Here is a 144,179-nt window from a genome sequence, read left to right as displayed (position 1 = left end):
TTTCTACTCTGTATATGCTTTTTTTTTTTTTATGTTTTGCCATTTTCGCCTTTATTGGACAGATCAAAATAGAGATGGACAGGGAAGATGATCACCATCAGGCTGGAGTATTGTAACCCACTTCTATCTGGGCTTCCCAAAAACACAAAGCTGCAAATTATATAAAATGCTGCTGCCAGAGTTTTAAATAGAACCAGGAAGAGAAGACACATCACTCCTGTTTTAAAGGTCCCGTATCGTGTAAAACAGGATTCCCCTTGCCTCTTTGATTATAAAGGAGCTGGATGTGCTATCTAAACATAGTGAAAGTATCAAATCGCCAACTAAATCCACACAATCCATATTAGAAAAGCGAGCCTCTAAACGAGCCGTTTGGACTTCCATAACTTTGTGGCGTCACAAAGGTTCGCTCATTATCATTTTTGTAAGAAATAATAGACTAACAAAGTGTTTTTTTCAAAGCGGTTGAGCGGTTGTTATTGTTTATTACCGGAGAGTTTTCCCTACCTGTAGCTGCCGGGCCGCGGTGTCTCACGTTTCACTCTTGAAACGGTTAGCCAATCAGAACAGAGGGGTCATTAATATTAATGAGCCTTAAAGACACAGTGACAGAAACAGCCTGTTCTTGGTAAGGCTCAGAGAGATGCTGGAAAATGAACGTGTAAAAATGGATTGAGAGTGTTTTTGGTACATGACACCACACACACAGCTTTGAATGGACCTCAAGACACAAAATAAAACACTGGGAAGTGGAGAATATGGGACCTTTAAAGTCTCTACACTGGTTTCCAATCAGTTTTAGAATAGATTTTAATATTCATCTATTGGTTTTTCGAATGTATTCATGGTCTTGCCCTTGAGTATGTTAACGACTTCCTCACTAAATATGTCCCTGGCAGAACCCTCAGATCCTCTGATTCTTTACTTTTAGCTGTACCGAAATCCAGGACAAAGACTTATAGGGAGGCTGCCTTCAGTTAGTATGGCCCCAGGCTCTGGAACAGCCTCCCTGTCGATCTGAGGGCAGCTGAAACCATAGACAGCTTTAAGCCGGAGCTCACGACCTATATTTTTAGCCTTGCTTTTTCATAGGAACTGCTATTTTGTTTTTAATCTTTTATTTTTCCTTCTTACTCTACTATTCTTTTTCTGTTTTTGTATTCCCTTTTGTCTTTTTATGCATTACGCACTTGAAGCACTGCATTCAATTGTATGCAATGTGCTAAAGATTGATCGATCGATTGAAATGTAAAGAAAAGCTGAGCTGAAACAAACTACAATACAGGCACAAACTACAGCCAGACTCTAGTGTAGTAGGTGGTTACAGTAATCTGCTTTTTAAATTGAACATCACAGCCTATATGGATTCCCAGTCATTTTATTTTTTGATTTGTTGAGATTTTTTTCTTTTTTTGCGTGAGTCAATACAGTGGAACACAACCCATATCATCTTTATTTTTCATACCTTCAATGCACTATATCAGGATGAACATGCTTTTCAGCCATCAAGAATTTAACCTTGGACGCTTCGATCGAACGCAACGCAGTGCCAACACGACTCCAACGCAATGCAGCAGAGGAGAAGGTTTCCATTTGAAAGGAAGCGTTCCCTTGATGGCTGATGGCTGCAGGTGGGCTCGGGGGTTAATGCCATGTGTTGTTGTCAGGGTCTACCTCAGCTTGCCAATAAAACGCTCGGCAAGATTCTTTACGCAACAGAGAGCCTTGCCAAGGACTGCTTTGGTAGCGGTGTACTCTGGCAGACAGTCTTTCTTGATAATGAAAAATATAAAATAGTCTTTATCTGGGCAGGAATGGTGAGCCTTGGTGTCTTATCACCCAGTGTGTACTTGATGAATTTATGTATATTACTTTCATGGGATGTGTGAACATTTCCTCATGTATTACTAACAAAAATGTATTGTATTGGTTGCCATATTCATTATAGCAGTGGTGTCCAAAATAGTGTGCCATGGAGAGCCAAGAGACTTACAAACAAACACTACAGCTGGTGCGAGATGAACAATGGCGGTTTCCATGTAAACAATGTGGATTTGTTTACATTCCTAATTTCACTGGTACAGGCATAGAATATGTTGGTAGACCCCAATGACTATGTTGAATAAATTTACCTTCAAAGACTTCCTGAAAGTCTTAATTTTTTATGTTTACAAGGCTACAATGTTTACATCTGGATCTCAGTACAGCAGCTTGGAGACAATTAGCTCCCTCCCCTTCATTTGATTGATGGCTTAATTTGCAGGCATTCCAGGTAACCATACCAGCTACTTCACCCATCAGCATATCATTTACTAGAATTTCCAGTTCAATATAGGATTGTAACACAAGTAACATAGCTAGACTAGCTAGAAAGCTAACTTACCAGTCGAGTAAGAAGTATGCTACGTCCGCATCAGAACAAAATGCTTTCTTTAACTTTACTTTTCTCCACTCAACATTACATTCCGTTTCTTTGCTCTCCCTAACTCTGTTGTGTCTCTTTCCCCAGTGTGGATAACCTCCACACAATATTGTGCACTACCTCCGTGTTCATGGTTTGCTTGTACGTCCTCGTGCGCGTTCTTGAAAACCATGTGATATGTGTTTTTGTTGTCGTTTGGGGACCCACTTTGCTCACTAGTGCCCGAAAAAGCAGTGGTGTCCAATTATGTGCCATGGAGGGTCAAAAGTCTGCAGGCTTTCATTCCAACCCATCACTACACCAGGTGATTTCACTGGTTGAAGTGTGTCAAAACTGTGCCAGAGAGACCAATTCACTCATGCAGTCTATTTAGAAGGGTCTCATACTCAACAGTGTCAAAAGCTGCGAGGTGCGTTCATAGTGTGCATAGTGAAAAAATACCAAAGCTATACTTTTGCATATTGATGAATCTGGTTCACACACTTTTCCCCTCTGCTCCTCTTTCAAAATAAAGACCTCTATGGAGCAGCTACAACACAATGTGATCTCATAAAACTTTGTGAAATAAGTACGAAGTCTGAAATGCAAATGTGAAGATTATGCTCCTCCACCACGAGTTGGATTCTGTGACAGTAACACAGATTTGATTCTGTGACAAACTGATGAACTGGACATGGCATTTTCACTGAAAAGTTGGCTAACGGTTAAGTTTAGGCAAGTAAAACAACTTTGGTTAAGGTTTAAGTTAAACCTGCAATAAGTGATTTCAGACCCTGTAACCAATCCTGAAACTAACGTGTGCTACGTGGAGATTTCCGTGAGATAATAGATGATATAAACAAACAGCCACACACGTGGGCCAGCTGTGTTGCTGTTTTCACCTCTTTTCTAAACCTTGTTGCCAGGTTCGGCCCGAGTAATGGCGAATCGATGAAGCGAGCGAGTAAACATTTTCAACTAGTAAACTTGCTACCTACCTCTTCACTTGTCATTGTGGGACATGTGACCTTCAGCGGGAGAAAAATCTGGCAAAGCGTGACTGGTAACCGGTGATATTTCTCCGTAGGTACGTTTATTTTAGCCATTAGCCTTTATGCACGGTTTGTCCTTAAGGGCTTCCGTTGCCAGTAGCTTTGCTGTGTGTTTACAAATGTGTTGTGGTTTCTGTCACCCTCTAGTGGTCAGAAAAAATCGCTTAGTGTAGCTTTAAGGTTATGGTTAGGCAACTAAAATAACATGGTTAAGGTTAGGGAAAGGCTTTGGACATGGTTAAAATAAGAAAGCCTTTAGCTAAAAATTTTAATTTGACTCACGGTAGAAATCATCTTTGTACAACGTAGGAGTTGAACCCCGTTCACTGGCATTGAAGGCAAATGCATACGCCCATGTGACACCCCTTACTTTCGACCGCGCTACTTTAATGTCAAACTATTTCATGTTTATAGTCGTGCCTCCTTCACGTAACCCTTTCATACTGGGAACACGTAATTTTCTCACTTTTTGTGAACAGAGCATGCATTTGCATTTTAAAGGAATAGTTCACCCAAAAATGAACTCTGCAACTTACTTCACCTGGAAACCCAAGGGAAGCTTGTATCGACTAAAAAACTTTACCGGATTTTCTACTGGCATGAGGGTCAGTAGATAATGACTGAATTTTCATTTTCCTTTAAGACTCAAAATCACGAAATTTCAGGAAACTAGGTTGACGCAATAAATTGACCAATCCGTAACAGCCCCTGAAACATTTTTGAATGTATAATTAGATAACATATATAACAAATTGAGTCTCTGCGATGCATTTAGTTCATATGGCCTTGTGAACAGTAAACAGGCGGTTGAAGCAGCAGTCGAGGAAGCGGGCTGTCTTGCCCACAACGCTGTTTACGCCATTCTATTTCTAATGCCCAAGTCATACTGAAAATGAATGCATTGCTCCATTTCCTCTGTCCCCTCCTGCTCACATTCATAATAACTTACTTAATAAGTGTATCGGCAGAACAAGTTGAAAGACTATCGCAGGTTTTCTGAATGGGCTATTCTTACCTCTACCTCTTACCATCTCTAGCATGTCGATATGAGGTGGGGGGGGTGACAAAAAGTCGGGTTCCCAGCACACCGGGGTCATGTTATTGTGTTAGCAGACAACAAGTTATCAGCTACGTAAACAGATTAGAACATAATGTCGAAGAGTTTACCGCGGCTCTGATTTAACTGGGGATCTAATCATGGAGAAAATGAGATTTTTGCAGTAAGCCTGCGAATAATAGCCTCGGCTCTCACAGTCACATTGACCTGTCCCCGCTCGACGTCTTGCTTCTGTCTGCGTAAGAGCCCATAAGAGGTCTCTGTGGCCAAATATTGAGATGCTGTGTCTCACATTAGCACACACAAAGACACAACACATTGCTCTATACCCAGAAGGCCGCCAGTGACCGGGCTGCTGATGTCTTTTTCATTCTAAATCATCACTCCCTTAAATAAGACCGTGAACTATCACCACATCCCTCCTGCTCTTAATACAACCCCCCAATTCATTCTCTTTCACTTTATCAGTCCACTGCTTTAGGGGTCCACGCTCATTACTGATAAAGGCAGACTCCTTCATCAGCAGTGGTCTCTCTATACTGGAAATCCCTCCCCACATTGCTAGAAAAATGTTAACAGATATGGTCAAAAATACATCAAAATGAACTGTCTTGTTGCAAATACTCTTTAAATTAAAAAAAAACCTTGAGAAAATACAGATGCGGAAATGTCTTTTATTAAAAATACATGCATTGGTATTTTTCAAATACTAAAAAATATAGCTTTTAAGCAATCAACCAACATCCATTAGCCAAAAAAAAAAAATCCTACCCAATTATCTCATTCCATGTTTAAAACGTGCTTGATGTAGTTACTGTACTTTACAGTTTTTGGTAAAGTTTTGTTTTCCAGCAGAGTAAGCCGCAGCAGAATAGCCATACATTCCTACATCACCAAAATCACAGGCATCAAATAGTAAGAAGCGGAGGGGTCAGAGTTATAGTACCAGAATGGTAATTAAGAGAGAATAAGAAATGAGAGCTGAAGAGACAGGTGGAAGGGAGTTTTTAGTGATTTGAGTGAGCAGAGGAGTGATTCAGTGGGGACAGGCCTGGAAAAGACGAGTTTTCAGTTTACGACAGATGGTAGGCAGCGATTCTGCTCTTCTGACTGGAGTGGAAAAGGTCAAAGGTCATTCTACCATTAGGAAGCCCGGCAGCAGAAGAGTTGAGACGGCTGAGAGGGGGCTAACGGGAGAAGTTGAGAAGCTGAAGATGAAGTGGGCTGCAGTGAGCTGAGAAGATCGCTGGATCGCTTTACGGCGCAAAACAGGAAGAGGGCGCTGTTCTTCCACAGCAAACGGAGCGAAAGCTTTCAGAGTTTCTGGCAACGGCAGATGGTGAAAGGAGTGAAAGGAAGATGGAAAAATCACTTCCAACATGTTGGTCCTTTTCAGGGAGGGGGTACAGGAAGCAACAGGGCTTATGGGAAATGTAGTTTCAATTTTGAGCACTAGCACTTACAAAGATGTGAGATAGAGGCTACCAATCGTCTCCACCATGGTCTTATTTGTTTAAAGAAATTATACCAAGGCATCACAACTAATTTGACAATGATATATTAATGTTTAAAAACGATATAAAAAGCGCCTTTAAGCACCCTATGATATAGAGACATGTTGATCCTGGGATTGGATGCACAGTAGAGTGCACACACACACACACACACACACATTAAAAAACCTCCCTGGGGAAATGCTGAGGATTATCCAATAGTGCTGCTAAATACAGCATTGATCACGGCAGTTTACAAACGCAGATAATGGAGATAAGTCTGACACATTCAATAGTATCGAGTGAAACGTTTGTTGTTTTATGAACAAATGCCCATTTGATGTGATAGGTAGAGCAGCCTGATCAATGTGTGGCCTGCGTAATGCATAGCCTGTATGCAACCAAGGACATCATTCCACAGCATTTATTGATCATCTGTGCAGGGTTTGGATGGTGTTCATGTCTGTGTGGGCTGCATGGTCAGTGTGTGTGCTAAAAAACACACAAAGTTAAGTCAAAGTTAAGATATTTTGATATGACAGAAGCAATATGTGACTGTCTGCATGTGTTTTTCTGTCACCAAGGATAAAATGTGCCTCATTTTCTATATCAATGTAGTCACACAACTTATTTTCAGGCAATGATTCAGCAACCAAACCTGCTGCTGACAATCAACATTAGTGAAAATATTGTACATTTGACATGTTGATTTGACTGGTAATGTCTTTGAAAGGCACAATGTCACTGCTTCCAAGCCCCAAATTAATTCTATAAGTTTGTCTTTGTGAAAAAAAAAAAAAAATTAGAAAATTTCAGGAGTATAGCAAGTCGAGCTATCCCTCTTGCCATTTCTCATTATAGGCTGCAAGAGCGCTGAATACAAGTAAAGATGACTGCGTCCTTGTGCATTGTCTTTGCGCGCAGCCACCTCAATAGCGCAGCCTTTGTCGCTCACATATTAAAATTAAAGCTTGACATTCCTTTCAAAGAAATGTCTGCCAGCGTGTATTCATTTTCTGGTGACAGATCAAAAGAATGCGGTGTGAAGTTCTTTGGTTCTCATTTGTGGCGTGTGATTGCTTTCAAACTGCACAAAGGCCAAAGGCATGTGTTTGAGAGTCGGTAAGGTTAGAAAAGACAAAGTGCCGGTATTCTCAAAGCCTGATGGCTGTATTTGACTCTTAAAGGCGTTTAGTCTGTTCCTCGTCAACACCGGGAGCGTGTCACATTGTGGGGGATAGGCTGAGTCTCTGAATTCTTGAGAAATCGTGCCCAAGTTTCCTACCTGAAGGGCGGTGTCAGTGCATTTTTCCTAGTAGGAACATTTTTGAGATTTCACTCTTAAAGGGATATTCCACTTAGTTTTAACATGGGGGTTATTCGGCTCTTGACCGCCATGAAAACTAGAATATAAACTACTCAAAGATCAGATGCAGCTGGACGAGTTTATAGCGTTCAGATTTTTACTTCCCATTCATTTGAATGAAGCCACGAAAATAGACTGAAAAGTGACATTTAACACGTTTGTGAACAGGTTCAACAACAGATCCTGCTTTTATGACAATAAAGCAGTCCTGGGTCCGTCCTTATTTTTGCATTTCTATTCTTGATTTACACTAAAATTTTTGTTTAAAAATAAAGGTAGATCCGGTCTCCCAAACAGGAACTATTTCTCCTAAATTTCATGGTGGTCAAGTGCCGAATAACCCCCATGTTAAAACAAAGTGGAATATTGCTTTAAGTTTGGATTCATCACCTCCTGTGTGGAGAAAATTTCAGAATTCAGAATTTCATTTGGTCAAATAGGGAGAATCTACAGCGTCTCAATTAGTGGGGATGGGACGCTCCTCTCTGTTGCAGCCCCACTTTTGTGATTTAGATTGATAAAATGGCTGGATTTTTACACAAAAATCATGCATCACAGCCACAAACACTTTCTGGACCTGGTTCTTGGCCTACACTTACGAAATAGCCACAATGGGTGTTTTTTTCCCTCACCATTTGGATCAGAGCCTTACTCACCTCATTGGGTTTAAGTGGAGGTTGTTGGGAGGGTGCTGAGCAGTATGGATTACATAGCTCAGGGGCTTTTTGTGTTGCTGCCCACACGTCTGATTTGTGTTTAAAACACATCACATAGCATTATTTAAGGGTTTGGGTTACAGGGTGAGAGACAGAACGAGGAGTGTGTGTGTGTGTGTGGGGATTTGTGCATGCACTTGCCTGCCTGTTTAACTTAATTGCAGAATACGCTGTAAAGTTTCTTAACCTCAGAAAAAACTATTTTTCGAGTTCTTTGGAAGAACGAGAGACCAAATGTAAGGTAGAAGGACAAATTGCCTGGAATCACACTGGAGACAGAGCACTTAGATAACCTTGTGGATTCTGCCAGCTACTTGTATGTGTGTGTGTGTGTGTGTGTGTGTGTGTGTGTGTGTGTGCATGCACATTTTTTACTGTGTCGCCTTGAATGTGTATGAGCGCCCACTTCTCACTCTTTCAACTGCCTGCATGGTTTATCTTTAATGTGCTCAGAGCTTTTAAAAATGTTCCTGTTTGAGAGAGAGAGAGAGAGAGAGAGAGAGAGAGAGAGAGAGAGAGAGAGAGAGAGAGAGAGAGAGAGAGAGAGAGAGAGAGAGAGAGAATTTGCGGAGCCTGAAAAAGTCTTAAAATATCTAAATGGCACTGCATGTCCACTCTTAGATTAATTACAGAACGGATGAATGGATGAACAGATGAATTTGGTGTGACTATGGTTTTATGATTTAGCTTCACATTGCTTTTATCACCTTTTGTTTTGATCTGTTTGTGTGAAGCACTTTGTAACATTTGTTTTAGAAAAGTGCTATTATTATTATCATTATTATTATTATTATTATTATTTGTATTACTAAATGCGGTTGAACTTCATGTCCCTTATTTCCTGGTGTCCTTTTTATAGTTTCACAACTTTCATTCAATGGGAAATAGGCTTATTTTGCCATCAAATTTGTCTTAAATTCAATTCCAGGTAACATTTAAAAGGTCTTAAAAAGTCTCAAGTTTGACTTTCTGAAAACTGCAGACACCCAGTTGTAAAGACATGGCAGCCCCTGACTGGGAGGCTGTCACAGGCTGACCTAACCATCTTTATTTCTGCACTCAAAACTGAAGGCAGAGCCGCTGATGCTCAGTCTGAGAAATGTTCATGTGTGGCATATAGAGATGAGTGCTGTTAGCGAGGGAGGCTTACGGATGAGAGTTTAACAGCGCAGCCATACCCCGGACCCCATTAGAAAGCATTCAGTGTCAGATCAAGCTTAAGTGCTCTGGCCACTTACAGGGGAGTCAGGCCATATAGTACATTAAGTAATGCTTTCTATGGCTGTGCTCCTTGGCTAGCCTTGATGCTAGCTGCTGTGTGGAGGTCCAACGCATTATGCTTTCCATCCAAGCAAAGCGAACGCTCACTAAAAATAACTCAAAATGTCCATAGACTGAGTTTAACTGAACACATTGTCCAAGAAGTAGCTGAATGCTTTCTATGACTAGGCTGCTTGGCTAGCTTAGATACTAATGCAGACTGTTGTGATGATTTCCATGGGAGAGAATTATGCTCCTTCCAACAGATAAGTGCCCCTGGCCTGGGGGGAGGATTTGTCATGGCCTTCTCATATCTTCAGACTGGTTAGCCATTTAGCACCGCAGCCCCGCCAGGCTCCTGACAAATTAGGCCAACTCAGAGGCTTTTGCAGTTCCCAGCACATCTAGCGCCATCATGGAGGTCCACTGGAGAACTGGCTGTACACAAATAATATGTAAATATGTAACCACCGGGCTCGCCAAAGAGAGACAGATGAAAAAGACTGTGGCTGTCTGGGTGTAGGTCAATTAGTGAATAGTCCGATGAGGTAGATTTGTTTCCAAATTACAAAGTAAACTGTCTTGTCTTTAGCCCTAGTCAGCTCAGTTAACCGGTTGTGAATGCACCCCAGTGTTAATGTCTGTTCAATTTATTGTTACATGCACTATGAGAAAATTCATCATTCATATACCTGGCAATTAAACTTTTCCTATAGACCGATTAACGTGGCCTGGTGTAAACAGAGCATCAGTAACTGTTCTTAGTCAGTGCTCAGATAAGAGGAGTGGCAATAGTCTAATGGTTATCTTCAGACCAGTTGGGGCAATCTCATTGGAGGTAAGTGGACGATTAACTCTCCCCTCTCCCTTAACAACTAGCATCATGTTGCCCTCACTGGTAAAATTGTGTTTGGACGACTAGCCTGGTTCCAGAATCGCATCCCACCCACTCTTCAGATTTTGTTGAATGATTCATAGAGTCTGGCGTTGCTCTTGTCAACGGCTTGTTCTCGCTCGGAGAAACAATCGAGCCAATCAGCGCCTTGCAGGCGGGACTAAAGTTTGAACCATTTGTGCAAAGGTTTTTCATTGGCGTTTCAGCAGAATAATATTTGTTGAAATTGAGATTTCCCACCTGTCTCAATTCAACACCATTCTCCTACAAGAAATTCCATCATTTGGCATTTAGTTGATGGTGGTGGAGAACACTGCCAGTGGTATCACTCCAGAATCTCACACAAGTGCTCAGCTGGGTTTAGATCTGATGCCTGAAAGGGCCATGGCACATAGTTTACATCATTTACACATCAAGGCCACAAAATCATTCAGTGGTTCAGAGTCCAATCAAAAGTCCACTCCCTTCAGGATGGAAACGCTTCACCATAACACAAACATAATCTCTCAGAACAGCTTTGTATTTATTGGCATTTACCTTTAAGGGGTTCAGTGGAGCTCAACCATGCCAATTCCTCCCACACCGTAACAGATCCTCCAGAACCCATCACCATGGGAAACAAGCACTAAGGCCTGTAGACTTCTTCTGGCGTGGTGAAGGATGAACAGTGTGAAGGACTGTGACCATATGACATTTTTTTCCACTGCTCAGTAGACCACTATCTGTGCCATTTCCCTTGTAACGGTGCACTTTTTTGGTGTATTAAGGGATTATGCACAGCAGCTCCACCAGTGTCCCTTTCTGTGAAGTTCTTGACCAACTGATGATAAAACTGCCTCCTCACACTTTAGATTCACTGATTAAAAGCTGCTTGTCTGTTTCTCCTTGTATCTGTCATGTCCGTTGAAGAGTAAGACCTTCCCTCCATAGTTTCTCGATCAGACTTCCGTACCAACATCACTCACTGTTCCTCATCAATCAGCAGATTGAGCTGTCTTAATCACTGAAATCTAACGACCAGCCTTCTATCAAAATCACTGAGATCTTTACTCCATGGTGGACAAGTGGATCTACTCAACATTTTTCATGACCCCTAAGCAGGATGGGATGTTAGTTGCTTAATAATCTCAGGGTCCATACCTGTATGGAGGCACCTGCTTTCAATGTACTTTGAATTGATAATTTACTCTTACTTTTAAAGTGTTTCCTTTATTCTGGCAGTTAGCTGTACTTGCTATTTTTCAGCAACACACTGCTTCAAAATGATATAGTTCCACCCTTCTTCTTCTTCCTCTTCAGTTGACCACTATGCAGTTTGGGGTTAAGTGCCTTGCTCGTGGGCGAGAGAGGGAGCGTGTGTTTGGGGTTCCATTCTGTTTTCCTTAAAAATGGTTTGTGTTTTTCGTATAACTTTCCTCACAAGAGTGGAAAAAAATGTCAGTGATGGAACCCTTTCCAGCCTCAGGCATCCTCTATGCCATGATCATTGCCATGCATACTCACACACACACACACACACACACACACACACACACACACACACACACACACACACACACACACACACACACACACACACACACACACACACACACACAAACTCTCTCTCTCAGGGTGTACAAACCCATCACATCAGCTGAGACTGTGGTCTAATTCAAGTTGGCAGATAGGAGTTGGGATGAGAGCAATGAGTAATCAAGGAGACAGACGAGGGATCGAGTAAGAGAGAGAGGAGGAGGTAAGTGCAGAGAGAGAGAGAGAGGGTAAAAAATAAAACGACAAAGTAGAGGAAGGAAGAAATTCAACTCGACAGAATCTGAGTCTACCTTGAGAGAAGGAGAGAGAGAGATTGAAACGGAATTAGAATCACTTTATTTGCCAAATCTGAGAAAATTTACTGGATTTTGTGTGGGTGGTGACATTGGTGCAGAGATGGAGCAACAACTTGCATACTAACAGAGTACATACTGATATACTGTACAGCACAAGGAAAGCAGGACCTCACATACAGTGTAATGGGTCGACAGTAGAATATACAGTGCATATAACCAGGGATGTAAACCCCTAAACTCAGTTTACCCACCTTTTTAGGCCATCATAAATCTTTATGACAAAAATTCATAGTATACATTAAGTATCAAACGGATATAAGCCATATGAGCATAGGGTCTTTAAAAGGAAAAAATGCTTTTCTGAAAACTACGATGTAAACTCAACTCAAACTTCCAACCAGGAAACTCAGGCAAGATTTCCAAGGTTCCAAGGTTTCAGAGATGAAACGTCATGGCAGCATACACTGTAAATGCTACACAGTATTACTTTAACATGTTTATAATCTTCAAAATACACATAAGTTTGTCAGCATGACATTAAATCTATCAAAACGGTGGTGGTAAATGGTAAATGGTTAAACTTAAAAATTGGGAATGTAGCCTACAGTTGCCCTTACAGGTACAGACGTTCTATGCTAACGAGCTAGCTAACACTGCCAAACGTCATTGATAAAACATTAGCTGTTGCATGTTTCCCTGTGTTTTTTTATCGAGCTGGACCACAGGAACGGACAGAGGTTGTAATTACACCCTACCAGCTGGGAATTTTAATGGAACACAGCACAGTTTACCTTTTTCATCTCCCACTACATCATTGCTTATTAGCATTCCTCATTTAAACCGAGCAGCCAAGCTAGCCGCGAGGAGAAATGTAGAAACGTTTTGCTCCGAGTGCCTTGTGAGGAAATGTAACCAATTAAACTTTAAAATATCAAAGTATGGCATATCACTACACATAACGCTATGAAAATGTATAGACTACATCCCATCGCTTTCATTGCGTTCATGCAGCGTAGCATACAGTGTGGGTGCAGCTGAAGGGACACATGCAGGGTGAGGAGACTGAGGGAGAAGACATAAGAGAGGGAGGGGAGGGAGGAGAGATAGCAAAAACCAAAGAGAGGGAGAGAGATAGAGAGAAAAATAGATGTGGTGAGATGAAGAGAAAGAGACGCCTGAGGGGGGAAATGGAAAGAGAGAGAACAAAAAGGCATTAAGAGAGTGAAGGCTAAAGGAATGGAAAGGACAGGGGAATGGGGGTGGAGGGGAGGGGGGGGTGGCAGAGATAAAGGGAAAAAGTAGGAAGGAGAGATGGGGAGGGCTAGAGAAACAGAGAGAGAGAGAGAGAAGGGATGGGGAAAAGAGATAGATAGGTCATAGAGAGAGACAGGAGAGAAAGGAGTAAAGAGCAAGAGAGAGATGAGTGAGTGAGGGAGAGAAGGAGGTGGAGGATGGAGGAGTGCAGTGATCAGTGCTGGGCTGCGACCCCACTTAGTGACCAGGCTGAAAGCTTTCCGCTTCAGCAGCCCGCTGGCTGCAAACAGCAAGCCCGCTATCTCTCTCACTCACTCACACACACACACACACACACAAATCAACTCAGTAACTGACACGTACTTCAATACAGTCACACACACCTTTTCAAATCACAACACACAGTTTAAAGGTGCACTAGGAAAGATTTTTAACTAACAGTCCAGCTGCCTAAACTACACAGCATGAGAAACATTTGCGTATACGTAACGTTGCAACACTACATTTTAAGCTGCTCCACCACAGTCTTCTGGTTGTGTTGTGCCTATTTACACTTTACCTATGTGTAAATGAACACAATTATCCAGTTGTGCTCATTCTTCCATAAACAAGTATCATAAGGAACATTCATGTACCATATAGGGTACTTATTACCTTTTTTTGAGAGTGTAGGCGTACTGTAGCAAAATAGAAGGCTTCTCAGTGGCTATCCATAGATAACCTCATCTCCAACATTGATTGAAGTGACATTGGTTTAATGTATCGGCTATTTTATTTACTGACATGGTGATAAATGACTATACTAAGCAAAATCTTGGCATTTCTATACATTTACATGGATCAAATACACAAGAGACCGCTGCGGAGTCCAACAAAAATGGAAGCCAAGTGTATCGCAAAAGCTGCGGATCCGATCCAGATCCGTTTCAGATTCGGCAACGTGTTGTGAGGCGCGCCAGTGGAGCAGCTGCAGTGAAGTAAATGGCTGCATATGGCTGATCCAACCCTTCTGACAAAAACGGACGGAACAGAAATGCGCCCGGTGTAGCTGAGCCGTAAGTCAAAGTGGGGCTCCAAGAAGAGTGTCCCATCTGTAGATTGACCCCGTTTGCCTAAATTAAAATTCTGGTGTTGATTATGTATAGGCTACTTCCCACGGGTGATGAATCCAGAGTGAAATCCAAATCGTCTCCTAAACAGCAGTGAGCGAGCACTCCTTCCAGAGAAAGCTGGACTCACCAACGTTAGATCTTTTGCCTCTCCTGTGCCTTTGGTATCCTATGGTAGAAAGGAAACACAGACCGGCCAGGCTGGTAAACATGTGCGTGCTGTGTGCAGTTTACTGACATCTTATAGGATTTCTAATTCAATCAGTTAACTTTCGCTGCCATCTGGGGCTGCCAACGTTGCCTTGTGCAGCTTTAAGCATAAACACACATCGGTGTCAGTTGGGTTTGGCAATGAGCGGTACTCAGACTGGTGAAGTAAGAACGAGGTGCAGAGCAGCAGTGGGCCCAGATCCAGGCTAGTACATGCAGCAAAAAAATCCAGTCACTATCACACTTTGATCTAGATGAAAATGCCAACATTTTCTAAAATAGTCCATGGTCCACAGGTGTGTTGGCATTTTCATCTAGATCACCCTGATGAAGGCCAGATAGTGGGGAACATTCGGTGGATATGTACAGTAGATACAGTAAATAACCACAAAAGCAAAAGAGAAGAGTGTGCGAGTGGACGTTTTGCTGAAGGTGTAGTACTCTCCATATCTTAGCGTAAATGGCCAATTTTCCCTCTAAAATGTATTTAATCTAATAATATCCAATCTAATAATTGATCACATTGACCAAATAATAATATCTTGTCAGTCACCAGTCAGAAAGTTAATGGATTTCAGTGGGTTTGGTGGTAAATGATAAAATGGTAAAAGATGCAGGGACTTCGCTATAGCTGGTTTATGGAATTGATGCCTCTGGCAACACACAGCATGCTGCCAAGACATCTGCATCTGTCTGCCAGTGTTACACATTCTGATTCTGATAATGAGATTTTTGGATTGGAGAAGAAGATTTTTTTTTTTGCCGATGTTCAATATCTTTAAATTTGACGGGTTTTATGCCAAAAAATTCCCAGTAGTCAGTGTTTCCCCCAGAATTGTATTCTTGACAAGGTGGAAAAGCCTTTGAAACAGCATTTAGACCTTCATGGGACACTAGAACTCTCCATTGAAACCCAGGATAACAATAATAAAACATATGAATGCATACTTGTGTGTAATCTGATCAAAATGTTAGAATCATTTCAGGTTAAGGTATTCCCATAGACAGCCAGTATATTGATCAATTCTACAATAAATATGTAATCAATCAAACTGCATCATATCAGAGATGGAAAATACCGACTTATCAGTGTAACCCTGTTCTGTACCTTGGTTCAAGTAAAGATTAATCCCGTCTAGGGTGCACGTGGCTGTGGTTCCTGCAGCATTAGATCCTGTCTGGCCCGTTCATCACCACCACATGTCCACGTGGGGCAGATGACCGAGTGCCTGAGTCTTCTCGACATCTGTTGTTGCCCTGCCTCCCTCCCTGCCTGGTGGATTAGCCTACTACTCTGGCAATCTGCGAAACTAGAAGTCCTGTCGTCCTGTCGCTCAGTGAGTAGAACGAGGCACTAACACTGTCAGAGTTCCAACTGGGGGAAGGATAAAAATGTATGGACTCATGGTCCATGTGAGCCATAGTTTTGTCATGATACCAGAATTTTTACTAAGTTTAACATCTAAGAATTTGATAGTATTAGCAAACAAGAAAATCATCAAGCAATGGCCCCTTTCACACATGAAACCCGTAAAATTCTCAGATAAATTTTTCTGCTAAAGGCAGTAGTTTCTGTTGTACATGCCTTTCTCCTTTTTTAACATAATTCTACCATTCACACAACACTGGCAAATTACGTGTTTTTTCAGTTTGAAAACATTGCGGGTGAAGACGCACCCTTCGTCCGCCCGGACGCTGAGCACCTCTCTTATTTCCACGTGTGTCCAATTTGACATTTTTGCCAATCCTTTGTCAAAAAAGCTACAGCCTGTTGTATAGTGGTTTGTATTTCCATCCTACAGGTGGTCTTTACATGGCACAGCCAGCGCAGAACAAACTCCTCACCTCCTTGAGAACTTTGTGATAGGCTCACATAGTTTGACAACAGAGCGTCCCACATCAGAGTGTCCTAATGTTGTGCGTGCTTGTACCGTTAATGTTATGGCATTGATCACACATACTGTCGATACAGAACTTTACCAGAAATGTTACGTCTATGGAACCGATTTGCACACATTTCGACACCAGCTCCTATTCATACATGACCCCTGTGCTGTCCCATATTCTCCACTTTCCAGTGTTTTATTTTGTGTCTTGAGGTCCATTCAAAGCTGTGTGTGTGGTGTCATGTACCAAAAACACTCTCAATCCATTTTTACACCAAGAACAGGCTGTTTCTGTCGCTGTGTCTTTAGGGCTCATTAATATTAACGACCCCTCTGTTCTGATTGGCTAACCGTTTCAAGAGTGAAACGTGAGACACCGCGGCCCGGCAGCTACAGGTAGGGAAAACTCTCCAGTAATAAACAATGACAACCGCTCAACCGCTTTGAAAAAAACACTTTGTTAGTCTATTATTTCTTACAAAAATGATAATGAGCGAACCTTTGTGACGCCACAAAGTTACGGAAGTCCAAACGGCTCGTTTAGAGGCTCGCTTTTCTAATATGGATTGTGTGGATTTAGTTGGCGATTGTGCGTTTTGATACTTTCACGATGATTAGATAGCACATCCAACTCCTTTATGATCAAAGAGGCAAGGGGAATCCTGTTTTACACCATATGGGACCTTTAAATTTACAGAACAGGCTGCAGGTGTGAAAGGGACTGCGTTTCCACACTGACTAGCAACTTTTGCACAAGAGTTTTGATGTTGGTTGGGTGTCCATCTTTATCGGCTCTGTAAGCAAAATATTTCTATATTTCACTCCTAGAGATTGATTCAAAATTAGATTATGTTATCTCCATCTTTTTCCTTGGATTTTCTGTTGATGAAGTTTGAGTTTCTGTAGGTGCCGCTCTATTCTTTGTCTGTTCAGTCATGGTGGCTATTGCTGCTCATGCTAACTACCCAGCTCTTCTTCTATTTATTCTAAACAAACCGGAAACATAAAACGCATCACTAATATGCATGTAAAAGTTATCTGGGTTATTGTGAATAGGATGTAGCAGCAACCTGAGTATCGTTAACAGTATCAGAATATTAAAGTGCCTGTAAATGTGCTGGTTGACTTAGGCCTATTTTTCCTTATTTTTTCATTGGATATTTTTTAACAATAACAATTATCTCTCTGGGTCTTCTGTATGTGTGTTTATCTCTTTCTCTATTCCTCTACAATATTCCTCTATTCCTCTACACCCCCACCCCCCTCCACACACACACTGGGTATTTATGGAGGGGTTGCAAGTTAAGAAGGGAGAACAAGCAGGAGGTAAATATCGTTTTTTACAACTCACGTCTTCATGCTGAGACACTTTCTGTATGTATGGCCTCCTGGAGAGCTATTAATGTGAATATGATGCACAGTTTGCATCATGTATATATATGCTGTAAAACCACATATTTGTTATAGTTGTTATGCATTTACATATTTTTTCCAGGTACATTTTTAGTCTTGTCTAGTCTTGTTTTATTTATATAGCCCTTTATCACAAGTCTCAAAGGGCTACATAGCATCATATACAGTACATACTTATATTGCACATTTTTCATTCATTTTTTTCTTTGTCTCAGTATGTTCTACTGCTGTTATTTTGCACACCCATACCTCCTGTAATTCATTCTAGTGTTGTAATTGGTGGTAGTTATGTTTTTCTCTATTCTGTTTTCTAGTTTATTTCTCTTGGCTGTATCATTACTATTTCCTGCTGCAATAACCCAATTTACCTACAGGGATCAGTAAAGTTCCATCCCATTTTATGGAAATAAGTTCTAATATCAATATAATAATATTATTAATAGCTTATAAGATCTCATATCTTATATTTAAAGGAATACATATATTATAAAGTGTTAGCATGAAGTCTACTATCATTCAACATTCCCTGAATGGAATATACACCACTCTCAGAATGGCCAGAGAGGGCGCTCAAAGCGTAGTAAGTGCAAAATGAATAGGGGTCAATGGGGGACAAACTCACAAACAATTGCAATTTGAAGCCATTATCGGTCTATGTTCTCATATTTCTATAAGGAAGGGTGTCCATAGAGGATATACATTTGTTGAATTCATTTGATAATTGCGCTTTACTTCCTTATCCTATGAGTGACATCAGTGTTGAAAATCATTCACCTGACACGGCCAATCAGCGCTGTTTAGCCACACCGCTGTGGAAGCTAGGTTTATAAAAAAATCTAGATCTAAAACTGAGAAACAAGAGCTCATGTGAATAATGGAATTTGGGAAAAAGTTAAAAGGGCAAATGCTGTAGAGTCACATAAAATACGATTTTTAGCCATGAAGTCCTACACCCAGTGATTTTAGAGCTTGTTTGCACTTAATGGTGGTAGGGGGTAGCCTGGTTCCAGACTCCTGAATCGCGTCTAGGCCTGTGCCGATATGAAAATTTCATAGTACGATTATCTTGGCCAAAATTATCTCGATATACGATATTATCTCGATAATTATTACAAAGATGAAAACCTTAGGAGGAGAATTTGATAGGAATGGTGATTCTGATTTAACGCTTGCAGCCTGATTATCCCCAGGGGGGCAAAGTTGACATTATTTCCATCAATCATTGACTTTCCCTATATGGGAGGTTACCTCACATAAGCAATCTAAAAAGCATACGGCTTTGATTTTGAAATATGTTGTACTAAGCATCAACACATCTTGGCTTCATTTCACAAAAATCCATTCAGTATTATTTACATGAACGATAAAATTAGTTACAAAACTACACTACCCAGCATGCTTATAACCTAGTCGCGCTAGTTGGAATGTTCCATCTCCTGCAAAGGGAACAAGCTACAGTAGCTAACCAGCTAGTTACAGCTTCACAGGTTACTGTAAAAAAATGTCGGCAGTTACTATCATGAGCCTGAACTCATATTTAGTGAAGTCCCAAACTGTATCACTTACCTACCCATACGCGACTGCGTCTACTCCCCACTCAGTCGGATCTTCCCCGCTGTCAACAGTTGGTACAGTTAGCCGTTGCTGTATTTTTTACAGTTAAATACCACAAAATGCCCAATAAACCTACCATAAAACATCTTTACAGTTAGTTACTGTAATTTGCATAGCATTATGGGTATAGTGCATGACGTTATATGTCTTTTACAGTAACTTACTGTATTTTTTGAAATTGCGGTAATTTACTGTGAGCACATTAGCAGTAGTGCTACTGTAGTTATATGATGTCAATGTGCTGCCAATAAGGATTTGATTTGATTGGTTCATCATAGGCTGTTTGAGTATTTTTACTCCTTCAGTGGTTGCAATAATACATTACATTTTAAATATCTAATGACAATTTGAAAGTGTAAAGTCGTTATTTGTACGCTTATTGAAGAGACCGGGTTGCAAAAAACAACTGAACACAGGCACTACACAGAGCCTGCTGCTGAGAAACGAGGAAAGTTTTCCGTTGCAGCTAAACTGTACCTTGCTTTCAGAGTAAATGTCTTCCGCTGACGGGACTGCTTGGCTTTTAATCTGAAGTAACCACGGGAAGTAACGTTAACGCACGAGCAATAATCGTTAAGCCTAGACGTTAGAAATCCACATTTGGACTAGTTAGCTACTATTTCGCCGCGTTTTATCGTTGGACCACTTTAATAGCCACTTTATTGAACAGGTTAGGTGAAGGACTGCTCATGTTTGTTGCAGTTTGTGTGAACTTCAACACATATAAGGTAAGCAACACCATTCCCGTGCCTTGCTGTGACACCCGACACCCCATCGACTCATTGTTAATTTTTAAGGGGGATGTCTTTTTGTTTTCTTCACATCCTAGTTAACATTAATTAATTTAGCTTTGCTATGTTCCAAAGGTCTGTCAGGCTTGGTGTTTCAGTGGAAAATCATAGTAATATCGGTGTTTATAATTAGTCTCAGCTTGTTCAAAAGAGCAGATTAGCTAACGTTATGTCAGCAAGGATAACGTTAGGTTGTGCCTATTATTTATTTTATTTTTTTCCAGACGAGTTTTTTTTAAGGGCTAACGTTATCTCTTTAGTGTTTTAATTTTGACAGTCCCTCCCAAGTTTTTTCTCTCCAAGTGCCAGTGCAGTTCTGTCGTGCTGAGTGCTAACATAGCTTCAATTCTTCACAAGACAAGACAACTGGTATAAAGACATCTATTCAAAACTATTTAAAGCCAAAAATTAGAGTCTGGAAATTTAGAGACGCAGCTAACATAGCGTTAATCTACAGCTTTGAGCTTGCTAGTGCTGGTTAGCCTGCTAAAATACCGTTACATTACCAACTGTGGTGTATTATTTAATATACTTTAAAAAAAGAAACAATATCTCTGACATAGTATATAGGGGTCTGTAAATGAGGTGAAAGGTGGAAAACATGAAAGGCTTTTCTGGTGTTATTTTTTTGAGTTGGTTCAGAATTAACGTTAGCTAAGGTGCTATTGTTAAAGGTTTTAGCTTGACTTTTGGCGCCAAATTTGCCTCTGGTGGCTTTGGGGAGAGACAAACGTTTCCATAAGTTCAGTGTTTGAGTGTCTTTTAGGGTTAGTGTTAGTGTTATGGTCAGAATCAGTTAAGAAATGTATGTCATTGTTGTGGTATTCTGTACTTTTACCTACTACAGTTAGCCTGACAAGGGTTTGTCTGTTTTAGGAAATAGTTTGATGTCTGCAACCCGGTGGATGGTCAGTATGGAGGAGAAGGTATTTTACGAGCCTGAGCAGCTGCATGACTTTGCCAGCGCCCTTGCTGTCTTTTTTGGGTCATATTATGTCTTCAACCTGGAGTATCAGGAGTCAGCATCCACCACGCTGGAGATGATACAGAGGTAAGTACTTTACACCATAAACCATTTATGAATGAAAACTAATAAATAAATGACAGTTTGACTGCAGATGAAGAACCATATAGCTGATTGCTGTACTGTATGTCTTAATTTTAAAATTCAAGTGCCATTTTTTCTGTTAAAAGATTCTTTGTGAGGATCAGTCCAGATGTGGGTACCAAATGCACAGCCAAACTCGGTACAAGCCGCAAGACAGAAAGTGTTGTAAACAGAAAAGTGGCAAGCATCAGCTCTCGGATCACCACCTTCCTCCAACGACTCACTGAATTTGAATGGAGGACTTCCAACTAGGTAAGAATTTTCTCAATTGTTTATTATTTTGTTTCCTTTGCCTCCTATCTTGCATGCGCTGGCTCTACTCTGGCCTTTTAATATGACTAGAATTTATAACCTCCTCCTCTCCTCTCTTGTCTCCTCTCTTCCTCTCCTGTCCTCTCCTCCTCTCCTCTCCTCTCCTCATCTCCTCTCCTTGTCTCCTGTCCTCTCCTCTCTCCTCTCCTCTCGTCCTCTCCTTTCCTCTCCTCCTTGTATACAATTTGCAGTGCCCGATTTTTTGTTGTTCTATTGTTGTACAGTGTACAAAAAATCCAAAAAGTTATGAAGAGATTTTTATGCTACACACTGTGTCCAGATGCATTCAGATGCCTGTTTTGAATGAAATACAATTCATATTCAAATTAAATGATCCATATATACAGTTCTACGTTTTTACAAGTCAGCCTTTTGCTACTTTATGGCTGGCACTTAAATGATGCACATGTGCTCATGTTGGTGCACGTGTGTGTTGTACAAAATTTGTTGTGTCCTGTAGTGTTTTTTTATTGTCTATGGTTTTGTTTTTGTATAGTGCCCTATATTGTTCATTGTTTTGTGACATTGTTCTTTATGCAATTGAGAATACTTAAATGGATTTAATTTGTACAAATCTGTTGACAATAAATACCTGTTTTATTCACTGTACTCGGACTAATACTTCTTTTATGAAATGTAATTGTTTATAGTAAAATATTCTTATATTAAATACAGTAAACCTGTTTAAATTTGCAGTAATACTCTGCAATATTAATGTGTTATGCTGTAAAACACAATTACAGTATCGTACTATAAAAGACAATTACAGTATCATACTATAAACCACATTTACAGTAGAGCAGTTATACTGTAAAGCACACTCACGGTAAGACTAACTGTAAAACGCACTTACAGTAAAGCTGTATTACTGTAAAACATCATAACAGTAAAGGTACTGTAGACCGGTAATTATAGTAACTTACTAGCAACAGTGTTGCCAGTAATTTACTGCAAAAATACAATAAAATGTCTAACAGTGTACATTCTACGTTGTACTTCATACAAAATCTTTTCTGTGAGTTTCTATGCCTAAAATAACAAACATGCAGATCGTCTAAAAGCTTATGGTACGTAGTGAGCCGAGGGGTGAATCTCAACACCATTCGTTGCTTTGTTAGTTGCAGAAGAAATAATTCTTTGTGGTCAATGGAAAATTGAGTTAGCAACTTAGCCGCTAGTCAACCACAGGAAGGCTTCAGCCTACCCTTCCGCTCGGGCTCCCTATTGCCTCCCTACCGTTCACTTCCCAATGAGTGGTAGAGGATTAGAGGGCTCCCCCTTCTGGGGGAAAAAAATTATAATGATGACAGACGAGAGAGAACTGTGAGAGAACAGGGCTGTGCTGTGTGTTTGAGTTTGCTATTCTACCTTCCAACAAGTCACGGGTTATCGCGGTGGTCACGGTTATAAAAATTAGGGACGGTGTCATAATTGGTTGTTTTTTTTTACCGCGATATATAGTAATACCGGTTATTGTCCCATCCCTAATCGCGTCCCGCCCACTCTTCAGATTTGGTCCAGCGATTCAGAGAGTCTGGTGTTGCTCTATTCAAAGGTGATTTCTCGATCGGAAAAACGATCGGGCCAATCAGCGCCTTTGTGGGGTCTTCATTGCCATTTCGGCAGAATAATATTTGTTGAAATCATTCCTTAACCAATATCTTGTCTTTGCAAAGACAATATTTTTGTCAAAAACGACTGACATTTTTGGTAAAGGTAGTAAATACGCCCAGCACAGTGTAACTGAAAATAACGTCAGAGTGGCTGGAAACGTCAGTCACTAGTGATTGGTTCAGGGAAAATCAACACCCCCCTACACAGAAAACGACTAACGTGGAGGCAATATCAGACTGAATAATGGAGTAGAAACGAAATGGCCATTCAGTCTGAATATCAGGCTAGGTAGGGGGCACTCGTAATCACCCATTTTTTGATGAAAGAATGGAAGAAATAGGGAGTGGCGTATCTTCCATGCAGGGAAGATAATATTTGCTATCACTCAACATAGTGTATGCTAAAGTGTTAGTATGGACCCTTTAAGAGAAGTCGTTCACTCGGGCCCCATCCTGGTAACGCCCCCTGGGCAGCAAGTTTGTGATTAACAAGACTCCTATCTCTTTGAATGGGGAGTCGTCTATCTAAAGTTCTGACATAAATATTATCATTTACATTTCATATTTAGGAACATTGACAAATTCTCAAACATTGACTCAAACACTGAGTGTTAAAATTTGTTCCAAAGGACACTGTTGTCACAGAAGAATGTCTTTTTTCCACTTACCAATGCTATCATAAAGATTTTCTTTATGATATGCACACAAAGGTGCATTGACTGGGCAGTTTTGATGGCATGACGGCATGACTTACGTTGTTGGTGCCGCCATCTTTAGCATTATGGATTTTCCCATTCAAAACTGATAGAGTGCCCTGCCTCATCTGTATAACCCACTATTGTATCTATTAGCCTACTCAACATATGCTAAACTGTTAGCATGGAGCCTACTATCACTCAACATAGTGTATCTGTTAGTGTTAGCATGGAGTCTACTCAACATGTAGGCTATGCTAAAGTGTTAGCATGGGGACATTTGGATGATTTTGGTGTCTATGTTCTCATGATGTATACTTTTCTTAGTATTTATTGATTTGCACATAATTTTACAACAAGATATTATACAGTAAATGATAAAAAAAAATTATCAGGGATAAAAAATTTTATCCCTGAAATGTCCTTAATTTCTCATTACATAAACATTAAATAACCACTAAAATGAACATAGCTTTAAAAAAAATAAGGTTAGTATCATGGGTTTATAAGGGATTTATTCATGGGTTGATTCACAGAAGCACTAGAAATTAATGGATTTTTATATGCCTTTATGCATGGTTTACAGGGTTATTAATGAGTTATGAACGGAAAGTTCCTGTCTCCCTGAATTGTACATTAAATTAGAAAGTAAGCAGTCAAACATTAAGGGGTGTTTATGGGGGTTTTGATGGGGTCTCCATTTAACTCCCTTAACTCATTTTAAGGGGATTTTGCATGAATTAAAGGATAAGGCTGGTGTTTTTTAATGCATTGCTTACCATCAACAAATCCTATGAAAATAACAAAATCAGCAATGATCAACAAGTCTCGTCCATGTAGCCGGTGCCCAATGAAGCCATGTCCCAGCAGCCATAGAACTCCATTGTATTAAAAAAACGATTAAAAACACGTCACAGCTCTGGCAGCATATTTCATCATCACGATGCACCGGGCCAGCCGACTTTTTCCTCAAATAACTTAATAAGCCAGCTGTAAACACGTTTGCATCTCAGGAAAGTAGTTCCGTAGCACCGAAAATAGTCCCCGGCGTAATGAAGAATTTGTTACAATTTGAATTTGATTTGGTAATAACTACAACAACCTGACTTTTCGTGGTAACTGTTAGCGATTTTTAAAATTGAAGCTATGTCTTTGTGAGCTGTATTTCAAGGTTTTTAGCTTACAATTGGAGCCAATTACTTCCGGGTTGACGGCTAAAAACAGTACGTGGGAAGTCAGAAAGTAACGGGAATAGAGCAAACGCATTGTTGATTTTGTTATTTTCATAGGATTTGTTGACGGTAAGCAATGGATTAAAAAACACCAGCCTTATCCTTTAAGGGAAGAGTTAATGTAAATGTACGGTTATTTTAAAGCTGCTCCCCCTAGAATAACACTAAAACAATTGAACAAGGACAAATATAAACACATAATTGACCAAAAACTCACGTATATTCCGTTACTGTGCCTCTGCAGCAAGGCTCAGCGTGCATGGTGTCCGCTAGAGGGCGACACTGAGGCCTGGAGGGAGGGAGGGTGGGGGTGGTGGTATTGAGTCAGTCCCAGGCAGTGTGAGTGCCACTGAGCCCGGCAGACACAGAGTATAGGGCTGGTGGACGGACGAAGGCTGCTTCATGCCGCCGGGGTTTACCGGGCATTAAAAATCTGAGGTCCAGCGCTGCGGGACGGACTCTGTCGGTGCGGAAGAAGGAATTACAAATCAGAAGAAAACAAAAATGCATCTTTCTGGGGTTTGCACGCTGCTGGCGGCTCTGCAGGTATAAAATATTTCAAATTTTCTATTGGTGAACTCCGACTGGCGAGGCTGCAGTACGGGGAAATCACAGAGATGGATGTCTATTTATGTGGAAAAGATAGCGAAGCGCTTGCAGAGGAAGGTAGATTATTGGGATTATTTACTCTCCCATTTAGTCTACTGCCCCTGGTTTGTATTGCTTTTATTTTCTATTATTTTTTATTCTCTGATGAAGCTATAGGGCCGACAATAGCAGCCTGTATTCAGATACTGGCAGTAAAAATTGCTGCTGATACCAGACCAGGCTCCGTTTTCGGCTTTGCATTGAATAATTGATAGATGATAATAATAATAAAAGTAAGAAGCAATGCGCAAGCAATTAGCCTATTGAGAGAGATTCATCTGTACGACAAAACAATATAGGCTAAAGAAGCCCCGGGACAGCGATTTAATGCTGAGAAATAAACCTGAACATACACACCTCCTCAAACACACACACACACACACACACACACACACACACACACATCCTAGGATGGTAGGCTGGCGTTATCTGGTAGCCTATTTCAGAATATAATTTATAATATGATGTGTGTGGCCTAGTTGTGTTTTTCTGCCCAAATCAGATGGTCTAGTTTTTTGGTTGTAATCCAGTGTAGCTTGAGTGAATTCAAGCCCCGATACGTTCCGTTCTCCCGTTTGGTGAGACCTGTACACCGAACTCCATTTAAAATCTGGAAATGTAATGTTTCCTTTCTAATCGGCAAACGTACATACGAGATAGAACGTGATTTAAGACGTTAAACGAATGGTTAGGGTCCGCTCTTCAAGTCGGCATACATCCAATACACGAAGCGGTATTTATTTAAATACAGTTTCAACTTTTAGAATTGGTCCGCCCGTTAATTCTAATGTGTGCCTCCTTCAAAATAGGCTACACCGCGGTGGGTGGTAGCGAGCAGCAGAGCCAATTGTAAAAGTCGAGATTTTATTGAGATAAAGTGCTTCTTTGTGAATTCTGTGTGTGCCGAACTTACTCGAAGACGGTTCTCATAACGTGTGAAGTCGTCGTGTTTTCCCAGGTGTGCACTTTGGCCGATAAACACGGAGACATTAAATTGTCTGATTTTTGAACCGAGTTTGACGTGGAGGTCTCTCGGTACAAGAGCGAACGTATCGACGCTTCGATGACGATCCAGCGAAAGGTTTTCCTCCAGACCCGCCTGACCCACCTGCTGTCCAGCCCCTTTCCCAGGAATCGGAGCATTGCTTGGAAGGAAATTAAATCATCGTTACTGTATATGGGCTATTTTAGAGCCTCGCTGAACTCTGATACGTGTGTGAACCTCCAAGGGCGGACGGAGCTTTTAAATGAACGTCGTGAGTAGGATTTAATGAGGGTAAAAAAAAGAGAAGGTGAACCACAGCATGTGGCAAACACAAATCAATGAGCCAAAAGGTGAAAGGTTAAAGGTTAGGTCAGCAAAGAGCGGGTCCTTAAATAAACCCAGGATCAATGCTTTACCATGCGCACACGAGAGAGAGGAATCTTCCGGGCTTTTGTCAAGTCTTTCCTTTATTAAACCTCGTGCTCTCTTTGTTACTTTTACGCTACAGTATCTTTGTTAAGAAAATTGTGACGTTTTTATTAGATACAACCTTGGTGCAAGCTTTAGTCTAAAAGCGCCTGACTGTACCGTGACTGAATACATTTTCGAGTTGGAATGGAACACCATTAACCCTGGCAGTGTTAGTGCCTTGTCTTGTGTTAGAGTCTGTGTTTTTTGTTTTTTTTCTGTGTATGTGTGTTTACTTCCTTCCTCCTCATGCTAATAGGGAGGAATAGATGAAAGCCAGCGATCCTAAATCCCCCCCTCCACCCCCACGTCAGGACAGCAGCGATGACGTTACGTGGTTTAAAGGTGGTTAAGTGGAAGCAAATCACGGCACCCCCCCTCTTGGCTTCATTACTTTAATCACAGGACCCCCCCCCCCCCCCCCCCCCCCCCCAATTCCCGCCCCCCCAAACTACAACAGATGCTTTTATGCTTATGTGTGTGTGTCTGTGTGGGATGGGGGGGTCGTGTCGGGCCAGGGCTCACACAACAGGAGAGACAAACGTCTAGACGCTAATTATCATCAAAATTAATTGACCCAGTTGTGTGCCGATGGTAGATTTCTGTCTGTCTGCCGGTGTTAGTAGTGATTCATAATGGTCTCTGGTGTTGGACTGGTATTGAATTGGATTTTATTGTCTGTTTGACGCAGCGCATTTTTCACTATTGCAAGTTAGGATGAAAGACCTCGCAGTTCTCATCAACAATAACAATAACAATTAAGCATAGCTGGAAAAATGGAATCACCAGTCTTTGCTAATTGTTTTTCTGCCTGTTCATGTTTTTTTTTCCTGGGTATATTTCAGCCTTAATGATAGCAGTGAACCGAATCAGTGTCAATCATCTAATAATCGCAAACCTCCAACTTAAAAATGGGGTTTTGAATGAGGTTATGGATGCTGATCCTCAGCTCACAAAGGACAAAATAAACCTTCAATTCCAGGAAAAAGAACATTAAAATCACCCCAAAAATAAGATTCAAGAGGTTGTGAGGGCATCAAAGATGTAAAATAAGCAGAGGTGGGGTCTCGAGTCACATGACTTGGACTAGAGTCACAGTTTTAATTGCTTGAGACTTGACTTGATGCATGAAGAGAAGACTTGAGACTTGACTTGACTTGGGTTCTGGTGACTTGGGACTCGACTTTGACTTGTACTTTGATAACTTGAAAAGGTTTCTAAAGTCTTGACTTGAGATCTTGTGTTTGTGTAAATGACTTAGATTGAAAGTGATGAGATTTGTTCCAGCAGACGACTGAATTTAAATTCTGTTTTCTGAATTTGTATGGAATGATTGAATTTATTGAAGCTGAAACTGATTATAGAAATCAAACTCATGATGCTCTTACCAAGTTTTTATCCTATTAAAACCATATTGCATTGAAAAGTCCTAGATATTTAGTTTTCTTTAAGATATTAAATTGATACTGGACTCTTGATTTGTTCTGACTTGACTTGCTGTTCTACATTTAGACTTGAGACTTGACATTAATGACATGGACTCCACTTGGTAATCTACATTTAGACTTGACTTGAGACTTGAGCCTCAAGACTTGAGACTGACTTGGGACTCGAGCAAAGTTGACTTTTTATTTCCTTTCTTCATTCTATTCTTTCCTTGTCCCAGGTTGTTGTGCGAGGCGGAGAGGCCGAGGGGTCGTTGCCGTGCGCAAGGGGCTTTACTGAGGAGGCGTACAGCGCTGAATTGGACGAAGAGCTGCTGAAGGGACAGGCTCTCCTCAACGGTCAGCGCATGCCCACACACACACACACACACACACACACACTCACACAGACACACACACCCTGCTGTAGGAGTTGGAGTGAGGACAGCTCCAGCAGTAATCCCCCTGCTGCTGGGCGGGGGTTGTTTAAGAGTCCTGCTGATATTTGAACCGTGATGGAGCTTCAAGAGGACTGACCTTTGGGTGTGTGTTGGAGTCTGTAGACTTCAGTGTGTACCAGGGTTCGACTGATACACGGGGCCAATATTGTCCACCTCTGATATGATATGATGCAGTATGATTGATTCCACAATTTTTGTGGGATTTATTGTAGAAGCCCTGCATTCTAATGAGATGTTTTCATTGGATTCCACACAAGTACGAATGTTTCTTCTTCTTTTTCTCTTGGGTTTCAATGGAGAGTTTGTGTGCCACTGTCACAGCGTGTTCAGAGACACACTGTCCTTCCTGACGTTTGATTGGCATCGGAAGATGAAACAAGTCGCTTTTAACAAGCAACTTTCTCACATGCTGACTCTGTGGGTGTGGATGGATGTGTGATCTACAAATTGAACAAAAAAGATGAAAATCTGCCATTGAATTTGACAGCAAGACCAAGGACATTGTGTGGAATGAGTGGATTTAATAAGTGTGTGTGTGGGTGTGTGTTGGGGTTGATGTTACCTGCTGTGAATGGCCTTTTGATTGTCCTGCAGATTCATTTTGCCAGAGTTTTGCATCAGATGAATAGCTATTAGCATTCAATCAGCATTTAATCATACACACACACACAGACACACACACTTTTCAGGCTAATCAATGCTAATCAATGACATCTGGATCATGCTATAGGGGAGCCTAATGTAGTTAAGATTCCAGGGCCTAAGAAGCGTAAATCTGTGATAAGTTTACCTTTTAAAGGAATACACCAAGTTTTTGGTAGATTGTCGCTTTGGTCAACTTACTCATTGTAAGTAATGAGAAAATAGACACCAAAATCATGCATGTGTCCCCGGTAGATAGTTGGCTCCAGTGCTTCATGCTAACACTTTAGCATACACTATGTTGAGTGATACTAGGTCACTAGCTGTGTTAGCCATTTTTATGACATGGCCTGTAGATTCATTAATTAAAAAAAATTCTGTCATTAGCTTAATTCAACTGATGTAGCCAGGTTTAATTTGGAATTATTTCAAGTGAGCCACCACATATTCATCTGCAGTGATTTTCTGCAGTCTCCCATCACTCACCACCTTCACTTCCCACGGAAACAGGGAAAGTAGTCCAAATGTCCACAGTCAAATGTAGCAGCTTATCATTTAGCAGCTTATCATTTAAGATTACTTACCATTTAGCTTTAGAGATGCTACAAATTCTCATCTTCTCACTTTTGAGATAATGCTAGTGGCCTACTATCACACAACATAGTGTATGCTAAAGTGTTAGCATGAAGCACTGAATGATTTTGGTGTCGGTGTCCTCATCACTTACAGGCTAAGTTGACCAAAGGGACAGTCTACCAAAACTTGATATATTCCTTTAAAAACCTCTATGGAATACCTTTACATTTTGATTTTTCTCTGTCGTTTGTCGTTACAATGCAGCTTCACAACATGAGGAAACCTCTCTGTATCACTGTAGCACTTAATGTAGTGGGAAATCAGGTTTTTAAAATGGCTCATATATGGTTTAGAAGTGATTTAAAATACTTTGTTTGGAGGGCAACCTCTAAGCGGAGTAAAAGGTGTTCCCCGCCGGCATGTTTTTCACAGCCTCGTCTCTACATGTGTATGTATTGAGAGAGATGTGTGTTGATAGTCAATATCCCTAGACAGATGTCATGGCCTGAGGATGCCTCCGCTTATTCTCTCCATACAGGAAGTGCTGAGATCCTTTGATGTCTGTAAATTAGCATGTCTGCATTCAGAGCATTCTGCCTTTTAATATCAATGAAAGGGAACGGCAGCATTGTGTGTGAGCGTGATAATGGTACCAGACCGGCTGCAGCACAAAGCAGCGGTAGTTTAGCTTCACATGGTCAGAGCAGAGTGTGTAACTGTGAATGAGAAGCAGGGTGTTGATGGTAAAGAGCATGGTGTTCAGCAGAGGTGAACAATTTTAACTGCTTGAGACTTGACTTGATGCATGAAGAGAAGACTTGAGACTTGACTTGACTTGGGTTCTGGTGACTTGGGACTCGACTTTGACTTTGACTATAACTTGAAAAGGTTTCTAAAGTCTTGACTTGAGATCTTGTGTTTGTGTAAATGACTTAGATTGAAAGTGATGAGATTTGTTCCAGCAGACGACTGAATTTAAATTCTGTTTTCTGAATTTGTATGGAATGATTGAATTTATTGAAGCTGAAACTGATTATAGAAATCAAACTCATGATGCTCTTACCAAGTTTTTATCCTATTAAAACCATATTGCATTGAAAAGTCCTAGATATTTAGTTTTCTTTAAGATATTAAATTGATACTGGACTCTTGATTTATTCTGACTTGACTTGCTGTTCTACATTTAGACTTGAGACTTGACATAAATGACATGGATTTGACTTGGACTTGACTTAGTGTTGTACATTTAGACGTGGGACTTGACTTGAGACTTAAGGTGTGAGACTGACTCGGGACTCGAGCAAAGTTGACTTGGTCACACCTGTGGAGTTCAGTCAACTTTCCCAGGAGAAATAATTGTTAAAAGAGTGATTTTGTTCTGAGGGAATTAAATGCTTGAGACAGAGCTGGGCCAACCACATGGACTTGTAACCACACAAAGAGAGCAAGGACCAGGCGAATACCCTACAATAACACTGTAACAAGGTGGTGTGTGTGTGTGTGTGTGTAAGATCTCATGTTTGTGTGGTTCAGTAGTCTTGCATGGGCTCCGTGAAGTGTAACAAGGCAACACTGACAGAAGCCGACAGAGCGGCAAGAGAAACAACTAGAGAGAGTGTTTCAGTGGGTTTGTGCGTGGTGGTGGTGTGATGTGTGTGTGTGTGTGTGTGTGTGTGTGTGTGAGTGTATCGTACACTGTAAGATACAAATTACAAAGCCATGTTGTTTATGCGCTGTAACAAATACCAATTACCCCATCACATGCAGTCAGGCTGCTAGAAAGACCAGGAGAGAAGGAATCTGTGTGTTTGGATCCCTGCCTCTAATATATTCACTAAATTCTACACTGTTATTTGGTCAGTGTGATAAATTATTAGACATAGCTCGCCAAACTATCAGCTTAGAGGGAACATCGGTCCTGAATGCTCCTATGATGTTTTTTTTAAGATATGGCTCCCGGAGAAATTTCTGGGGATTTTTGCTTGACCCCTTTCTCTCCATTATAGTTATAAAAAACGGGATGATGCATTTTGATCATTTCCCTCTCTTTTCCAGCAGGATGTAAGGGACTCATTGAGGCGGGTTGGAGATGATTTGGGGGGAGCCATGCTGGGTATCTATGCCGGGTTACAGTCTGACTGCTCTGGGCGCTGTTAATTATTTAATTGGAGCAGAGGAAGACAGTGAATTATTAATGAGAGGATGGAGGGGAGAGACATAATTATAAACAGAGTGTCGAGGGGGAGGGGTGGCGGGGGTTGAAGGAAAGGAGGTTAGAGGTGGAGACAGAGACCCACAGGAGGGACTTGGTCAGATTGAATAGAGACAGAGACAGAGGGAGGGTACAGATCAGTGTCCATTGTTTTAAAGGTCGTCTTTATTTCCAGGCTTCGCACCAAAATGAAAATCCGGCAATTGTCTAGTCAGATTCATGTGAATGGAAACTCCACTAAAGTTCGTAGTTAACGACCACCAAACAAAAGTGAGTTAGCCCACGTAGTTCTCAGATCTCAGCCTTATGAAAAAAAGATAAAAGTGAATGGGGTTTGGTTGATTAGACTTCCAAAACAAGCAAAAACAAGTAAAATTCTCATCTGATTTCAACAAACAGCTTGTCGAAGTGTTTTGTAGCCAAACGATTGCAGTGCGGATCCAAAAGACCTAGATTTACCTCATTATGTATGTTATTTATTCTGGGTGGAGGAAACACTAACGTCGTCTTCTTCTCTAGTGTTTACAACTTGTCAGCCAATTCATTATTTCCCTCTACCTTTTGGACTCACAATATAGTAATTTGGCTACAAAACACTTGGATTGTACTGCAGGAGTTTATTTATGCTCTTTTTGTACCTCTAATCAGCCAGACCCCATTCACTTCAGTAGTTTGTTAGAAGGCTGAGATGGAACTGCAGTAGCTAACTCGCTGTGTGTTTGGTGGTTGTACGAATTTCAATGGAGTCTCCACTGACATGTAGGGGAGGAGACAATGACCAAATTTTCATTTTGTGGTGAACTGGTCCTTTAATGACTCTCTGTCCTCTGTCCTTCTGTTAATCCCCTTTGAAAGAATAGTTCAGCCTTTTTGAATTTTAATCGTGTTCTGTTTTTTCGGCAGTCATTTGTCAGTTTGGGGGGGGGGGAAATAATAGATTTGTTCATCACTTTCCTTGTAATTACTTTATTAGTGCGGATGCAGTGGAGGGTAAACCCGCTAAAACTCAGAATACACATACAAATTCATTTGTGGAATAGAGTTAGAGGTAAATTTGTTGTATATGTCATAGTAAGTATTAAATGGATGGAAGTTAAATGAGGACAGGGTCTTATAAAGGGAAAAAGCATAAATTAGTAATTTCTGAAAATGTAATTGCTTTTTGTTCATATTGGTGGTTGGTTTTGCCTTATGATCATTAACTGGAGGTCAGAGTTTACCTTCCTTTTTATTTACCACGACATCATCGCTCATTTGCATTCCTCATTTCAACCGAAGAGCAGAGCGAGCCGCAAGGACAAATGTAGAAACGTTTTGCTCCAATGTTACAAGTGTCTTGTGAAGAAAAATAACCAATTAAAATTCAAAATATCCAACGCCTACACTGTCCTCCACTGCCCAGCAGCAGCAGAACGCATGGGCTGAAAAAAAAAAAAGAAGGGGATTGGAAAGTTGATTCAGCTGCCACCGGACCAGTGTTTGGTCAGTGGACAGTCACTCTGCGTGTGTGTGTGTGTGTGTGTGTGTGTGTGAGAGTGAGTATGTGTGTGTGTATTTACTGTATAATGAATGTCTTCCTCTTAAGAAATAGACGTGGTGGTTTTGGTCAGGTTTTATAGCCATGATGGAGAGCAGTGTTTGTTTGGATCCTCATCCTGTTTGTCATTGTGTGTGTGTGTGTGTGTGCGCGCATGTGCATGTGTGTTTTCATGGGAATATGAATTTGTGTGTGGGCGTGTGTCCAAGTATGCAGAATGGTGTGCATACATTTGAGCATCTGCGCTGCCTCGCGCTGTATTTGCATGCATCTGTGTGTATGTGAGTGTGTGTGTGTGTGTGTGTGTGAGTCAGGCTGAGGTCAGCGACTCGTCTGTACTTCCTGTAGAGCGAGGCAGGGCTTGCCGGTCTGACCTTCCCGTTTTTTCCCATCCATCCTTCCTATTAAGGCAGTGAGTGTTAGTCGGTGATACCGCCTCATACTGACCACCACCCCACACACACACACACACATACACACACACACACCCCACAAGCCAGAAGACACTGAGCGCATTCATCTCCCCCTCGATCCTCCCTCTAAATCCCGGCTCTTTCTCTTTTCTCTGCCTTTTCTTTCCCTTTTCTTTCTCTTCTCTCGTCATGCAGGGGATTGCCCTACTTTATTCTGGCCTCATACATCACTGTCTCCCCTCTCAGCCGGATTCGGGAAGGGGCGGCCGAGATACAGAACGAGAGCTCTCTCTCTCTCTCTCTCTCTCTCTCTCTGTCTCTATCTGAATCGGTCCCTCTCTTTTTTCTCCCCTCTCTCTCTCGATTGATTTCACTTCTCGCAATCGGTTTTCTCTGTCCCTGTTTTACTGTTTGATGCTTGTTGAAGTGTCCGCATCGGGATGTTCACCGCTCTCACACATCTTCACATTTATATCTCTGTGATGTACTTCTAAGGTAACAGCAACATAGAACTTGGGTAATAGACACTAAGCTACATTATGTTGCTGTTATCTATAGAGACAATAAAAAGTTGATATGAAATGAATCTACACTTATTTCTGAGTCTTACTGGAATATTAGGAATATTGTTAAAGCACTGCCTGACCTTTGCACTCCTTCATTTTGTTTTTAAATTTCTCATATTGGACAAGAGATAAGAAAGAAAGAGAGTGATATAAATATAATGAGGGGAGTGCTAACGGGAAGGGTGGCCTTCTGTCACTGCCAATTATCAGCAAGGGGGGGCTTCTGTCGCAGCCAATCAGGTTTACTCAGACTCTCACCCAAACCAACCAAGCCGTCCTCCTCTCTTTGTTCCATCCTCCTCTCTCCAGATTCATACTTTTCATACATTTCCCAATCTAGTTTCTATTCCGCAATCCCACGTTTGTCCATTCACTGTGGGAACAAGTACAGGTTTTTCGAGGAGTCTTTCATGGTCATTATGTACATGTCTTCAGCGCAATACGTTTGGCTCTGTGGCATTTTGCTTTGACTTAATTCCGACGAATTCCAATTCAATGGTTTGCCCTGCGCAAGACGTTCGCTCAGTGAAGTAACGTTAGGGGGGAAAACAACTAGCTGATGTTAGCTAGCTAATTAGCCATGTTATCTGCCTCGGTAGCTAGCCTAGAGTATTTATTTCACTAATGTCAGCTAGCTAGCTAGGCACGGTAACTCCCTAGTCCCATGACCATGAAAGACTCCTCGAACCTGCTGGTGGAAAATGGTTTCTGTCCGATGCATGCTCAAGTTAATTTCAAGACAACGTTACCTTGAATTTGGCAAAGAGCGATGGGTGGTGCTCCCGTAGATGTGCAATCATGTTGGATGTATTGCCTCCTCTGGCAGCCACTCTTCGCCAGCATGTTTTGCATGTTGGGTGACCTTCCTCCTCTAAGCCGTGGCCGTCTGTGTTTTTTCGATAACCGAAATATTCCCATACAGCCACCTTAGTCTTTTTCGACGGGGGGAAAAGTTTGGGGGGTTCACCGCCATTATACGTTACACACGGGTTGTAAACACAGCTGACTGACTGCTGAGTGCTGACTGCTCGGTACGCAACCGAGGGGAGGGGCGTGTTCCTCTGCAGTCTGCACGCGACCTGGGGGATTCCCTGCACTTTCTCTCTTTGAGAATAGTCATTTTAACTAAACAGCTCATACCGTTGGAACGGTATGACGGGAAATATTAGTGGTTTTGGAACTGTGACTTTTTCAAACCGTGGTATACCTTGAAAGCGGAAACCGGCCCATGCCTAATTACACTATACATCACTGTATGGCAGCAGTCCATGTAAACTAATAGAATGAACTAATGAAGAACCTAGAAATAATGCTGCCTTTCAGATAGGAATGCACCAATCGATTGGCCCGCGATCAAAATTCACTCTAAATATGAGATCGGAGAATTACGATATTTCTCTCTAAAGGTCAATCAGGAGAACCGATCGATGATGCCAGCCCAAACCGACTGAAACAGAAAAATGATATAATTTAGATCTAGGACTGTCTTAAGGGAATAGTTCTCCCAAAAATGAAAATTTGGTCATTATCTACTCACCCTCATTGTGTTTATCCACACAACACACAGCGAGTTAGCTAGCACAGCTCCGTGTCAGCCTTCTGCCAGGGCTTTATTCTTTAGAGTTCCAAAAAATGACTATAAAATTACTCCATACAGCTCCTGCATCATAATGTTCAATGTTCGTAAACAAAAGTGTTCTGAAGTCAAACGATTGCACTGTGGGTCCAAAAGTCCAATATTTACCTCATTATCTCCTAGATTTGCAGCACTTGTTCTGTACCGCACCAAGCGTCACTAGCAGCAAGTCGATGCTGCCTTCAAATGCCGTTGGAAATACTGTAATTTTGGGCAGGAAAAAGTACTTGAATATATGTTGGATACAAGTTGTATCCTATTTCCGACTATTTAACAGTACGGGGGGCACATGAAGGCAGCAAGACTCTTCCACCAGATCGCTGTAGAGCGACCGAAATCTTGGAGATAATGAGATAAATATTGGACTTTTGGAGCCACAGTGCAATCGTTTGGATTCAGAACACTTGGATTATGCTGCAGGAGCTGCAAGAGTAACTTTATGGTTATTTTTTTGCCCTTTTTGTAACTCACTTTGGAACTGTATGCCCATGTTACGTGGACATACTGGTTATTCCTGTGGTATCCTATCCTGTCTTAATAATTGGTCCGCAAAAACAGGAACATTATGTGTGTGGATAGCGAGCGCTTGTTCAGCAATGCTTTGCATATCCTGGATGAAAAGAGAAACAGACTGTCGGCCGAAAAAGCGGAGATTCAGAGTTGTTGTCAATTCACCATTCGTTTTTGCTTCTAGACTTTGTATTTCTTTAGGCTACTTGATTGTTGAAAAGTCTCAAATGTTCATGGAAAATGAAAGTAGGCAAGTATAAAGTTTTTGACTTTTCTAGATACAACTTTTACTTTGTTTTCTGAATGGCATACAAAATGACTTTCACCACAGCATGACAAAGTTCTACAGTGTCCCGCTATAAAGGAGTGAAGTGTCTCATTGGTGATTTCCCGGGCTGGATTTGGCTCCTGAAGATCACAATGCCGTGGTAAAAATGGCCATAGCTGAACAATAGAATTATCCTCGTAATGTATGGCCTGTCCCTGCACAGGAGTGAATGGGAGGTCATTGTGGGAATGAAGCAGGATGTGTGTGTGTGGTGAAGCTGAGGGAGTGTGTGTGTGTGTGTGTGTGTGTGTGTGTGTGTGTGTGTGTGTGTGTGTGTGCGCGCGCGTGTGTGTGTGTGTGCGCGTGTGTGTGTGTGTGTGAGTGACAGTGGCCTTAGCTTTCCATGCAAGAGAATTTTAAAGGTGCCCCATGTATCATTTTTAACCATCAATATGTCATTGTCAAATTAACCATGTTACCTTGGTATAATTAATTACCATAAACAAATGAGACCATGGTGAAGAGCAGTGGAGTGGTCTAGTCGTGAGTAGTGGGCATGCTGTCAATTTATCCTGTCCCCCCTCCCCCTTCCTGAAGAGGATCAACATGTTGGAAGTGATTTTTCCATCGGCCTTTCTCTCCTTCCACCATCTCTTATTGACAGAAACTCTGAAAGCTTTAGCTTCGTTTGCTCTGGAGGAACAGCGCCCTCTAATTGTTTTGTGCCATAAAGCAATCCAGCAGGTTTCCCTCCAAATCCAATGGTTGCACGCAGTGTAAAAGCAGTGTAGAGGCCGATAGAGGCTGCCAATCTTCTTGGTGTTGGTCTTGTTTGTTTACAGTAACTATACTAATATCCAAACTTAACGTAACGATTTATTGATGTTGAAATGATACATGTAGCACCTTTAAGCAAACGTTTGAAATGTTGCAAAAAAATAAAATTAGGTGTGTTACCATCAGCTGGGTTCAAGTAAATCAATTAGTTTCCTGAATGTAAAAAAACACCTACCAGAAAAATGGAGTCTTTAAAAAACGGGTTAGTATTGATTGGTATTGGGCAAATTGTTATTGTAAATCAGTATAAGCTAATGTTGGCTATATTTCATGCTTCCATCTGAAGATGAAAACAAATAAATTACCTTGGTGATATTCTAATGTACCAACTAACGGCCATACAACCCTGATGGAGACTACATCATTATATGTTTGATGAATGCATTTCCATTGCTATTCACCACCAAATGTCTTCATGGACAAACAAACATGGATAAATAAACATCCATTAAGCTTTTCTGTTTGTACGTCATGTAAAAATACTTGGATGGAAACCCAGCTAGAGACAGTTGCCGACCACAGACTAACCACACAATGCAGACAGGCTGAGGCCAGAGTTCACAGCAGACTTTCTCCAAAACATATTGCTTTGTATGGGTGTATTATCTGTGTGTGTGTGTGTGTGTGTGTGTGTGTGTGTGTGTGTGTGTGTGTGTGTGTGTGTGTGTGTATGTGTGTGTGTGGAGGGAGTTGTGAAGAGGTTCAGGGTCTGGTTCTCATTATAATGTCTGTATGTTGAACTGACAAAACCCAGGCAGTGCCACTCTCGACTCCACAGATATGGCTGGAATGTAAGTGGTGTGTGTGTGTGTGTGTGTGTACTCCCACGGGTGCTCTTTCAGTTGCGGTTGTTCATGTTCGGCTAAATCCTGTCCTCCTATTTGTCTTTCACTGTTTCCCTCCCATCTCTCTCGCTCTCCTTCCCTCCCGACTCTTGCTCTCTGTCTCTCACCCATCTTCTGTTAAATGAATGATGGCTGCATGCCTGACTTCACAACTGACTAATGAATGTGTGCGCGTGTGTGTGTGTGTGTGTGTGTGTGTGTGTGTGTCTTTCCGCTCATGTGCACGCGTGTGTGCTTGTACTAATGGTGCTTGTAAATGGTCTCTGCTTTGGGGTGATGGGGAAAATGCTGTTCTGATACTGAATTTGCTATCTTTTACATTTGGTAAAACATACATATTTATTCTCTTATATTTATTTAGCACATTCACTTTTCAATAGTTTAAATACATATATCATAAAATAATACCAATATAACAAATACCAATCCAAGTACTCCTACAGGAACAAGTGCATAGGTTGTTGGGTTTTTTTGTTCATTTGATCAAATTATGCACTGACCATTGGATAACAATTCTGAGTCAAATAAAATAATAACGATAAATGACAAGAATAAGATATAAATAAAGTAGGCTACAAAAGACCCTCAATAATTTTATTCAGAATAAGTTAATGGATAAAAACAGTTTATTCAGAATAAATTAACAGATGAAAACATCTTATTCAGAATAAGTTAACAGATGAAAACATCTCATTCAGATTAAGTTAACAGATGAAAACATCTTATTCAGAATAAGTTAACAGATGAAAACATCTTATTCAGAATAAGTTAACAGCTACAAACAGCATATTCATAATAAATTAACGGATAAAAACATCTTATTCAGATTAAGTTAACAGATAAAAACATCTTATTCAGATTAAGTTAACAGATAAAAACATCTTATTCAGATTAAGTTAACAGATAAAAACATCTCATTCAGAATAGGTTAATTTGCCGATTGTAATACAGGGTAACTGTCCACAATATAACTAGGATGGAGGCAGTGGTGGGCTGTTAGCCTCCAGCGAGTGTGCTTATATCCACGTCTACACTCCTAATGTGAAGGACATGCCCACTGAAGTGTATGATTGCATGTAGTTTAGTGTGCTAGAGAAAGAGAGAGGGACCGAAAGAGAGAAGCGCACCTCCATGCGTCTTTTTGATGTGTTTATTTAGAGCTAGACGCGGTTAGATACAGACAAATCTGCCTCTGTCCTGTGATTGACAGCACCTCTGTCTCGCCCTGTTGGCCTCGGGGCTCGTAATACGATTTTCTGACGCGCGTGTGTAACGCATTGTGTGTTCCCTTGTAAACTAGAGAGAATTTTGTGCGTTGTGTGCAGCGAGCGTGTGTATGTGTGCGCGTACCAGTGTGTGAACGAGTGTGTGTTTGGCTAATAGAGGGGTAATGTAATCAGCAGGGCCTGTCATGGCCTATTAGGACTCCGCTGCCTTCATCCCTTGTCCTCATCCTCCCTCAGACTCCAATAAGACCTCAGCACAATGCTGCTGCTAAACCCTGACACACACACACACTGATCTTCCCCCACACGGATGTGTATACATGATTATTTCACTCTTTCCCTCTCGCAAGCACATTGCGCTCAGATTGTCTCTGTAGGATGAAAAACCTTGTATCTCCAAAATGTCAACTTTTCATGAACTAAGAGTTTAAGCCTTGTTACACCATGTAATTTTGAGTTTATCCAATGGGGGTTTGAAACAGTTTTATTAGTCCTCAGTAGCGATGGGATGATATATCGAAATTCAATATATCGCAATACAAAAATGTGACAATTTCACAAGCTCTCCATCCAAATTATATTATGTGTACTTTAAATTGTTGTTTACATTCTAGCAAGCCAATGGCATCACTAGAAAAATGTGTGTCTCAGAAATAAACATAATTCTGCACATCAGACTTTGTTGTCATTGAACTTTTATTTATTTATTACATCGTATCGTGGTTGTATTGAATCATGAACCCCATATCGCGTATCGAATTGTATCGTGAGATAAGCATAACGTCCCATCCCTAGTCCTCAGGATGGCAACATTTTCTAAACCCATGCAATCCTTCAACTGAAGTTAAAACATGAAAATCACCCAAAATTTGGGGAGTTACAAGGTTTTCACATAGCACATGGGGCGGTTGTGGTGGTGGGTGGGAGGCGTTGGGTTGGGGTTTGGTGGGTCAGAGGTCAGAGCTGTAACCGGGGCTCACGGAGGTTCTTCTTTAATCTGGGACGACAGCTTCCCACCAAAACACACAGACTCTGTGTTTCTCTGTGTGTGTGTGTGGGTGGATGTGTATTTGAACAACATCACATAGTAATAATTTCTCCCTCAATCCATCTCTCCAGCATCATGTTTTTCTCTCTCCTTTAAACGTCCCCTGAACTCTGCAGTCATGGTTGTGTCTGGGGTTCGACTAATATGGGGCTTTGAAAGCTGAAGCTGAATACCGATACCGATATTCAATATATGTAAATATAATTTTCCATGCCAAAAAATCGAAAAGGGAGCTGTTGTCAGTGGAAATATAGGACAAGGCAACAATCCAAAAAGTCAGTATACATTTAAGGGTTTGACTGATTTTTGAAAGCCGATACTGATATTTTTGCGCTGAAGCTACCGATAGCTGATATTTTCTTCCAGTAACTTTAAACTTAACCATTTGTATGCCCCAAAAATGACAAGAATTGAGTGTTTCTCTCATAAGTGTATTCCTGTCAGAGTAGAAAAGCCTCTGAAACGGCATTTAGACCATATGGGACACTAAAACTCTCCATCTAGAGTACCGATCCAATCCACTGCCACTTTACTGACCAGTATAGACTTAGACCATTAGTTTGGGGCCACCGGACAAAAACAATCAAGATGCCTAATCCTTTTTTACGCGTGAAAAGCAGGCAATCACATTGCTTTGATTTGATGTGACATGTGACTCTTGCTGATGGGCGTTTTTAGTATTGTGCAAAAGTCTCAAATACCCAAATGAGCCCAATATTTTAGCCCAAATATCCAGTTGCAGTATGGGTGTGGTAGCATCCCTGGAGGAGGGTCTGGCTCAGGGAGGATTATGGGAGTCTGGGTGGGTGGGTCGGGTGGGGGTGAGTGTGTGTGTGTGTGTGTGTGTGTGTGTGTGTGTGTGTGTGTGGAGTGGGGTGGGGGTGGGGGGGTTGTTGATTTTAAGATGATGCAATTTTAAAAGCCTGCATTATACCGATAATCCAACTGTGTGGTGTATGGCTAGAAAAGAGCCTTCACCCACATGTATGTGTGTGACGTCTGTGTGTGTGTGTGTGTGTGTGTGTGTGTGTGTGTGTGTGCGTGTTCGTATCAAATCGATATCAGTACAGTGAGACAGCTGTCCTGTGAGGATTAGCTGTGTGTGTGTATTGCGTACATATCCTGCCAGTATGTTTGGTCTGCTCCCCCTATGCAGACAGACACACACACACACAAATAAACACATACACAAATACACTCTCTAATCTCCGCCTCCAGCTTTTGGTCATAATTACTTGCATACACTTACACTTACTCATATGTTTACCCTAAACCTTCATTCCTACAGTCTGAAGTGTAACTATAAAGTGTGACTCAGAACCTGTCATTACAGTAAAACAGCCCTAACTATACCTCTAAACATAGCTAGTGAAAATAGCCTTCAGTATAGGCATAGCTAGTAAAAACACCAAGGAAGACTATTTCTATAGCAAAGTTTATTGAGGAACCTTAAATTCAGGGTTTTAGTGTAGTTGTTTAAATGGTTTTGAGGGTGAGGCTGACTTCAGTGTCTCTTAAGGAGTTTGATAAATATCACGTCTCTGGTCTGAAGCCATATTCATGACATGCACAGTTGTTTTGTAAAAAACCGCTCAGCATTTCATCCGGTTGTTGACTGAGTGTTTCTGTTCTCTGTGTTAATGCCTGCCAGTGCTGTCTGTCCTCGAGGAACACTCTAGAAATATAGCATGGTGTTTTCAGTCGTGCTTTCAAGCAATATTGCCTGGAATTTTCTGCAGTGTATTTCTGGTGTAAATTTAGGTGATTGTCTTTCTAAACCCTGCCGTCTCAACAGAATTGAATAGACTTGGTTAATTTCTGTGATGGTATTGACAGGGAACTTATGAATTCAGAACTGATAAACTGATCAATTTTGTGTTTACATAATGTCAGGTTGTTAGCTAAGAAACCATATGGTCCGCTAACCACATCTGCTAACCAGCTGTCCTGTTGTAAACACATCTGATTTGCACACTAGCTAACGTATCTAGTAGATACGATGTTGTTAGTTCTCATCAATGTCTTTGCTAATTGAGCCTGCTGGCTAGTTAGCTAGCTAACAGTTGGTTCTGGTTAACTGAGCTGACTCTTCTCAAGCTACAACTCAGAGTGTTTTGGAGTAGAGACTAGGGCTAAAGTAGGGCTGGGCGATATGGTTGAAATCAATATAATGATAATCATAAGGATTTTTCTCGATATCAATATATATCACGATATGGTTCATGTATGCAAAATCACGTTAAATAATCAAATTAATGTTCATCTCATTGAACCGAATGGTAATATTAGGTGTGATGTCAAACAAAACAGAAATAGTCAAATAATATTCCTACCATACCTCATTTTATGAGTTTTTAAGTAAAATTTGCTTGTCATCATCAATTTAGACAGCAGAAATGTGTCACAATATCAAAATATCTTCATATCATCATGATATGATTCCACTGAAAGATGATAAACGATAATATTGAATTAGACAAGACAGTTTACTGTGACACAACTAAAACTCAGAGTGTTTTGGAGTTGAGACTTGTCTTGTCTTTAGCCCTAGTCTCTACTCCAAGAGTAGCTTGAGAAGAGTCAGCTCAGTTAACTAGCTAACTAGCCAGCAGGCTCAATTAGCAAAGAGTAAACTACATTTGGAAACAAATCCACTTTATCTGACTATTCACTTTTACTTGCAACATTACTGAGTGGATGTCCATCCACACTACAACAATAAGGCATCTGTCTTTTTCTAGCCTGATTGATATACTGTATTTAGACATTATTAACTAACAGCCAATTCTCCAGTGGCCCTCCATGACGGAGACACACCTGGTCACTAGGAGATTTGTGACACAACTGCAAAGCCTGTATTAAAATCTCAGTCTCTAAAAGTGAAAAACACATCCTACTGCCTCATTGCACATCCAGCGCCTAAAGGTGCTCAAGCACCAGGCAAGAAAAGTGGCCTGAGCCGTCTCGGTGTTTTTGTTTGTGATGAATCCTGGGATTCTCAGCCCTTCCAGTAATGCAATTGATTTCTTCCAGAAACTAGAGTTGTGTCGTTCGCTCCAGGGTCGTACACGGTGCATGAAAACACAGTTTATAGGCATAGAAATCTGTTCTCCGGCTACCGACGTCTCAGGTTTCTACCTCAAGGACTTCCCTTAAGCTTTTTATTTGTATCTTGCGTAGGGATTTGTTTGGTACATCCTTGTGCCTTTGTTGCTCTAGCCCCATGGGGAGGGGGCGTCTTACCTGCGCCATATTGCTATTGAGTGGTATTACTCTAAATTACTATTTAGAGTAATTGGGGAAAAAGGTCTTTTTCACATGAACCCTTTTATGTAGACGGATAGGCACGCTTTATCCAGGGACGTGTAGAAATTCATGAGATGCTTGCGGAGAGTTTGTACCCAGAACAGGAGGAGCAGGAGGAGGAGAGGACCTGTGAATGGCTTCATTAACACGGAGGAGATGGGTTCATTAACACCCAGCAGCCCCGCTGAACACGAGAGCCCCACTGGTAGACTGGGGAGGAACAAGGCACATTTCATGCGTGTGTGTGTGTGTGTGTGTGTGTGTGTGTGTGTGTGTGTGTGTGTGTGGTGTTGGCGGGTGCAGGTGATAATTGGTAGTAGTCTCAGGTTTACTTTGCACAGCCACAGATCTAAAAGTGGAGATCTTCACTGTCTCATTGGCGTTGAGATCCCAGATTTCCCTCGTGACTGTCTGTGTCAGTGTCTTTCTCTCTCTCCCTCTTTCTCTTTTTCTGTCTTCCTTTTTCTCTTTTTCCTCTCTCGCTGTCTGTTCCTCTCTCATGTCCAACCTTCTCTTTCTCTGATGGGGACTAGATTGCCCTGTGTGCCGAGTTTTAACTGGCACTGGACTTAAGAAATCCAAGCATCTCCATGTGCTGCTGTGTCTAAGAGGCTGTAGTATTTTCATTAGGTCCTCGTTGAACTGTAATGTCTGAAATACCTGTAGTAGAAACCTTTATAGACAAGCTGATACTCTTGCTGATGCTAATTTTTCCATTGCAGTGACATTGGAAGATTTTCCCATTTCACATTTCTCTATAATTCAAATTGCTTGTGGAAGTGTTTGGCTATAGCTAGTAGAAGATTCATTTCAAGTTCCATGATTTCCTTATAAGACAAGTCATGTCATTTTACATTCTTAGGTTTTGCACATTGTTTGCTGGACTTCATTGTAACTGGGCTTAATCCTGTGTTGAGGCTGTAACATTAGCATAGTAGGCCTTGCTAAGTTTATGCAAGCTGTAACATTAGTTGTTAAACTGTAGTACTGAGCTGTCATTGGTGATTTAGTTTTAGTTTTAAAAAAACTAAAACTGTAAAAGCAGTTAAAATCTGGATCTGGTCCAATGCACGATGGTGTCTGTGGATGTGTGTGTGTCTGCTTGTATGCCTTGTTGTCCCCAGTGAGCTGCTGTTTGTTCCCAAACACATTTTCATCCATGTTAAAGCTTATCAGTGATCAGAGGTTTGGTGGGTGGATCAGCCTCAACATGGCTGCTCTCTGCTCCTCTAAGCCACTCAGCTAATCTGTCAGTCTGTCTACATGTCTTATGTGTGTGTGTGGTGTGAGTAGAGTTAAATCAATTAATTGAGGGATTGGTTAGAGTCTTAACGAACATAACATTAAGAATCGGGGGATGTGAATGTCGATTATTACGGTTGATTCGTTAAGGTAGCACACCGTGGAATCAAGTCAACCTCTATTTAAACCAAATACCTTCTAATGAAAAATCAGAAATCAACCAGCGAAGTCCACCTCTGATATGATAGAGGTCCCTGCATGACCACAGCTAGTGAATAGGTTTTGTTATTATCTTTGTTTCAGATGCCTGACTGATTCTTGTCATTTTTGTTTTTAATATTGGCCATGGAAGTGGTCAACTTTGAAGATATTCACAAGATACTGGCAGCTTGAAAATAAAAATATCAATATCTGCCTTCAAAATATTGGCCAAACCCAAAGATGATGCAACTACTTTATCATCTAAATTACCAACCATCTTACCATCTTGTATTTAGATGAAAACAGCAAAACCGAGCTCTGAAGACTAAAACATTTCAAGGCTGAAGGCTTATTGTCTTATATTGTAAGACTATATTTGTAAAAATACACAAACTAATTTTCTGTTTACTTGCAATTGCTGGTCTTTTTCCTCCTAGATATCTGTATACGGCCTCAAAAATCCACAATTGGTCAAACCTCTAGCTGCAATGCTGTTAACTGACAGTTTCTGCTCTAGTCAAAATGAATTGGAACATACTTTGCGAGCACAGTGACAGTGGCCAGGGTGATTTCTCCAGGGGGTATTTTGTGGTTCAGAACTGGTGGTGCTACAATGAAATAAAGCACTATAATGAACTAAATCTCATTTAGCGGCGAGAGTGCACAAAGACTATCTCCAGTTGTCACAAATCGACGCTACGCGTATTGATTGAACTGTCCAGCATCATAGGAATAACAGATGGGGACTCTGTTTAAGATGGCGGTTCCCCGTAAACTAGTCTGCTATGTATTGTGTCTGTCTGCAAGCACTCCTGATGTGCGTTAAATGGAAAAGCCACCCTATCCAGTGATAATGCAGTGTGAAATAGGAACGTGAGTCTCTCCTTCTTAGACCAATTCCGTATGAATCTCAATATGTAGTTAGCTATTCAATAAAGGAAATGTATCTTTGAGCAAGTCGATGATTCAGTATGATTGCATTCATTTTTAATTTGATACGATACAAAACCATATGATACGATTCAATATGATATGATACGATTTATGATACAATAGATATGATATGATACGATACAATATATGATACAATATGATAGATACGATATAATACGATACAATATGATATAACACAATATGATAGATACAATATGATAGATATGATGTAATATGATACAATATGATAGATATGATATAATACGATACAATATGATATAACACAATATGATAGATACAATATGATAGATATGATGTAATATGATACAATATGATAGATATGATATAATACGATACAATATGATATAACACAATATGATAGATACAATATGATAGATATGATGTAATATGATACAATATGATAGATACGATATAATACGATACAATATGATATAACACAATATGATAGATACAATATGATAGATATGATGTAATATGATACAATATGATAGATACGATATAATACGATACAATATGATATAACACAATATGATAGATACAATATGATAGATATGATGTAATATGATACAATATGATAGATACGATATAATACGATACAATATGATATAACACAATATGATAGATATGATGTAATATGATACAATGTAATACAATATGATAAAATACACATTTTACTGTGAAACATAATGTACCTCTGTTTGATAATTCTTTGGAGCTTGTCAACATAAATGAACTTGATTCGTTCTGATTTTTACTTCCCATTCATTTGAATGAGGCCACGAAAACAGCCTAAAAACTGACATTTAACAGGTTGGTGAACAGAATCAACAACAGATCCTGCTACTGTGATTTTCATTTGACTGTGGGTCCGACGTTTTAGAACATAATTTTGCCAAATAGCATTTTTATTGATAGAAGAGAACATAGCGGAGGGATACCATTTAGGAGAGGTAGTTCCTGTTTGGGAGACCGGATCTACTTTTGTTTTTAAATACTAATTTTAGTGTAAACCAAGAATAAAAATGCAAATGATGAAGGACCCAGGATGCTTTATTGTCTTCAAAGCAGGATCTGTCGTTGAATCTGTTCACCAATGTGTTAAATGTCAGTTTTCAGTCTGTTTTCGTGGCTCATTCAAATGAATGGGAAGTAAAAATCTGAACGCTACAAACTGGTCCTGCTGCATCTGATCTTGGTGAGTAGTTTATATTCTGGTTTTCATGGCGGTCAAGTGCCGAATAACCCCCATGTTAAAACTAAGTGAATATTCCTTTAAGGATATATTTTCCCTTCGACACACATCCATGGAAGGCATAGCTGGTTTGTAAATGGAAGGCCATGTAAACGGCAGGTGATGATAGCGGCCCGGTCGGAGGCTGGTACACTCTTATTGACTGTGATTCATGTATCAGCCGCCTGCTCTCTTCACATGGTAATGCCCTGACAGGGTGTGTAATGCAGATATAGAACCGCAAACATCCAACTCATCTGTCTGGCTACGAGCTCAGCATCTGTCTGCCTGTTTGTGTGTGTGTGTGTGTGTGTGTGTGTGTGTGTGTGTGTGTGTGTGGGGTGAGGTCATTGTTCCCTTTGGGGTTGTTTATTGGCAACATATTGGCTTTTCAGGGGCGTTGCTTATTGATTTGGCATGGTTTCACAGTGTAATCCGTTACAGGAGCCCCGCCCACCGAGGCCAGAGAAAGACAGCGCATTCCTAACGAGGGGCAGTTGCTAGGGGTAACCGGGGCGGTTGCCAAGGGAAACCAGGGCGGCGCTAAGCAACCATCTCTGTTGGACTGGTGGGGGAGTTGTTGTTTTTGGCAGGATGTTAACTTGGGGAGGGGAATACCACATAGTTAAAGAATTCTTATATGTTTTTCCTATTGCGATGATAATACTGGTGATACAATTCATTTGCATGGTTTGCATAGAAAAGAAAAACAAGACAATACAGTATAAAACAATAATTAGATAAAAGGAATAAGTGTGAATTATTAAAACAAAAATCTAAAAGAATATAACAGTTTTTCATGTTCTCAATTGGTTTATACAGTATCTGGATCGATAAATCGAGGGGTTTTCCCCCTTTAAGTCAACAGACAGAAATGTAACGACTGCTGCTGTGAAGTCAAGCCTGTCTTTAGTGGCTGGTCAGATACCATGAAGCAAGAAGTTAAAGTGGGGGAAAAAGTGTAATTTCCAGAGGACATGGTACAGAATTTCAGAGTATCTGTGAGTGCTTAAAAAGTCTGATAAAGTCTTAAAATATCTAAATGAAGGCATTAGAAATATTAAAATGTCTTAAATTCAGTTAATATATTAAAATACATTCACAGTATGGATGTATAATGACCAACAGTATATATTTTTTTTTTAAGGACACTTTTGTTCCTTAGAGCTGACCATCTTACTTGCACACAATGACAGTTTCTAATGTTTTAGACACACTGAGTCATTGTTTGACATGACCTAGCCTAGCAAGAGGCGCTTCATTCCATTTTCACTGATGAAATACTGTATTTTCTATATGCTCTTTCTGTACGTCTGGGTTGAACTGAGGGAGAGAAGAGAGAAGAGGGAAGTTGGCCTCTGGCTTCGCTCCTAGACAGAGTTTATCTAGCAACACACAGCTGTCACTGCGACACACACACACACACACACACACACACACGTTAAGATTGCCGAAAGCCTCAAAGATCAGCAGTGTTTGTGAGTATTTAGAAGCACACAGGAAATTGTTTTGGAAGATTCACTAGCAAGGCTTTAATCCTGTTTGGTCCTCTTTGTTGTCTTTTAATCTTCGTTTCAGCGTGGGTGTGTGTGTGTGTGTGTGGGTGGGTGGGTGCAAGTATGCCTTCCTTTTTGTGTGTGTATTCCCTCATTTATGTATATGCATGTGTCCTTTCTTTCATGTGTAGCTATACTAAGCCTATCACATTACACTACTACAACTAAGACTCCACATACATACGAGTGACATTGTGTGTTTGAATGTTATCCCGTCTCCCTGTAACATTTTATCTTTCTCTTCAAACTATATCATGCAATAAAGCACAAATGCGAATTTGAATACAAATTAGCAAAAAATAAAATATCTTGGTCTCAAATATATCATCTTATCACACAAAACACATTCCACATCATAGTCCACGTTGCACCACAATGAGTTCAATGATCCATGTTTTTTTTCTTGATCAACATACAGATTAGACAGGACAAATCCCCTCAGGTCAAAGTCTATGGCCGTCCCAGTTTAATCACATCAAGTTGACCCTCACTGTGTGGTACAGACAGATCAACATTGAAGCTACGCAAATATATTAGCACACCGATATTTTCTTTATTCACGTGTTTTTTTGATGTTTGTCATGCTTGGGTACATAGAGGACAGTGATGCGTATGGAAACAGAGGCCAAGTCGACCAGTCTTTGGACAAAAAATGTAAAACATAAACCAAAATTATGCTTTGATATGGTGGAGAGATGAGCAAAGATAGAGGAGGTCCAAATCAAATATAGCAGCTGGATTGATGTTGATCCGTAATGTTAGCTAATGTTAGCAGTCAGCTACGTTAGATTTATCTACAAACCTGCTAGGTCCATAATGTTAGCTAATGTTAGCAGTCAGCTATTTATCTCCAAACCTGCTAGGTCCATAACTAGCTAACGTCAGCAGTAGGGCTGGGTATCGTTTAAAAAATTACGATACCAGTACCAATACCAGTACCCTTAAAGTGATACCGATATCAATAGAGTACTACATTTGATACCTTTTTTTTAACGTTTTGGTGGCATCTCGGCACGCTGAACTGCCAACTCCATCACATACACCGCGCTCGACTTCACCACAGACTGTATGGGTTGTAGCTGCTGCGGTAGTGGGCCAATCACACGTCGCATTAAATCGAAGAACGCTTGTGGTGATTGGCTGCGAGCAAAACCATACAAATAGTCATTTTTTTCTAGATCTGTGTACAAAAAGTATCGAATGCAGGTATTGTTTGACTGGAGAAGTTTCGATACTACTTGCAGTGTTTCCTCTAGGATTTTTTTTAGCAGCGGGGGGAAAGGGTTTTGTTGTACCTGGGTGGTGCAAACGCGTAGTACACCGGCGGTTGGAGTGAATATCAATAGGTAATTAAAAAATATGAAATAAAGTGACACTTGACTGCAAAACAAACTTTAAAACATACTCCACTCTCCTCACTTTCTGCCCTCTCTCCTGCTTCACTCTGCTCTCCTGCTCCACTCGCCTCCACTGCTCCTGCCTGTCTACTTGTCTAATAAGGTTACATTTGAGAATGAGTAATGTTAGATAATTCTCTCACATCACAAATATTTGATCACGCAACCAGTAAGAACATTAAAATATTGTAGTAGCCACCACTAACGTTACATATTTTAGAACCAGGAGGCATTTCTTTCCCTTCAAAACCCCGGGGCATAGCTAAGAACCTTGAGACCCTCCCTAGCTAAAGTAACGTTACCTGACTATCTTTCTCATCCACATCAGGCATTGCTTATATAAACATCGTTGGCAATTATTTTACCAACGTTTATGGCTGCGTTTGCATATAGCGTTTTTTCCCCAACTGCCAGCGCCCTTTTGTCATTAAAAGTAATGGGAAGCAGCAGCAAGGCGCACAAAAGGCGGCCGCTCCCGAAAAGCGCGGCAGCCGGCGTTTTTTGTCAGAGCGGAGCTCTTTCAAAAGTTGAGAAATGTTCAACTTTTCAGAAAAGCGCCAGGTGACGTGAATAGCTTTTTCCCAACCGACCAATCACGATGACAGAGACGCTGGCCGTTTCCCATAGCAACAACAAATATGGAAAAAGTGAAAGTGCCGGTGGAGAAATTGGACGTTGTAATAAGTGAATTTCCGTTACCGCAACAGCGATCATAAAGGCAGTATGGATTATACTGGACATGTATTGGAAATATCTGGTAAGCCTTTGCTTGTTGCACAACACTGTTCTGTCTGATAGAAGTGCTAACCAGCTGGTTAGTGAGCTAGCAGCTACTCAGCTAACGTCAGGTGACGTTGCCGTGATCCGCTTCTTATTTCTCCTCACAAAAAGCGCTTTTTCCACATCAAAAAACGCTGTGTGAACGCAGCCTTAATCTACCTTTCTCTCTCTTCTCTTTCTTTTTCTCTTCTTTCTCTCTCTCCCTCTTGCCTCGGCCAGGTGTCGCCACTTCCTGTATCCGTCGTTTCAAATTAAAAGCCCTCTGCAGAGTCGTGTAATTGCGACTTCATGACATTTTGCAGCGGCGGGCCGCCACTGCAAAATGTATATAACGGAAACTCTGACTTGGTACTGGGTTATTTCGGTCGATACCTTAAAGGTATCGAGTACCGATACCCAGCCCTAGTCAGCGGTCAGCCTGTCGTTAGACTGCTGCCGGAAAGAAATTCCCTTCAAATGTTATGTAAGTTATAATTCAATGAAAATTTAAACTTTATTGTATTATATTGTATTTTATTGATTGCCAGTATTGAATGAACTACAAATTTGTTCACTAAGGCGTCAACATATAGTGCGCCTCTATCTCTAGCACAGTGAGCACACACGGGAACGCAAAGTCAAGTTTTAAACTTAGTAAAATTTTCCAACAGCTATGGCTTCACTTATTACTTTAAATGGCCTAATGTGTTTTTTTAAGGACGAGATGAGGAATATTCAGAGGGGTGAAAGTGATTGCAGTTATGTGCAGCTAGCTTGTTTGGTGCGGCTTTTGCGACTGAGCGCCAAGTAATTTTGATAGACCTACATGCCGCTGCATCATTATAGGATATAGGCTATAGTTTTCTGGCTGGTGACACCAAATAGGTACACACTCATGTAGCCTACCGTTCACTTTTTTGGAGAGTAACATAGTTTTTGAGTTATACTTCATATGGATCGACGAGAAACGGTCCGCACCGGGACACTCGTCAAAACCAGAGTAGCGGTGGTCAGAACTGTACAGCTGGTTAGAACTAATACTGTTAAAGCTAGTACAACCTATACAATTAGACCCAGCTGGTTTAGAGATAAATATAATGTACAATACATTTTATTGTACAAACCCAGAGCCCAATGAAAAGCTCGGGTCCAACGGTTATTGTCTGTGTGCGTCTGTGTGTGTGTGTGTGTGTGTGTATGTGTTGTATAAAACCAAGCTAAAACAATCATCCCTGGGTAAGAGTCTAATCCTCACTAAGACCCCGCCTGCTACTGCTTTGTCACTGGCTGTGTGTGTGTGTGTGTGTGTGTGTGTGTGTGTGTGTTGTGTCTGTATTCATAGGCTCATGTGGTGCAGTATGGGTTTTAAAAAAATTGCTATCAAGCCACACACACACGCAAACACACACCTTGTTAGTCCCTCAAAGCTGTCTCACTCTATATGTATTTGCATTGTTTTTCTGTCTGCCTCTGTTTCTGTGTCTCTCTCCGGCTACAACTCAGATATTCAGACTTAAGACTTATATTTGCGAGGCTAACGCTTCACTTCAAGTGCAGTTTTATTTTCCTCTTGAGATCGCAGCTTAATTATCTCGTTATCTCAAGATATCAAACTTTGTTTTCTCGCGATTGTGAGATAGCAAACCAAGGGTTTTCTCGAGATCGCGACTTAATTAGATAGCTGGTTGTGTGCAAGTGTGAAGCAGGGTGGGTTGGAGAAGAGAACGTCGTTTTCAAAATCACCGCACCAGGATTCATGATGCAAATTTTGACATAGCAAATCCCGAACCCCACACTTAGGAAAACGAACGTACCCGTGCAGAGATGGTATTTCCAATTAGAAGCACAGACACTCCTATGTTTGAATAAGGAACTGCTAAATTGTTTTGCGGTCTTGCTTTCTTTTATACTATAGTCTTAAGACCTCTGGAACTCAGTTGAAAAATGCTTCGGTTTTTCTGGGTGCGTTGGTTTTCCGGTGAGAAATCAGCCCAGACTTATATCCTGTCTACAAGACTACAGTTATATTTTATTTTAACATCAAAAAGATCTTAAAAACTCACAACACTAAACTTTAACCTGATGGGACTTGCAGAGGCCAGGTTCATCTGGGTCCATCAGAGTTTGACCGATATGGATTTTTGAAGGCAGATACTGATATTTTTGGATTGAAATCTGATATGGTCCAGTTAGTGTGATCCACCTCTGATATGATGGAGGTTCCTACTCAATATGTTTTTATTATGATTATTTTATATCAGATGTCTGACCAGAGAAATCACTCCAGTGTGCTGTGGGAGGATTTTCTGCAGTGAAACCTGCCTCACTCTGCCTTAAGGAGCTGCTAACACACCTAAAAGAAGTTCATTAGTCTGGCTTTCAGTGGAGAGTTTTACTGTCCCATGATGGTCTACATGCTATTTCAGAGGCTTTTCCACCCTGGAAAGAATAAAATTGTGGGGGAAACACTGAATACTTGTAATTTTATAGGCACGAAAAAGGCCAAATTTAAAGATGGCAAAAATCGGCACAAAATGCCAGCTATTGGCAGCTTCAATCCAAAAATATCAGCCTTCAAACCCCCATATCAGTTGAAACTTAAATCAAACTATTATGTATATTTTGGCATGCTGCCTTGTACTATATTCCCGTATTTCCACTGTAAACATCCTCCATCTTCCTCATCATGGTCTGCGGCTTGTAGCATGGAGGTTGGTGTGTGTGTGTGTGTGTGTGTGTGTGTGCGTGTGTCCGTTGGGCCTTCTGATGAGGAAGTATTGTTGTGAGCCATTTCTCTCAGCTTGGGTATTGATCAGATCCCACTAGCATATCGATCAAGCTGCTGTTGTGTGGCGTGTTCAAGGTTGGGAAGGGTTCTTTGGAAATAATGTGTTACACTTTTATCATTAGTGAATACCTGCTTACAATTGTACTTAGGGTTTCAGTTCACTTGAACATATAAGTTTAGCAAAGGAATCTCATGGCTTTCAGTTATTTTTGCTGTTAGTTTTTTTGAATTTTCTTACACAGTTTATTACAGTTTACAGAGTGATATAGCCTTATTATCATCACTTGCAACTATTGCACTAACGACTTTAGGTGTAGATCAAATAAGATTAGATGAAAAAAAATGTTAATTTGTGTACAAATAGTAATAGGATACAGCAAAGAAAAATAGAATTGAAAGAAGAATAAAGGGTTATATGCAGCCGACAAAGTACAACGCTGGAACATATCTAGTAAATATATAGAAAAATAAAATGATAAGGAATTAAATATTTGAATTACAGCATGTATGCAGGGTGTGCAAAATAACAAGAAAAAAAATATGTACACTGCCCGTCAAAACCACTTTTTTATGTATTTTTACTATTTTCCACATTTTAGAATAATAGTAAAGACGTCAAAACCATGAAATAACACAAATGGAATTATACAGTGACCAAAAAAGTCTTATATTTTAGATTCTTTAAGGTAGCCACCCTTTGTCTTGATGGAAAGGCTTTGGAAAGAAATTCCTACATAGGATCAACTTCACTATTTATATTTGTCTAAGAAACTCATTTCAAGCTTTTAAGCAGAAGCCTTTAGATCAAAATGGCTTGAAGATAATGAAAAACATAATACATTCAATCAGGTGTGTCCAAACATTTGGGGACACAATCTCTTACTACTGTTTTACATTGCAGCAGCTTCAGCAGATCACAGTTAGCAGTTGTAATCAGATGTTGTTTTGTTGCATGTGACCCTGGGCGTATTGATCTCAGCCAGTGTTATATGCAGCATTGAGCTGGTTGGATGTGACTGGTGTTACTGGGAACCACCCACTCCCACTCCCACCACCACCTACACCCCCTCGCTTACTTCTGCCCCACTTCCCCCCCATACAGCGGGTAAAGTGGAGTGCTGTTAGCATCATGTAGCAGGCTAAGCTTTCAGAACATGACCATGTAAAATTTATGAGCATTTACACGCCGCTGCTGGTACAGACTGTGTGTGTGTGTGTGTGTGTGTGTGTGTGTGTGTGTGTGTGAGTGAAGGATGTTAAAGGGGAGGAGGGGCATTTCAGTGTTCACCCTCTAAGATGGTCGTGAGCGATTAGACAGCGAACCATACAGCGATTTGTCATTTTTAGGTCATACGAAAAACTCAAATATGGGATTAAACAAATCATTTTCTTTGCTGCAAAATGACAGTAGTGGCCCCCATGAACCCACTGACACACAGTCACAGGGAAACTGATATTGTTTTTTTATTAAAAATATGATATGTGATATATGATAGATATATGAGTCCATATTTATCGTAGAATTGATCAACTCTACACTGGTTGTCTATGGGAAGACCTTAACCTGAATTGATTCTAATGAGACATTTTGATCAGATTACACACAAGTATGCATGAATGCATTTTATTATTATTATTCAAATGGAGAGTGTTAGTATCCCATGGTATAAATGCTGTTTCAGAGGTTTTTCCACTCTGACCAGAATAATATTCCGGTGGATTTCCAGATTTTCCAGTATTCAAAACATAACCTTTACTCTGTTATAAAACCATTTCATAACAGTCGATGATGATTTGGCACAACATTTTGCTCGCTGCAAATTTGAATTGATGCAGGCCATTACAGGACGGGCCCTCTCTTTTATTCTTTGTTTCTTTCTCACCAGCTCAGAATATTAATATATAGGTCAGACAGTTTGGACCAAAACAAAAAAAAGTATTACACACTCTGAGGGTTTCAACAGTAAAAAATCATTCAGGTTCCCTCCCCTGCAAATTCCTGGGCATGAATACATTCTCACATGAGCGAACATTTACTCTCTCTCACACACACACACACACACTCAGTGAATCACAGCAGCTCTTATTGCTGCCCCCCACAATGTCAATGGTTGTTTACCACCGTCACCCTCTCTCCCCCTCTCTCTTTCTCTCTCTCTCTCTCTGCCCCTCTCTCTCTCTCTCTCTCTCTCTCTCCATCCTTCTCTCAGTTCTATTTCCATCCAAACATCAAGTGAATTTTTGAGCCAACGTTTAAAATGTCACAAAAAATCTAAAATAATGTGAATTAGGGGTGTTTCCATCAGCTGGGTTGAAGCGAATAAATCAGCTTCCCGAATGTCAAAAGAAGACTTTCGCCAGAAAAATGCGTCTCTCAAGAATTGATTAGTATTGATTAGTATAGATTAGTATTGGGCAAGTTGTTATGATTCTTTACTGTCAACTAATGTTGATCATATTTCAATTTTTTGACAAAAAACAAAGTAGTGTGTTGATATTTTAATGTAATATTCTCTCTATTGGCATTTTATATTGTACTTTCTTGCACAAATAAACTAAATTAAACTAATGTACCAACTAATGGCTATGCAACCACATACATGTTAGAAACAACAGATATTTTACAGACATTTCACAAAATCCAAAGACACTTAAAAAAAGAAAAGAAAAAAAGAATCATCTTCAAGCAAGCGTAAACACCTTTTTATCCAAACTTTATTTTGGATACTTTTAATTTGATACTTCAAATTACATCAAACTACATCATTCATTCATTCATCAGCCTTCATCCCTCTCTCTCTCTTCCCCAAGCCGGAGTGGAAGAAGCCGCTCTGCATCCACTGAGTTGTTGTTAATGTGTTGCTGTTTGACTGTGTTGCGCTGACATTTTGCCGTTGACAGCTTTGTTCTGCATGAGTGTGCTGTGTCTGTTCAAATCACACAACAGATAAACTCCCGATGATTCAGGCGAAATGCAGTTTCAACGCTGCATCCCCCCCCCTTGGCGTCAAAAAGAGCCCTTTGCTGTCCTTGGTATACTTGACAAACAAATACAGAAGAGGAAAATTGCAGGGAGAAAACCAAGCCGGGCCCCGTTTGTTGTGTTACTTCTGGAAATCTCGTCTTCGGCTTTCTGATTTACAGCCCCAACTAAACTCTCTCTCATCCGGGTCCATTGATCGTTCCTCTAATGCTCCTCTAATGGCCGTTGGGTTTTAAATGAGCCGCAATCAGAATGGGAATCCTGTAGCGGTCTTTAACCTTACCAGCATTTGATAAACAGAGGTCGATACTGATATTTTTAGATTGAAGCCGCTGATGGCTGGTGTTCTGAGCCCATTGTGTTTTTGAACGCTTTTTTTTTCCTCATTGCGTTACTCCAGCATCAGATTTTTCATTCTCTGAACTCTGCAGTCAGTGGTCCATGCTGATATTTTTTGGATTGAAGCTGCCAATATTTTGTGCCAATATTCATCATCTTTAAATTTGACCATTTTTGTCCCCAATAAACTACAAGTATTGAGTGTTTCCTTCAGAACTGTATTCTTGTCAGGGTGGAAAAGCCTCTGAAACAGCATTTAGACCATCATGGGACACTAAAACTCTCCACTGAAAAAGCCAGACTAATGGTGGATTAAGGCAGGTGAGGCAAGTTTCACTGCAGGTTTTACAGATTGTTGAGTAAAATCCTCCCACACCACGATGGAATGATTTCTCTGGTCAGACATCTGATAGAAAATAATAATAAAAACATATTCACTAGCTATGAGGGAGGAACCTCCGTCATATCAGAGGTGGACACTGACTGGACAATATCTTATAATAAAAGGCCAATGTCGGCCTCGATGTAACCCTATTACAACACAGCACGCACCACTCACATACACACACATGCACACCAACTCCACAGCAGCTGCTTCACTTCATGCTAGGCTTGGGTCGATATTTGATATTATCGAATATCACGATATTTCGTGAATATCGCAATATTTTTTGTGTTATCGAATATTTTCGATAGTTTCCTCCAGTGCTTGAATAGTTAGATAAAGTTTCTAGGTTGTTAGATAATATATATAATATATATCGCGATAATATCCTATATCGCGATATTTTGGCGGGACAGTAGCGCAATATTACATTTTGAATATTTCCCAAGCCTACTTCATGCATGTTTTTGATGTATTCTTGATTTGTTGTTCCACTCAAACTGACCTCTCTTCTTCATCTCTCTCTCTCTTCTACAGTGAGTTTCATGGACTGCGGCGGAGGGAAGGTTTGGTTCGAGGTAGGAGATCCGTCAGATTTCAGGGTGGGGGAGGACGGCGCGGTCTACGCCCTGCGACACCTCCGCCTGGCGGGCGAGGACAAAGCCCCGCTGGTGGTCTACGCTCGAGACCCCCAGTCCAAACAGGTGTGGAAGACCCGAGTGCATCTCGTCATCCGCCCAGACGGCAGCAAAACAAGAGCAAAACAGGTAAAACAGCAGTCAAGCAAGGCAATAATCACTGTTGATACTTCCACAGGTTCCCCCTATAGAGTAGATGATCTGATTAGATTTTGAAGCATCTTGCTGCTACATTTGCATATTAATGAGGAAAAAGCTGATTTGATTGACTACTATAACTCCTTAATGCTTTAAGATAGAGTTCACATTAATACCACCCATGTGTTATGTGGGGGACTCCAGTCATATGACTTGGACTCGAGTCAGACTCAGGTCACAATTTGAATTGCTTGATGCATGAAGAGAAGACTTGAGACTTGACTTTGACTTGTACTTTGATGACTTGAAAAGGTTTCTAAAGTCTTGACTTGAGATCTTGTGTTTGTGTAAATGACTTAGATTGAAAGTGATGAGATTTGTTCCAGCAGACGACTGAATTTAAATTCTGTTTTCTGAATTTGTATGGAATGATTGAATTTATTGAAGCTGAAACTGATTATAGAAATCAAACTCATGATGCTCTTACCAAGTTTTTATCCTATTAAAACCATATTGCATTGAAAAGTCCTAAATATTTAGTTTTCTTTAAGATATTAAATTGATACTGGACTCTTGATTTGTTCTGACTTGACTTGCTGTTCTACATTTAAACTTGAGACTTGACATTAATGACATGGACTTCACTTGGACTTGACTTGGTAATCTACATTTAGACCTGGGACTTGACTTGAGACTTTTGCCTCTAAACTTGACACTAACTTTGGGACAGTACACTTGGATCTACAGTCACCCAATGATGCAATTGTGAAATCTCAAACATTAGAACATACTTGGATCTGACTCTGAAGGCTTCAGTGTGTGTGGAGCCCTTCAGAGAGACAAGTATCATCTTTTGAAAAGCAGAATCATTAAACAGTCTGAGCGTCATGGGCTGTTATTTCCCTCCCAAGGCTTCAGTAATGTTGGATGAACTATGTACAGATATAAAATCACAGCCTTTTGTGCCCGGCAATCGTTTGAGGTTGGCCAAGTGCTGATTGCAGACAAAAACGAGTCAAACCACCATCTGCTAGTTTGTTCTATGTACAACAGCGATAAAATGGCCCTCTGTATGTATTTAGACAAGAGACTGGCCTTGATTGGCTGCTCTTCTAAACACAGCCCAGAAATAGCCCGCTGCCATATGCTTTAGCTGCTGTCAGCGGCGCTCGCTGCGGTCGGCGGAGAGGAGAATCGCAGACAGTAAAAGAAGCTGTTAAAACACCTTCATAAGGAAAACATGTGAAGAATGGGAGTTAGCAGCCAGTCATTCATCAGCGGACCCGTGCCAGCACTGAGGGAGTAGGAGGGTTGGTATCACATGAAACCTAAGAGAGAGACAAATGGGTTCCGACATTACCACCCACCAAGCGCCAAATGCCAAAATTTGTCTTTGGTTGACGAATCAAGAAGGGTCACCCGGTAACTTTTTGAGACGATAACATTTGAACGCCTCGGTTATATACAGTCTTTGGTGTTTGCTCAAACTTTGTCCCTGCTGGCCACCATACACTACGAACACACAAAGTTTTTTCATCACCAATTGCAAGCACACATTGCTTCAGCTGTAAAACTAATCCACCAAGGCTGGCACCCCTTTATAATAGGAGGTTCTCCTGCTCTTGGTATGGTGGATGGTCATGTCTGGTCCATGTATGTAAAATGCAAGAAAGATGCAGCCTTGCAACAATGATATCATCCATTCTGAATGGCCAAAGTCTTTGAACAAAGTCTTTATGCCACCTTGCAAAGGATCTTGTAATCCTGTATCTTGTCATTTCAACTGTTCAATTAGATTCTAAATCCAATTCCCGCAACCGGCAGGTAAATTCTGGGAGGGCAAAGTGAAGGAGAAGCTCTTTCCCTTGTCTCTGCACCCTGCAGTGGAGCTGCTCAGTGAGCAGTCATGCAGAACTGTGGTTGCTCAAGTCACACATACACACGCACACACACACACACGCACGCGCATAGTGACAGGTGGTGGTCATTTTTCAGACGCGGCTATAATGAGAGCATTAATCCAAGCCACTGGAATGAGGTCAGAAATACCCTGAGTCACCAAGCCGTCCCAACAGGCCGGCTCTGCGACACAGTCATGCAGTGTGTGTGTGTGTGTGTGTGTGTGTGTGTGTGTGTGTGTGCGCGCGTGGTACAGTACGTGACGCTTGTTTACTCTCTCGGCAGGTAAAAGCCAGTGATGCAACACAGACTCAGCGGGTGCCAGAGATCTTGTTTCCGTGGCGCAGCGTGGTTGTCGGGGGCGACGGCACACTGAGGCGGGTGAAGAGGGACTGGGTCATCCCGCCCATCAACGTCCCGGAGAACTCGCGAGGACAGTTCCCCGAGGAGCTAGTCAGAGTAAGAGACACACGCACACACACACACACACAAGGATAGGGTCTTTTAAGGGGAAGAAGCAGAAAATATAATTGTTTTTTGTTCATATTGGTGTAAGCTTGGGCCGATATTTGATATTATCGAATATCACGATATTTCCCACAATATCGAATATCTCCACCCCCACACCCCCCAACCCTAACCCTAACCTAAATTAACCTTAACCTTAACCCTTACTCTAACCTAAACCTAATCCTAATCTTAACCCGAAACCTAAATCCTAATCCTAGCCCCTTTTTAGAAGTGAGAAAAACTGCAAAATGTCCTCACTTTGGTGGATTTTCTGTCTTTTCGATCTTTCTTCCCTTGTGAGGACATTTGTGAAACACTTGGACACTTGGACACTAACCTAAATGTTTTTCCAAAGGATTTAGTGGCACGTTTTTCTTCTCCGAATGTGTTTTCAGTGTAGATAAATTGTGAGTGTTTCTAATTCCAGTACTAATGCTGGCACGAGTACAGAAACATGAGGTATGTTAGCGGGAGGCTTACCTCCAGATTTACTGTTCCTCTCCCACTTCCGCACAACGTCCTCTGCTGATCACATTGCTTTATCAGCCACAGAGTCTTGAGCCAATATTCAAATAGGGATTAAAATATTCAAATGTATTGTACAATTGCAATTGGGGCTAAAATGATTCCTCAAGTTACTCCAGAATTTTCCTCCTCGAGTCTTCATCTTCATTTTTGTAGTCACCTTTTTTTCACATTCGTGTCTAAACGTGTGTGTTCTCGTTTTGATCAAAAGGACAACATGCAGGTTATTAATGGTGCACCAGGCATTAAAAAGTTTACTTTAACTTCAACTCCAATCAGATTCTCAATAGTTGTATAGCACCAGCCTCAAGCATCTGCTGAGTGTTGCCAATGGTAGCCTAAAGTCATGCTGACGTACGAGACACAACCAGGTCAAACTATGAAAGTCTACCTTTAGTTTTGTTTATTTTTATCAGATTATTTTCTTATCTTTAAACAGGCAGTCACACTTTGGGAGAAAATAGCTTTGTTGAACTTGGCAATTGAGAGCAAAAGCAGCAAAAGTGAAGAAATGAAAAGGATGCTAAAGCCAAATGAAGAGACTTATTGTCTTAGGTTTTAACTTAGTTTCAGTTATCCTCTGTTTTTTCTTGTTTTTTCTTGTATTTATCATGCACTGCTGGTATTTTATAGTGCATCAGATGACACTAAGAAGTGAAAAAATATAGCTATATAACTATAGCCCTAGTTATTTTTTTCAATAAAGCATTTAAAGTAGTACTCAATTACCACAATAATCAATAGTTGCATCCCTAATTTTGATGTTATATGTATTTATTCTAAATTTTCTCTGTCATATTTTCTATCTTCCTTGCTCTTTCCCTCTCTGTCTCTGCTGCAGATCCGTTCGGACCGGGATAAGAACCGGATGCTGCGTTACAGCGTGACGGGCCCCGGGGCCGACCAGCCTCCGACCGGCATCTTCATCATCAACCCCATCTCAGGCCAGCTGTCTGTCACCAAGCCTCTGGACAGAGAGCACATCTCCAACTTCCATGTAAGACTGCGCACACTGCAACAGCTAACGTCAACACCAGAGGAGAAAAAACAGTTAAAAAAATCTGTCACATTGAGGCCATAAAATAATAGCGGGTCTTTAATCGATATTTTAAAATGGCAATGGATTCTGCTAACCTAACACTTTCAGGAAGGTTTTTCCACAATCTAAGAGCTGCAGTAGCAAAAGTGCAATTACCTAGCCTTGCTGCAAAGGCACAAAAGTTCACAAATATACTGAGGTACAGGACCATGCAGAGCTTTATATAACAACAGCAAGATTTTGAAAGTCATTTCTGCAGCTGACAGGGAGCCAGTGCAGGGACGCCAGGAGAGTGTTACTGCTGCATTTTGAATCAGCTGCAGCTGAATGGCAAGAGTCCAGGCTAGAAGAACCCAAGAAGAAGTCTGTGTAAAAATGTAAATGCCTCTGCCAAGTCTGCTACTCTGACACCCCCTGTTGGTTGATTGTAAAAATGATGCAGTCTGCATTTGGGCCAATCAGTAAATAATTAAGAAAGCGTCAGGGGGGGAATTGTTTTTCAGACAACTCAAAGTGGTGGAAAATCCAATATGGCCGACAATGGAGGCAATTTGTAGAGCAAGCATAGTGTGCATATGTGCACCCCATTTCAATGTCATTTGAACTCTGTATGGGAAGATATGACTGGTTATTAAAATTTGTAATTTTGACCTGTAATTGTAGCACCTAGGCTTGGCCGATATCCAAAATTTTATATCGCGATACTGTCCCGCCAAAATATTGCGATATATGATACAGGGTTGTTTGGTTTGTTTTTTGCGTTTTTTTCCCCCGGGTTTTTTTGGGGTGGGTGGGCGGGGGGTTATTGTATTGTATTTGTTCCATATTACATATTATATTTCCTGCGATATTTATTTTTAAATATCAAAATATTCACTAAATATCGCGATATTCGATAATATCGAATATCGGCCCAAGCCTAGTAGCACCCCACTTGGGCCAATCAGTGTCGTTTTGAAAATGGCAGAACGCAGCGGTGAGATGCATCATTCTCACAAGTTTCATCCAAATCCAATCAGCAGTGTCTGAGATGTCACATGACGGACAAATGAAGGGACTGAGACTCATATCGATGATTCATAGTCCCCCAATGACAATCATTTAATTTTTTAGATATTTTTCAGCTGGAAAAAGAAAAAGCAGGACTGAATAATTTCAAAACACAGGTCACACTCAAAGAAAACACTCATACATTTGTCCATTCACTGGAAAATATGGAAATAGTTCAGACGATTAAGGCCATCCTGCTGTACTTAATGAGCATCTTGATTTCCAGCCTGCATGTCATCCCCTTTGCTTTGCTTTTCATCTTCCCTGTTGCTCTCCGCTGGATATCTTTTCTCTCGCACACATACATGAAGCAGAAACGCCATTAAAAGGCTCTTAGAGTTTGCGCACTGTATCTAATACAGTCACACACACACCGCAGAGAGCAAAGTCTAACCTTTTGATCTGTAGGAATGCACACACACCACTTGCGCAAGGGAGTGGAAATATGGAGTCGCAGCAGGGTGATTTGCATTTAAGCCGTCTGATGAATATTCATGTGGTTAGATGTAGTTGTCAGAGCTAGGAGCTGGGCTTGGCCGGGATGTTTATTCATGAGGGAGGCTTTGGCTGTTTGAGGGCCTCATACAGATGCTACATACGTAGTAAAGGAACAACCTAACCGTTTTAAAGCATGTCCATACCGGTTTGGATTGAAACTGCGGATAGACAATATTTTTTTGCCATTATGCAGTATCTAACCCTAACCCTTTAATGCCAACAAATGACTACAAAGATCTCGCTGTTCTTATGGCTTTAGATATAAAACTATCAACATAAACTGTCAAAACATCAAAGACTGTTCTAAAATGGATTCTTGGTTTTCACAGTAATGGTTATGTTCGCTGAACTCGTATTAAAACTGGATATCTGTTTTGTTCCTTTTTCCATTCCTCTGAAAGTATTGTTGTTCTTTTGCAGTTTGCTGTGGTTTTCATTTAATGAAATATCCATATTCGACCCGCATGGGTTTTTGAAAGCCGATATTGATATGGATATTTTTGGATTAAGAAATGAAATTCGGTGTCTTTATTTGACCATTTTCATGCCAAAAAAAGCCCCAAAATTCCAAGTATTCAGTGTTTCTCCTGGAATGTTATTCTTGTCAGGGTGGCAAAGCCTCTGAAACAGCGAAACCCAGGATGATAATAATAATGATCGTGCATTCTTGTTGGGAATCCGATCAAAACCTCTCATTAGAATGAATTCAGGTTAAGGTCTTCCCATAGACAACCAGTGTAGTATTGATCAATTCTGCAATAAATATGTAATCAATCAACCTGCATCATATCCATCATATCAGAGGTGGACAACACTGACGGGACCAGATTCCATTTTTCATAAAAGGCCAATATCAGCCAATAGTTCCAGCCGTAGTTGCCAGGCCGCTCATTATGAGCGATTTTGGCAACAGCTATATGACAACAGTTAAATCCTCATCCATTGATTTATCTATTCTAGAGATGACCTGTGAGGGATGATGTAGTCAATCTTTATTTTTTCAATCGATTTTTACAAACAGCATACAAGAAGTGATAAGTGAAGACCGCAGTTGAACGTGCAAAGGGTTCATAAAAGAATGATATAAATATCAAAATAAATCAAATTAAAGTCTAAGTAAGTTATATAAGGTTTATCACATCACCCTGTTCATGTGTGTGTTTAAAAGAAGAAAAAAGTATTTGCTTGTTTTGGGCTGTATGTGCAGAGCCAAATCGCTTGCTTTGGGTTTCTTTTGACCGTCTGGGTTGCTTGTTTCTCTACCAAGATCTGGCAACCCTGGGGCTAACCATAAACCTAACTAGCTGGTCTCACTGGAAGGAAACTCTTATATATAATTAGGGATGCCGCGATCGATCGGCCAGCAATCGGAATCGGCCTATATTCAGTATAAATATGAGATCGGAGAATTCCGCTAATGCTTTATAGTCGCCGATTGCAAAAACCGATCGATGACGCAAAACACGTGAGCCATGTGCGTTTGTTTACATAATGGTCTGCACTCTGCACCGCTGTCCGCGGTGCTGAACTGGACGACGGTCGAGACCAGAGGTTTGATTCTCTGCCCGAACCCGAGCTGGGTCGGGTAGGAATTTCCCCTCCATTCCTCGGGCCCCCGGGCCGGTCTCGTGGTCAGAGATATAACGTCTTTTTTTTTTTTTAATAATAATTGGGGTGGGGAGTAAGCTATTTGGTGTGATAATCAGAATGTTATATGTATATATAATTATAAGAGATGCTGTTTCATTGAAAAAATAAGGTTCCAGAGTTGTAGCGGTGATCAAAGAATAATCAACTGATGAAGTACTTTTACATTTGCGTCAAAACTGGCCCTAACTAGTACTGATCAGCCACTTGACCTGGTGTGTGTTGTGTGTGTGTGTGTGTTTGCGTGCAGTTGAGAGCCCACGCTGTGGATCTGAATGGCAATCAGGTGGAGAACCCCATTGACATCGTCATTAATGTCATCGACATGAACGACAACAGGCCAGAGTTCACGCATACCACCTTCAACGGCTCTGTACCAGAGGGATCCAAACCTGGTAACAACACAGACACACACACACAAACCTACCACTGACTTACATATTTTGTTTTCAATCTACTCATGTGTTTGTGTTCGCTTGTTGGTTCATGTATTTCCTCTCGTGTTTTGTTCTTTTTCCCGCAGGGTCCTTCGTGATGACAGTGACAGCAGTGGACAAGGACGACCCAAAAACAGCCAATGGGATGCTCCGATACAAGATCCTATCCCAGAATCCCCAGAGCCCTTCCTCCAACATGTTTACCATTAACAACAAGACCGGCGATATCATCACCGTTGCGGCAGGCCTTGATCGGGAGGTGTGTGTCAAATCCACATGGACCCTAAAAAGGTCCCCAAAAAGGACTGTCCCTTTCGGTTGATTATACCCCTATATCCATCCGAAGGTGGCAGATTAGCTATGTGCGTTCCATCTGCGGTAATTTGAGAGATGTGGTGGTGTGTTTTCAAAGCATTTCACCTTTTCCCATGTGGGTACTGTGATTAAATCTTGCGCAACCAACACCAGGCTCTTGAAAAATAGGTAGACAAACGTACGTGCTTTTGTCCACGCTAAGCTAGTTGGCTGTAACTCGGTAGGCTATTCCACACAGCTTCCAAGTTTATACAGTGCAAATCCTCAGGAGTGTAGGAGCACACAGGACGCTGGGGACACAGAGCGTCCCCAGTATCCTCTGTGTAGGAGGACAGAGGACACTGGGGACGCACTGGACACAGCAGTTTAGACAGTTCCATTCGAACGTTCTCTCTCTCGTCACGGAACTCCGCCAGCACTGCCCGTTCCCACCAATCCTAACTCTATTTTTCCTATTTTTTTGCCTTCATTGGATAGTTTCAAAGTAGAGAGAGATTGGGAGAAAGAGAGGGATGACATGGGACAAAGGTCCTGGGTCAGATTCAAACCCAGGACATTGCGTTTACATGGTACACGCCTTAGACCACTGAGTCACCAGGACGTCCGTATACAACTTTTAAATTGCAATAGAGATAGGCCTCTGGCTGCTAAATCCTGGGTGTTAAAGATTACAGGACAGCACTCCTTTAATTTATTTGATGTTTTGGGCCAGAAGTCCTTCAGCATGCAAATTTGCAATGACAAAGAACTCTTTAGATCTAGATATCTTACGGATCTGTTAATAACTCACCATTTTTTACTTTAATTCTCTGGATAGCCCTTTCCCTTTTGCTTGAGCCTTAGGAGGCGATTGCAGACCTGATAACAGAGAGTGGCGTTTGTACTCATATTTTAGCTTCAACATATTGTTTCAATCCATTTGCAATGAGCGTCTGTATGTTTGCTCTGTGGCAGGGAGCTGAGTTCCAATTTCACCAAGACCTTTACCCCTTTCTTTCTTCTGTGATTGTCTTGAATGTTTCCCTTAACGTAAAATTAGAAACATGTTATTAGTTGGTATATATTCATTAAATTTAGCAGTCATCTGCTCTTTGAACACCTTATCATTCAACATGAACAGCATAAACAAAGCCAGTGGTGGCATAATAGCGTTTCAACAGGGGGTACCATGCTGTAATTATGAATTTGGCTTTGAACAAGCAATCAGCTGTGCCCAGAGATGATGAACCCATGCTCTCCCCGCTGTCTGCCTTTCTACTTTCCCACTGTCTAAATAAAGGATAAAAACACTAAAGGTGAGTGTAGCACAAACACTCCATTTAATGAAGTACAGCTTAACAGTTTTCAATTATATTTTTCTCTGCCCGTTTCCAGAAAGTTCCGCAGTACACGCTGATTATCCAGGCCACGGACATGGAGGGAAACCCCACCTACGGCCTGTCCAACACCGCTACCGCTATCATCAGGATCACTGATGTCAACGACAACCCCCCTGAATTCACCACAGACACAGTAGGTCTCGCACAAACACACACACACACCAGAAATCGAATGGATTGCTTTACAGCACAAAACAGGAACAACAATATAAGATAGAGGCTGCCAGTTATCTCCACCTTGGTCTTATTTGTTAACATTGCACCTTTAAAATGTCTTTCTTTGTTTGTTTCTCTGCCAGTTCTTCGGGGAGGTTCCGGAGAACAGGGTGAATGTGATCGTGGCTAACCTGACGGTGACAGATAAAGACCAGCCTCACACCTCAGCCTGGAGCGCCGTGTACCGGATCACCTCGGGCGACCCCACCGGACGCTTCTCCATCCCCACTGACCCGACCACCAACGAGGGCCTGCTCACCGTGGTTAAGGTGGGCTTTGACCACACACACACACACACACACACACACGCACACACACACACAAACACAAATGCACTGTTGCACCAATTTGTCTTTCTGTCCCTGTGTGGGCTGTGTGGTGTAAAGGAAGGTAATAAGCCTATAGCAAAGACTTCATCTTGGAGTATAAATGATTTAACAATATCAAACAAATCATATTCTTGGTAGATTTTTTCATCCTACATTATGTTTTATTCATTTTTTTGTTGTCTCAGTATGTTCAATTGCTATTATTTTGCACATCCTATACATGCTGTAATTCATAGATTTTCATGCTTGTCATTCATGTATTTCTACATGGCATATCAATTGAAAGAATAGAAAACACACTCATGTTAGGAAAAAAGAAGAACATAAACCTGACATGTAGTACCATCCCATATCTGGACTACCAATCAGTTCCGCATTCAAAATATTTACCTACATTTACGTTAAGAAAATACATTTTTGTGTTACGACCCCAAGTTTTCATAAGTGGGCCAAAAATAACCCAAAAATAAAATGCATTCTATATGGAATTTTATAGGAACCTTTCATTCTTATTCATCATTTAATTACCATGCACCACACTTCAAAGTGTCACCACTCACAAATAAACATATTTCAAACATTAAATCATTCTTCTGAGGACCAAAATATAATTTACTACCATTTTTCTGATAGTAAAGACGGAGATTGAGAGATTACAATTAAAAAACATTGATTCTAGTGAGTAATTTTTGACCCACCCATGAAAGACTTTAGGTTCAAATAACCTGTAATCAGTGAAATCAGCTGCTGTAGTGTTTAGGTGGAATGAAAACCTGCAGACTCTTGGCCCGTCATGGACCATGGTTGCCCATGTCTGGCCTTCATGGAGATCCGGCCTAACGTTTCACTGTTATCACCTCCTCCAGCCCATAGATTTCGAGCTGACCCGCTCCTTCATGCTGACCGTGGAGGCGGAGAACGAGATCCCGCTGGCCCGCGGCATCCAGCTGCCTCGTCAGTCCACAGCGACCGTCTCCGTGCGGATCCTGGACCTCAACGAGAGTCCGGAATTCAGCCCCAACCCCAAGGCCATCAAGCTGGAGGAGGGCCTGCCCGCCGGCTCCCTGCTCACCACTTTCACCGCCCAGGATCCTGACCGGTTCATGAGGCAGACTGTCCGGTAAGGAAGCTAAGATTTTTTTTTTTTTAGATTATTGCGGCCAAAAATGATCTTCGTAGCAGGTTTTACTCAAAACTCTGCAAATTGCATCAGATTTGTTATGTTTTTTGCAGTAAATGCGGGAAAATCTACTAAAAGGATACCAAAAAAATAGATTTTTATAATTGTCTCCAAATAAGAGTCTGTTGTTCATTCTGAAACTGTAAATAGTGGATGGTAAAACCCTAAACTCAGTTTACCCTTCTTTTTATTTGCTGAACAGACTTTATCCACCTTTTAGGTTAAAATAAGTCTTTATGACATAAATGCATAGTACACATTGTAGTAAGTAGTATCAACCTGATAGAAGTTATAGGATAGGGTCTTTAAAGGTTAAACATAAATTAATGTTTCTCTAAAAATGTCATTGATTTGTGTTTCTATTGGTGGTAAATCTTGCCTGTGTTTCCTACTTGGAATTCCAAGCTGAAGAGCCGTTCCATTGCATTGTTCCAAATTGGAATTTCATTAGTTTTGATTTGTCATTCCCTGTGCAGAGAAGATTCCCCACCAGTAACCATACTGACGGCAGAATTTAATTTAGGCAAACAGGGCAAATTTACGGCTTCTCAATTAGCGGGAATGGGACTCTCTTCTCTGTTGCAGCCCCACTTTGTGAATTAGATCTTAGCTTGCGCCGCTTTAAAGGAGGAGAATTTTACTGTATCTTTTTTAGATCCTGCACCTCTAACCTACCAGCACGACAACAACTAGACCAAAGAGAGCCTGCAGAGAGGGAGGACCGCTGCTTTTTGTCCCCATCTTTCTTTCTTTTACATCCCACTATTTGTTTCTAAATGTAGTGCCGAAGTCTTTGTAACCTAGCAACAGCCAATGGTGGACGCACGCACACACAGACACACACATAAAGCGGGTGCATTGTGCACTATAGAGTGGGCCAGAGAGAGCCTGTCTGTTCCCCATTTCTCTGATATGTTTTCTGCCCTGTAGTTTCTGCTGGTTTTACATTTATTCATAGCTTTTCTAATCTTATAAAAAAAAAAAAAACATTCCTTATTCATTCCTTAGAGAACACAGCATGTGTATCTTCATTAAAAGGCAGCTACATTTTATATTCGTTTATATTGAAAAAGGGTTGTGGTCAGATATAAGGACACCACATTTGGACTGACGGACGTTTGATATAATTTTCAAATCGATTAATAGAAGAATAAATTCTGGTGTAGCTTTCACAAACATGCAAATAAATGAGCAGTCCCTTTCTTTGGAGTGCTGCAGCCTCCGTATATCAGCTCGCCGCTAGCTGTTTGGGCCAGGGAGGCAGATAAAGAAGCCTTTCTGTTGCCGTTTCTCATGCTTTCTCTCTCCCTTTTCTCTATCTGAATCCAGGTACTCTAAGATGTACGACCCTGCCAATTGGCTGGAGATTGACCCGGTTAACGGTCGCATTTCCACCATCGCCATCCTTGACCGGGAGTCTCCCTACGTCAAGAACAACCTCTACAACGTCACCTTCATGGCTTCTGATAACGGTGAGATGCGAGGGCTGTGTCGGTGTCCTGCAGCCCCCCATACACACAGGTGGATTGTGTTCGCCGTGCCTCATTGGTGTCTCAAAGGATTTCAGTTGTACTGGTTTCAATGGCAGTGTCACAATAGTCAAGCTTTTTGCAGGGTTTCTGCAGGTTTTTTTATTTGATTTATTTGATCATTTTAAAACAGGTTATGTACAATATAATGTAATGCACCCAGTTAAAAGACAATCAAGGATAAAACACAAGAAAGTACAAGACTTATTTCCATTGTGGTCCTCTAGTCCAGTGATTCTCAACCTTTTTCATATCAAGGACCCCTAATTTAGTCCACATTAGAGCCACAGACCCCCATTTGATGAGATTTTGTCTCTCAGACCCAAATCTGAGAACCCAAATTTGTCCAGAATTCCATGACTATCTGTATTGCAGGTAGAGAGATAACAAAGAAACTATGATCAAAACAGTCATTCTTCTACATTCTTCTACGTGTTCACTTCTTGTAAATTAAATAATGCTGAAGTTTAAACAATTTGCTGGGGACCCCCTGGAACGCCCTCAAGGACCCCCGGTGGTCCCCGGACCCCACGTTGAGAACCACTGCTCTAGTCCAAGAAGGCTATAGGCATGACCAGCAGTTGAAGTCAGTGAGTCAATATAAAAAAAAAACACAGGCCAGAAATATACAAATACAATATGTCTTAATATAAACTATTCATAAATTCTACACAAAACCAAAATTGTCACCAGTAATTAAACGAAGATGCCATAAAAGCTCCTTAAAAAAGTCTGAAAAACTCTTAAATCCAGTTATTTTTCACCATGTTTCTTTGTGCTGAATGTCCAGTCTGGACTAATACAGAACAGGGTTAGTAGTACAATATGCATTGTATCTGCTTTACTAAACACATTTGGACTTCATAACGTGCATTAGCACTGTTCAATGTTCAAGCAGAACTAGGCTGGTTTGTTTTGTTTCTTCATTTTGGTTTTTAAATAGGTCTTATATTAAATTCCAAGTAGCATTAAAAAGGTCTTTAAAAAATTGGCTTCCTGAAACATGCAGACACTAAAACTTTTCTTACATTGCTTCTTTATGATGGTAAAAGTGTCAATCCTAGACATTATGGTTATAATATAAATGTGTGTTATTGTTTATTTCATTTACCAGTGGCAGGCGTTTTCTTGCTGTGGTGGCACATCACTGTGGATTGAATATAGAGCAAACACTGACCTAGTTTGGGAACCTACATGCCATGACTCCAGCCTGGAGTCAAGCTCTTATTCCAGATGATGGGAAAGAGGAAGACTTCTCCCTGTAGACAACAGGTTCTGCTGTCCAGGTTTAATTACATTCCAATACAGTTTATTCCCTTAATCAGATGTCCTGATCGGGGATGAGATTTTCCAGGGGAGGGGAGGTTTTTAGGATTACATGGAGGGTTTTTTTTTTGGAACAAAGCGCTCCCATTCATTTCTAATGGGGACTTCGTGTTTTCCTGCCCAGTCAGTCCGTCATTCCCGAAGTCTTCCTTTTGTCCCCGATCACAACCGCGCTTTATTGCCGCAGAAAAGAGGATTCTCTGTTCAAAGTGGAAAATTGTTTAAGAGGAATGTCGGGGCAGAAGCAGCGGCGGCGGCAGCTTCAGCGATCCAACCCACCCCCCACCCCCCACCCCCCCTCCACCCTCCATACAGAGACCCCGCTGTGTTCTGAGCTTCCCACTGACAGACGCTCTTAGTACATACCGTGCCCTCGTCTCGCACGCACGCTGCGAGGCGTTCGCATACACGCTGATGCAGAAGCACACACCCAGACACACACAGACAAGCGTGCACGGGAGATTACATGTCTGCTGTGTCACCGGATGCTTCAAAGTTGTCAGCAACTATCAGTTGCCTACTACCACTTGACATAGTGTATGCTATTGGGCTCGGCTTGAACCAAGATAATTTCTGTCCAAACCCAAACCAAGCCTGAGAGGTATAAGGTATTCCGTGTTGCATTTTAACATCAATTAATCACATTCATCTTCAGATATCAGTATAATTACCATAAACAAATGAGACCATCATTTTGGGACTTTCGGATTGTATCCAGATCCTTTTTGATGATTTTTGGATCCCGTTTGCCAATCCTTCTTTTCTTAAGATAGATGAAAAAATGTACGTAGAAATGACATATGTACAGAGTTTTTAAAAACAATTTTGCTAACAACCATGGGGCGGATGTTGCATTATCCTCGCTTCACAAAGCCATGAAATGTGGCTTTTTAAATAAATTTTCACTGCAGCTTCAAACCCATTAGAATCCACCTCAACAAATAAAGAAATGCATAATAGAGGAGCCCTCAAAAGCAAAAATAGTCAATATAATTGATGGACGTAGTTAAAGGCAATCATTTTACACCCCTATACACTGATATTGATGTTGTTATTGATGGACAGAAATGCTACATGTAGCACCTCTAATATCAAGCTGAAGTATTTGCCTGTGATATTTTCTTAACCATCTATGTGTGTGTGTTTGTGTGTGTCCAGGCATCCCACCTGCCAGTGGTACCGGCACCCTTCAGATGTACCTGCTGGACATAAATGACAACGCGCCACACGTCTTTCCTCCCGAGGTGGAGATGTGCGAGAAGCCGGAGCCCAATGCCATCAACATCACGGCCAGCGACCCCGACCTGACCCCTAACGCCGGGCCCTTCGCCTTCGAGCTGGCCAATCGCCCCACGGACGTGCGCCGCAACTGGACGCTCAGTCGCCTCAACGGTCAGTAAGGGATAATGTATTTCAGTTTCATCCCAAAATGAAAATCATGTCATTAGTTCATACGACCACCATCTCAGCCTTCTAACTACTGAAGTGAATGGGGTCTGGTAGGTTAACCAATTTCTGCAGCATAATCCATTACCTCATGTACCGTTATTCTAGGTAGAGGAAACTGGAACTACTTCTGTTTGTGTAGTATGGCAACCAAAACTCTCTATTTATTGGCCAGTTGTAAACAGGATCAGCCCATTCCTTGTTTCAGTTGCCACACTACACAAGAAGAAGTTACCATTTCCTCCTCCTAGAACAACGCTACATAACAAGGTACATCGGCCCTTTTTGGACTCCTACTGCTGCTACAAAATACTTGGATTATGCTGCATGAGTTATTTAGAGATGGGCATTTTTTAAGCCCTTTTTATACCTCTAATCAGCCAGACCCCATTCCAGGGTTCTCATCAAAGAATGTAATAGTAGCGGTGTGCCACTTTGAAGTGAAGGAAGTGGCTGGGAAAATGTGTATGGGGAAAGAGAATGAGTAACTAAGGGTTTGTGTGTGTGTCAATTGGGCATGATCGATTATATCACTATTTCCCGCGATATCGAATATCGAATATAAAATTTCTAGGCTGTTACTAATAATTATTATAGCCTAGAAATTTGATGTAATTTGGAAGAAATAAAATCAAATAACCCCCCCAAAAAAACCCAGGGGGAAAAGCGGAAAAATAAAAAATACAATATACGATAATATCGTATATTTTGGCGGGACCATATCGCGATAAAAAAATTGGGATATCGCCCCAGCCTAGTGTCGATCCATCCATGTTATCGAATTACCACAGTCGCCTATCTTTCCGTTTCTCCATCCATGTACTTACCCCTCCGTCTTCATCTCCTCCTGCTAGGTGAGTACGCCCAGGTCCGTCTGCGTATCGGCTTCCTGGACAGCGGGATCTACGAGGTTCCCATCATGATCACGGACTCCGGCAACCTGCCCATGTCCAACATCTCCTACCTGCGGGTCAAGGTCTGTCAGTGCGACCACCACGGGGACTGCGTGGACATGGAGCGGATCATCGCCGCCGGACTGGGCACCGGAGCTATCATCGCCATCCTCATCTGTATCATTATACTACTAGGTGAGCCTGACACACACACACACACACACACACACACACAAGCAAGCAAACATGAGTCGCCACACCCTTCATTTACTTGCATTCATTCTCCAATCCCTAACCCTTACATAAAAATGTAATGAACCCTTTGGGGAAATTCTATGAAGTCTACGAATGAAAAGTATGAAAACAAATATCAATTACAGCATTTTGAGGGTAATAACAGAACATACTGAGACAAAGAAAATGTCAATTATGTATGATATGAAAATACACCCAAAATGCAAAATATATGCAGTATGAGAAAAACCTTAATCTTAACCGCTAACTTAGAAGGAGGAAAGTGTTTACACCTCTGGTTGTGTTCAAAGAAAGCAAAATTACCATTCATTTTCCCATAGGGGGATTTTTAATAATTGATTATAAACTAGTAACAGCCTGAACTTTAATTATCAGATATTTTGCAACACGAAAGAACATCTGCTATGAATGAGATGAAAAAAGGTATAATCACATGTGAAATAGAGGTGTAATCACGGCAACATGACGACTTTCCCTCCCTATACCTTGACTAGGGATGCACCGATCCGATACTGATATCGGATATCGGTCCCATACTGACTCAAATAGCTGGATCGGGTATCGGTGACAATGGGGCCGATCTATTCAATTCAATTCTATGCTTATGTCTACGTGCGCATACTACGTCATGCGTCAGCAGCGCGCCGGTAGACCCGGCCATTTGCCTTCGGTCCGTCCGGTGGCTCCTCCGGCCCAGCACATGGATGTATTAAACTAGGTCCAGCAGCTCCGGAGGATGCCTGCCGCGCGCAGCGTCTCGCGCACTGAATTCTCGCTCATGGGGCGCTAGCCTCCCGCAGCTAGCATCCAGGCTAACAAGCTAACCTGGCGCCCAACCCTCATAACAGAGCCGGGGTCGGGGTGAGCTGACCGGGGGTCGGTGCTGATGCTCGGTAGTTAAAAACACACCTGCATGAATACTTTGTCTCGGTTATATGTTTAAACTCTCCCGGGTCACCGCGCGGCCGAGCAGGCTGCCATTTAACCTGCTAGGTAAAGTAGTTTTCCACCAATTATACAATCGGCGCGTCCAGCCAGACTCCATTCATAAATCCAAGGTTTACGGGGACTCGGCTGTAGGTCAACGTTGTTTCCTGCCACAACACGATTTAAAGTGTTTTCCGTGTTCGTCAGGTACTGCTGCTCCATTCGGCCGACACATAGTCAGACTAACATACCTTGATTTTTTTTCTGAGGGCTGTTTCATAAAGCAAGATTACCAGTTAAACCAGAGTTATTTCAGTAATTTAGGCTTATTCTGCATATTTTGAATGTTTTGTTTTTACCAAGTTACTTGTTTATACTACTTGTGTGAATTGTGATTTAATTTATCAAGTTTGTTTGCACTAGTTTGTGACTTAATTGTGATTTAATGTTTACATTTTGTTCTCATTTGATGCAGTTGTATTGTTTTATACTGGAATTTTAATTCCTGACCAATTTGTTGCTGCATTTAAAAGGTTTACACTTGAATTGTAATTCCTGTTAATTTTGAAGATGTTTTACCAAGTTGCTGGAGCACGATTATTTATTATTTTAATAATAAATAACAATTGAGTACATTTATATCTATGTATTTATTTGTTACATTTTGTTTTACAAAGTTAGGAAAGCAATGTTAAAGTCAAGCCTGATGTTGCTTTACACATAAAAGAATGATCCCAGTCTCTTCCACACAGTGAGGCATAGCCTACAGTTTATTAATTAAACACTGGTATCGGATCGGTACTCGGTATCGGCCGATACCCAAAGCCCAGTTATCGGTATCGGTATCTGGACTGAAAAAGTCGGATAGGTGCATCCCTAACCTTGACTTTTTGAAACTTTAATTGGTTATTTTACTTCACCGGACCAGACTCTTGTCACATTGAAGGAATGTGACCCAGCTTGCAGCTAGCCTTCCCTTTTGGTTTCAGTGAGAAATGCTACTAGTGCTGACAAGCCATTTGTCAAAATGTCTGTTTAAGCTATAAATTGTCCTCAGTTGGGAGGATTTCCCTCCACTTTTCAATGTATTTGATCCTCGCAGGGATAGAAGTGCAAGTTTACACACTACATGCGCACACGCACACACACCCTCAAGTCCTCAGCCTCCAAAATCCACCCAGATTAATAAGATCAAAGTGGAGATCACCGATCGAGCTCTGTGTCGAGTTTTAAAACCCGCCGATCAAAACAGCAGAAAAGGAGGAGAGATATGAGTTAACGCTGCGGCTTTGTGTTCATGTAAAACAGGGCTTCTCAAAGGTTTTCATGTCATGAACCCCAAAATAGACAAACATTAGACCATGAAACCATCAATTTGATAAGGTTTATCCCGGGGACTCATAGGATTTTAGTTGCGCTCAAATGATGTTAAAACATAAAACAACAAGGCCAGATCAAGAGATATCTGAAAATGATAGTGTTGTGGGTGTAGATCCATTCATTAATGTTATCATGAATAGGGTGAAGGTGGATTTGTTTCCAAAAGTACGTTACTGTGACACAGTAAACTTGTATTTTGCTCTAGTCTCTAGGCTACTCCAAAACACTCTTGTGTCTTTGTTAACTAGCTAACTAGCTAGCAGGCAAATTTAGCAAAGCAGCCATAATGTTAACATGGAACTGCTAGCCATGCTAGCCTCTACTAGATACGTTAACTAGTGTGCTAATCAGATGTATTAACAAGACAGAGATGGTTAGCTGACCAGATACTGTGGTTAGCTAGCCAACAAGCTGACATCATCTAAACACAAAGTGTTTCTATGTATCATTGATGAATTGTTCAGTTCACAGTCAAAACTACAGCAATGAAGCAGTCTATTCAATTCTGTTGAGGCGGCCAAGTCGTATGCAATCAGTTGTTCTCAGCCATGGTCAAGAGCCAAGAGCACAGGACCTCCAATATGGCCGCCAGAGGGTGTGTTACATCACCAGAAAGTGCTTTATAGTGGTGAGAGTCTAACCATTGCACTCTTTAAAGGATGTGCCATTTTTATCACATCTGTGTGTCTTCTTGGGATAACGCACATTTGTGTAACTTTTGAACAATACATTTTAACGCAACATATTGTTTGTAACATATCTTTTGTTGAAAAGTAACAGGTGTGTTGAAAGAAGACACGATGTGTTAAAAAATACACATCCTTTTTAAGAGAGTGATTAGCATATTCTCTATTGGGGATAATATTTAGTGAATTAAGTCCTAGTGAATTTGCTGGGGACCTCCTGGAGCCCCCTCTAGGACCCACTGGAACCTCCTCAAGGACTACCCAGGATCCCTGAGTGGTCCCTGGACCTCATTTTTGAGAACCACTAATGTACAGTCAAGATTGCTGGACTGGAATTAATATTAGCGTTTTTCTTCCATCCCTTTTTCTCTTTCTCTTGCCTCTATCATCATTTCCTCCATCTACACACCTCGTCCTGTAGTGCTGGTGCTGCTGTTTGTGATGTGGATGAAGAGGAGGGACAAGGAGCGCCAGGCCAAGCAGCTTCTCATCGACCCCGAGGACGACGTCCGAGACAACATCCTCAAATACGACGAGGAGGGAGGCGGAGAGGAGGACCAGGTACACACACACACACACACACTTGCAATCTGCTCTCTCTCTCTATGCAACTTGCTCTATCTTTCTCTTGACACTGGTATTACAGTACTTCTGATTGGTGGCTGATTGGTGGCTGACTACTGTTGGGACTCTTTTATCCAGAATGCCACTGATGTTAGTAACAGAAATAGGCTTCAGGCTGCACTTATGTATATCATTACTTAATATACACACACCCTCTAACGATCCACCCTCACCCACCCTGCACACATACACACACACACACACACACACACACAGCATCATAAATTAACCATAAAAGACACTTCCTCGCAATGTGTTCCACCACAGACACACTCAGTCCTCCTCTACAGTTTTCAATCATCTGTCCTCCAGCTAAGATTAAGTGTACAACAAAGGAGGACCTCAAAACAGGATTAATTGCTTTCTGTTGGAGAACAATTTCCTGTGTCCCTCCATACAACTCTTCAGATCTACTCTCCTGGTGCCAAGCACATAAGCTGCTCTGCACTTATGCTGTGAACATTTTTTAACCCTAATTTAGCCAGGCATGTCGACTAAGAAAATGTTTTTTTTTTATTTACAGCAGCAGCCCATAACAGTAGTTGCAGGTTATATATATACATATATGTACACATACACATTCACACCTGCAAGCTGTACCAGTACACCACCAGTCCTGCACAGAGGGCTTTCAAGTGATATAACACACTTTCTGGCGGCCATATTGGAAGTCCACAGCTTCTTAAGCAACAAGCTGAATTGTACCTAAGCATAGGCTATGACTCAGCCTTCTCAACAAAATTAAATAGACATGGTTAATTTCTGTGCTGTTTTTGACTTGGAAATTATAATTTCATCACTGATACATCTGATAAACATTGTGTTTAAATAATGTCAGCTTGTTAGCTACCTAACAGTGGTATCTGGTTAGCTAACTAGCTAACGTATCTAGTAGCAGGTAGCGTTAGTAGTAGTCACATGTTAACATTAACAGAGTGTTTTGGAGAAAGAGGCTAGGCACAAGAAGTAACTACAGCCCAACGTTACTGAATACATCTACAGCAACACCACAACAGTCTTCCTGTATCTCTCTTTTTCTAGCCTGGTTGTTATATATTTAAACTAGGGGTGTAACGGTTCAGGAAACTCACGGTTCGGTTCATATCACGGTTTTGGGGTCAAGGTTTTGGTTCGGTACAGTATATAGGCCTATATCTGGTGCACTGGGCAGGGGAAGTACAATTGCAAATTCCAATCAGCCTCATTCACAAAACGTGCATACGATCAGATTTGATCTTAAAGTGTACTTATGAACGTTTCCATGAACATTTCGGCATTCATCATTTTTTTCTTACCTGAATTTGTTCTTTGGTACGATCAAAATCTACGTGTTTGGAAACATGCGTGGGGCATTACGCATGAAGTGGTTTCTACTTAGAATGCCTTATTCTTTAAGCAAAATCTATTAAAGCAGTTCCAGACCTCATATCAACAACAAAATGTGTTTCCATTTGTAAGCCTGGTGATAATAACCATATTAACAAAGCTATAGGCCGATATGAACAAATTCATAGGCAATTCTATTCAACTGTAAACATAAGTGATTAATTATTATCGTATATATATAAAATCATACATATTATTATATTATTTATTGATCAATAAAGTTCTATCTTATCTTACCACAGGAGAAACAGACTGCGCATCAAAGCACCGTCTCTAAACGCATTTCCCTATTTAAATCGCGAACAATAACACACCATAAACATTCAATTAATTTGTGACGCCAACCTAAACCTCCTACATGTGGTTTCCAGCCGCGACTCGTTGGTGCTGCAGAACAGCAGGGTGTCGTGCGTCAGCGCATATAGGACTGAATGGAAGTTAAATTAACCAGTCTCAAGACTAACTAGTTTTTCTGTAGGTGATCGAGGTTCAGCCTTGACCACATTGCTAAAGCCACAACTGATAAACCTTCAAACCCCTCAGCAGCGATCATATAATTATCATACGTGCACTCGCTCCGCCACAGAGCGAGCGCAGCATACTGAGCTGGAAGGCTGTTGGATGTGCTTGGACACCGCAGGAAGAAAGCTCCTGTCAACACAATCAAAACAAACAGTATTATTATATAGTCTAAAGTCTGAGCTTACCATCAGATGGAGATGCTGCTTGAATTAAACCAGTGTCCAGCTCCGTTGATGACTGGACACCTGACAGCACAGTCTCCATATTATTCCCCCAATCCTTTTGACAGCGCCCTGCCGTCCGCCTGTAGCTAATAAACTGCATCTATTTGGAATTAGACTAACCCTAACCTAACTTAAGTCAAACCGTTTCTTTTTCATTTAATTCAAGGTGTGTGTATCTGATGTTGCAGCATTGACAGCATCAGTAATTTCTTGCCATGTTTTTTTTTTCTCAGTTGTTGTCACTCCACCGCTTACACTTTTAAAAAGTGTAAGCGGTATTTCAGAGTTTGAATTTTTCTTCTTGGGTCTGTTTGCCATTCTCCACCACTCCAGTAATGCTTTCCATTTGCGCACGACCCTTCAGACAGCAGACCTTTTATGGAGTTGCCAGGGCGTCTACCTATGCTAATCAGCATCAACAGGCACGCGCATCCAATTAAGGAACAGGTGGCATTCATCATCAGATACACCTGGAATACGCAAAAATCGAGACTCTGCGCATGCTTCATGAATCCCACGTTGGTTTTGCGTAGGCATGTTTCTTAAGAACAAAAGTAAGAACAATTTAAGAAAAGTTTTGTGAATGAGGCCCAATGTATTTATCTTAAGTTTTCCTGAATGAAAACTTTTTCACTGAAAATGAAAGTCCAGTATAACTAAATCAACAGACTTTCTTTCAAAAGTAAGGTAAATACTGGCTGTTTGTTATTTTAACATAAAATATCCCTGCATTGTAGGCTATGTAGGCCAACAGCAACATAAATTGCAACATAAAATGCAACCTTCAGTGGCTTTACTCCAGGGCATCAACATAAAATGCAACTTAAATTATGTAGGCCTACCTAGCCTACTGAAATCCACTACTGAATAGGGCTACAAATCTTTGCTATAAACAGCCCAAATAGTGATGCGCGGGTAAACCCGAAACCCGCGGGTCCCGCAGGTTTATCCGCGGATGGGGCAGGTTGGGTCGATTGAAGATAATATTGAGAATGAACAGGCGGATTCGGATGTTGACATATCAGATCGGGCGGTCGCAGGTAAAAAAAAAACCTGACCCTCGCATCACTACCCCCAATGTTTTGGTTATTGCTCTGTGCCTGTCTGAAGTCACACTGAGAGATCGCTGCTGTGGGAACAAAAAGTTGTTTTGGTCCTACCGGCTCTTCTCCTGCTGCGTGTGTGACGTGAGTGACGTCGGGCTCTTCTGCGGCGCACTGCCGCAATATCGACATGGAAGCCACAAAATCAAAAGTTGGTTAAATTGATCCAAATCGATCTCTAATGCGCCAATGTGCGCATCACGTCATGTTTGTCATTTGGCGATTCACAGACCAGCAGAGCAGCAGCAGCAGAGTCTGAAAGTGAAACTTAAAATTCCACAATTTGCTCCAGAGGCTACTGCTGTGTTAGTAGGCTAATCCAGCTGTGATGTCATCGTAGATTGACAACTGATTCTGACAACTGATTGGACAGATACTCTCCAGGGAGATCAGACCCACGTGGGGAGTGGGGGGGACACAGAACCGAATGAACCGTGGCACGCATGCGTGACCCGAACCGTGCGTGGCGAACCGAACAAACAATATTTGGACACAGCTCCACAGGTCTCTACTGGACCTCCAAGATACGTGGTTGTTAGGAAATTTTTGACAATTGTATTGAGCATGTTCCACTGGAACAGGGATTAAGTTAGGGGTTAAGGGCCTTGCTCAAGGACAAGTAGTTGAGCGATTGAGGAATGGGCCTTAGCATGTGTGTGTGTGAGAGAGAGAGAGAGAGAGAGAGAGACAGTGGCAGCTGGAGGTCAGTGGATGATTGAGGAGGGAGGATGAGCTCAGCAGACATTCAGCTTCATCTCCCACAATCCCCCTTTGTCCACATACAGTGAGATAGGAACTAGAGAAAGCTAAAAAAAAAAAAAAAAATGCTCCTGAAGGTTAATAAATTTCCTCTAAAACTTAAAGTTACGGGTGTAAAAATGCTCCTGGGGGTACAAGGATCGAACATGGCTTGTTATATACCAATACTGAACTGGCCCCATAAATGTTGAAAAATACAACTCCTTCCTATCAATTTTTGTGAGCATTTAAAAAAAAAGTTTAATTTAATAAACAAGTTCTTCTCCAAAAAACAGCCATTGTCAGAGATCAGGACCTGTAGGTTTGAATCACTTTCATTTCAATCAGTTTAAGACAACAGATATATTTATTGCTGTGGACACTAGTGCTGAAACATGTCTCGGGAGTTACTCTGTGTGTAATATCACAATCGAATCCTCTAAATTTGAAATTCTTCAAAAAAGAAAAACCTCCAGTGAAGAGTAGTGGGAGGCAGGAGAGAGGAGAGTCTGCTGAAATAGTGGCTGTCTGAGGTAATGGAGCTCTGAGAGTGGTAATAAACATTTATCGGCATGGCAATGGTGCAGTGTCACAGGTTCAAGGCCAGAGAGCTCTCCCTCACTAGATATGGACTGGCACTCCTGCTGGTTTGGGAAACGTTGTGGAACACCCAGGAAGATAAACAGTGAAGTGCAGCGAGAAGTACACATGTGAATCAGCAAGTTTGGCAGGGGGTGTTATGCTCCCCAGACGGGCCAGCATGTCCATGTGCTGATGTGTGTCAGAGACTGTAGGATTTTCATTAGGTCCTTGTTGAACTTGTTGAACCTTTATATACCAGGATGGCTGTAAGTTACTGCTCCTGTTGATGCTAGATTTCGCTACTGTTGCAATGGAAGATTGATTTTTCCATTTCACTTTTCTCTACAATTCAAATTGCTTGTGGAAGCGTTTGGCTAGCTAGTAGAAGATGTAAGTTCCCTGGTTTCCTGATAACGTATGTTGTGTCATTTTACATCATTAGATTGTTTGATTTAGGTTTTGCGCATTGTTTGTTGCACATAGGCGATTAGCATTATTCCAAAAGTGAGAAAATGAGAACATGTAGCAGCTCTAAAGCTGGATGATTAGTTAATTTTAACGACACACGTCTTAGCCAGCCAGGCTTGTTTGGGGGATTCGTAAAATATACATAAAATTAGACAAAAAGAATGACCTTTCAGTGGCAGAAGATCTCTATAGGCCTATACATAACTTGTTTTGTTTACATAGGGAGTGAGCGAAGCTAGCCAGTTTTTGTGCTGTTGATTCATTAAGATTGAGAAGTTATGGAATCTACAGGCCATAGAACAAAAACCAGCACCAATTTTGGATTACTAAAAGATTTATCTTCATACTATGTGTGATGCCTACTATTACTTAACATGCTGTATGCTAAAGCGTTAGCATGCGCAGCAGACAGCTATCTCTGTCCCAATCAGGGATCCAACGCCCCCCCTCCCCCCCTCCACCACACTCACCAATCAAGGAGTTAGTTAAAGCTGCCACGCTGAAGCTCAGTCAAATTGATGAACTATTAAACAGCAATAACCACAGACATCATCAATCAGGTGTCTATCAGAGATGAGACAGACCCCATGCCGCTTCCTTAAACATACCGGTGATCTTAAACAGCCGGTGGCATGGTCAAACACATCGTAGCAATCACAGACCATCTGGTACCTGTCTCGGTAATCTTAAATTTGTCAATGTTCAGCCACAACCAGTTGCCTTTCCTTTCACAGAATCCCTACAGCTGAAATTAGCTCTTTTTAATGCCAGATCATTGGCTAACAAATCCTTTTTGGTTAATGATCTGATAATTGAAAAGAATTTGCATTTAATGTTTTTAGTTGAGACCTGGCTAAACAGCACTACTGGTGTAGCAACACTGATAGAGGCTTGTCCTCCAAACTATAATTTTTATCAGTCAGTCAGACAGAACAGGAAAGGAGGAGGGATTGCAGCCATTTTTTCTACACAGTTTGTGTGTAATGACATTGACCTGGGTGAATTTACATCATTTGAATATCTTGCTCTTGAGCTCAAAGCAGAATTATCAGTGCTCATCATTACATTGTATCGGCCACCAAGATATTCATCACTGTTTCTGCAGGAATTCTCAGAGCTGAACTCACTTGGTATCACTAGATATGATAGATTAATCCTGAATGGAGACCTGAATATTCATATCAACAAAAAGAATGACTCCAAAGCTATGGAGCTTGTGAATTTACTGGACAGCTTTGAACTTACCCAACATGTAAATGAAGCCACTCATCAGCATGGTAACATTCTAGACTTGGTAATAACAACAGGGTTAAACATTGACAATGTTTCAGTATTAGAATTACCTATTTCTGACCATCACTGTGTGTTTTTTGATGCCAGCCTAATCTTAACAAAGACTAAAAGGGATTTTTTGGTTCAAAAGAGATTCCTCGATAGCAAGGCTGAAGCAAAGTTCTCTAATGTTATGAAATCATTTGAGTCATACAGCATTGACTGCTCTTTAAATGACATGGTTGAAAATTTCAACAATACCTTGTCATCTGCTTTAAATACTGTTGCTCCACTAAAGGTTAAGAAGAGGTCGACTGACAGAATCTCCCCATGGTTAAACAATAACAGTGTTAATGAGATTAAGAGAAACTGTCGAGCAGCTGAAAGAAAATAGAGGAAAACCAGGCTCACAGTTCACTGTAATATATACAAAGAAGCCATGACTGTCTATAACAAAGCAATACGTCTAGCAAGAAAGGATTACTTTTCTAGGATTATTACAGAGAATGCTGGAAACTCTAGAATATTATTCTCCACTATTGACCAGCTACTCAACACTGCCCCCACCCATCCGCAGTCCTCTGCATCAAATTGTGAAGAACTTGCATTGTTCTTCAATAACAAAATAACTTCAATTAGAACCAGCATTGCTGCTGATGTAAACACAGGTGACCTCAGCAAACCCTGTAAAGAAGATGTAACCATGGGAAAATTCACTTGTATTACACTAACTGAGCTTTGCAAGACTGTCACCGAGTGTAACTCCTCCACCTCATGTATTGACCCTGTACCTACAGCATTTTTTAAGCGGGTGTTCGATAGTGTTTCAAGTCATGTCCTGAAGATTATAAATACATCCCTTCAAACAGGCATCTTCCCAGATGCATTCAAAACAGCTGTTGTAAAACCCTTACTAAAGAAACCCAACCTAGATGGTAATGCACTGACAAGCTATAGGCCGATATCCAACCTTCCATTCATTAGTAAGATACTTGAAAAGGTAGTTTTAGTGCAAATAAACGCCTTTCTTAAAGAAAATAATATCCTGGAGGAATTTCAATCAGGCTTTAGAACATACCACATCACTGAAACTGCTCTTACTAAAATAATCAGCGACCTCAGACTAAACTCTGATGAAAATAAGGTCTCAATTCTTGTCCTCTTGGACCTAAGTGCAGCGTTTGATACGATTGACCATGATATCTTAATCAATCGTCTTGAAAAGTTGGTTGGTCTTTCTGACTGTGTGTTAAACTGGTTCAAAACATACATCAAAGGGAGAAAGTTTTACATCAGTCTTGGAGATCATGTGTCTGAGAAACATGACATCTGTTTTGGGGTTGCACAAGGGAGCTGCCTTGGTCCATTATTATTCTCACTATACATGCTGCCACTTGGTGACATCATTAGAGAGCACGATGTATGTTTCCATAGTTATGCGGATGACACGCAACTGTACATCTCTGCTGAACCAAATGATGCTGCAGCTATAAACTCCATTACTACCTGTCTTTTGGCAATAAATAAATGGATGAGCAAAATTTTTTTAAAGTTAAACGAGGACAAAACTGAAATCCTACTAGTCGGCCCTAAAACAAAAAGAGAAATGCTGTTTAATAATCTGGGAACATTAACTCCCTGGATTAAATCTGAGGTTACAAGTCTTGGTGTTATCCTAGATTCAGATCTAAGCTTCAAGTCCCACATTAACAAGGTGACGAAAACATCATTTTTCCACCTTAGAAACATAGCTAAAGTACGACCATTTATAAATCAAAAAGATGCTGAAAAACTGATTCATGCCTTTATTTCAAGCCGACTCGATTACTGTAACGCACTTTTTACTGGTCTCCCGAAAAAAACCACCGAGAGACTTCAGCTCATTCAAAACTCTGCAGCTCGGCTATTAACCAGAACCAAGAGGAGAGAGCACATTAGTCCAGTTTTAGCTGCTCTACACTGGCTTCCTGTAACATTTAGAATTGATTTTAAGGTCCTCCTCCTTATATACAAAGCCCTTAATGGGCTAGGACCAAGCTACATTGCTAACTCCCTTGTTCACTACCTGCCTTCAAGAACACTGCGATCATCTGATGCTGGTTTATTGGAGGTTCCCAGCAACAGCCGAAAGAAAATCGGGGTTGCAGCCTTTGTCAGTTACGCCCCAAAGCTATGGAACACACTACCTATAGATATCAGGGAAGCCAGCTCGCTAAATATTTTTAAAAGAAAGCTAAAAACTTATCTCTTCACTTTAGCCTTTAACTAGCTATGACTTTCCAGATACAGGCCTTAAACTCTTTTTTTTTTTTCTCACTTTGCTTCGCACTTATGCACTGCTGCACTTCTTTTAAAATTTGTATTTTACTTGATTTTATGCATCCTATGTACTCTATTTTTATTATTATTTTACAGTGGATTTTATTTTCCATCTTATGTTATGCATTCCTCATATTTTTACTATTGTTATTCAGTGGGTTTTATTTTCCATCTTATGTTATGCTCATTCTATGTCTATTTTCATGTGAAGATGCATTTTATGTATTCTATTCTCCTCCTTATCTTATTTTCACTATCATTGTCAAGTTTTATGTGAAGCACTCGGTGCATGTAATTTCTCTGTTGTAAAGCACTTTGAGCTGCATTTCTTGTATGAAAGGTGCTATACAAATAAAGTTTATTATTATTATTATTATTATTATTACCAGACACAGAGATGATTAATTGCTTTAAAGCAAAATTAATGCTTTTCTGAAAAGTCTGAAATTGATTTTTGCTCATGTTAGTGGTTGTTTTCCTTTTGAAGATCACCAAATGACCCTCCTTTCTATTTACCACTACATCACTGTTTTTACACTGATTGAGTACTTGTATGGAACCACTTGGAACTTCATGAAATTTCTCTGCAACAAAAAACACATGCTCATCTTTCCTGGACCCTTTTCCTGGCTTTTGTTCCTTCCTCATCATCCTGTCAAAGCTGTTGAATGAAAATCAAAGTTCTCTTCTTGCGTTATTAGTCCTACAAGTGCTCCAATGTACTATTCAGGCCTTGGATAGTGTTTTGGGCTCGATTTGATTTGATTTGTTGTGCTGGTTTTTGTCCACAGGCAGGCTGTGTCTTTATTTGTCACAGTATAAGCCTTGGATAAAAAGCAGACACAGTTCCCGGGAACACGCTCATGCTCAAAGTATGCAAAACATGACAAATACACACACTCAAACACACTTGTATTGCTAGACCTTCACTGACTACATCCGTTCCCTCTCCCCTAACCCCAACCTAGACCTGATTCTAATTCTAACCTTAAAGGGTTATTAACTAATTCAGGATAGGTCGATATATCAAAATTCAGTATATCGCAATGCAAAAATATGACAATATGTATTGAAAATGAATCGCAATATTAGCTACATTTTATTCTGCTCTAGTGCTCAAAAATGAGATGGCTTGACCATCACAATTTCACAAGCTCTCCATCCAAATTATATTATTTGTAATGACATTTTAAACTGTTGTTTATATTGCTGGAAAGATTTGTGGCTCAGAAATAAACATAATTCTGCACATAACATGTTATTTATTATTTATTGTATCGTGGTTGTATCGAATTGTGAACCCCGTATCTTGTATTGAATCGTATCGTGACAAGAATATCGTCCCATTCCTATAACAGATATATGACCTCTATTGTTGACCATCAACACACATTAATAGAACTTGTCTCCTCCTACACAAGTCTCTAGTGCAGCTACCAAACCCCTCCCATCCCCTTAAGAAAGACTTGAAAGCCAGAAATCTCAGCACCTGGCCAAGTAATCATGGTCATCACTGGTGTTGAACAACAACTTATTGCCCCCTTAACCCTAAACCCAAATCCCAACCTTAAAATAGCCCCTTAAAGAAGTGAGCACCGGCGAAATGTCCTTACTTGAGAGGATTTTCCTTATCTTTCTATATCCTTGCGAGGATATTTGGTCCTCATAAGTCTAGAAATACAAGAACACGCACACCATTTCCTCACTCCCTGTCATGTTATTGCAGCACTCACAGCAGCCCTCCTGTGAAAAGTATTCCGTTGGTCGGCTATTATGGCGAACAAAGCCCAAGGTCAGGCCACAGCAGGCCCTTATTGTCCTGAAAAGGCTGCTTTAGTCGATTTCCCTGGAGACCGGAGAGCACAAAATGGTTTCTGGACGGTCTCTGCGGTGAATCAGACACCACCATTCAAAATGAACGGATCAGAGGCCACAACATGCACCCCTGTCTCTTCCTCCCTCATTCACTCCCTCTGCCCCCCTCCCTCTCTCTCTCTCTCTCTCTCTCTCTCTCTCTTTTTCCCACTCGCAGTGTTGATGTTGTGTAAGAGAAGGTGGAGAACAGTGTTTTTCTGAGTGGATGCTAATAAGATAGCATTAGCGTCTCGTTACACTCTTCCCCTGAGGATGGATGATGTAGGAGAAATAATGAACGTTGCATCAGAGGAGCACATTACACTCATTTGAGTGATTGAAATTCTCACTACATCAACTCCTAAGCACAGTTGGAACATAAAACTTACTGGGTGTTGAGTCCACTGGTCCACTATTGAATTTTCATTTAAGTGTGTGTGTTTGTATTTCTACCTCTATTAATGTCCAGAAAGCTGAGAAAAATCCTCCATAGTGAGGATATTTTGCTGCTCCTCACTTCTTCAATGGATTAGTTTAGGATTAGGACTTGGGTTTAGGGTTAGGGTTAAAGTTAGGCCATGTAGTCCAGGATTCCCGCTGGTCATGGGATTTCTGGAATATCATTGGATTTTGAGAGATGTATTCCAGACAAGGAAATTCAGGGAATTTGATCAATTCTCTGGGGGAAGTCAGGGAATATCAGGTCACTTTACAGGAATATAGCAGAATGTATTTTCCAACTTGTTTCACGCATTCAATGCATTAGATGGTTTTCAGACCAACTGGAATGGAAACCAAGCTGCAAAAACAACATTAACGAACCAGGAAGTAGGCTTGGGCCGATATTCAATATGCTGTTAATTATTATTATAATAATAATAGTATTATTATTATAGAAATTTGATGTAATTTGGAAGAAATAAAATTTAACGAAATAAAAAAAATCAGGGAAAAAAAACAAAAAACAACAACAACAAAAAAACGCGATAATATCGTATATCACGATCATTTGTCGGGACAGTATCGCGATATAAAAATGTGGATATCGGCCAGGCCTACCGAGAAGTGATAGCTCATGGAAATGCTCCGACTAAGTAATGGAAAAGTCATGGAAATGTACTGGAGTTTTACATCAGTGATACGGTTATGAGTTTGTAGTCAATGCAAAGTCCTCACAGGTATCGTAATCCAAATGTGTGTGTGTGTGTGTGTGCGTGTTTAGGACTACGACCTGAGTCAGCTGCAGCAGCCGGACGCCCTGGAGCCAGAGTGTGTGAAGGTGGGAATCAGACGCCTGGATGAGAGACCCCTCCATCATGACCACCAGTACCCCCTCCGCTCTGCCGCTCCCCACCCAGGAGACATAGGAGACTTCATCCATGAGGTACAGCAACACGTATGGTCGGTCTGTGTGTGTGTGTGTGTGTGTGTGTGTGTGTTAGGGTTGGTTGACTGGATGAATATATCAGGGATCTGCAGGGATCCTCTTGGGAATACACCACCACCTCATACTGGTGCAGCATTTTTTTTGTTGACTGCCAGGACTTACACTGTAATTTAAAATGTAAAAGTGACGCTTCCTTGTGCATTTAAAAGCTTTGTTTCAATTCAAGTCTATACTTACAGTCTGTAAGTATGTAGTATGGAAGAATACAAAAGGGATCGGCAGTATATGTGATGACGATTGGTTGACAGGAGGATGTACTGTATGGGTGTGTGTGTGTGTGTGTGTGTGAGACAAGAGAGAGAGACATGCCAAAAAACAAAGAGAGGGAGAGAGTTCTTGCCTCCATGTGTAATTCTTAATTAGCTTTGCTAATGGTCAGGATTAGTGGGCCTCAGACATGGCCACAGCCTGACTAGCTAATTGGAGGTAAATCCATTGAGTTTAGTTAATCCCACAGACTGGCTTCAGGCTGTAGTCAGCTCCTTAAAGGGGTAGTCCAGGTTTTTGATAAGTCTATCTGATTCAGCACGAGTCCGTTGAGCCCATCCAAAGACCAGTCTGCACCATTGTTTTGGTTGTTGAGACAATAGAAGTAGGGTTCCACTAATGATGGTTTTTGAAGGCCCATTCTGATATTTTAGGACTGAAGCGACCAATAGCTATTTTGTGCAAATATTCAATATCTAATATGGCAATTTTCATTGCCAAAAATCCCAAAAATTCAAGTGTTTCTCCCACAAGACCATCATGGGACACTAAAACTCTCCCCTGAAAGCCAGGCTAATGAACTTCTTTTAAGTGGGTTAGCGGCTCCTTAAGGCAGGGTGAGTCAGATTCATTGCAGATTTTGCAGACTGTTGAATGATTTCTCCGGTCAGACATCTGATATAAAATCATAATAATAAAACATATTGACTAGCTGTGGTCAGGGAGCACTGACTGGACAATATCTGATATTGATCAGTTTAACCCTGAGAAATTATTAGCATTTGTTGGCCGTTTGTTAGCTATGGTGGTGCAAATCAACAGGGCCGAGAACCATTTCTTGGAATATATAATTTAAGTACTTCTTTTTCATAAACTCTGTAATAGCTTCTCTACCTTCCAATTATCTCAAAAGCACAACACTGAGGCAAGTGCTTTTTCAGATGGACTAAACCGACTCTCGGAGTTAATCAGATAGGCTTCTTAAAGGAACTGAGCTATTCCTTTAACACAGAACTGGTAATTCTCAGCACATCTCGAGTGCGTCGCATCCCAGCAGAGAGTCATCTAGGGGCGTGAAGTGTCATCATTGTCAATGCAGTCGATGCATGTCATTTTCTGTGAAGTACTTGTGTTTCCTTAGTGTGTGTGTGTGTGTGTGTGTGTGCGTGTGTGTGTGTGTTCGTGTGTGTGCGTCTTGGTCGGGCTGCATAAAGACATCTGCCAAGCAGAGCTATGAATAATGAGAGGGAGCTGTCAGACATGGCAAGCTGATCTAGACAGCTTAATCCGGCAGACATGACAAGCCGATGCCTCTCGCCCTGCCTCTCTCTCTCTCTCTCTCTCTCTCTCTCTCTCTCTCTCTCTCCCCGTTAATTCTCTCCTCCCATCTGAGTTTTAGAGTGACAGGAGTGTCTTCAGACGACAGACGTGGCCCACAAAACACTTCCTCGGCTTATCAGATTTGCTGCTTTAATTTTAGCCGCGCCGAGTGGCGGCAGCAGTCAATAACGGCGCCCCGTTTTCTGGAGTGCCGGTTCGCCCCCAAAGTTTGTCAGATTTTGTCATTTCTTTTGTTATGCCGGCCCGCAGCTGTTTGTGTGGAATGCATGAAAAGTGTGTGTGTGTATAAGCGTGCGTGTATGTGTGTGTGTGTGTGTGAGTGGAGGGGGGGTGGTTGTAAATGCAGGCTACGCTGGGTAATCTGTTGAATCTCCTCCTAGAGATAGAGGCAGCATCTGTCCAGCCTGACCCAAATCCTCCTCTCCTCTACGCTTCTCCATAATCCCTCCTTCCACCCTTCTCCCTCTCCAACGCTCCCTATCTCTACACCCCAGCCCACTCCCCCAACCACTATCTTTCTGTCTCGCTCTCTGTTCAGAATCTGTTCTGAGTTCTCCCTGGATAAATAAAGGTTAAAATAGCAAATATGTAAACCCTTTCCCGCCCCGTGTTTACCTCTCTCACTCTACCCTCATCTTACCATCTCTTCCGTTTCTCCGTCCAGGGTCTGAAGGCGGCGGACAACGACCCCACGGCGCCCCCCTACGACTCCCTGCTGGTGTTCGACTACGAGGGCAGCGGCTCCACCGCCGGCTCCCTCAGCTCCCTGCACTCCTCCTCCAGCTGCGGAGATCAGGACTACGACTACCTGGGCGACTGGGGGCCACGCTTCCGCAAGCTGGCCGACCTGTATGGTGGAGGGGACGACTAGCACCCTATAACCCCTCCGCCCAACCTCACCCCACCCTAGGGTTCCAGGATACCGGGGGATGGGGTGGGGAAAGAGGAGGCGGGCGTAACACGGGGTACGGATAGGGATAGGGGCAGGGACATAAGCGGCACTTCTTTATTATCATGGGACAGCTTGTAAAGAGACTCGCCGCGTCTTGAGGAGGGTTGATGACACTAAGGGACCATGCTGACTCCTGGCCCGGCCCAGCCCAGCGAGGCCCGGCCGCCGGCTAGCATGCAGGCTAACGGACGCGGTCACCGGAGCGTTAGCCCCCATGCTAATGGATGTGAGCGGCCGGAGCAGCTTAGGCCGGCCGACGGTTAAGAGCTACGACAGCCATGCTAAAGACGCTCATTTACACTTGAATCTCACAGTACAGAAGCACTGGGGTAAAATGTGCCTTTTTGTACATTCTTTTGATTGTGTTCGGTCTCGTTTCTGTTCATTGCTTTAAAGCTCCTGACGTTTTTTGCAACAGCAACGGACTGTAAATGGAGGAGCGCTTCGCCACGTTAATGTGTGTGTGTGTACGTGTGTTTGGATTCCACCTCATTACCAGAGCGTGTGAGTGTGTGTGTGTGTGTGCGCGCGTATGTGTGAGTCATTTCCACAGAGACACACTGGATGGACACTTCTAAGGGCAAAGCCCACTGCAAGAAGGCAGCCTTGGATGATCCTACGAGCAACATGTGGCTTTACTGTACAGCTCTGGGTCTTAGATTTGTCCCTCTGACTCAATCAGAAATCACAACAATACTCCCAATGTGGCAATATACAGTTCTAGATCAGCTGTAGAGGTTAGCAGACATAATCTTCCCCTTTACCTTTCATGTGTCCAGTTTTTGTCTTTGAAACTTCTTTCAATAAGTAATACTAACCAATATTAATGTGTGATATGTTATTGATCTCCAAGGGGAAATTCTCTCTTCCCACCAGATTGTTACTTAATGGATGACTTTCCTTAGGTAAATACATGTGTTTATTGAAGGTTGGGCTGAGCAATTGTATTACTGTTACATATATGGCTTTCTCTACTCTGAGGACTATGGCTGATAAACACCACGCTCACTGGCTGCATTCCATTGGCATTACTGTGACTGACTGCCTGCATTAACAAAGCCTGCAAAGATCAGAAATTTTAATTTCCTCTCTGCTGGCACGCACCGATGTGGGGACTTTTTTCTCTGCAAACTCTGATCATTCATCCTATGTAACCTTGATTGAATGGCTTGAAAGAATGACTGCCTTTCCTAGCTTTTCCAATCAGTTAAATTGTAGACAGTCTGAGTGAAAGTCTGGGACATTTATTGCCACAGTGGATTCATGAACTAACTGGTTTATGAATCATGCAGGCTTTTAGAAACAGCTATTATTTGTAGTACAATTCAAATATTGTGGCAATGTCCTTGAATCTAAGCTTTTTTTTTATATTCGTTTTGAATATAAGCTTAACTTGTTCAAAATGTTTAGCTTATTTGCCATAGAAGCAGTGATAAGCAAGTGATACGAAACAACACTGATAAAATACAATGATAAAAAAACACAGAAGAGATGCAATTACTAATTTGAGCAGATCAGGAAAAAAAAGACAAAAAAATCAAGATCACAAGCAAAGACACAGCTGGACTGGGTAATAGAATCTAAAAACGACAACTGAAGCACTGTGGTGGAACAGTAGAGTAGAGCAACAATAAGATCTGTGAAATGACAAGGGAAATACAACTTCAAATAAATTAAAATTCCCATCATGAAGAAAATTAAATTATAGAAGTGAGTATGGTAATGAGTGGGAGTGTGTGTGTGTGTGTGTGTCAGCAAGGGGAGACAGAATTGATGTGTTGAGTTATTGAGTCAAAACTTAGCTTCAGCAGACAGGTTTGTTTGTTTTTATATTTATCAATGGAAATTCAGGTTTAATAAATATTATGTTGTCAACAGACTATCGACACAAAAGAGTGGTGACTAATACTCAGTTCTGCTCAAAATCTAAATCTCATCTGTAAACTGGGGATCTTGAGCAAATTGGTAGCAAATGTTGAAGCCCAGATTGAGATTAATTAAACTAATAAAAAATAAGGTATGTAACTATGTAAAAGACAATTCTGATGAAGCAAACCGCTGTGTTACCTAGAGACATCATCACTTAATTTCAAACAAGGGGAATATGTTTTTCCCAGCTCACTCAGATATACTTTTGCGGTATATCTTCTTTTTGCTGTGAAAATGATTACGTTTTTTTAAGGTTTCTTTTAATATTCAGGGATAATTTGTTTAGTTTGAATCATTTGGCGATTTGTTTCTAGACCAGTGTTAAGCTATAAGTGAAGAAACGTTTTTTAATGTGACAAAATCAGGTTGGTATCATCAGAAATGATAAGGACGCAGCAGCTAGGTCAATGTAGACCAGAGAAAAACAAAGGCCCGAGAATGGAGCCATGCGGAACACCACATACTGTAGTTGCCATTCTACCTGATGTCCATCCGTTTACAAACACAAATTGTTGCCTGCTAAGACTGGAATTGTTTTACTCTCTTCTTGTCAAATTCACAGTAGCAGTTGTGCGCACCACGGTGGCTTTATTCAAACATTTGAATCATTTTAAGTAATAATTGACAGACATTTCATGACTCACACAAATACAATGCAAAAGACAGTGAAAGATAGTTGTAGGTCTCCATTCCTCTCAATATAAATCCATTTTCTGTTTGCTCAGTTTTACAGACATTACTGATTGCACTATTTCTAAGAGCTCTTTTGTTAGTTTTTTACTTGACAGCTAACATTTTGATGATCTAAATTTAGGCTGGTCCACTATGGCAAGGATCACTGAAGCCATTTCCCATTTTGTTGGTTTTACCCTGATGAGAGGAATGTAATGATGTACACTAACCAGTGGTCAGTTGCATGCATGTTTTTCCTGCAAGTAATGGCCTGGATCACTAGCACTTTCAAAATGTTCCTGCTTAAATGCATCATATGTGCCAAGTGTAATGGCTTTACATTTATTTAACTTGACTCTGAAGATGCACTCAGAGCTAGTTTATAATCTGCTGCATGCTAATTTCTGTTTTGAAATCTTCCATTCCGATTCCAATCACAGCAATTGACCCACCCCAATTTGTTTGTCTGTTAAACTACCACCTTTTACTGTGTTAAGATTGTAGTTGGATTTCTCATAGAGAGAAAGGGACATTGGTAAAACCCAGAGCTGTACAAAAGAGCTGCATATTTTTTGCCAGTTCGGTTTTCAAAAGCTAGTGAGAAGACATGTACAGTAATGCTAGACTCTAGATAGATCTCTTCTGTTTTTGTTTCGTTTTGCTTTTATCACAGTGTAATTTATGCAGCTGATTGCTAATAAAGGGAGTCATCAGTCCTCGTTTTGTAGCAAGGATACGTTTTGTTACTCCGCTGAGGTGGATTAAATGCAAAAAGGCAATGTTTCTTCTGTCTGTTGATGATTTGCCTTAGTGTTCTCTGGTACTCTCCAATTGGCTACTCACTGTAAACTGAAATATGTACAGATTGTATTTTTTCTCTTGTTGTTCTTTTGGCTGTGGTCTCTGAAAAATGACATGCTAATATCCTGAATCCTTGTATATGTATAATTTGGATTACAAATTAAAAAATTTTGCATGTTTTTATCTTTTCATTATGGGAAAACGGTATTTAATCTTTTGTGAAAAAAATATGAATAAATCACACACACAAATGCACTCACTGGAGGATCTCAGGCTGCACTTGGCTCATAAGGGGTTAAAAGCCCAGAGATGTAGCTAGGCATGAGTCCAAAATGTGCCTTAAAGATGATCAATAAAATTTTAAAATGAATCCTGAATCATACTGGTAGCCAATGAAGTGAAGCTAAAATGGGGGGGGGGGGATAGACATTACCCTGAAACAATAAAATCCCAGTGAAAGTAAGAGTCATTTATTCTACTCAAATCCTACTCAAGTATGAATTTGAAGTATTTGATATTAAATGTACTTAACTATCATAGCTAAAAGTGCAAGTTCACTATAATCTCCTTTTCCAGTACATAGATTAAGCTAAAGGAGTGGGATGTTCAGTTATGCTGCCTCAGAGTGTTCTGAGAGAATGGTTTTTGGCTGGTAGGTCGGTAGCTATACTTTCTTCATCACACAGCAGCCAGTACGCTCACTATACATGTATACAGTGAGCTGAATAAGCATTAGAGCAGTAACACACTTTGTTTTGTTGTCATTGTGGAACCAATGTCAGGTGTAAAGTGCAGCCATTTTCACTTTGAGGCTATTTTCAGTCAGATCAATAGGCAGTTAAAGAGTCAGTTGATGCAGTCATTTTCAGTATACACTTTACTAGATACACCTCTCCATTTATGCAAACAGCCAGCTCCTCCAGACGATGAGTTAGGTATGAATAAAGCAGAAGGTAGAGCATGCAAGCAGGGCAGAGAGGTTCAGTTACTGTTGGACTAAATGCCACAATGGGCAAGAGACATCATCTTTTTGGGGGGGGTTTTTGGGGGCCATTTCAGCCTTTATTTGATAGTCCACAGTGGAGAGAGGGGGATGACTTGTGAAAAAGGCTGGATTTGAACCCAGGACATCACAGTTATCTGGTATGCAACTGAACCACCAGAACACCCCAAAACTGATGATTTTTCTTAGCAACTTTTAACATAATATGATACTACAGTGTCAAGTGTTTACAGAGAATGATGACATAACCCAACCCTCCAGTCAGCCAAAAAACCTTGTTGAAGAGAGAGATCAAGAGGAGAATGGCAAGACTGGTTCAAGCTAACATTACAGTAAAAACAGCTCAGTATAACAGTGATGTGCAGAAAGGCATCTCACAACCATAAGAAGAGAATATACAGTGTACATGATCTCCAAATCTGGATGACCGAAGAGTGGAAAAATGCTGCCTTTGTGATTCTGATTCTGTATGCAGAATCAGAATCTGAAGAATTCTGTATACAAATAAACTTTATTATTATTATAGTCTGATGAATCCTGGTTTCTGTTGGCAGGTTAACATGAATCTATGTGTAGCAGGGAGACATACAACTTTAAAGTCACAATGAAACTAACTGCATTTTGACAGCATCTTGCTTCCTTAATGTGATGTATGTCCTGTTGAAACAGGACATTGGGGCGGGACATAACATGGTGAGGGATCATTCAAAACTGTAAACCAATGGGATATCTTAGGGAGAGAAACGCAGTTCAACATTTTTTCAAAATTGTTCAATAATGATGGTTTTATTGGTTTGAATTTTTATGTACGGCTCCTGGTACACAAAGTCACCGCTAAAGATCGCTTTTAATCATTTTTGCAATAAATTGTCAAATAGGTGTATGATATGATAGAATGAGCTAAAAAATAAAGCGAAAAAGTCACTTTTCATTTCCGTGTGACTTTAAGGTCTGTCGTTCACACCCACTAATTGGCACACACCAGGTGTCTGAGGTTACTCATCTAGCCTGAGGTTGAGGTAACCAGCATCCGTAAAGCCTCCACAGGCATGGAAGAAGCAGATGGTGAACACAGCCAATCTGCAGTAAAAGTGTTTTTGACTGTTTAGCTTCACTGTTTTTCTGCTTTTCTTGCTGCTTTCCCCCATTGGTGTTGTTTTTTGTGACTTCCCTGTGGCTGCTAGCCTCACCTTGATAGCCACAACCAGCTCACTGCTGGCCACACCCATATGACAACCTCACACAAAATGTTACATGCCCCAAAACTTCCCCAACATCATTGAAAAGCCAATCTCTGAAAAGGCAAACTGGGATTTAGGCATGAACACATACAGTACACGGATAATGTAGAATATATCCTAATAATCATAACCTTTATTTGTATAGCAGTTTTTAAAACAGTTCACAAAATGGTTTAACAATACAATAAAAGCAAACATATTTCTAAAATAAACTAAAACAAGTAAAAGCACTGCAAGGTAAAAGGATAGAGGGTAAAAATAATTTAACAGTAAAAATAATAGGATAAAACACATCACATAAAAGCCAGTCTATAAAACTACACTTTAAGAAAGAGCCCCATTCAGTCAAAAACCACAACATGGATTTTGAGCCGCTACTAAAAAACGCCATGCTGTGGAAATAAATTAAATCTATTTAACTGTTTCTTAATGATCCAACGAGTAAGTGAATCCCATAAATAAAACACTGAGAGAGCAGATTGTGAATGGGCAAATAACAGGCTAAAATTGCTGTGAAAATGCAGAGCACAAATACATGAATAAGCGAGAGACTCGGTCATGCACACACACACACACACAAACACACACACACACAGATCCCAGCATTGGTATTTGGTGCGTGGTTGTCCCGGTCAGCAGCGCCTTGCTTCGCTGGAGAAGCTTTAAATCTTCTTACTCCTCTAGTCTTTTATCTCCAATCCAACATGAAACACACGGCTGGGGTTTCCAGGCCCAAGGGCACGTCAGCAGTATCTGTACCCAGCAGCCCGCCGTCCACATAGGCACAGCAACAGTGACAAAGACGAAAGGAAAAAAAAACAAAACAGGTTCCTTTCCTCAGATAAGACACAATTAGACAAACATCAGACACAATTAGACAAACGCACTCTGTCTATTGCATTGTTTGTATGTACTGTATATGTATAATAGTAAGAGTGTATTGCGTGTATCTGAGGGTGTATAGAGGCTTTACAGTGGCATCACAGATCTATCAACCATCATGGAGGTCCATTGGAGAATTGCCGGCTTAATAATGTGTAAATATGTAACAATCAGGCTTGAGAAAGAGAGATAGATGTAGGTATATTCTGTAATGTTGTAAGTAAAAGTGAATAACTGATTAGAATTTCACTTATTTTTCCTAACCTACAGTTTACATTTCAGGACGTTGTAATAAACATCAAAGGCTTGCATTTCATGTGGGAATTGCCATGGTAACAGTAAAGCTGCTTCTTACATTAGTCTACTGCTGACAAGCAAATGTTGTTTTTAACCATTAGTATTAGACCAAACAGTTACAAACACTGCACTGACCAAGAATGATCAAAGAAAAAGGAAACCAAATTGGTGTGAAAATGGGAAGATCGTGCTGCTAGATGATAAAAAAAAAAAAAAAGAAAACACATCCTATACAGCAAATATGATCCAAAAGTAACATCAAGTCTGAACAAAGTATGTGGCAAGAAATAATGGGCAAAATCAACTCAAGAAATCTTGTTTATAAAAGGACAAAAAAAGTGGTGAAAAGCTGCAGCCAGGAAGATGATCACCACACCAAATAAGGAGGTGCGAAAACAGGTAAGAATGATTAATGGGTTAATGCTAATGTATGGCTAAGCTTAACTAACCTTCCGGTAGCTAACGTTACATGCTGAGCTAACGTTACATTGTAACCAGTCATCTCCCACAGCCAGTTTCATCATTCGCTGTATCGCTTTAGCAACATTGTAACTAGCATTAGCCTAATGTAAGCATATTACCTTGGAGAGCTAGGCTGACTGCTGACTGCGTTTGATTAGCTAAAGAGTCTTCTACAGGAGAGAGACTGACGGAAAGACTTGTGCCATGGATCATGACATCGCGCTCCAGCACCACAAATGAATCTGGAGCTACAGAAGGAAAATCTTCTTGTGGAAAAGAACAAGTTAAATATGCAGAACATTATATTGAACCACCAAACTAATGAATTAGCAAGAGCTGGTGCCATCATTCCTGACAACGGTGCAAGATGAAGAGTAGTTCATATAGGCACACCTTCAATGTTAGCCGACAGTATTACACAGTAAGGCTACTATGTAAATAGTTAACAGAGTATTTATGTATTCATTTAAGCTTTCTCTCATATGGAAATGAAATATTATTAGGACCCGTGTCCTAGTCAAGCTGTTGTAATTCTCCTGTAAGGAAGGGACAATGTAGGCTACAGTATAAACCTGCTCATAAGGGGAATATCCATGGTAGTAGCCTAAGCATCACATGCTTTATGTTACAGTCATATCATAATCATTAATCTTTGTGATTCCTATCCCATAGGCCTAGTGCAGTGGTCTTCAACCGGGGGTCCGCGGAGGTACTGCAGGGTGTCCGCCAATTTTTGTCAAAATAATTTATGTGAAAAATTTAAAAATGTATTTTAGACAAAAATAATAATATTGAGCATGGGTGGACGGTGATTGACTGGCTGGGAAGAAATAAAGTGTTGACATGTGTCTTGTTCACATGACGGAGCCTCCGTGTTTTATTTTATAACCTGCAGAAGTACAGGCGCAATAACGCTCGGCTACATTGGTGGCAGCGGTGGGATAATTCCTGCTTGGACGCCCATCATAAGATAAACATATTGTGTAAGACAGGCGAGGCAGTTGCGGGAGTTTCAGCTAACTAGCTAGCGACTGCTAGCACCGGCTTAGCCTAGCTTTGTACAGTTAGCACGTGTCGGAGAGTCCGTACCGCGTCGTGCGTGGGGACTTCACCTATCTCCTCACCGTAGTAACGTTAGTTAGAGAAGTTAAAGAGCAAAATATATACAAAAAAATAAATAAATAAAAAAGGAAGAAATTGTATAATGTGTAAGTACGACGAGGACCTGCTGGACTACAGGGAGCGACGCGGGGAAAGGCCGTTTGCCAGCCACGTAAGGATTGAACTCCCACCGCCCTTCGCTGGGGAGGAAAGACAAAGTTTTCCCAGCTGGGCCAGACAGTATGAAGTGGCCGTGAAAGCGCTGGTGGGAGGCACCGGAGGTGACTACGATTACGAACTGGTTAGGATTTTGCCAACGCGGCTGACCAAGGCTGCTTTTCTCTTGTGGGATAGCCTGCCAGCGGCCATTCAGGCCGACTATGCTACAGTAAAGGAGAAGTTGCAGGAGGCTTTTGGACAAAGGCATTTTCTGGACTGTTTCAGAGCAAACCTCTCTGCCCGTCTCCGTGCTCCAGGTGAGAGTTTGGACGTGTACGCCGCAGAAATAAGCAAGCTAGTTCAAGAAGCATTCCCAGGCTACGGTGATATAGCTCAGAAAGAGGAGAAATTCCGCAGATTTCTGGCTCGGCTCGACCCGGCTCTGAGAGCTAAATGTCACGAACAGGGGGCTACTGATTTGGAAGAGGCCCTGGTTATCGGCGGACGATGTGAGATGGCCAGAGAGGCTCTAAAGATGGACTATGTCAACACGCAGGTACGCCAGACTCCTACTGGAAGCGGTGCAGCAGCAATGGTGCACTCCATATCTGATGGAGGTGGTTTGTACAGAGCTATGGACAGACTTACTGAAGACATGAGGGAAATGAGGATGGAAATGAGACGAATGGCAGAGGAAAATAATCGACTGAGATCCAGTGGCGGGAGAGATGAATGGAAAACCTCTCACCCAGTGCGTGGAGGTCAGTGTCAGTGTGCTTGTGGGGAGCAGGGCTGCCAGTCACGTCGTCCATGGGGTGAACAGAGGGGGCGTTCACCTGACCGTGGCTGGCGCGAACAGGGAGCAGAGGGAGGTCCCGGGGAAAAACAGGATTACCGGTCGCCCTACGACAACCGAGCCTGCTCTCCAAATTGGCGGGCCCCTTTAATGATGAAACACTGAGACGGCGAGGAGTGCGTTTTCTCTCGCCCAAGAGGGAAGACCCAGTCAACCAGTCGGGAAAAGAGATGTAGCTGATGTTGCGGCCCGAACACCAGCTACAGCGCCGATGGGCCCTTTGGAGGGAGAAATGTTTATCCCATCAACAGGTAATGCACTGATACAGGACACAACAGAGCGGCAGAACACAAGGAGATATTTAGCACTTCGAAAGGGGCGACTGGCACATGCACACTCATCAGACATCACATCAAGACTGGTGATCATCCTCCCCTGCGACAGCGCGCCTACCGGACCTCACCAGAAAAGAGAGAAGAAATAGACAAGCAGGTGGCGGCCCTGTTGGCTGATGGGGTAATTGAGGAGAGCTGCAGCCCCTGGGCCTGTCGTCCTCGTAAAGAAGAAGAATGGTGAGTGGAGATTCTGCATCGACTATCGCCGCTTGAACAGTATAACCGTGAAAGACTCTCATCCTCTTCCCAGGGTGGATGATACCTTGGATGCGTTGGCGGGCTCCCTGTGGTTTAGCACCTTGGATTTCTCTAATGGCTACTGGCAGGTGGAGGTTGCTGAGGAAGACAGAGAGAAGACGGCCTTCACGACGGGCAGGGGCCTCTACCAGTGGCGGTCGATGCCTATGGGCCTCACTAACTCACCTGCAACATTTCAGCGCATGATGGAGCTAGTACTCAGAGGGCTTCCATGGCAGGTGTGTATGGTGTACCTCGACAATGTTCTGATATACAGCCCCACATTTGAGGACCATCTCTCCAGCCTGCATGAAGTCTTCTCCCGGATTCAGGCGGCAGGCCTTAGACTAAACCCTAAGGGGTTCCAGAATGTCAGTCGCCAGAGAGTGGCGACTGACATTCTGGAATTATCAGTAACTTCTAAGGGAAACAGATATGTGTTAGTAGTAGAAGACTACTTTACCAAGTTTGTAAATCTGTATGCTCTTCCTGACCAAACAGCCCAGTCAATAGCACAGTGTTTGTTTGAGGACTATGTGCTAGTACATGGCATTCCAGAAGTGGTTCACAGTGATCAGGGCCGGCAGTTTGAAGCTGAGATTGTTCAGAGACTGTGTCAACTTTTGGGGATTAAGAAAACACGTACCACCTCGTATAACCCCAAGTCAGATGGCATGGTCGAACGCTTTAATCGGACTCTCATTGACCAGCTGGCCAAATCGTTGCTTGCCTGCAGTGGTGAATGGGATGATTATCTTAAACATGTGGCCTTACTCCTTCCACCTCGTCCGAGACCACAGGTGAACCTGCCCCAGCAGCACCTGCCCCAGCGGCAGAGGGTAAACGCAAAAGAGAGAAGTCCTGAAAATATTCAGAAACCTACCTAAAGTTTGGATTTACCTTCAAAGAAACCGAAGGGATTGAATTGTCGGTGTGTGTTGTTTGTTTGGCGACGCTCTCAAACGAAAGCATGAAGCCATCAATGCTGCAGCGACACTTGGAGAAGAATCACAGCCACTTGCAAGATAAAACACTGGAATACTTTCAGGCTCGTCTAAACTCTCTCCAATGCCAACAGACAATGATGAGAAAATCAGCGAAAGTTGGAGAGCTTGCTTTGAAAGCCTCATATCAAGTTGCTCTTGGCATTGCTCAATGTAAAAAACCATATACAATTGCAGAAGATTTGATATTGCCTGCGGCCAGTGATATGTGCAAGACAATGTTTGGGAATGATGAATATGTAAATAAACTGAAGACTATCCCGTTGTCAGACACAATGATTGCTCGGCGAATTGGTGAAATGGCATCTGATGTGAGGGTGCACAATTCTGAAATTTTCAAAGTGATTGATTACTTTTTCAGAGAAAATGACATAATCTGGGCAAAATGTGCAATTTGTACTGACGGTGCGCGAGCTATGACTGGTCAAAAAAGTGGACTGATTGCGCTTGTCAAAAAAGTCGCGCCACAAGTTCTGTGGACAGAACTTGGCACTGTGGAAGAATTTCTATGTCTACGAAGATCTTCCTAGGTTCTTCATTGAATAATTATTGTATAAAGCATACCAACAGTCTTCCGTCTATATCAAAGATGTATTCATGCATTGGGGAGAAGACAATACAAGCATATATGCAGTTCATTATAACAAAGCTTATACACAAGGCCCAACACTTCCTAGACAATCACAACATTGTGTGATCATGCTGCTGTTCCTGGAAGGCTACAACAGCTTCATAGTTACTTTTGTTTAGCATTCCTTGTTAGAACTGGCTCTTCTTTATGTTAAATGTTTCACACCTAATGACCCACTGTTGAACACACATACTACCATATGATGACTCATGACCCACCATAGTCCACAATATTCCACAGCACCAATTATCCTCGTGGGCAGTGGTGGCCTAAAGGTTAGAGAAGCGAGCTTGTGACCGGAAGATCGTCGGTTCAATCCCCCGGACCGGCAGGATAAATCTGGGTGGGGAAAGTGAAAAGCAGCGCTTGCCCCTCCCTCATTACCACCACTGAGGTGCTCTTGAGCAACGCCCTTAACCCCAACTGCTTCAGTGGCCAGCAGATCAGACTCTGGTTGTACTGATCAGCTTCCAGGTGTGAATGTGATCAGGGCGTTCCTGAAACTGAGAGCATTGCTCTCAGTGAAACTCCCCTGAATAAATAAAGGTGGAAATCCAATTGTGTTTGTTGCGGTTATCTTTAAGCTCTTGGCACATAGATGACATACATCGTTCTTACATTGAGTTTTTTTTGGGGTGGTGATTTGTCCATTTTCACAACACTTGCCTCTCACGTACATGTTCCTCCCAACACTATTTTGAAAGGACACCATTCCGCCACCTTGGCTAAAGCGCCAACCCCAAGAAGTGTGATTGGTTTAAGAGATACAAACAAATCAGAGCGCTTTTTTCCCCTTATCCCGCAACGATAATGGGTTCCTGTGTTGGCACAGTGCTGTGGAGAAAGTTCTGGCCTAGTGAGACCGAGAGCCAACGGAATAGTCAAACCTGTACATTGTCTAATTGAGATAATTTCTAGTTAATTAAATGAAAGTTTCAATGGGGACCTCCTGGAACTTTTGCAAAGACCCCTGGAGCCTCCTCTAGCACTCCTGGGCTTACCTGGACCTCATTTCGAGAACCAGATTCATATCCAAGTCTTGCCGTTTTTCTGTCTTCCTCCTGCTAAGTATGTGATGCCCTTGCAATGTGTGTGTGTGTGTGTCTGTAGATTCATGCGTAGGTGTGATACATACCATTTCCCAACCTGCTGTTTGCAATTCCCATGTCATTTCCCACATGTACAGTAGTGGGTGAAGGTGTTGCAGCGCAGATATGGTCCAAATAAACCTCTCAGCTCCGAGTGTTGGCTGCCTCCTCTCAGAAAACCCAACAGGATGAACTCCCCAGGGGGTGAACATAGAGCACAGCTCCTATCTTAATCCTCTCTCCTTTTCTCCATCGCTCTCTTCCTCTCTCCTCTACCTCTGTGTGTGGGTGCTTTAGGGTGTGACCGATATGGGCTGTTGAAGGCCGATGCTGATATTCTTCACCTGAAACAGCCAATAGATGATATTTTGTGGTGATACTCAATATCTTTCGTCTGCACGAGGAAGAATTTTCTGGTTCGGGTGTTAAAATGCGAACACTGACTTGAGTAACACTCAGGTTATTAGCTGTCTCAATGCTATAGATATACAGTATATATATATATACACTGCACGCATACCAATTCCAAAGCATACCATACTAGATTTTTGAATATTTACTTTTTTCCCCCAAGTTTTAAACATTCAGGTGATAAACCTACCTTAAAATTTGCTGCTGCTCTGGCTAGCTTTCGGTTCCGGGCTTAGAAGTCATGGACGTTTGGATTTAGTTTGTAAATGAATCTCTTCTTTAGGGACTATTTTCTGGCGTAGACATACAGTACATTTTGTTGTGTGGGTGTCTCTGTATGGAAGGAATTTCTGAGTTTGTCAGAGAGGAATGGTGTATTCATGTGCTACCGGATAAATCAGAAAAGCATGTAAGAAGAAGCCAAATCCACATCATCCTTTTGAGAAAGTCCATGTTTGCTTATGCTTTGTCTACTGGGTTTGATTTTCCAACCAAATAGCATGTAAATGCAATGCTGTTTGGCAGCCGACTTTCCCACCAGCATAAGAAGATGTCCAGAAGATGTGAAGACTTTTCAAATCAATACGGGCATTAAACTAAATTACCACGCAATGATAGCAGTAACTTTGACAAAAGTAAATGTTCACTGTGATGGATTACCTATCTCAAACAAGTTTCAAATCTCTGCAAGTTGGTTTTCAAACCTTATTGAAATGAATGGAAATTAATGGCTGCCTGGAAGGTAGGAAAAACACATTCAGACATCTAAAAAAGTATGGTATGCTTTGGAAAATGGTCGTAATATAATGTAATGGTAGTAATATAAAGTATACAGAAGTTGTAGTAAATGGGCTAAAACATGCAAAAATACTGGTATAGTCCTTTAACCCCAAAACCTTTTGTTTCCTTGATTTATATGGGTTTTTGAAAGATCATAACAATGCCAATATTTTTTAATTGAAGCTCCTGATGGCTGAAATTTTCTGCTTCAATTCAATATCTTTATTCTTGTCAGGATGGAAAAGCCTCTGAAACAGCATTTAGACCATGGGACACTGACACTCTCCATAGAAACCCAGGATAATAATGATATTAATAATAACAGTAATAATAATAATGGTTATGGTTACAGGCTTCCCATAGACAACCAGTGTAGTATTAATCAATCCTACAACAAATATGTAAATAAAACTGTATCATATCAAACTGGACCACATCCTATTTTTGCTATGCTATGCTAAATGTCTGACCCCATGCCACCTCGCTGCTGTCCTCCCACTCACTGCAGGGCGGCGGCTCCCTCGCTTTCTATGCTAAGTAAAGGAAGTCATTCTGCGGGAGAGATGAAACAGACGCTTCATCTTGTCTCTGTTACCCTGCTGCCTGTGAAGTAGGAGGCTGATAACGGGACATGGAGGGGCTGCTGTTTGGGATTTGGGACACTATTTCCTCTCTACTATCTGGAGGAAGGTTTAAGAAACACGCTCATTAGCATGCTAAGCTGGGAGAGTCTGTCGATGGCCTCTATACTTCAATAATCCTATCTGAAAAGAGGAAAAAAAAATCCCTTCTAGCTCATTCTATTTCTTTTCCTAACACTTCGCTCTTATATGATGGTCATAGGAATGTTGTAAAGCCGCTAACTGACCTTTGCAGTACTCCTTCTTTTTTGGTTGTGTGGTCATCTATTGAAGCCTATCCTAGATGCACTCATTGTTGGAGTCAGATTAATGCCTAAAATGCAAATGCGATCCTCACTCAAATCACATGGACACAAGCGTTTCCTTTTGATCGTTACAGCTTTCTGTACATAGTATTTATTATCTAGTACCAGCGGGCAGCAGAGTGGTGTAGGACCATCCTTCAACCAGAAGCCCCGGTTTAAACCAAGCGACCATGGGTGAATTTTGAAGCCAATAAGGAAGTGGCTGGAAGCTGCAGTTCCTCTAATGTCCACTAGGGCTCCAAAAAGACTCTAAATCCCGCCCAACTCCATGCAAGTCAATGGGACCACAGCCCAACTTCTCACTCAAAATATAAAGTCAATACATTTTTTCGACAAGAGGTTTTGGTCTCAGTAGCTAATTTCACTTCTTCTAATATGTGTCCGTATGGCAATTTTCAAAATAATTGCGTCATTAACGGGATGTAACTGTTATAAAACGGGGTAGTTTTCAGAGTGATTGACAGGTCGCCTGTCCAGTGATCGTGCAGGTCGGCGATCACGGACCAATAGCAGGCGGCGCTGCGGTGCTGTGGGAAACCCCTGGCTTCGCTCTGGCTGCTCCAGCTCCAAAAAATGTCAACATGGCGGCGCTTGCAGACCCCAACTTTTGGCGTCAAAACAGCCCTTCAGAAACCTGTGGGTGACTTCACACTCACTACTCCATCTTTTTTTTTACAGTCTATGGTTTAAACCCACATGTTGGCAAGTATCCACCCTGCTGAAGTGTCCTTGAGCAACACACTGAATCTCTACCAGCTCCAGGAAATAGCATTCAAACCGGGTGTGATTTTCCAACAGAATAGCATGTGAATGGAATGCTGTTTAGGAGTCAACTTGGAAGCCCCAGATGTCTGACTTTCCCACCAGCACAGGAATGCAGCATAATGGTTATGGGTAAAAAAACACAAAAATCGTCTAATGGCGGAAACCCCAGATCCACCAAAATCTAATCAAGTGATCCTTGGGCCGAGGGTTATCTGTCCACCAAATTTCACCCAGATCCGTTCATTAATTTTTGAGATATCTTGCAAACAGTCAAACAGATAGGCAGAGACAGATAGACAGGGGTGAAAACATAACCTAAACATAAACATAACCAAAGTGACTCAACTTCTTCGTCCTGTAGGCTGAATAAAACTACATCTCATTATGTTTAACATTATTATGCGTGGACCAAATCATGAAAAAGCACTGTGTTGATTTAGTCATTTCATTTCAATTTTGCAAAATTGCAAGTTCTCGCAAATACAGCAAATATCGGTTGAACTTGCATTAATAATCGAGATCACAAAATCACAAATTCCTTGAAGGACCCTTCAGTATATGTGTTGTATTGTGTGTTATATGGGTTGTAGTGTGTGTTATACAGTATGTGCTAATTTCAGTTCAACTTAAGTTTCTTATCATATCTTCTTATCATATTGTCATGAAAACAGATACACATCTCGATGAAATTTTGGCCATTTCCTAGACAGCAAAATTGTCTGCTTTCCCACCGAGATCATTTCAATTAAAATACACTGAAGTAAGCTTGATAAGTATACAGGTTAAAAAAAAAATAACCCCTTGTCATTTTCTACAGTGTAGCATGTAGCTCACTCCAAGCAGCTCAGCTCTGTCTTACAACACAAGGGCTTTGCATCTCATTAGTGGGCCAAAAAACAAGCCTGTCTTGGTGGATAATTAAAAAAGGGATTCTCGGAGTCACTTGGCCTGCTAATGATTTTTAAAGACTCACGTTGGCTCGCTGTCCTTCATCCCTTCTCCCGTCCTTAAAAAGTTTGCCTCAGTCGAAAACTTTGATGACCTGCTAAATTTATCCGGAGCCAGCTCGGTCCAGATTGTGTAATGCATACTTGGCTGACTATCTGTCTCCGACGTCTTAACGCCCGGTTTCCTTTTCCTCTCCCAGTGTCCAGGTCACGTCACTCCAACACAGCTGCTTTAAACCGGCAATTAGCAGCACCTCTGCCTGTAATTGGCTCAAAGAGCTCCGCTGTCCGACATTATTGGCCCTTAATATGGACAAAACTCCTCTCTTTTCCCTCACACACACACATTAGACTGATATATGGGTTTGCAGATACTGTATATGGGCCGGATAATGGCTCTTTATTAAAAATCAGATCTGGTCAAGTCAGTGTCGTCCATCTCTGATATGATGGATATGATACAGTTTGATTGATTACATATTTATTGCAGAATTGATCAATACTGCACTGGTCATCTATGGGAAGCCCAACCTGAATTGATTCTAATGAGACATTATTCTACACAAGTATGCATGAATATGGTTTCTTCTTATTCTTATTTTATTTTCCAATTATCATTATTATTATCGTTATTATTATTGTTATTATCATCATTAGTAGTAGTAGTAGTAGTATCATCCTGGGTTTCAATGGAGAGTTTTAATGTCCTATGGTCTAAATGCTGTTTTCAATTATCATCTTAAATTATGTTGTTGTTGTTGTTGTTTTTATGGATCAATAAATCCATAAACAGAAATTAATTGTCTTTACATAAACTAATTTGTTGCCTAAGAAATAAAATGATTTAAAAAAAAACAGATAGAATATGCCTAAAAATAAGCTCATAAAAATTCCATTCATGTTAACAAATAAACTGCATGTGAGTAAATCAAAGGTTAAAAAAAACAAATTCAAGTAAATTAAACAACTCAATAACCACATTATGAAGTACATAGGATACAGTTGCAAAAAAGGAAACCATAGCTAGCTATACTCAATATCTAGAAGAATACTTGTCATCTTTTGGAACTTTTTAGCATGAAAATGGTCAAATTTAAAAACATTGTATATCTGCACAAAATATCATCTATCAGCCTTCCGAAAACCCATGTCAGTCGAACCCTAACACACACACACACACACACACACACAAACTGGTCAGTACTTGACAGGGGGTAACTCAAGGCCAGAGCCCAAAACCCCCCAGATTCCAACCCTCTGAGCTCATTATATTAGACACAGCCAGTGGACACATAATACCAAACAAGCAGAAGCACACACAACACACACACACACACACACACACACGCATACAAATAACGATACACTTAGGCACTGAGTGAAACAATACAAGTACAGTCACTCGTAGCACAGAGCAGTGAGGCGCATACAACCTTATAAAACAGGCCAGTGCCTTACACACACACACACACATGCACAAACACACATGCATTCATCCACAGCACAGACCAGTCACACAAACACACAGTACAAAGCAGTGACTCATACTGTATAAACACACACACATAAACACACTCATTCAAAAGCAGTGATGTGGTCAGATTTCTCTGGAAAGTTCTCCGGTTACTGACTGACTCATCCTGTGGTATTGTGGAAATAGGAAGTACCTGTTTATGTATTTCTCCTTATGTATTTCTGCTAGTCCTGAGGTAGAAATGACCAATCACCAGACCTCCCCTGGTAGTATTAATGCCGTCCAGAGAGGGAGAAATCCGGGGACAGTGCCAGCCGGGGACAAAGCACCAAACCTGGGGAGTGTCCCCAGAAAACAGGGACGTCTAGCAAACCCTAAACTAGCACGGTAATGACATAGAGGGCTCTATTTTCGTGACGGCGCATGTACCGCTGAAGTGCCATTTCCATGAACTGCACTTAAGTGGGAGGAGAGGTGCAGTGCAATTTTGGTGTCAAGGTATTACTGCACCACCCGCCTGCTCAGATCAGGCCAATAGTGGCTTTACCAAGCAATGCGTGCATGAACAGATCCTGTTAAAAATCTTTCCAACCCTGTTTATGGATGATATGTTGGCCAATTTGACTTTGTGAATGATTGTCATCCAACATAAAGCTGTCAGTATGCTCCATGATGCACAGAGTGGGGCTTATGGAGATGGCCACATCCTCTATAGATGTCAGGGACTACCTGGTGGATGCCCCCCCTCCCATAGCCAAACTGTCCCTGCGGTTTGCCGCCAACTTCTCTTTGGGTCTTCTCATATCTTTGAACTGTTTCCTACATTGAAGAGCAGTTTTCATAGGACCAGAGCAACATGGTAACCAAATGTGTTATCTCCTCCCAGTCTAATTTAATTTAAGGTTCAGTATATTCACTCGTAGCGATTCCGTAGCTCCTGCACAAGGACATCAGTTTCCTCTTGGGAGAAGCTTTTGTGGTGGAGCTGCTCCACACTGTATGTCATCCCCTCTCTCTTTACTTTAAATGCAAGAGAAAAAGGTGAGTTGATTGTGTTCTTCCTCAGCTCCCTACTCAGATTTTCATTATAAACACATTCCACAAACTGATCACATTGTAGAACACAAAAACTCTCCACTAAAACTCAGGATACTACTACTAATAACACTGAAACATTACTGCATACTCGTGTTGTAGTAAATGTAAGGGTCTATAGATGTGCTCATGAAGCATAATCATTATCAAATTTGGGACTCCACTGTATCCTGGAGCTTGATAATACAGAACCAAGGTAAGGGACCACTTAGGCTCTGCAAAGCACATTCAATTAAATTAATCTGAAGGAATGACTTCTTTTCGCTATATAAAGGTTAGGCATTCCATAAATGCCACATGTATGATTCAGATTCCTGTGCACACGTTTTATTGGTCTACTCTATACATCTACAGCTATGACACACAAATAAAGGATAACAGAAAATAAGTAATAAACAGGAAGTACATAAAACGACCAGTGTACAAGTTTTTGGCAATCAATAGCTAATATTTGTGCCATTGGTCTGTGAATGGAGGTTGTTCTTACGAGTGTCTGGTTGTGGTGAAGCGTCCTGGCAGTGGAGTAACAAGTCTTTATCCCAACACAAGATGGTTCATCTCGGGCAGTTCATCTTGTTGGTTGTTCGGTTCATTAGCAGATTCTCGAACGGGGCCCTCCATCCTTTGTGGCAGTAATGTGATTCGGGTATTGCTCCCTAATTTTTTTAATTTATCTGAAACTACACATATGGTACATAGTAGTAACACATTCCTGCAGACTCAAAATGAATGAATGGTTTGTTTGACACCAAACATTGCAATCTTATGCACATTATGAATTAAGATATTTACATAAGTGTAAAAAGGAATGTTCCACACTTTGGTAATCCAACACTCATGTGTTACACTCTATGTGTTTCTCCATTGAGTCCTTGACAGAAAGCTCAATTAAAGTCTGTTACTTGGTAAATTTTGATAGTTTTGCACAGAGCAGGAAATATTCCTTTGTTCTTCTGCTCTGTACATGGCTGAGGCGCGTTCACTCTCCAGTCAGGTGAGACTGAATAATCTAGAACAGTGGTTCTCAACGTGGGGTCCGGGGACCACCAGGGGTCCTTGACGGGGTTCCATGGGGTCCCCTGCAAATTGATGAATTGTTAAACTTCACCATTATTTCATTTACAAGAAGTGAACACAATTAGAGAATGTAGAAGAATGACTGTTTTGATCATAGTTTCTCTGTTATCTATCTACCTACAATACAGATAGTCATGGAATTCTGGACAAAATCATATCTAACAATAAAAATATTCTCAGATTTGGGTCCGAGAGACAAATTTCATCAAATGGGGTCCGTGGCCCTAATGTGGACTAAATTAGGGTCCTTGATATGAAAAAGAAGCCCTGCTAAAGATCGGCCTAGACTGGGCACAGTATTGACACATATGCAAAGATAGCTTTTATGTGCTTTTAAAGCTTTAAGTGTCCGGAAGAGGGAGAGAAATGGATGGGCAGGTTGAGTCAGATGTTACGATACGCTTGGCTTCACTTGAGAATCTACTAGAAACATTTTGGCCTGGGCGCGATACGAACATCATCCCTCTCCCCTCCATACAGACTTTTCAGCATTACGCCCTGGCTGTGGGCAGAGCAAGACGTTTGGCTCTGTGAACTCTGCCACAGGAGGTCATGATTCTGTCAATTTAATTATAGAAAACAATGGTAAGTCCACCGGCTGGTCTCCCCATCGTCTCCTGCTGCTCCTCCTGCCAGCAGTAGCCTAGCGTGGCATCCGCCTGGACCTCAACCCTGACATTTACTAAACTCTATGTGGGCGTGTGTGTGTGTGTGTGTGTGTGTGTGTGTGTGTGATGGTGAGAGAAGATAAGCCTATTCTCCAGGCTAATGAAGCAGGCTGACAGGCCCTTTAGCTCCCGGGCTCCAGAGAGGCAGAAGGCTGAACACTATGACACTAATTGCAGGTATATAGTCACTGAGTGGACCAATCAGAGCTCATTATCTCTGCTGCGTGTGTGTGTGTGTGTGTGTGTGTGTGTGTGCGTGCGTGCGTGTTTAAAAATGTAAAAAAATAAAAAAATATAAACTGTAATCTGTTACTGTAGGAAACACACTACATGGCTGAGATTATACATAGAAGGTTTTTTTTGTTTGTTTCTTCTCTCTTTTTTTCAGGTTTTTTTTTTTGGGGGGGGGGTATTTTATTTTATTTCTTCCAAATACATCAAATTTCTAGGCTATAACAATATTTTATATAATATATTATTGTTAACAGCCTAGAAATTTGATCTTACTATTCAAGCATTGGAAGAAATGGCCATTGGTATAATTTGATCATTCCTGCTATTTCCAGAAAAACAGGCTCATTTTGGAAAAGGAACCCACTTGAATTAAAAATACTTTTCACTTCAAGTATGATTTTTTTTTTTTTTTTTACTATCCTACCAAAAAGCTGGTAAAATTGTGATCTAATCAACATATCACAGGAAGTATCACGATATTCAAGAAATATCGTGATAATCGATTATATTGAATATCGGCCCAAGCCTAGTGTAGACTTCTGATATCCACTGTATTTTCCAAATTGTTTGTATTAATCTTGCTCACCTCCCTACCCAGTGTGTTGTGAAGTCTGTGAGAGAAGAGAGAGAAGGAGAACTTCAGAACTGCAGGTTTTCAATTCGAAAATTGTAAACTGGCAATTTTATGTTGCCAAGGCCTCCACTAGTCCTTGCAATGTACAGAGGGCTAAATAAAACACTGTGGGCCGGTTGGTTTGTAGAAAACTTCATTCTATGAGACTGGCCGGCACAATAGTCCCTATACACATAGGGGAGAGTGGGGTAAGATGAGCCAGTGGGAAAGTTGCACCACCCCCCTGTATCCTATCTATGATAAACACTATGTCCCATTCCTATCTCTGTTCTTTGTTTCTTTCTTTCTTTCTTTCTTTCTCTCTCTCTCTCCCCGTCCTCCTACTCCCAGTTTGCTCCAGCAGCGATAGTCTGGTCAGCTGATGTTTTCTCTTGGCCAAATAGGATTATGGATTCCACAGCAGCCTCCTTCTAGGGCAGCAGCTGCTTTTGAAGCATCAGGTTCAGTCAAGGGGAATGATGTAACATAGCATAAACACACACACACACACACTCACACAGAAACACACACTTGCACATACAGTACATGCATACACAAAATGCATGCATACATATTTACACTGCATACATCCAAGTAGACACACACAGAAGCAGTGCATACACACAGGAGAGCTACATACAAGCCATGCATCCATACTGTACCCTCCAAGCTACTTACATAGGCAGACACATTGTGATAACCACCAGGCATCCACCTTCAACAGCCCCCTATGTACAGGCTCACAGCTGACTGAAGCTTTGAATAACACAGATCCTATGGAGAGTTGCCACAAAGTCTTAGAGCTGTCTTCTGCCGCTGCAGACGGGAGAAGAGTTTCTGCCAGTTTTATATTCACACCATGCTCTTCCTCCTCCTCCTCCTCCTCCTCACGCCTCCTCTGTTCCTCCTGCCTTTCCTTCCCCTCCTCGTCAAACACAACGGCTGACTGAACAGAGACACTGACAGGCTGTAGAGGAGATGTTAGTTACTTAACGAGTTCTCGAGAAGCTCACTTAATTTGTATGTCGATCTGCGGTGCGTCCATGCTGCGGCGTGCACATAAGACCAAGATAAACATAGATATAGTGGAGGGTAAACCTACTTAAACACAGTACAACCAGCTTTTATCCAGTGCCAGATCTTTCCATGTTCTGCTCCTCTGACATGCCATTGCTGCTCTAAGGCAGAAAAAGGCAGAATGACTATTTCTTTGCGCTGCTTGTCCACTCTCAGATTAATCCAGAAACTGTCTAATATCGTGAGATTTCATGAGTGCTTTCAGATGAGCAGTGGCACTAGTCTGGTGTTCGAGGTCTTGGACATCAGCCTGCTTGACTACATGAAGCTCAGACAATGTCTCCCTCTGCCTTTAAATGACATAAGATCGATCATCCAACAGGTACAGATACTATGGATCAGATACAGATACGATGGATCTCAGGAACCGTGAGAGCTACAGCAACCAAATGTGGCAGATAGGCCCAAAGCCTCAGCCACTACTCAGGCAACGAAATCCACGTCAATTGGCAGCATGGTGGCGCTATAACAAGCAACTTTACGTTTTGGCCTATAACTTCTGAACCGTAAGACCCATCTATCCATATAGGTTTTTTTTTTCGCTACTCCTCCAACAAATTTTGTCCAATCTTCACCAAATTTGGACTGTCCTGTACAAAAGTTATCATGCCAAGTTATCACCGTTTTGATATAATTGGCTTCCAAAGTTTGGTCAAATGTTGTGGGCGGGGTCTTTTTTAGAAAAATTACCATAACTCACTCCAACCAAATTTGGTACACTTGGTACACAGCGTTTGAGATTTTACATCCAAATGAGTTCTATGTCATTGTAGTGCTAATGAGCATGAAAAGTTTCCTATATTCCCATAACATGAACGTGACTGAGTCCAAGTCAGCCTTATTGCCAAGGATAGGAGACCTCACAGACGAAACTCTTCAATTGATACATATTGTCGCCTAGTTAATTCGGACACTGACAGAATCTACAAGGAAATACTCCCCGTTTGTAAACTTGCCAAAAGCAGAACGGATAGCTTTGAAGGAGTTACAAGATGATAAATCCATCATTATCAAACAAGCGGACAAGGGAGGAGCGGTGTGGGAAATGACTTTTTTCTACAACAATGTGGCTGTGCAATGGGTACAGTGGTAGCCCCGAACTATGCAAATCTTTTTGTTGGCCTTTTCGAGATGAATCAAATTCTAAATGGAATAAGCAATCCTTTCTATAGTCACATTAAATATTGGAGAAGATATATTGACGATATTCCTTTTTTTATGGACTGGATCAGTGGATGCTTTATTGGAATTCACAACATGGCTAAATTGAACAAGCCCATACCTGAAATTCAAATTGGAACATGACCTCCACATGATACACTTTTTAGATCTTTGCATCAAGAAACAAGACAACAAACTGATTACAGATCTGTTCCGGAAACCGACTGACAGAATCAATTTACTGAGAACTGATAGTTTCCATCCTCAGTACATTAAAGAGGCCATCCCAGTGAGCCAGTTCCACAGGATAAAAAGAATATGTGAAACATCCAACTCTTTTGAAAGACAGGTGGACAACATGAGAGGCCATTTTAAAGAACGTGGATACAGAAGTGCATAACTTGACCAGGCATTGGATAAAGTTTTAAATCAACCCATGAAACCCAAAACACGCACAACGCCCACTACAATTTGTGTATTAGGCCACTCGACAAATCACATGATGTCAGAAAATCAATGAACAGACATTGACATATTCTCCAAAGTGATCCCCAGGCCATATTTTCAGAGATCCTCCAAGAATATCATACCGCAGGGGGAAAAACCTGAAGGACAAACTAGTCCACGCAGACTGCTTGTACACAAAACCCACCCAAGTTGTGTCATCTATTCCTGAAGGGAATTTCAAATGTGGTCGCTGTACACAATGCAACTTTACAGTGAAATGCAACTCCTTTTCTCACCCTCTAACAGGAAAGCAGTACAAAATCCGGGGAACGATATCCTGCACAACCACAGGGGTTATCTACCTCACCTCACCTGCCCATGCAAAAAGGCCTATGTGGGGATGACCACAAGATCTCTGAAATCCAGAATGGTGGAACACTGTTCTGCGATCCGCACCTCAAATCCAGACAGCCCGGTGGCGGTACACTTCAAAGAACACAAAGATCCCTTAACTGCATTCGACTATTGTGGAATTGAGAAGGTCCAAACCTCCAGGCGGAGTGGTGACTTAAAGTCTGCCCTACTCAAGCGTGAGGCCTTTTGGATCTCAGAACTCGACACCTTATACCTTCTATAATTTATATTCATACTTACCATAGGATGTTGATAATTACCTAAATACCTAGTTATATACTTACCTTTGTGATACCTGTAATGACTTACTTTGTAACCTTCACAGAAACTTCATGATTTGAATACTTCTCATCATCTACAAATACTTAATTACCTTAGTTATTGAGTAATAAGAATATATTGTGTAATGTAATGTAATGTGTTATATACTTATCATTTGTTTACTTACCTTAGCGCATTAATAATTCATTGCAAATTGATTTCACTAATGCTTGTTTATGAAAAGATGAGACTGTGTTTTTTATAAGAATCTTTATTGATGTGGATTTTGTTACGTTGTGTTTCAGTTTCACACTTCCATGCAGTAAATTTGATGACAATGATCTGCCGGTCTGAGAGTTTTCACTAGAGTTCAACACCTGTAGCTGACGGGGGCGTGGTGTGATGCGTTTCACTCTCGAAACGGATAGCCAATCAGAACAGAGGGTCGTTAATATTAATGAGCCTTAAAGACACAGTGACAGAAACAGCCTGTTCTTGGTAAGGCTCAGAGAGATGCTGGAAAATGAAGGTGTAAAAATGGATTGAGAGTGTTTTTGGTACATGACACCACACACACAGCTTTGAATGGACATCAAGACACAAAATAAAACACTGGAAAGTGGAGAATATGGACCTTTAAGGAGTTTGATGTTTTGCAGCACATCCATCATCCCATCCATCAAGTATAATGGCAAGAAAAAGTATTCACACCCTGCCCCACCCCACCCACTTTCTGCATTTTTTCTCAATTCTATTAGAATAAAAGGTTATTTCTGCTCAATTTATCTGACAGTACATGATTTACTACATTATTATTGGACTAAATGTGATTTTGGTGTGAGGATACTGTCTTAGCCTGCTGGTTGGAACCAATTTTCATTGCCCAGTCAAAACAGAATTTGTAGATTATTGCATCATAAAGCTGTTGTGGAACTAATGCAAAGATGTGTCAAAGATGTGTATTTTTCTCAGTTTACTGTTGCAACTGATTAAGGTAAGTCAATGGTTTTCTTCTTTAATGTAGCAAAGTATCTAAGGTCCAGTGATGCTGTAACTCAGAAACAGAGGTGGAAAGAGGGGTGAAATATACAATGTTCACATTTTCAGTCAGGTACGGACAAATTATTGACTCAGTAGCTGCCTGTTGTTATTTTTTCTAAACTTTCCTCAAGTCAGAGGTCAGAGAGAGAATATACTGTAACTTAGCTACTTGTTTAGACATGTTTTCACGTTAAACTAATACCGTAACGTTACCGACCTGAACTTGGTAGGTACGTAGACAGGTGGGCACATAGGTAGCTAGCTAGGTATGTAGGTATTTAGATAAAGAGAGACAGAGACAGAGATAATGAGTTTTAGGAGTGACCAAAGTCATTTTGGAGACTAACTGCAGAAAATACAGATAGCCTTTAGTGGTGTAGCCTCCATGACTAAATAATGAAAATGTAGCCAAACAGGCTATATTTAGACAAGTGGTTCCTAAACTCAAAACTACACTCCAGACACCTTAGATGCTCATTGTAAATGCCTTTAAAACTCAATGAAAACAATCTAAAACTGACAGATAGATAGAAAGATAGATAGATAGATAATGAGGTATACAAGTGTCCAAAATCATTTGAGAAATACAGACATGGTGTTAGCCTACAATCATATTAAATGACGGTTTTAGCGCAGTGATAGGCAAATACAATATTTAATCTGAATGTAAAATGACATGAGAAATGGATGATAGTCTAATTAAAGGGACTGGAAGTAGTAGGGATTGAAAATAGCAACTTGTTTTCTCTCTTTTCTCCCCATTTTCCTCAGTTTCCGTAATATGAATACTTCAATGGAAGATGAGGAGGACAGTTCACCCCCCCCCCCCCCCCGGTCACCAGTGCCCACTGCAGGTCCAGGAACTATATGGTACTGGACCATCTGGGAGAGGGGGTCTTTGGAAGAGTGGACCGATGTGTTAAAAGGGACACCACAGAGATTGTGGCTGTAAAGACCATAAAAAGCAGCCAGGAACACATCATCGCCAGAGAGGTGGGCTACTTTATTGATTTTGATGTTTGCACTTGCAAAAGATTGTGTCGCATTTGATTAGTTGGTCCGATTTTGCATTAGCCGTTTAAAAGGTTTACTATGTAACACATTAACTATCTTTTGATAACATATTGTAAGCATGTCAAACTTGTCATGTGTTCCCAGGTGGCCATGCTAAAAAAACTCAGAGGTTTGGACCCAGACAAGTGCAACATCGTGAAGTTTCATGAGTCCTTCCAGACGAGCAGTGGCACTAATCTGGTGTTCGAGGTCTTGGACATCAGCCTGCTTGACTACTTGAAGCTCAGACAATGTTGCCCTCTGCCTTTAAATCACATAAGACCCATCATCCAACAGGTACAGATACTATCAGATAGAGAGCCAAATTCAAATTTTCAGCTGTGGCACTTGCTCTATATTTTATGAGCGACTTTGTACTTGCAGCTGGCCATAGCACTCGGCGCCCTGAAGAGCATCGGAGTGATCCACACAGATCTGAAACTCGACAACATCATGCTGGTGGATCATCTGACAAAGCCCTTCAAGGTGAAGGTGATTGACTTCGGCTTGGCCATTCGGACACGTGAAGCCAAGACTCTCCAAGGCATTCAGCTTCAGGCCCGTGGCTGGAGGTGAGGTCTATAGAAACATGGATCTCTACTCTACTGGACTGTGCTTGCAGTTTCTCAGTTGTACTGTAAATAAATAGCAGTGTGTGTGTTTCCTCTCTATAATTGTTAGGACAAATGATTCAGAACAGGAATTCAGGGCTCCATAATTCTCAGCTGCTGTGACAACCGTGTACTGATGCTGTGCATTCTTGTTTGTGAGAGATTTCTGCTATGTCCCATGTTGTATTCTTTTTCCTCAGAACATGACAATGTTTCTCATTTTGTGTGTTGCTGTTCTTCCATACTCAGGTCTCCAGAAATCCTTTTGGGTCTGCCATTTTCTGAGGCCATTGACATGTGGTCGCTGGGCTGTGTGATGTTCATGTTGTATCTTGCCATTGGACCCTTCCCTGGGCTGTGTGAATATGATGTGGTCAGTACCTTACTACAGCTGGACACTATTCCTAATACATCTAGTACTGCTGCATCCACATATACTCTTCCTGAAAGGCCAGGCTCAGTTCACTGTGTAAAGAATGACAGGGTCTAGAAGTTCATTATTGATTACAGTAGCTATTATAAGAGCAGCAGATAATGTTCACAGCAGACAAATCACCAAAAGCGTATAGAGTCTTGATAGTCTAGAAAGATGATGCTATGTTTTGTTTCCAGATGCGATTCATCGTCGACATCCTGGGTCAGCCCGCAGACCATCTTCTGGACGCCGGGCTAAAAACAAAGATGTTTTTCAAAAAAACTCCTTTCTACGTTTGGCGCCAACGCTGGAGGCTCCTGGTACCACAACACCCCTTCTTTGGCTGTCATTTTCTCTTGAACATTTTCTTCTCTGTTGAAGATTATTTGTTGGGAAGAGGTATCTCAAATAGACTTTATGTTCTTTTAGACTCCACAGGAGTTTACCAAAAGAACAGGCACACTGCCCAGCAACAAAAGGAACTACACATTCTGCTCTCTGGATGAACTGAAGGAGGTAGGTGGTCAAGTAGGTGGTAGCTGCTGAAGAGTGAAGACATAGCATTGGCTGAATTCAGGACTTTCACTGACGAGATGATTTGTCTGATTTTCGGTTGGAATTTGCTTATTGTTTCCAAAAATAGGAGAGCCTGGGTGAAGAGAACAGGACTGAGGCTGATGATAGCAGAGAGTTTGTGGATTTATTGAAGGAAATGCTTCAAATGGATGCCAGGAAGAGGATTACCCCCAGTGAAGTCCTCGCCCATCCATTTATTACGAGGAGCCACCTCAACGGCTCCTGCCACAGCTCTCAGTAAGTGTGTGTGTGTTTCTATGTGTGTGGCGTACGTGATGATTGATCAATTGGTTCATTGATTGACATACTTTGTTCTGTGGTAAGCCCTGTTTCCTGAGTATAACGGTGTGAGTTTGTTGTTTGATAGCAGTGAAGCTCTGCCTCCTGCCACCACCATGCAGAGAGACAGTGAGAATGTGGATGAAAAGCAGTCTCAGCCTGCAGCACTGCAACCCAGCAGCAGCCAGGCCCAGACCAGATCCCAAGAAACCGGGAAGAAGACCAAGGCTGATGATTGGTAGGTGTTGGTCCATCTTTCCATTTGCCTGCTGGTGCTAGAGGATTGTGTGGTAGAGGCCACAGCTGCTTTATTATCAGATTCAAACCTTTTGATGTTGCTGAATCGAATGCTGAATTGCTGAACGTACCTGAACAACAAATTTGAGGGAGCAGTATATGTTAACTATGTCTTCATTCATCAGCACTAGGGCAACTTCCACAACACCACAGCCAGGTGTCATGTTGGTTCGCCCTATGTCCTCCATGAACAGCATGCAGGAGGATGGGGCTACGGAACAGCAGAGTGATAATCACCAAATTAGGTAAGATTATTTCCTCTGGTCACTCCACTTCTGGTATAGTGCTGCTCTTTAAAACTTCCAACAGTGACGGTAGTGTGTGTGTGTGTGTGTGTGTGTGTGTGTGTGTGTGTGTGTGTGTGTGCGTGTTTAGCCCCCAGGCAGTTCTGAAGAAGACCTCCAGCTGTCCGGAGATTGTGGATGATAGCGGTCTCACGTTGGAGTCTATCGGTGAAACTGCTATGGCTTCTGCTATAACTGAGGCCAGTCCCTCACTGAACGCCACAGAGGTAGTTGTGGATGATAGCGGTCTCACGTTGGAGTCTCTCAGTGAAACTGCTATGGCTTCTGTCATAACTGAGGCGACTCCCTCACTGAACGCCACAGAGGTAGGAATCACCGCTTGCTGAGCATGATTTATATATTAGCAATATTGTACAGTAGAAAAATGGATTCAACCAATAATGAATGTGATTATTGTTAATAATAACAACTTCCTCTCAGGTCGGAGCTGCAGCTATTCCAGCTGTGGACTCTGCTGCTGTGGACACCACATCGGTTGCCTTGAGCAGCTACCTGGTCAACACAGAGTCCTCTCACACCACATCTGGTAGGAGATATCCACCTCAACTTGTGTCTGATTTGTCCAGTCCTTCCACACTGAAGTTAATTCATGAAGGTAGGCTGAGGCATTGACTGCGCTCTTTTGATTTTCAGAGGTCAGCGAGCCCAAGGAGAAGAAGAAGAAGAAGAAGAAGGGAATCCAACGCTTCTTCTCCAGGATGATGAAGGCACTTTGCTGCTGCTGTGTGCCCAAGGACCAACATGTGGAGTGAAGTTTTCTATGAAGGTTTTTTTAACTACACACCTGAGAACTTGCATGACGGATTTTACACTTAGAAAATATTCACACGGGGCATCTCTCTTCACTATAGACTATCGAATGAAGGCAAAAATGCCCCCCAAAAAATGGCACAATGATACTTAAACTATTTACATCAACTGAATTTACCACTCAAGTGAACTTACCACTGGTGTCGCACAGACAGGAGAAAAAAACAAGCCTAACTTGCATATTAAGCACATTCCACATTTCTTACATGTTTAGTTTTGCAACTGTGAAGCTATGCCGTTCTATTTGACACTTGCTGAGCTTTGCTACGCTACAAGAAATGTTGCATTTTATGGTAATGTTAGCTAACTGCCGTGGTCGACGGTCTTAATTAGAAATGTGGAATGTGCTTAATACGCATGTTAGGCTTATTCATTTCTCTCCATTCTGTCACCAGTGGTAAGTTCCCTTATTAGACTTTAACTCACTTAATGTAAAAAGCTCGATAGCGATATACTTGTGAGGCCGCCATATTTTGAAAACTGGACAAAAAATCAATCTTTTCTGTGACTTCAGATTAAGAACACAGGTGGGTGAATATTTTCTGAGTGTAAAATCCATCATGCAAGTTCTCAGGAGAATAAAAACCTTCATAGATCTCTGGGCAGCATGGAGGCTCAGTGGTTAGCACTGTCGCCACACAGCAAGGACACGAGTTCCATTCCCATACCCGGCCCTTTCTGTGTGGAGTTTGCATGTTCTCCCCATGTTTGCGTGGGTTTCCTCCGGGTACTCCGGTTTCCTCCCACAGTCCAAAGACATGCAGGTGGATTGGAGACTCTAAATTGCCCATACATCTAAATGCTGGGATAGGCCTAGCGGAGACACAGAGATGATTTTACAACCAATCCTCTGGTCACATATTGGGTAAGGTGACCAATGGACCAAACTCCTAAAAAGTCAGTATTCATAGTATTCTGTTACATCACCACACGACCATCTTGGTAGGAAAATAACAGGTGATTGTAATAAATTAATAAATAAAGTAATAAACAGGTCATTACAATCAAATGACAGCCACAGCCAATGAGCTGTGTGTATTGTAAAGTGCCATATTGGTAGGAAATGCATGCGGCATCATGGGAATACTGTGAATAGTCCTAGCCTGATATTCTGACTTCACCAAGAATGTTGGTCGTTTTTGACAAAAATATTGTCTTTGCAAAGACAATATGGTTAAGGGGGTGATTTCAACAAATATTATTCTGCCGAAACGCAGATGAAAAACTTTAGTCCCGCCCACAAAGGTGCTGATTGGCTCGATCGTTTCTCCGAAAATCACTGTTGCCTAGAGCAACACCAGACTCTCTGAATCGCTCGTCAAAATCTGGAGTCTGGAACCAGGCTACTCCTTGCTAGTCCTTTAACCCTGAAAAGGAATAAATGTCAAAGAAAATTAATGAATGAATGAGTTCTCCCTTCAAAAATAAAACCATTCACTTAAAAAACAAATTCAGAGTTGTACTGTTGTCAGTATTATATGTTTTCACAGGAATATATTCACTTCTACGCTGCTAGTTTTACTTATAGAGGTGTGATGTTTCATTCAAACAGCACACAAAGAGATACAGACTTTATCTCTCTCAAACACATGTGCACATGGAACACACACACACACACACACACACACACACACACTGGGGCAGGTACAATGTTCATAGGTGGAATTAAGGTGGAATAGGTACCAGGTGTCACAGCGTTTTAGGTGGAGCCATCAGTGGAAGTCCTTCATCCGTACTGTGTAGGATCAACCCACACACATAACAGTTTGTAGAATTTGGGCTATTACCTGCCACCATTCTCTGCACAACCACTCTAGTTGTGTGCTGGTCCTTGGTCTGAACCTAAGGTGAACCTAAACAAGACAACCTTCGCTAACGGCGGTATTGGTGGTGAGAGGGATGTGGTGTGGCTTTCAGGGCATTTTTCTGTTGGAATTCTCTGATGCAGACCCAAACTCTTGGTTGGATGTCGTAGCACGGCTCGTCACTAGGGGGAGACTGGGTGGCCTTAACCTGAGAGTGGATTAGCTGAACAGCAGAGGTTCGGGCAGAACAGAATGACACCATTGTCTTGTCCATAGCATCCATCCCCTTCATGCAAATTACAGCACTAGTTGCTATAGAACTCAACAGTGACCGCCCACTTTTGAACGGCTCCGGTTCCAGGAAGTGAATTTCCCATTCATTCCTCCAATGACGTTTCAGAAAATCCTTATATAAAGCGTTTTAAGCCTGGAACCAAGCCAACCAACTACGAGATGAATCGTGACCATAAAACATTTGATTCGGAGCAAAAAAAATTGGAAAACAGAAAAAAAGGCGTTTTCCAATTTATTTATTTTTTGTTCCGAATCAAATGTTTTATGGTCACGATTCATCTCGTAGTTGGTTGGCTTGGTTCCAGGCTTAAAACTCTTTATATAAAGATTTTCTGAAACGTCAATGGAGGAATGAATGGGAAATTCACTTCCTGGAATCAGAGCGGTCACTGTTGAGCTCTATAGTCCTTGGTCCACCAGTAATGATCTCATAAGGGGGCAGTATGCTTCCTGACAGGATTGGATTTCATGATTTCATCAAGGCCAAAGCTAACAGTGTTTTCCATTTGTGGCCTGTTTCTGCACACAATTTGGCCAGTTTGTTTTTCAAAATTCCATTGTGTCTTTCAACTAACCCTGCAGATTGGAGATGGTTTGGACAGTGTAGTCTCTGTTTAATCCCTAATGATTTACAGAGTTCAGTCCTTTTCTGCCCAGTGAAATTTGGACTAGCATTTGAAAAGACTACCTATACACATACTATGACTGTTCGATCGAGAGCTGGTCAGTTAAAGCTGTTATTAGTTAGCTAGGTGACTGACAAAGCTAATCTATCTTAAAACATGACTTAGCTATCAAACCAAACACAGTACAAGTCAACATACATTTCTTGATTTGAAGTATAAATCAGTTGTTTGCCGCCTTTTTGCTGGCTTGCTGAACATTTGAACTACCTATTAACACATGAAGTTGAGTATCTGGCATGTGTGGATGTGTTAGGGTGGTGGGTGAGTGACTGTGCAGGCACTAGAGAAAGCTATTGCTATTGGAAAATAGTGCACACTGCAAAAACTGATCTTGCCAAGATTTACCATCTTATATCTAGCCATAAATTCTTACTGAACTTGTTTTGAGAATAATGTACTATGCAAGAGCTGTTTGTGTAAGATGATAAAGATTGTTTTAAGAATGTGTGACTTCTTCTTTCTTACTTGGTTAGCAAATCTTAAAATTAGGTATTTTACAAACAAATTAAGCTAAATTACCACATTGCCTCTTTTCAATTAGTTTTTTAGCTGTGGGAACTTGTTTCAAGACTGCCCAGTAACTACTGTTTTAAGAATCACACTTGGGATTCATTAAAGTCACATTATTATATTTATTCCAAATACTGGTGATGTGAAATCACTACATTAATTCACAAAGCAATAACAAATCATAGATATCAACTTGGGATGGGACAATATATCAAAATTCAATGTATCGCAATACAATACTTATCATGGGGCAGAAAAATGAATGGTGATATTAGCTCCATGCTGTAGTAATCACAAATGAGACGGCTTGACCATCACAATTTTATAAGCTCTCCATCAAAATTATATTATTTCTCTATAACAGTTGGTCCCATGTCTGTAACCCCTTTTGTTGCTGAATTCAAACATACACCGTGGTCAAGGTTCAAAGGTCAGTATTTCAAAGCGGGAGCCATGTAGAATCTTCATACTGACATATGTTACTCTCCAGGTTGAGACCTTTCCAACGATATATTTGGTTTAGCTCTACGACAAAGAAACAAAAAGCTTCATTTTATATACTGGGCCTTCAAAGTGCTCTGTGAAACTAGGCCTGGGATGGCTTGTGTCCCTGAAATGAGAAAATTAAAACTTTGTCGTAGAGATAAACTAAATACATCGTTGGAAAGGTCTCGACCTGGAGAGTAACATATGTCAGTATGAAGATTCTGCATGGCTCCTGCTTTGAAATACTGTCCTTTGAACCTTGACCTCGGTGTATGTTTGAAGGCTTATAATTCAGCAACAAAAGGGGTTACAGACATGGGACCAACTGTTATAGAGAGCTCTTGACCTCAGCTATCATGTGAGTATAGTCAACAACTGGGGGGCACTGTCAAATATGGGTAAAATATGGTTAAAATTAATTTTCACCCATTTAACAATTAAATATTTAAAATCTGATTACACAAATGTGTTTACCATCCCCTTAAACTCCTCAGTGTACTCTCAATTCAGTATTTACAACTTCCAATTGTAGGAAAAACACTAATATTTTTTAAAAACTACAATTCCCTAGTGCCGCGCCATGCAGCTTGATACAAATCAGCCCACAGTTGTAGTTCTTCCGGTTTGCAAATTAGGGTTGTAAATCTAGGGTTGTAAAAAGATATATCTACTGAATATATCAAATATCTAGTAAGCCGAACTAGTAATTACACTGCATCTAGATGATCTATGTTAAGAAAAAGTAAAGATGTTGGTTTATTTCAGATATTTTAGCCAAAACAGGAGTCAACACACACACACAAGTTGGATGACGTGGCTCACGGAAGGGCATTGCGGGCGGACTTGGCGCGTTCTGGAAATGCTCCTGTGGGTCGTACAGAGAGCCTAAGTCCCTCCCCTTCCGCTGTCCACCATGGGACCTTATTTCGGAAAAAATATGTACGGTAGTCAACGGCGAGAGACAAATAATTGTTTGATCCCGTTTGAATTGTGCCATGAATTACACATATGATGTTTTGTCAATTTAAAAGATAATTTTGCAAGTCAAGAAAGTCGCAGTTTGTCGTAAAACAGTAAAGTAACGTTTAGTTTTGTGTGAAACCGCTCAGTGAACTACATCTCTCGTCTCGCACAATATACGTCACCAACACCAACATGGAACGAAACATAGGAAACACACAGGCATCGCGTTAACGTTAGCCCCCACTGTACTGAAACTATCCTAAACCAGTTTAAATCCGTTCTTACTGTCTACCTTCCAGGTTGTGTATAATACTCCTGCTATCTGAGAGGGACTTAGCTTCAGCGGCTCTGGGTAGCTTGTGGAGAGAGGAAGTTATGACGTCACTTACGCCACTTTTGGATGTGTAGTCTTTCTAATTACGTATTTTCACAGTCTTATACTTCAACAGTTTTACGACAAACTGCGAACTTTCTTGACTTGCAAAATTATCTTTTAAATTGACAAAACATCATATGTGTAATTCATGGCACAATTCAAACGGGATCAAACAATTATTTGTCTCTTGCCGTCGACTACCATACATATTTTTTCTGAAATAAGGTCCCATGGTGGTCCACCGGAAGGGGAGGGACTTAGGCTCTCTATTAGAGGGTAGGAACAAACGACCTATGGGGTCGTTTTTTTGGGGAGGACAGTCTCGGTCACACCTATCATTTTGAGGAATCACATTCACGTGGGTTGGAGGAAGAGAAGGGAAACTACACGTTGGATTCCGTGGTATGCCTTCATATTATATTAAAAGCACATTAATTTGTCACGATAGAGATATTGTTGAAGTTGGAAATTCATTGAAAATTTTAAGCTACCTTAATACTACGATAGCAAATGCGATAGCAAATGCGAAAGCTGCGAGGTAGGCCAAGCAATTATTTGGCATCTTTAGCCGCTAGCTAACGTTAACTTAGCTAATGTTAGCTTTTGGTGTCCAGCCCCTATGAATCGCAGTCTTTAGCACGTTTTGAATTTGCATGGTGATTCATAAGGCCCACATGTATTATTCTACTGATATGCATTTTAATTGGGTTTTTTTTATCCACTTATTTAAGGAAGTTTGTTATCATGATATATTTTGTTAAGTCTTTGGATGATCAGTCTAATTCATTGACAATAATTTAACCAATTAAAGGGGACATTTTCAACCGTTTTAAATGTCATGCTTGTCATTTCAACAAAATAAGTGGCTTGTAAGTTACGGGGTTTGTCCTATACTTTTAAAGACGAGATGAAATTAAAAATGCCTTTTTAACCCTTTTAGATCACATCCCCGGTCATACTGTGCACCTATTTAACAATATATGCCAAAAAAATACCAAAAATCAATTTCATTGTATTCTTATATCAAAATTCAATCATGTTTTCTTCCTGTAAAACAAAATATGCCGTGTGCTTACGTAAGCATGCCCGTAACTAATTTCAACCAATAATATCATGACATCCACCCATCAATCAATCTTCAACTTTTAGCGCACAGAGCTAAGAGGCTAAGATTCATTAGTTAGCTAGCTAGCAACAGCATGGTACTTCGGTGTGTCTTCGGGTGTTATGACACACCCACTTTTCAACGTTCAAATCAAATTCCTCCCAACGTTCCTCCCTATGTCCCGCCTGTCTTTCCTGTTTCACTCGGAAATACGTCACGATACGGAAGTTAGATACTCTCGAAATGCCGTTTCATCTCGACTTTAAGGTTATATCACAATTATTCCAGCGTCCAAAGGTAATAGTAACACATGAACTCATTAATTAAGCTGCTTATTTTGTTAAAATGACAAGCATGACATTTAAAACAGCTGAAGATGTTCTCTTTATTAATTTAAGTTAATAACTATGAATTAGATTGATTATCTAAAAACTTAATAAAATATATCATAACAGACAAATGTATAAGTGAAAAAAATATTTTTTAAAACTCATAAGTAGAGTAATACATGTGTTAAAGCATTGCAGATAACAAGTTGTGCTTCTATTTTCATGCTGGTAGTTTTTAGCCTGAAACCTGCTGAGCTGTCTCGGATTCTCATTCCCCGTTGCTCGTGCACAGTAGATCCCACATTAGCTTTCAGCTAGGCAACTTTCGCAACTTTCGACTGCTGCAGGACTTGAGATCCAAGATAAGGATCATACTGTAAAAAACGATCTTGAGTTATCAGGGATAACTTGTCCTAAGCCTGTCTGACTAAACTAAACATCATCTTTTTTCTTCCCACCAGGTTAGGAAGTGACAATGGATAATGTTACAGTGTCAATTTTAAATGGTATGTCATGTTTGGGTGTTAAAAAGCTAAATACAGTCCACCAGAATATGTGATCTATACAGACAGTGAGTTGGAACAAGCTCGTAAGCACTACTTTGAGATGGCCCGCACTGGCAGAGAGGGGGAATGTGTCATTTCCAAGGAGCTGAGATGCAGGCTGGTGAGGAACAGTCACCAGCATGATTTCCATCCTGAGGGCAAGTCTACAAGGAGAGGAGGTCCGGTACCCTTCCAAACATGAACTCACTGCCATGGCTAAGAGAGTAGTGGAGTATTATCCCAAAGAAAAACCTGTGAAACATGTAAGTCATTAAAATTTGGGACTGTTTATTTCTTACACTTATGAAGTATTTATCGATTTTTTTTCTTTTTTTTTTATTCACTGTCGTTTCTCTGTGACATTTTAAAAAAAGTAGTCAAGGCTTTCATTTTTATTTTTCTCTCAAAATGATTCAAATTTTATTTGCCACAGATGAGCATTTACGGTAATCTTCACAAGAGGCTGCTGAACGTTAAGTTCCCACAAAAGAGGCAGGGGCCTACACCAGAGAGGGGCCGTCCAAAGAAGAGGCGTTGCATTGACTTCAGGTGACACGGGAGAAGATTATGACGCTGACTCAAGTGGTGCATCAACAGTTCTATTGGATCAGAGTCCTGGGACCAGTTCTGATGATAACCACAGTACATGTAAGTGGAATCGCAGAGTTTGACAATGATGATGAGCAGTGGGGCTGGGCAAAATTATGAGAGTGTTGGATATCATAATATTTTACAGACATTGTGACACTAATTGGGTCTTGATATATTGTGATGTGAAAGTTGATGTCTAATTTATTTTCATTCATCAGGTTCTCTACTCGAAAGAGCATATCCACACATTGTTGAATGCATAACATTACGCACAACATTACAGTTGTATGTATTATAAGTATGTGTGTGTGGGGCGGGTTACGATAGTTTTGTATGTTTTCCACTTTATATTGTCGGATTATTTTTTACAGACATCACCCAGCCATAGTGGGCTGTTTTTAAAGGGTGTCAATTTTGGTTTTATATTACACTTGATGATTAAAACCCATAGTATCATTCACATTGACATGTCCCCTGCCCATACTGATTTGTGTTTTCCATTTTAGCGGACAAGGATAGTCTGCCAGCACAGGCCAGGCGTTTTAAGACTCTGCAGGAGATGTACAAGAAACAAAAACCGAACCAAGATGCTGTCTCCCAACTCCTTGACCTTGAGTTTGAAGCAAGAAGAACCTTCATCGACAGTGATGCCCTGAAAGGAGGACAGGCCCACAAAGATCCTGGATGCATATCCATGCTTCAAGGATCTTAATAATGTAAGTGAATAACTTGCCATTTTTGCTTGTCCACAAAACAACCAAAATTGCAGATTTTAACACTCATTCGCACTGTAGGTGATGGATGAGCTGCGTCGGGTCCTGGATAAGGGCAACCGCAAATACATAGCAGAAGTAAAGAAGAGATGGGAAGACTTTTGCTCCAAAGTGCAGTTTTATGGAGTTTGGAAGAAAGTGATGAAACCACCCATGACCCTGGATGGAGGTAAGTCACCTTGCAGTGTCTCTTAACACAGTGTGTTGCTATTTCCACAGACATGGCTGGGAATAGGATTGTGTCTGTCGCCAATGTGTAAGGCTGACAAAATAAATCCAGAATGATAATGCTCTGTTCAAGATGACAAAATAATCATTTCAGTTGCCTGTGACCTCAACATTAACCTCATAGTGAGGTTTAGGAGGGCTAACTTTGAGCTAAAATGTGATTTGTTTTCTCCTAGTGGAATTCGCCATTGCACTGTTCAGGGCACTCCCCACACTTTTTCCTTCACCAGCTGCACCGCCTAAGAAAGTGGGACATGCCAGTGAGGCATTGCTTCATGTCCTTCAGGTGAGGGATTGTTCACATTATGTGTCACATTCAAATCTTGATGTTTGTCTACTTGTGTGTCTGTAAGGGCATTTACCTCATGCGTTATCCTTTTTGTTAGTCTCTAATGGTGCATCGCCTCTCACAATTAGGCCAAAAGTTTCCAAAATATGTAGCGGGGGCCCGCACTCAAACAGACACAGTGACTGAGGCAGGAGATCAAGCCATTATTTTCATAATGACTTTATTGGCGGACATGTTTTCGCTTTTTCATTAGTGCATTAAAACAGTGTTGTCTGTGCATTCACATACCACATGCAAGGCATTATTACTTCAATCATAGATACAGTATATACATAATGGTAGTAGGGGGTCTGCTATGGTAGTTCTGTTCTACCATAAAGATGTTTAGCAGTTTTTGTCTGTCTCCTTTAGCCAACAGAAGATCCCACCGTCTACCTCCAGAAGAGATCTCTCTCCAGCCCTCTTTTGCTCCTCGATGGGTCCAACTGCCTGGTCGCCATTGTAACCACTCCCATCACCACATTTGCCAAGGAAGACCTCTATGAAGGTCTGCTCTATCTAATGGCCTATTACTACACCCTGCATCTTACATATCCAAAGTGTGTGGCAACTCTCCTTTCTGTCATTCAGACAGAAATCTTACAGGACGCTATCCATGACCGAGACGCCACAGGCTCATACAAAAGAGCCATGGCTGAGTGGAAAGCTTTTATTGGGACGTAGAGCTGTTGGGGGTAGTAGGGCTAGGTATTGTTAAACAATTGATACTGGTACCAGTTTCTGTGCCTTGATACTTTGAGTGAAATCTAGCTTATGAGGGCCTGATAGAAAGTCATGTCTCTTGTCTGGAGGGGGCTAGTGTTGGAGAGTTGTCATGTGAGAACAGGAATATTGAAGCTCTAAGTTTAAATTCTTCCTTTTTGTTTTTGGTTGATCCAACACAAAGTACTTACTGTTGCCATTTTTTTGTCTCATCCACCAAAGTATTCAGTCAGTGCCAAAAATGGTCTGTGCCTGGTGCCTAGCCCTACGAAGGGGGTTCCAATTGTTGTAGATGTTAATGACGGTTTATTATGTTTACAAACATGTTACCAGTGTTGGGAGGAACACATTACAAAGTAATGCACTGCTGTAACATTAATTTTTCCTGTAATAGAGTAGTGTCAGGCAATCTTGTTTCAAGTAGTGATGTCTCAATTCAATATTGTAATTCTAAGTATATATAAGTAATATGTTACTATTTTGAGAAGCAACAACCTATGTGTATTGTTTTTTTATTTTTGTTTTTTTGACCTTTGAACTACCCCAACACTGTTACAAGGCAATCTTTTTCAGATGGCAGTGCAAGTTGAATAAATAAATGTGGACAATGTCAGTTCTGTGTGTGTTTGATTTCATTTAGTGGAAATGCTTTGCCTCATTTTAAGCCAAATGCTAAGGTTGGATTATTCTTGATTCAAGAGTATCTTGATTCAAGAGTATCTTGAATCAAGATTCAAGATACTCTTGTTTTGAGATCTGTTTTGTAGTTCTGGTTTTAAGATCCTTTTACTTAAATTAAGAAATGAACAAACAGTAAAAGAAGAATTGACAGCTTGTTTTGAGTATATTTGGCTTATTACTGTGCTTTGAATCAGTGTTTTTCTGCTTATTTAAAGTAATTTGTCACTTTTCTAGCATCCAGATATTTTTCTTATTTCAAGAATTCTTATTAAGTATAATTATCTTACTGCACTGACAGATTATTTCACTTGTTACAAGTCTGTATCTCCTCAAATCAAGTATTTATTTCTTGTTTTTTCATATGTAATTTTTGCAGTGCAGGGGAGAGATTTGCATTTTGTCCCATGTCCGCTCCACCATGCAACTTCCATCATCTATGTTCAATCAGAAATAGGCTGGTTTTGCCAGCTCTGTTTCTTTATTTTGGTGCATGCTCTATGCTGTCTATCCTTTTTGATTACGATTTCTTGTAGACCAGTGGTTCTCAACCTTTTTTGGGCCAGCGCCCCCCTATCCATTATCCAGGTCCCTTACCACCCCCCCCCCAATCAAATAAAATGTAGGCTAATTGTCTCCCCTGAATATTAATGTTGCACTAAGCATCTGACCGGCTGCACAACAACAGGTCAGCTGCCCAGCTTCACTCCATCGGGACCAGGCTCGGGACAGAGAGTGCAGGATACCTATCTTAAAGCCATTTGAAAGCATGTTTACAATAAAACAAAAACATTTTCATATCTTGGGGGGTGGAAAGGAAACCATCAAGCCCCTAATGTCTTGATGATTACCTCTCACCGCCTGAGTTCAAACTAGGGATATCAAAAAACTCTATATAAACACAAATCTATTCAGGATGCTATACACCAGCATAGGCCTATATAATTGCCATCATGGCCTTGTGGACCAGCAACATACACCATGTATGCTCGTTTGTAAGTACCGCATACATGCATAAGTGAAAGTAAAAACAACAACAAAAAATAAATAAATAAGAGAAGAAAACAAAACAGGGACTCCTAGTCTCCACTGGCTGTTAATTAATGTGCATCCTAATTTATTTAGTTTTTGTTCAAAACCGACATGATTAGACTCAAAGAGCCTGTGTGGCCACTGCCCAGATCTTGAAGAACCGATGCTGCTTGTTCCATAGATATCAAATCCAAATAATCTTTAAGCCAGCTGTCTATATTGAAACAATTTAATTTCCTCACCTTCCAATTAATAAGTATTGTCCGTTTCACTGAGAGAAAGGCTAATCCAATCAAGTGTTGTAATTCTTTTGAGATTACTCCATCTATCTTACTTCCCAGTAGACCCACTGTTGGACATAATGGGAAATTTATATCAAATATTTTGCACAAAAAATCTTTCACATTTACCCAAAATCTTCTTACCTCTGGGCAGTGCCACAGTTGATGCATAAGAGTGCCAGTCGTCCCACAGCCATGCCAGCACATATCTGAAACATTACGGCTCATTTTCTTCAATTTGTGTGGGGTGATATATGACCTAAACAAAATCTTCATTTGTATAACTTTATACCTCACACAATTTGAAAGATAGTTTGAACGACTCAGTATAGCTTTCCACTGATCTGTTGTGAGAGGTACACCCAGATCTCTCTCCCATTGTGCTTTTATGGATGCACTACAGTCAAAAAAGGTATGACATAATAATCTATACAATTTGGAGACAGTTCCTCTGCCAGTGGCTGCATCCCTTAATTGAATATCAATGGTTTCATTACTACCAAGAATAATGTTTTTAAGTGTATAATTACGCAAAATAGATTTCAGCTGCAAATATTGGAAGAAGTTTGAAATATTTAAACTGAAATTTATCTCAAGTTGATGAAAACTTATTATATCTCCATCCTTTAATAACTGACCCAGCTCAGCAATATTTTTATTTTGCCATATATCATTAGAAAGAGCTTTACCACCAGCTGTAAATAATGGGTTCTTCCATATGGGACAAGAGGGCATGGATAAACCACTGATTTTAAGACGTTTATGTAATACTTTAACCACTTCACACGAAAACTGAATTAAAGGGCTTTTGATGCTCTTATCGTATTTAGGGTGATACCAGAAAGAAGCTAGGGAAACATATTTGTTATTTTCAGACACAATCTTCTGCTCCAGCCATCTCCAGCTACCTGCATCTACAAGATTGGTCTTGTAGGCCCAGGATATTGGATATACACCATTGTAAGCCAAGTAATATAAATACACATCTGGTATCCCTAATCCACCTTTGTTCCTAGGAACAGCTAATTTTTTTAGGCTGATTTTAGGCTTTTTATCTTTCCATAGGAACACTGAAAATACTTTGCTAATCTCGTTGAACCATTTCTGAGGAAATTTTAGTGGGATTGCAGAAAAAAGGAAAGCTAATCTAGGAAGTACATTCATTTTAAGTACTTCTGCCCTCCCCCACAGTGATAACGGTAAATTTGTCCATCTCTTTAAATCTTCTCAAAAGTTTTCAAAAGCTTGGGGGCGTTCAACTCAAAAATACTATCAATTGGAGATCTGATGTTAACTCCGAGATATTTCATGCCCTGTGACTTCCACACAATAGGGGTTGAGGTCAGGTGTCCAGGGCATGTAAGATGATTTAAAGAGATAGCCTCGCTCTTAGACCAATTGATTTTGTATCCAGAAAACAGACCAAAATCACTGATAAGTTTGAGAAGATGTGGAACTGAATGATCTGGTCTGGACAATGTCAATTAGATATCATCTGCATAAAGGTTAGCTTTAAAATCATGATTAAAAAGTGTGATACCGGTTATGTTCTTGTTAGCCCTAATAGCACAGGCAAGGGGTTCAAGTGCTAACGTAAAAATAACTGGTGAGGCTGGGCATCCCTGTCTGGTGGATCTGAAAAGTTGGAAAGGAGGAGATATTAAACCATAAGTTTTAACACATGCAACTGGGTTATGGTAGAGGGCCTTAATCCACTGTATGCATAGTGGACCAAAACCAAACTTTAGCAGTATGTGAAATAGATAAGATCACTCTATCCTGTCAAATGCTTTTTCAGCATCGAGTGAGATTGCAACAGCTGGGTGTTGGAGAGATGCAGCCTCTGACATTACATGAAAAAGTCTTCTCATATTATGAGCAACATGGTGTCCAGCAATAAAACCCACTTGATCTAAATGAATTAATAGAGAGATAACTTTCTCAAGACGCATCGCAAGAATCTTAGCGAACACTTTATAATCATTATTTAACAAGCTGAGGGGACGGAAATTGCCCATTTGTAAATGGGCTTTACCTGGTTTTGGTAACAGGGAAATAACAGCTGTGTTCATACTACTAGGCATGGACTGAGTGGCAATAATATCCTTATATAATAAGGTCAGAATTGGAGACAGGACGTCCTGGAAACATTTATAGAATTCTATATTATAACCATCTTGTCCTGGTGCTTTACCAGCAGTGAGAGCTTTAATGGCTGCCTTAACCTCCATTTCCTGGACATCTGTCTCCAAGTAAGCCTTTTCATTGTCTTTCAGCCGTGGGAGGGGTGCATTATTGAGAAAGTCATCTACCATATTTGGGTTGTGTTTACATTCTGATTCATACAACTTTGAATAGTATTCTTGAAATGCCAAATTTATTTGTTTCTGTTCACATATTAGAGATCCACTGCGATCATGTATGGCGGGTATTGAAGAGTTACTCTCCATTTGTTTCAATCTAAGTGCTAGTATTTTGCCAGCTTTATCACCAGATTCAAAATACTTTTTCCTGAGTCTATATAATGCAGATGAGGTTTCCTCATGTAGAATTGCTTGTAACTCCGTTCTAGTGAGTAGCACCGAATCTTTTAATTTCTGATCACTAGGATGTCTCATATGTTGCATTTCTAGATTTTTCAGTTCCAACATGAGCTTATTTTTCCTTTGGCTTCTTTCTTTTTGCTTTGCAGTGCCATAACTAATACACCAACCTCTACATGTGGCTTTAAAAGCCTCCCAGACCGTCTGTATTGATGAAACAGAATTCAAGTTTATCTCAAAAAATTCTAATGTTCTGTCCTTTATCAATGACACAAATTTCTTATCCCGTAAAAGCATGTTGTTAAACTTCCACTGTTTTGTTTTATGTAAATTAAAACAGGGAGAAAAAGCTACAGATATGGGAGCATGGTCTGATATTAGGATATTATGAATCTCTGAATTGATCACATTCTCAATTAGTGAATTCGACAATAACAAATAATCTATCCTAGAATAGGAGTTATGCACTTTAGAGTAAAAAGTGTATTCACGAGAGAGTGAATTAACACATCGCCACACATCAGTTAATCCCAGCATTTTCTGGAGTTCTTCAAGGGCAGCGGAGAGAGCATTATCTGCTGGAAGGGGACGACTAGAGCGATCTAACAAAGGGTCATTTACCAGATTGAAATCCCCGCCAAGCAGAACAGGATCTCCCATAAACCTTGATAAAAGAACAGTTAAGTTTGATAAGAACTCAACTTGCCCATAGTTGGGGGCATAAATGTTCATGAGTGTAATTTTTTTATGTTGGAGAAGCCCAGATGCTAAGATGTACCTTCCATCTTTATCAGCAATTAGGTCTGTAAGCTGAAAAGATATTTTTTTTGATACCAAGATGCTTGTGCCTCTTGATGCTCCATTTCCTGGCGCAGAAAATACCTGGCCAACCCATCTTTGCTTTAATTTTAACGATTCGATTTAATTTAGGTGGGTCTCCTGCAGCATAGCTATATCACATACAAGAGACTTTAAGTGTGAAATTATTTTATAACGTTTGACTTTATTTGAGACCCCATTTACATTCCAACTTATCACCTTTATAGTATTAGAACCCATCCAACTGCTTTGTATTGCCAATGTTTAAATGTACACGTCATATTAATTTCCACAAGTATTCTGCACCTCAGGGGGAATGACAAAGGGTAAAAAAATAAACACATACACGAAACATATAACAATGCCATTAGGCAAGAAACGAAACAAAAAAGGAGCCCGGCTCCGCGTAGCTTCTTCTTTATGTCTGCATACTCGGCGCGTCTATGTTGGATCTCAGCCGGGAGGTCTTGGAACACATGAAAGGTTTTACCTTTCCAGACCAGCTTTTTCTTCTTGGAAGCAGCCCTCAAAATAAGTTGTCGGTCGGTCCATCTCAACAGCCGAATAATGTACGGCCTCGGTGGTTCTGACGGGTCCGGCCGGGGGCGAAGGGACCTGTGATGCCTGTCCACCTCTGGCGCCGGGTCCGACTCGCTCCGGTCAAGCATATAGCGCAAAATCGCTGCCAGCTCTTTGCCAGGATCACCGTTCTCCAATAAGCCTTCCTCCAGTCCCACGATAAGCAAGTTGTTTCTTCTGCTGTGTGATTCCAGGTAGGAGACTTTGGCTTTTAAATTCCTTATCTCCTTTGTGAAGTCTTGAATGGCTCCCTGGTGGGTGATATGTTTGTCCTCCAAGGTCCCAATGCGTTTCTCGGCATTCCCCACTCTATTCACCATGGCCCGAGTATCTTTTTTAAGCTCTTTTATTGAATTGTTCAAGTCATCGAACCTTTGTTGGAAGGAGTCTTTTATGCTGGCAACTTGTGTCAAAAGTTCTTGTGCTCAGGCAGGTGGTTGCTCCTCGGCCATGCTTTGTTTAGTGGTGCGGAACTCAGCCTCTCGCTTTTTCGCCGTTTGTCTCGTTTCTCGAGAGCGTACTAGTCTTGACATACAACCGTCTTTGTGTGGAAAATGAGTTTCCTGGTTTTAATTTCAAAACATCGAGCTATTAGAGGTATTTATTTATTGAATTCTCCGGCCTGTGGACGCCAAACGACTTAACCCGCCATACTCTCTTGTCACGTGATTGCAACGGTTAGAAATTTGACATTCAAACTTGAATTAGGTAGGCCTATCACAAACAGCAGCCAATCAGAAATGCCAAACAAGAAGCATTCTTATTAATTGTTCCAACGGAAAACAAGAGCAGCCTACCAAGGAAAAGGTCTGAGGCTACTGGAAAAAAGCATAAGGATTAATCTTAACTTTCAAAGGAAATAAGCTAAATTGCTTTTAAAGTTAGTGTGAGCCCTGCGCTTGGTGGTTCTCTGCCAGTTTCTTCACTGCGGGTTGCAGAGAAGTTAGTTTCAGCCATAGTGCGCCTGAGGCCATCAAGTCCAAGCGATTGCGGTACTTGGACTGCATGTGGAGGACCTGGCTGAATCCCTGCTCAACTAGATAAGTTGTTGGGAAAGCAAGAAGAAGCAGCCTGGTCTTCTCCCAGAGAGCCGGGTAACGCTGGGCATATTTGACCCACATGCTGCCCCAGCCAGAGGTGCGGAAAGTAGCCTTGGCCTCGTCGTCGCACTGGATGTCGACAAGACGCTCCTGGATAGCGGGTTCGCATTCGGTCACGTCCGCCTGAAAGGGCTGCACCACCCAGACGGGAACATCGAGGTTCAGGAGGTCCCTGAAGCGGATCTCCATGTCGGCCTTAACCATCCTCAGGTGGTCGGTGTAAATGAGGAGGCGGTCATCGGTAAGAGCCTCAGATACCTGCAATGAGTATAACCAACAAATTGTTCTCTGGTGCAGATTTTTAGACGATTTTGAACTGGTTATTTTATTGTTAATTAGTCTACTAATAAATGTTTCTTTATATTTATAATGCATAGGGATATAGGGCTATATTTTCAGACAAGTCAATATAATAAACATTACAACATAATGTATTCATAGAAATAAAATATAGTAGTAGTAGTAATATAATAGCGGGCCTATTACAGCCTATCTATTTAGCGTTGTTTCTGAACCTTGGTCAACTGCGGGAAATGACCAAACTGCCTCCTGCCTATGCCCTGCCTGTACAGATCCAGCCTGGAGGTGAGACTGTGAATGACCGCCTTGCACTGGACCAGAGTTATGCCATTTCCTTGGAGCTTTAGCGTGACTTCGTTCATCTTTTCAAAAAAGTCTGCGAGGTACATGATGTCGCAGCGGCTGGATGACACCTTTTCCCCAAGAGCTGCATCAACCTCCTCCAGGAACTCCACGATGCTGTCAAACAGCTCACAAAAACGAGCAAGGCAGTTTCCTTTTGAGAGCCAGCGGACATCAGTATGGAGAAGAAGACGCTCAAATGTCTCATCATTTTCCTGACACAGCTGTCGGAACAGTCTGTCATTCAGGGCATGGGCTTTTATTTTGTTTATTGCCTTGACTGCAACATTGAGAGACTCGTGGAGAGGTGGACTTTTAGATTTGGCCACAAGGTTGTGGCGGTGCAAGACACAGTGGACTGTGAGGATATGTGGGACCTGCTCCTTCAGCAGAGCGGTGAAGCCACGGTACCTGCCAACCATGGAGGGGGTACCATCAGTGGCGCATGCGAGGATGTTGGTGATTGGGATTGACTTCTCCTGTAGATACGTATAAAGCGCATTAAAAATGGTCTGGCCCTTGGTGTCTGTTTCCAGATATTTGGAAAACAAAAATTCCTCAGCCATCTCCTGACTGTTGGAGGCCTTATAGCGGACATAGGCCATCAGCAGAGCGTTGTTGTCAGAGGTGGTTGTCTCATCCAGCTAAAGGCTGAATGGAGAGTCCCGCAGGATGGCACACAGCTGCTCCTCTGTATCGGCGCCCATTTCATTTATCCTGCGTGCCACGGTGTCATTGCTGAGTGGGATGGATTTCAGCACCTGTGTGGGATCGCGCTCCATCACAGTAGAGATGACCTCTTTGATGGCAGGGAGCACCAACTTCTCTCCGATTGAGAACGGCTGTCCACTTTTGGCTATCAGCAGGGAGATGTTATATGACGCTACTAGCCCACTATCATTCTGGCTGGTCTTCCTAGTGAAGAGACTGCTGATGGTGCTCCTACCATGCTTCTCTTTGAGGGCCTGGAAGAACGGACGCTCCTTGTCTGCATTGTCCGGGTGGATCTTCGTAAGGTGCTCCTTGAGACATGAGGGTTTCATGGCCTCATTTGAAAACACTTGTTCACACTATAAACACATTGGAAGTTGTGCATTGGTGGGAGAAGGTACGAATCCATAGCTAAGGTATTCAATAGAATACTGGCGGCATTTTTTCTTATTCTGTGCCATTTTGCTGATATGTTGCTGGCGGTTTTCCAATGTGCAAAAAGAAAAAAAAAAACATGTCACATAGCCTATGTCACATATTATGCAGCATGTAACTTTTTGGCATTAAATAGGGCAGAATTAATTTAGCAGATTTTTGAATGGAGTTTGGTCTGACATTGTTTTGTGCTATTCCAGCCAAATTAAACCTGGTAAATGTCCCATGTTTTGGGATTTCACATTTCCTTTTATTCATAGACTTATTAAAGATGTTTAATGAAGACTTTAAAGTTCATGACTAGACGAAACCGCTGCAGAGAAAAGTTGCAGTAGTGTAAACTCCCCCGTCTCAGCTGGAATCGGCTGATGGCGTTGCTGTGACTCAGCTTGTCAGGTGGCAGGTGTCTGGTTTTAGAATATTGTTTTAGAAAATTGTTTATTTATGTTTATTATAGTTTGTGTTAAAATGCCTTGGCAACGTTGTATTGTATGCAGTCATGCCAATAAAGCCACTTGAATTGAATAGTGTTATAGTGTGTGTCTGGATGCTAGACGCTAAGTTGCTTTCACGGGAAGTCAGACAGCGGAATATCCCTCTTGTAAATTTGTAACCACGGCGATAACACGGCGTTATCCTCGGGAGAAATGAATGCTTTCAAGAGGAAGAAACTCTTAATTTCCTCCACCAAGGAATACCAAGGAAGAGAACGTCCATTTTCCTGAGTTGACACAGTAAACGCCATGTTGGTGAAATTTTATAGATGATACTCTGACGTCCCGTTCCCGTGAAGGCAGCATGAAGCTGCGCTACAGAAAGCTGACAGAAACACTGAAGTAAGAGTATGGAAACAATACACCGTCTCGTCTAGTCTCATTGGTGTAAACAGGCAGGTTTTAGAATGTTGCAGACCACATTCTTTTGCAAGTAGTTGCAAGTTTCAACTCGTCTCGTCGTGAATCTTTGGTGTAAACTTGCCTTAAACAAACGCCCCCCAAGAACACCTCAACGCCCCCCTTTCAAAAATATTGCTTCCAGCGCCCCCCGACGTTCTCTGAACGCCCCCTGGGGGGTGGTACCGCCCCCGTTGAGAAACACTATTGTAGACCAAAAGCTTGGCTTAATACGT

General features: G+C 41.2%; 1 protein-coding gene and 1 pseudogene across 1 annotated transcript; both read left to right on the top strand.

Annotated features, from left to right (window-relative positions):
- The first annotated feature begins 25,793 nt into the window (after positions 1-25,793).
- Positions 25,794-93,952, top strand: LOC139912854 (cadherin-2-like). The gene is made up of 16 exons (XM_071900776.1): positions 25,794-25,855; positions 29,077-29,194; positions 59,290-59,519; positions 61,713-61,886; positions 63,304-63,459; positions 66,947-67,091; positions 67,220-67,392; positions 68,823-68,960; positions 69,127-69,312; positions 70,239-70,492; positions 71,882-72,024; positions 74,566-74,799; positions 75,708-75,941; positions 79,416-79,555; positions 91,309-91,470; positions 93,746-93,952. The coding sequence occupies exons 1-16, from the start codon at positions 25,814-25,816 to the stop codon at positions 93,950-93,952; spliced, it is 2,736 nt and encodes a 911-aa protein (XP_071756877.1). The 5' UTR covers positions 25,794-25,813.
- Positions 93,953-131,648: 37,696 nt separating this feature from the next.
- On the top strand, positions 131,649-134,191 carry LOC144539715 (uncharacterized; annotated as a pseudogene).
- The last annotated feature ends 9,988 nt before the right edge of the window (positions 134,192-144,179 follow it).

This window comes from Centroberyx gerrardi, chromosome 9, assembly GCF_048128805.1.
Source record: "Centroberyx gerrardi isolate f3 chromosome 9, fCenGer3.hap1.cur.20231027, whole genome shotgun sequence".
NCBI classification, from domain to species: domain Eukaryota; kingdom Metazoa; phylum Chordata; class Actinopteri; order Beryciformes; family Berycidae; genus Centroberyx; species Centroberyx gerrardi.
The sequence above is the reverse complement of the archived record's forward strand: the minus strand, read 5'-3'. Positions and strand labels throughout refer to the sequence as shown.

Coding starts and splice junctions, on each gene's coding strand:
- LOC139912854 (XM_071900776.1), top strand. CDS start 25,814: ATGCATCTTTCTGGGGTTTGCACGCTGCTGGCGGCTCTGCAG. Junction 70,493..71,881: donor TTCATGAGGCAGACTGTCCG/GTAAGGAAGCTA, acceptor ATCTGAATCCAG/GTACTCTAAGATGTACGACC. Junction 74,800..75,707: donor GACGCTCAGTCGCCTCAACG/GTCAGTAAGGGA, acceptor TCCTCCTGCTAG/GTGAGTACGCCCAGGTCCGT.